Raw genomic sequence first — 144,179 nt, 5'->3', positions numbered from 1 at the left:
CATGTATGTATGTTTCACATCTCCTCCTATGTTATTGGGCCGATTTCAAGCGAACTTACTAGTTACTGTCTACAAATCATCGTTGTGAGGGTAAGAATAACCTGCCTATCGAGGGGATGGGGGTGGGGGTGAAAAAGCAGTATATATAGCCCATGACGCGCGAATATCAATGCTTTAGTCATCCAGAATTTGAGAAAGAGAGCACTTAGAGACTTGCAAAAAACTTTATACACAGTTACAAACTTTACGAAACTTTATCTCACTGACGACCACCACAAAATGATGAAAAGAAAAAAGCTGTTCATGCAGTAAAACTGTCGCATGAAGCATGACGTTTTAACTTACTACTTCTTTACTACTAACTTTATTCGCGATACATTTTGCACATAGTATTCATATATATCACTGAATGTACCAGAACAATTATGTCATTGTAAAATATATAGTCCAGGAGATATGACGTCATAAACACTGAGATTCGTGAAAATTTGCTGCGTCATGCACGACTTTTAAATTTATTACTTCGTTGCTACTAGCTCTGTACGGAACACTTTTTGCAGACAGTATCCACATCTACGGCCGAATGTACCTAAAACATATATCACTGTACTACATATAGTTCAGGACATATGGCGTGAAATACAGAGATGCGTGAAGAATTGCCGCATCATGCATGACGTTTTAATTTATTACTTCTTTACTACTAACTCTATTCACAACACATTTCGGTACTGCAACCAAATATACCACTGGATGCATCTGCACAAGTGTATCATTAAACAGCACATAGTTCAGGAGATACAACGTCATAAACGTCGAGCTGCATAGAAGTGAAACTGCAGGACGAGGTTCGATACAGATAAAGGTGAAATATGTGTACAAATAAGTGTGAAATAAATATATGTGAAATATATTTGACATGCGCGTGCGCGGGCAAAGCTAAGGGTAAAACGCTCATCCTAAACCCCTGGAACGATTTCAACCAAATCTGGTACACGTATTAGTTACAATCTCGAAAGAAATACTGCGGGGGTAAGGACCACCAGCCTCCTATTGGTGTGAGTGTGATAATGTTGAGAGAGACGGATAGACAGCGAAGGAGAGAAGGAGACGGATAGACAGCGAAGGGGAAGGAGAATATGGGCAAAAACAGGGGGAGATGGAGATGGACAGAAAGAGGAAGAGGGGAAATGGACAGACAGGGGAGAGGAAAAGATGGACAGAGAAAGGAATGAGGAGGAAATAAAAACAGAGAGAGGGGGAAGAGGAGATAGGCAGAGCAAGGGGGAGGAGGAGATGAACAGACAGAGGGGAGTAGGAAATAGACAGAGAAAGGGAAGAGAAGGAGATGAATAGAGAAAGGTAGAGGAGGAGGTGGACAGAGGAAGGAAAAAGGAGGAGATGAACAGGAGAAGGAGGACGAGGAGTAGGTGGACAAAGAGAGAGGGCAGCAGGAGATGGAATTAAATGGGGAGTAGGAGGTGGACAGAGGGGGAAGGAGCAGATTGACAGAGAAAGAGGGAGGAGGACGTGTACAGAGATAGGTGCAAGAGAAGACGGACAGAGAGTGGGATGGGAGGTGAAGGAGGTGAATAGAGAGAGAGGATGGAGGAAATAGACAGAGAGGGGTAAAGGGGGAGAGGGACTAATAGAAGATCGGAACAAATACTACCCCGCCGATCAGCCTCTGGTATTCGGCTAGTATTAACATATTTCTAGAGAAAAACTTTTATTTTTGTAAAATGATTTAGACGTTCCACATTGTTAACAGTTTATTTACATCTCCCGTAGATCATATTCGCGATAAACGTTACGATGCGGAACATATTAACAGCGCAATAGCTGTCAGCATTTATTTTTAAGAAGTTCAGTATTTACATGTTTACAATGTGCTAATTATTTGAATTTAATAATTCCCTTATGGTACACAAACAGTTGTTAAAGATAAATTTTGATGTCTCAATGCCTGTCAGACATTTTATTGCACAGCTAAATAGTCAGAGAGCTATTTTATAGCTGTATGTTTCACTTCTTTCTCCACCAAACTTAGAAGGTAGTGCAAGTCATTTAGTTATTCTACTAGTGTTTGTGAATATCGCTATTATTCCCAAACTCTAATGGATTATTACAATAAATTTCAACAATGGATGTGTTTATTTTGGGACTGTAGTTATTTTTTTCTTAACTGTTGAAACAAACGCTTACAGGATGCACTTGCGTTAAGCTACACATAATTCCACTTATTTACTTCCTGAGACGGGTTAACCGAATATACGTCGTTGAACATCAAAGAAATATACAAACTATATTGTCTTGGCGATTTCACTCTCAAGGAAGTTTGTATTGGTAGTAATTATTACGGCAATGGTAGGTGAACGTGAACGTTTCTCCAGATCTATTATATGATTCTTTTTCAGTTCACTTTACGTGCAAGAAATTACAACTTTCTAGCATGGACAACGTTCTAATGATTAAAATATTTGTGTATTTAACGTTGCAAAACCATGTGAGCTGATTTTTTTAACGTTTTAAACCAGACTTTAACAGGAACTACATTTATTAATTTCTTTCTTAATATTTCTTTGTTCGTCTTAATACAAGTACTTGTACCACCTAAAAAGTGAAAAGATATTCCTCATCATCCAGATAAAACGATATGTCATAGAGCAAGGACAAGAAAGAGAGTAAAATCCATTGTAATTTTCCGCTTGTAACTGGAAAGTTACCATATCATAATCTTAACTGGAAAGTTACCATGTCATCATCTTTTCGTAACACCCTAGCGTAACTTTATGCATACTTTAACATGAATAAGAACTAAATCAGGTATGTAGCGAGCACTCAGAGTAAATACCTTGACGGACGCAATCAAATGTCTTGGATAATTTGCAGAAGATATTAGCTGGTAACATTTTCATTATTAAAATTTTTGTGTGTGCTCGTTGGATGCTTAAAGAGCGTATCAACAGAAAGTCACTTTTGAAATCCAAGCTGTGAGTGGCTAAATATCCCATTGACGCACAACATACTAGCTTCTAAAAAATTTTGAAAATGATTTTAAGAAGGAGACTGGGCGTACGTATTGGTACCCGTGGAGCGACCCTTTTCATAATCTGGTACTAGGAATGACACATTTCAACCCGTCTAAGAAAACCGCTCAAAATTAATTATGTAAGTAATTAAAATATTTCATATGAAAGGACCATAACCTTTTTAGCGCCTTGCTAGAAATATCAAATTCATACGATGTTTTAATAGCTAGCGTGATATATGAGATACGAAAATAACTAGGAAATTAACTGAAATTAGATGTATATCACCGCCTTGCACCTTTAAAGGCACAGACGTACTGAAGCTGCAGCTGCTTCACCTGAACTGTAGAAGTTGTACGAAGGGCATTCAGAAAATACACCAGAAAATAAAACGCTATTTCAAATATCACTTTGTCAAATTATATTTAAACTTTTGACGTAGCAACAACACAGACAACAATGAACACATGAAAGACAGACTCATCATAAGATGAAATATGAAATATATTGTAAGTCACCCGAACAACAATTATCCTATCACAAAAATTAGACATATTAACGGGTAATTCTTTCAGACTTCTCGTTTTGCAATTTGTTTTCGCCTGGTAATAAATTTTATATTACGAAAACAATTTACAATACACACGACGATCAAGTAGTAGTTCCTTTCGCACACAGAGGTTCAATTGCCACAAAATTTAAGCGTGGAAACTCCGGGAATGAATTAAACTGCCTAATGCGGACTAATAACGTTGCGTGAACAGATAAACAGCTAGCTTATGGGCTGAGAGCTGTATATGCCACTTCACGTTCAATACGCAAGACATTTAACACATTTTATTTCGTGTATATTACAGATATGTGAGGAACAGCACAACGAAATCATCGCCATTATAGAACGTAAATAAAAACATAGTAGTCAAAGAACGGGGGACTACTTCTAAAATGACAGAACCACTGTACGTTTGAAGAAAGATGTATTCAGCAACACTTGGTTTCAGTCATCAACAAAAAGACAAACCATAGTCTTCATGGCGGGGCATCTGACTGCCGCTACCCTGTCCGATCAATGCGACTACGTACTCGTGCTTTGGAAATATGATGCGAGCGTTTCACCGCGAACGAATAAACTGTATCGACGCACAATAAAGGGCACATGTCTCAGCAGCACATGTAACTTCCGTTATATATGAGGATACGAGACGTCAGTAAAGCCCCTAGAGCTTCGTGATAGTCATCTTGGTGTTCGTATCTGGGTAATGACATGGCGTTTAAAAATCGACAAGCAAATTCACTAGCTCATGGAGCTGCAATTCGCTCATCTCATCAAACAGTTCAAGTTTTCAAGGTCGATGTATAGGTCGTTGGTGATTTTTGTTATGTAGGTATTAGTCCGTGGTCTAAATCATGTTTCTGTGCCTAATTCTGGGCACATTTCTTAGAGGCTAGAAATACTTCGATTTCGAACTGAAACAAGCTGAGCGACCCGAATTGTTTATGCCAACTGCGTAACGCTCTGTTCGTGAGGTTTTCCGACCTCCATTGAAGATTGCGTAGTCGTGCTGACTCTGCGGATATCTCCAGCATTAGGCAGAGAAACATGCCTTACACGACGGCTTGATGTCTATAAAACAAAAATCACTCGTCCCAGTCAACGCGCCATTACTTGACAACCCCAGATTTTCCTTGTGTATGTTACCACGATATTTTCCACTAATCCTCGGCTACAGAATGCACTCCCATGGCTTCCAAATCACGTAGAGAAATGGTGTAACACTTCCAACAAAGTACAATCACGCTGATATATATGTCGGACCGTATGCATATGTAGACTAATGCATTACATCAGTCAATCGACACCGGATACAAAGCAGAATTACACTGTTCTGACCAGCTGCTGCTCTCCACACTAACCGCTGTTTGCAGCTCTCACAGCAGCTCAGTCTCCCGGTGATAAGTCCCCGCGAATATCTGGGATCATGCTGTTTCCACTGCTCTTCATAGCTTTTTAAGCGCGCGCGATGAAAGGTTCACACTGGGAACACATCGAAGAGGTGGTCCAGTAGATATTCACTCGATCCAAATTCAGAGGATTCGGGAGCCACGTATGTAGATTTTCGGATTTCATCGCGCCCACTTACTGATTTTTCTAATCGGTTAGCAACGTGCATAATCTTGCTGAAAAATTTCGAGAGAAGACAGTTCTAGGACGAACCAACGCGGTCAAGAGTACCTTCTATAAGGGTAAGTGAACGTAAGTAATGGCATGGAAACGTTTCTTCATACCCATCACCATGCGTTCTTGCACCAATCGTTTTATAATGCGTTTCAGGGAGGACTCGCCGACGTCCGTACATCCTGATAAGTAGAAATCAAATATCTGCCAACAACCAATAGATCTGTTACGATGCTGTCTATCAAATGTAAGTGATTTCCGCCGTTGCAACACTGTTCGTATGGGTACAAACAGCAGCAGTCTGCTTCTGAGCGTACTAAGTTACAGGTTTCAATAAATTGTTATGGAAGACATAGTCCTGGTCGTCGTTTTCGTTCCTGCTGCTCCACTCCAGCAGGCTGATTAATCTTCATGTACCATTGTAGCAGACGTTCAACTCCGACACTACTGACACATAGTGCTCTGCGCTTGCACCACAGTTTTTTGTGACAAGGATGCCGTTAGATTATTCACGGTGCACCGTCACAAAAAAAAAAAAAAAAAAAAAAAAAAAAAAAAAAAAAAAAAAAAAAAAAAAAAGACCGCATGAAGAGTTCGGAATATTTGCCGGTTCAGAAATACATCCAGCGCACCTGACTCTGAAGCCTCTGGACACTATTTTTCGGAACTCGAAATAATCGCTATGCCCGTGACCGCAGTTACTGAATAGTGTAAGTGCCACGTCAGTGTTCTTTCACATGTATTTATTTCAGCAGCGAATGCCACGTGACACTTGCCTTAAGCTACGCTCTACCACAGCGGAAAGATTCTCATGCACACTTCGCGGTTAAGAGCTGCAACAATCACTTGGATGTAACCTGCGTCGTAGCTGCACTGGCCGACGTATCTTCGCTGCGCAGGTCGTCCTTGTGCTTCACCTTTCTGGCAGAACTGCCGGCGCGCTTGCGGAGGAAGACGTCTGCGTGATGGATCCAAACGAGCCGGTAGTCGTTCTCTCTGGCGAACTGCTTTGTCAGCCGGTACAAGACGGGCACCCGCTCGCTTCGCGGAACCTGACAAGTCCATCTGCGACCTCCGAGCGACATCGCCTTCTCTCTTCTACACGCCACTTTCTGTACTGCGACTTCCACCGGTAAATCCTTTCCACCGCCACTGTCTTCGGTCTCTGTTCGCAGTGGCAATTCCGGGCTCTCTTTTACCTCTCGAACCGTAACTGCCGCTCGCTCCACCTCCGTCGTCAGTTGTTCTATTTTCTCGTTCACTTGCTTGTTTTCCGCGTTGTTCTTGCATATTTCTTCAGACGCTACTTTCACACATCCGTTGACGGACATGACGTCTTTTTCGAACAATTCCAGTTTCCTGGAGAACTGTTCCAGACATTTTTCGACCTCGAGCATGGATTGGCATATAGCCTCTACGTCACTGCGTTTGACAAGCGGCGCAGCACTCGATTCGGCTGAAGTTTCGGGTCGCGTGCTCTTCGGCTTCAGCCCGCGGCAATTTTCGCATACCCACGACTGCCTGTCGGAAAGGTATTGCCTCAGATCGGCGACAGCACTCAGGTCCGTACATTTGGCGTGGTAGTAGCCGTCGCAGCTGCCACCACATTTCACGACCCCCGCGAACGCGCCGCACGCGAGGCTGCCGTGGCAGGCGGCGCATTTCTCCTCGCAGTCGGCGCACTTCCAGCGCCGCTCCTCGGAGAGGTAGGCCGACACGTCGGCGTGTCCGCCGAGGTTGGTACACTTGACGTGGAACAGCCGGCGGCAGTCGCCCGTGCACAGCACCGCCCCCTCGCTGAAGTCCGCGCCCAGCGCCCCTTTGCACTTGTGGCAGTCCTCCATAGCCAGCAACGCGATTTACGACGCGTTTCAGCTGTTGCTAGCAGCCGACACATTCGCCCGGCGGCATTCCTGCGCCGGCACTATCGAGCGCACAGGTGGCGGTGGCCGAGCGGCGAGCGCCGGGCAATCGATAGCTCGGAAGATATAAATAGACCTCGCTCAATGTCCAGTCTTCCTTTCTTACCGGCAGAAAACACGAATGTAACTCCAGGGTTAAAAACAACCTGTACAAAGACACGTAGAGTGCTAGTATACCGGTAAAGTAACATATCTTTCCTTACTGGCAGAATGAAATTTGGAAAAAAATATTTAGACGCTACAAATACGTGTGCAGTGCATTTCAGAATGGTTTACCTCGGAAAAGTTACGTCACAAGTGGGATGGCACGAAGCAATTACCAGTACAAAAGACATCAAGAAAAAATGACCAAGTGCGAGGACGACTCATGCACTGAGGGTTCTGTGCATCTATCTATACACACAGTTCATCCATCGTGGGAATCGAGAATCTCAGCGATTTTTACCTATTATCGATATTGATACTGGCAAGAAATTGGTCCTAGGAATTCCAAGACCGTATCAAAATCTTTACGGTAGTTCCTTAGACCAGTTCAGATTACACAAAAAGGAGAGAGAAGGGGACTTCAGTTCATAAATGTGGAGAGAGAATATTTAATAAAACATTTTTTATTTACTTACTGAAACATGACTACAACTTACATTTCATGTTTGTATACAGTAATGTTGGTCTATTATGCTTTTAACGGATGATGAATGCAATGTTCGTTCGAAAAGCAAAATATATTTTTAATTGCTATAATTGCAGTTTAACAAGTTTCAGATTTTTTTAAATTTTCTTGTGCTGCGAAACCTTGCTTCTTGCCATTTTTCATGATTCTAGGTCAACGGAAAGTATCCTATATGATTTTATGAGTAGTTTTTCGACTATCAAAATACGTAACATAAATGATCGAATCTTTTGAGTCCATTGACTTAGAAGCTGAAATTTTTTACATTGTCAACAGAACATAGACTTGACACAGACATGATACGCCAACCTATTCCACAGAAAAATGGGTTTTAGAACACGGACAGAAAGACTGACGGATAAAAAATGACAAAAAATATTGTTTCGTATGACATAATTACAAATTAACGATTTTTGGATTTTGTCCTTTACTTGTACCGTGATACCTTGCTCCTTGCCAAATTTCATGATTGTAGGTCAACGACAAGCACCCTGTAGATTTTGATGAGTTTTCGAGTATCAAAATATATGTCACAAATTTTAATTGAAGTGACATAAAAGCTTAAAATTTTGTACCTCCAAGGGACCATTGACCTTAATATGCTACATAAATTTGAACTTGACACGTCTACCTGTTCCTGAGGGAAAAGGTTCTAAACAGCCGGACAGAGAGACAGACAAAAAAGGAATCCTCTAAGGAGTCTGCTTTTGCAGACTGAGGCACGGAACCCTAAATATGAATTATCGTGCATAACCTCGTCAGATTTTTACCACGCAAATGCCATCGCATTTACCTTCTGCTTTTGATGTATCAGATGCTGGTGGCTATTATTAATCTTCATTGTTCGACAGCATTGTTTGACCGCGAAAATACTGTAGTGACTTTCAAGTAAAAAGTTTCATAGCAAGTATTAAATCGGACTTCATGAAGAAGAATATGCAGGTTCGACTTTGTTTGAAAGTAATATTTAAACGACACGACGCGATATAGCATTCAGTCGTTCTGCTCTCAAACAGAGCGCAGAATCCAGACACATATATCTGAAACACTGAAAAACACACAAAACAGAGTAATGTGATAAACCGTAGTATCTACAAATGACTTGCAGACACCATTTGAATAAAATTAAGCTTATTATTCAATAAATAGTAGAATTACCGAGAGCACTGGAAACATACCTGCTATCATGCCTTCTTTCAAAGTAAAAGTGACATACAAGAAGTGTAAGTCCCCTTTTCAAAATATTTTGTTTTAAGAAAAATGAAATTGTCACAGTGAACATCTTCTTAACTCCTCTCTTCCAATGTCTATGCCCAACATTTAATATGGACTCTTTGTCTTTTAATATATTACATGGTTTATAAAATATTTTTATTTACATAGTAGCTGGTTCATTTTAAGAATTTATAAAAAAATTTAAAAATTAACACACTTATTACAAGATACGCTTCAAACCCCAATCCTCCATTTTTCAAAGACTCGAACTCCAATGTATAAAACAGCTTCAAACGTCTGATTACTTCACAAATGAATTAATGTGTTAAGGATTTGGCTTTAATCATGTAAGAGATAAAAGACAAAATGTTTGAAATTATGTTTAAAGTTTGTTGGAAGTCGCTAAGTGTTCTCATTATGAAACACTGGATGGATAGAATCTGGGTAATTTGCGCTCCGTTTCAAGCAAAAGCTAGTTTTCACGCATCTAAATGTTAATGACGTCATATCTCTCGAACTATATGTCGTACAATGATATAATGTAGCAGGCGTATTCACTGGTAATTTGGATACTGTCTGCAAAGTGTGTTGTAACTAGAGTTATTAGTGAAGGGGGAATTTAAAAGATAATGCCTGATGCTGAATTTTTACAGCATGAGCAGCGAAAATACACTTTTCCTTTCGTTTCTAATTCTGCAGGGGGGTGGGAGGGGGGGAGGGGCAGTAAGAAAAGTTTCGAAGAGGTTTCAGATTGTGTATGTTTGCTGGATGGGGTAAAATACTCTCATGCTCTCATGCTCTCTCTCTCTCAAATACTGGATGAATATAGTCTGGGTAATATGCACGCCATAAGTTACGCTGCCTCAAAGTCTATACACAATTTCTAACTACAAAATATTTGTGTTGCTGTGTTAAACCTTTACGTAGGATCGTCCCTGTTAATGAGCAGTTTATGACAGCATTTTGAACTTTTAAATTCGGTGGATAATTATATGAAACAATAACAAATTTTTGCTGGCGCTGTAAATGGTTAGATAGGCAACCTGCAACTGGGATCGAGTGACCGTGCACTGGATTAGTCATTTAGTAATACAGAACTAGACCGTGTATGTACAGTGTACGTCATCAACATCAAATGGTACCTTTTATCAGTAACACTACCAGATGTCAAGTTCTTAATTTGCTTGTAGCTCATACAAAACTTGCGGTAAACAGCAAGTTAAGTATATTTTTTGAAAGATCAGTTAATACAATTTTCATGGACACTGAAACGGTTCTAGCCAACTGAAGATTTCATGACAAAAACGACCTTTGTCAAACATGAACATTTTTCAGGAGAGCGGGAAAACATTCTAAATAACTGTATAATGTCTTGCCGTCAAGTGTATTTTTTATGTGGCTTCCTGGGACCTTTCAGTGTAGCTAATGTGATTTCTTTTCTTTTTTTTTCAAATTACAGTCCTCACTGCCAAAGGCTGTCTTTGTCAGCAAGTGCAGCCGGGCGTATGAAGGAATGACTCGATAGGTGCGTTATTATACTTTGTAAGCCCCATAATACACTAATTTTTACAGGACAAACGATTACGTCACATTAAAGATACACAGAATTGATCAAATAAACGTTCGCTGGTCCTCTCCACTGCTGTTGTCAGATTCAACCATATACAGGTTCGACCCATTTTCTTCCTCTCCACTGGCAGTCAGCATTTCGAAAACGTTTTGGCTATCACTCATCAAATAAGGAAGAAGCGCCTTAAGTTCTTAAGCTGGAATCTTGAGTAGATCGTTGTAAATCTGACTGAAAGTTAACTCATGTGGATGCTCCACGTTGTTCCGAAGTGCAACCCTACGCCAATGTCCTGTATAACCGTCCCACAAAAAAATGTAGCTCTTGGATGCCTCAGTTTTATACATCCTTATCCATTCCAATGTAACTACTTTTGTCGCAAATTGTTTGAAGTGGCGGTCAACAGCTTCTTGAATGTTGAATATCATTGGCTGGTCTACTTTGCGGATGCCAGAAGACATTCGATGCTTCTGAGAGAAGGTAATGAGTAGGTACAATCATCAGGTTCTTCAATGACCTGATTCGGTTTCGCTCTTGAAATCAAGGAGAAATCCTGATCACTGGACAAAAAAGAACTGCCTTCCATGAGGAATGTGTAAGTTATTTTGTTGGAACATTTTCAGGCTGTGCACTAGCACAAACAGAAGTCCATCGTGATAAAACTGTTATTCCGTCCAGCGCGTCCTTCTGCAGTCAAAACAATCACTCGCCAGATGTTGCCCACTTGGGAAGGAATGCAATTATAAAGAGGTCAGTTCCTTATGCCGTTTGGCAGGAACACATTTGTCCTAGTAATTCACGTATTCCTCACCCACCAGCTTATTATTACTTATTACATCTACATCTACATGATTACTCTGCAATTCACATTTAAGTGCATGGCAGAGGGTTCATCGAACCACAATCATACTATCTCTCTACCATTCCACTCCCGAACAGCGCGCGGGAGAAACGAACACCTAAACCTTTCTGTTCGAGCTCTGATTCCTCTTATTTTATTTTCATGATCATTCCTACCTATGTAGGTTGGGCTCAACAAAATATTTTCGCATTCGGAAGAGAAAGTTGGTGACTGAAATTTCGTAAATAGATCTCGCCGCGACGAAAAACGTCTTTGCTTTAATGACTTTCGTACCAACTCGCGTATCATATGTGCCACACTCTCTCCCCTATTACGAGGTAATACAAAACGAGCTGCCCTTTCTTGCATCCTTTCGATGTCCTCCGTCAATCCCACCTGGTAAGGATCCCACACCGCGTAGCAATATTCTAACAGAGGTCGAACGAGTGTAGTGTAAGCTGTCTCTTTAGTGGACTTGTTGCATCTTCTATGTGTCCTGCCAATGAAACGCAACCTTTGGCTCGCCTTCCCCACAATATTATCTATGTGGTCTTTCCAACTGAAGTTGTTCGTAATTTTAACACCCAGGTACTTAGTTGAATTGACAGTCTTGGGAATTGTACTATTTATCGAGTAATCGAATTCCAACGGATTTCTTTTGGAACTCACGTGGATCACCTCACACTTTTCGTTATTTAACGTCAACTGCCACCTGCCACACCATACAGCAATCTTTTCTAAATAGCTTTGCAACTGATACTGGTCTTCGGATGACTTTACTAGACGGTAAATTACAGCATCATCTGCGAACAACCGAAGAGAACTGCTCAGATTGTCACCCAGGTCATTTATATAGATCAGGAACAGCAGAGGTCCCAGGACGCTTCCCTGGGGAACACCTGATATCACTTCAGTTTTACTCGATGATTTGCCGTCTATTACTACGAACTGCGACCTTCCTGACAGAAAATCACGAATCCAGTCGCACAACTGAGACGATACCCAGCAGGCTCGCAGCTTGATTAGAAGTCGCTTGTGAGGAACGGTGTCAAAAGCTTTCCGGAAATCTAGAAATACGGAATCAACTTGAGATCCCTTGTCCAAAGCAGCTATTACTTCGTGCGAATAAAGAGCTAGATGCGTTGCACAAGAACGATGTTTTCTGAAACCATGCTGATTACGTATCAATAGATTTCCTTTCTTTCTTTACGGGAGGCAACTTTAAACTTTCAAATGGGATCCCCCATTTTTTTATTGCAGAAGCAGTTTCTACATAAAAAAAACTACGTACAGTTTGTCTTAAATATTTGTTTTGATTCTTGGTAGTTGGCGCTGTAATTCAAGAAAGTCCATGTTCTCATTTTTGCGTGGAAAACGGTTACGGATAAATAAAAAAAATACTTAATTTACTTCGTGAATTTTGATTCGCTTAAACTAAGCCTCTCCCTCTCTCCCCATAGGGTGGGGTTTGAGAGACAGGAATTAGAGTTTTACAAATGTTGACCCAAATATTAATATTTTCCGCAGATTTTATTGAATTACAGCGCCAACTCACAAGAATCGAAACAAATGTTTAAGACAAAATGTACATAGTTTTTTATGTAGAAATTGGGGTTCCCATTTGAAACTTTAAAGGTGCCTCCTGCCCCCTCCTCCCCCCCCCCCTCCCCCAGGGAGCTGGGGTGGCGGGCTATTTTAGCACCAGCAGATGTCCACCCCGAAAATAATCAACTTTGGATTCTACACATTTTTTCGTGTGAAGCTTATTTTTCGAGTTATTCTAGTTTAACTTAAAATTTACACCCCGTGTATTTGGTCTTTGTCTTTACCTAGTATAGGGTGCATTACACATCTGCTTTCACTTCCTCATGTTGAGCGTTTTACTCTCGTGTTGACTTGTCCCTTCTCAAATTTTGTAGTACATTTTGTTATCTAGGTAATCTTATTAATTGACTGGTACGGTGTTTTACCATTCTTTTCTTGGAACGGCGTGTCACAGAGCACGATAGGCTCTCTAGCGTTTAAGTGAATCTGATCACTTCTCACCATGCAACATTCTGGCGGCCACGTTAACAGATGGTGTCAATTGCTTACTATAGTCTGTTGTTTCAATCATTTACGTTCTTTCCCTACTTATATTATCATTTTTATGTTATTCCGTTAGTTCGGTAAGCTTGTCGCTGTGTATGTCATTACATTTTTATCTAAAATCCCTACGAGAGCGTCTCAGAACTGCAAATTATCACTTAACCATTTCCTTTTAATATCTAAATTGAACTTTAGTCGTGTTTTTAATTTATTGCCTTTGATCACTGCAAGCCAACCACAGACTTTACCTACTGTCTTTTTCTTTTATTGCATTTTGTACAGCTACGTAATGACGAATATATGTAGATTTACAGTAGCGACATCTAATGAGTTTATGACACAAACATTTTGTGGCTATTGTACTGCAATTTGCTTAGAACAGAAGCGCTGTTAACAAGGTGGTTCGGGCGACACTATGGAGTAATATGTTCCATATTTTACATACAGTATGTGCGACGATGCTATGGCCTTATTATATTAGGATTTGTTTTAAAACAGGTATACCTCGTCATATTTTAAGCGCATGGAAACATGTGTTTCAGTAATACTTTTCATTGTGGTCTATTCTATTGTTTTAAGATGTAGACTAAACTAGGCGCTACCTGATTTTATTACGGTAAATTGAAAAAAATATCTCCCTAAACAGTTATTGGGGAAGCAAGACAAAATACCTTTTATTATTATGAACTTCTCTCCCTACATTTAATACTGGAAAGTGCGCTTCAGACATATTAAAAGCGCAAAAAAAAGTTGACACTCGGCGCACAGGCCGTTGGGAGTGGCTGTAAATGAGAATTGCCTTTGCAGTCGCTCACATCAGGCACAGCGCCGAGTGTCGACTTTGTTTGCGCATACAATACGTACTTTTCGTATAGTGAAAACATCGTGATGTTAGGAATTATTATTCTGAGATTATGTTTTACTGCTACGCAAATTACCTCTAGTACGGATACTGAATATTTTTCTTTCTGACACTAAATAAATTGAAAATCCTTGTAATTCTGAAATATTTCTTCGACAAGCTGAAGCAAAAGTCAATGCAAGCTCCCGCTAATGTGGTTTTACGCAAAGATAAACTTTCAATGGCCAAAGGTAACTGGGTCGTGTTAACTGAAAATCGGACTTCGTAAATAGCTTTAAAATGCAAGTTGTTCAGAATGTAGAGAGCGAGAAATGAAAGAAAACTAATTTTAAGCAACTTTTGGAAAATAAAATGTCACACGAGCTTTCACCCGTATAAAGCACTGGCCACGTTTACGTAAATGGTAGGGAAAGGAATAGGTTTCCGTTTCACACCGAGAACAGATTTTTAAAATTCAAATTGATAATTATTATTTAACTGTAATTAAACTTACATGAATATGCAACAAGCCTCTATACATCGAACTGCAAACAGTGCCACTAGCGCAAGACAAGAGGAAGCAGCTAGATCAAGATGACAAGCGATAAGACAAAGATAACATGGCGTCTATCCTCCATACAGTAGTTCATGGAATATTTATATGCCACCGAGAAGTATTAAGTTTCAATAAAGTACTTGTGATAAATATTCTTTGTTAAGCATATATCACTGTAATTACTTTTACCACTAGTTAGAGATGTCACAAGATAGTCCACAGGTTGTATTTGTTTTTTGTTCCCATTTTTTTCTGTAGATATGAAAATGGTCATCGCTGATCGAAACCGGCAGTCTAAGGATTTAACAGTTTTGTGATCACAGGCGGAATTAAAAGAAATTTATTCTACACTCTCTGGATCACTGTTCCATTCGCGGCTTGTGGTTCTCAGATTTTATTGACCCTAAAATAACCGTGTCCGGTGTTATGTGAGAGGGAGGGGACGTACGGTAGACTGTGGTTGGGGATCCTGGCTTGCTGGTAATTGCTATACCGCTACGAATCAGTGAGATGCTGCCAGGGGCCGCGTTCTCCCGCTGTTGGCAGCGGAGACACGACTCCAGTTCTAACACGCTGGCCGTCGTACCGGGATTGTTGGCAGCCTGCACGTCGTGATCCTTGAGCCGTACTCTCTATTGGTGCTGTCAGGCTGCTTCATGATCGCACTTGCCTCTCTTTTTATACGCGTGCGCAAACCATGGCTGTCTTGCAAGCACTCGAGTTTCCTGAGACTTAAGAGACTGTCCAGAATCACGTTGGTGCTCCGCTAATGCCGATCTGTCGCGCTGCCCCAATCGACCATAGCGATTATGCTCCACTATGCAGGTGTCACAGGCTTTCCTTAAATATTTTAGCATTGCAAGTATTTTATAAGATGATGCGTCAGTACAGCCAGGAGGATTTAAATGTCGGCAAGTAGTTTTTTGGATTTTTAGGTATGGAGAACTCTGGAGCACAGTCTGTCGATTTCGGCACCTCCCGACTGTTGATGAGATAGGACCAAAGGATTACGTTGTATTTTAATATATTCATTTCGTTGATATCGAGGTCATGTAGGTGGGACATAGTTTCGGGCATAATAAAGAAGAGGCAGAAACACAGTTCAGCCCTCGTGTCGGGAACCTTCCAGGGATTTGTCTTCATTTAGTTAGGAATACCAGGGTAAAGTAAATCCGGGTGGCCGGTGGCCGGAAGTGGATATGACAACCACTCCTGCCGTACGAGTCCATCTCACTCGATGATCTCAGCTGTAAAAGGGCAATTCAGTAAATAAATTGCGTAAAGCCAGCTTCATCACAAAAGCTGCCGTTTTAGATACGAGCTAAAGTTCCCATCGTTTCGCTGAGGTAATCAATACGCTGGATTTTCCAGGTCACGCAGGCAAACAGAACTTCATTGTGAGATTTAGGGATTAAAGTTCGATATGTCGTCGGTACTAAGCTCCAGAAAGAGCCCGAGCTTTGTTGGAGAAGCGTGAAAAGGTCTGGGTGCCGCCGAAGGAAACAGGCCACCAATCAAAGATACTGACAGAAATCATGGTGAATCCTAAATTTGGATAGACAGACACCTCTTCTACATATCAGTCGAGTATATTTATCATACAGCTATCTCATTACGTGGAATTTTAAAGTTCCATAACTAATATAAGACCGCTGACGATTTATCAGAGCCTAAGGCATTTTTTGAAAAGAAAATATTACCATACGGTGAATCTTCTCACTCTTCCAATAGTTTTATAACTCCACAGAAAAGGAAATATTACCATACAGTGAACATTCTAACTTACCAACAGTTTTAAAACTTCATAGTAATCAGTAACAGAAAGGAACAGCCGTACGTATTCTTAAATTCACAATCCAGAAATTATCTACCATAAATTCATACCTATAATACATGACAGCACTTAAGGGACAAGAGAGAACATTGGGAAAGAGTATTGACGTACGTTACAATTCGAAATGAAGGCAATTTATCAGAATTTGAGAAGAAGGGCATCATGTGATGATATCGTCTTCCTTATAATTTCTAAATTATGTTTGCTAGGTACAACTTCGCATATACTACTGGTTCTTTGTTTTTTTATGAACGCTAATCAGTCACTACGTTACAATTGGTTCACAGCAAGAAAAAGAAGTCGACTTAGTCATCAGATGAATCAGTTTGCTGTTACTTAACAACAAGCCCTCAAGCACACAACCATCTAGTAAATATAGTGGTTCGTCTGATAACATAGGGGCCTTATGCGCTGTTACGCTGGGCTCTTGAGAAATTCTTTAATAATAGTAACTAGGCCTGAGGAACAGTTAATGAATAAATTAAAGAAGCACGAATAAACAGAAATTATTGAATAAACGAAATTGGAAGAGTCTTTTATGACAAGGGTTTCCCCCTACATCAGAATTATGTTCAATGTCCGTTCCATTTAATTCAAGAAATAAGTTATTTGGAAACGATGGCCTTACAAAGGCTCATAATATACACAATAGTAGAACGCAAAATCCCCAAGACTGGCTAAGTTTCACGAAAGCTCGAAATTTAGTGCGGACGTCAATGCGAGATGTTTTTAATAGTTTCCACAATGAAACATTGTCTCAAAATATGGTAGAGAACCGAGAGAGATTCTGGTCGTATGTGAAGTACACCAGTGGCAAAAAACAGTCAATACCGTCACTGCGTGATAACGATGGAAATGTTACCGATAATGGTGCCACTAAAGCGGAGTTACTAAATACATTTTCCGTTATTCCTTCACGAAAGAAGATGAAGTAAATATTCCAGAATTCGAAACCAGAACAGCTGTTAGCATGAGTGATATAAAAGTAGACTTCTTAGGTGTTGCGAAACAACTCAAATCACTTAAGAAATCCAAGTCTTCCGGACCAGTGGTATACCAATCAGGTTTCTTTCAGAGTATGCAGACACAATAGCAATCATATACAACCACTCACTTGACGAAAGGTCTGTTCCTAAAGACTGGAAAGTACCTATTCGTTAATCTAAGCAAATTTCCCACATCTACCAAATATCTGAAGTCCAGTGAATAACCGATTCTCAAAATAAAGACAAGTACAATTGTTTATACCAACAGACTATGAAACACATCGCCAGGGTTACAAACTGTCACATTGAATTGACTATGTTCAGCTATCTGCACACAGCGTTATCACAAGCGGCTCGTAGACCGCACAACCTCTTACACAGACGAAGGAGAGCCACGAAAGACCCTCGTGCTCTGTTCGCTCGGTCCTCAATTCTGTCACAAGACGAACCCTGCAGTTATGTCAGCTCTACAAACTTCCCGTCGGATTAAAACTGGGTGTAGGGTCGGGACTGGAATCTGGGACCTTTGCCTTTCACAGGCAAGTGCTCTACCAAGTTAGCCACCGAAGCATGACTCACGAATGCCTCTCACACCTTTACTTCTGACAATACTTCATCTCGTACCTTTCACAAAGTTCACAAACGCTATGTGATCAAAAGCATCCAGACACCTGGCTGAAAATGACTTATAAGTTCGTGGCGCCCTCCATTGATAATGCTGGAATTCAATATGGTGTTGGCCCACCCTTAGTCTTGATGACAGCTTCCACTCTCGCAGGCATACGCTTAATCAGGTGCTGGAAGGTTTCTTAGTGAATGGCAGCCCATTCTTCACAGTGTGCTGCACTGAGGAGAGGTATCGATGTCGGTCGGTGAGGCTCGGCACGAAGTCGGCATTCCAAAAGATCCCAAAGGTGTTCTATATAGGATTCATGTCAGGCGTCTGTGCAGGCCAGTCCATTACAGGGTGTTATTGTCGTGTAACCACTCCGCCACAGGCCGTGCATTATGAACAAGTGTTCGGTCGTATTGAAAGATGCAATCGGCATCTCCGAAATGCTCTTCAACAGTGGAAAGCGAGAAAGTACTTAAAACATCAATGTAGGCATGTGCTATGACAGTGCCACGCAAAACAACATGCGGTGCAAGCTCCCTCCATGAAAAACAGACCACACCGCAACACCACCGCCTCCAAATTTTGTTGTTGGTACTACACATGCTGGCAGATGGCGTTCACCGGGCACCCGCCACACCCACACCCTGCCATCGGATCGCCACATTGTGTACCGTGACTCGTCACTCGACGGGACGTTTTTCCACTGTTCAATCGTTCAATGTTTACGCTCCTTACACCAATCGAGGCGTCGCTTGGCATTTACCTGCGTGATGTGTGACTTATGTGCAGCCGCTCGACCATGAAATTCAAGTTTTCTCACCTCCCGCCTAACTGTCATAGTACTTGCAGTGGATCCTGATGCAGTCTGGAATTCCTGTGTGATGGTCTGGATAGATGTCTGCCTATTACATATTATGACAGTCTTCAACTGTCGGCCGTCTCTGTCAGTCAACAGACGAGGTCGGCCTGTACGCTTTTGTGCTGTACGTGTCCCTTCACAGTTCCACTTCACTATCACATCGGAAACAGTGGACCTAGGGATGTTTAGGAGTGTGGAAATTTCGGGTACAAACGTATAACACAAGTGACACCCAATCCTGACCATGTTCGAAGTCGGTGAGTTCTGCGGAGCGCCCCATTCTGCTTTCTCGCGATGTCTAATAACTACTGAGGTCGCCAATATGGAGTACGTGGGAGTAGGTGGCAGCACACTGCACCTAATATGAAAAATGTATTTTTTTGAGGGTGTCCGGATACTTTTGACCACTTAGTGTAAGTTCTCCTGCACAGCTTCTCGGACTAGCACTCTTGGAAAAATGGATACGTTGGAGACATTTCTTAGCTACAACATGGGGCATGTTTCCAGAAATAATTTTCACTCTGCAGCGGAGTGTGCGCCGAATTGGAACTTCCTGGCAGATTAAAACTGTGTGCTGGACCGGGACTCGAACCTAGGACCTTCGTCTTGTAAGCTGAGAGATAAGCTTTTGGCGGAAGTAAAGCTGTCATGAGTTGTGCTTGAATAGCGCTTGCCGGCGAAACGCATAGGCCCCAAGCTCGAGCCCCAGTCCGTCACACAGTTTTAATATGTCAGGAAGTTTCAAATCAGCGCACAATCTGCTGCAGACTGAAAACTCATTCTGGAAACAATCCCTCAGGCTAGCCTGGGCCGAATCCCCGCTGGGTCGGTCTTTCTCATTGGTCATTCTCATTGCTTCCGTGGGGAGGAAGGTAAAACGTTAGATCCTCGTACTAAAGGTCATAAGTTCAAACAGCAATGATGATAATTTTTTTTCCGGCACTGTAGCTCAGTGAATTCGGGTTAGCCGCCCTCTGTAATAAAAAAACTGAATGGATGGATCAACAATGAACCTGAAAGAGTGTCATGGGATACGCACCCCTAACAAATGCAACAAACAACAACGAACAAAATGAGATTAAAAAAATGGCTGTGATTAGCCATCCATCCCCCGCATCCTTTCTTCCAGGAGTGCTAGTCGCACAAGGTATGCTTATAAGATGACCACACAGCAATCAAATTTTTGTAACTTTTTATATTTATGGCACGTGACGTTGAAATCTCAAATATACATGTTCCAGATTCTCGAGAAAGTCTTCCAGCCAAGGTGAATATTCCAAAGTAAGATACACTCTTTTCAGTAAGTAGAGTTGTTGTGTGTTAGAGTGTTGCTGCATGCAGGGCCTCGCTCCATTCTAGGTGAAATAATATTTTTTAAACTAAGGTACATGTTCTATGAGCATTTACGTGAAGCATAAAACACAGAAAGATGACAAAATTTAATGTGCAGTTTTTTGATTATATCACCTTTATTAACAATCTTTTATAAAAGATCAGTAATTAAGAATATTTGTTTGCAACGAAAACTGGATTTTTATGTGCAATATACAATTAGAAAAAAGAAGATGTGCATTTTTCATAGAAATAACAATTAGATGAGTTACTTAGCAGCTATTTGATGAATTTTATATGTAAATGACGTAGGTATTCGAATTGAACGGAAGAAAAACGAAAAAAGTTATGATCGCAACGAGACTCGATCAAGCTATTATCAGTCTCGTGCACCTTACGTATCCTACGTTTCACAGAAATGCTCGTAGAACATGCAGCTTTGTTTAAAAATAAGATTTGTATCTGGAATTGAACCCAGGCTCTCCACACAGCGAGAAAGCACTCTGCCAAAGATCCTCATCACATGTCGAAAAATCGAAAAAACATCTAACTTATTTGGAATACTGAACATGTCTGAAAGAACAAACACCAAGCAGAATCTGGGATCCATATAATGTAAACTGAACTTGGATGAGGGAGAAAGGAAAGGTATTATTGATGTCTGAAATCTGGTTTCGCAGAACAGAGCGGATCAGGTTATAGTTGTAGAAAGGGGCCAAAATCAGTTACTGTCAGTTGCACGAAACAAAAAAAATGGTTCAAATGGTTCTGAGCACTATGGGACTCAACTGCTGAGGTCATTAGTCCCCTAGAACTTAGAACTAGTTAAACCTAACTAACCTAAGGACATCACAAATATCCATGCCCGAGGCAGGATTCGAACCTGCGACCGTAGCGGCCTTGCGGGTCCAGACTGCAGCGCCTTTAACCGCACGGCCACTTCGGCCGGCTGCACGAAACATACAAACTTTATTTTCGTAAAACACTTAATCACACATGCCCTTAAAAGCATTCAAAAACAATACGGCCAAAGGCCCGAACACAAGTTATTAAAATTGCTTTAAGGAGTGCACACGGCTGAAGGCCTTAGTTAGAAAATTTTACACAAGAACTCAGCTGAAGGCCACACACTGGAGATAGAAGAACTGAGGGCTTAAGACCTGGATAACAATAAGGATTTCCAATGGGCAAATACCCCTTTACAGAAATAGTTTAAGCAAGAATCTTCAAAGTTTTAATTTAATACGGCTGAAGGCCTTATCTTAACATTAAAACAAACTAAATTAATAGACGGGTGAAGGCCTCGAGCAGTACTTGAGACTAGAAGAAAATCACAATCTAAAACAACAGAACAGTGGTGCTCAGAAGTGCTCCAAGGGTCGGCCTGAGGAGATAACTCTAACATAAGTTTAGGTGAGACAGGCAGCCAAGCGTAATAATAATTAATCGAATGGCAACCCGACCCAGGGATGGCTGAAGGACCGACCAACAACCTAATCGCCGAGCAACGGCACGACAACGGAAAATATCAGCCGAGGACGAAGATAGCAGCAGCACTACGTCTTCAAAATTGGCGTCTAAAAACAGCCAAGGCACAATAACCACTCAAAAATATGAACAACACCAATGCCTGTCAAACTACACACGGTACGAACAGCATCAATGCGGCGAGGAAAAACAAACTACGGGACACTACGCTAATGCTCTCGCCGCGGAGACTTCCTCGCTCCTCTGTCCCAACCGACCGACTGCCTACTCCAGTACGCAGACAGCATTAACGTAACTGCTCAGTCGATATTACACAAGCTAGACACAGTTCCACGAAGACACTTCCACAAGAACTTGAACAACCGTAAAAGCAAGCAATCATGGTGGAACAAACAGGACGAATGCCAAGTCGACACACACAGAGAACCCAAAAGGGTCGGCCACCAAATATACGTCGTCCGATGACACGACCGACCGGACGACCAACCAAGGTCGTCCCCCCACTGAAGTCGTGTGTGTCAGCAACAGTTGGGCGAGTCTTGGCTGTCCGGACCCCTCTGCAGCTCCATCCCGACTCAACTCCATGCCGGTTCGGAACTCGGAGACACGGCGACCCCGGCACACTGGCTCGGACACAACCATGCCACCCGACATCTCTGCACAAGGAAAGAAGAGAACCACGTCCGGCAAGATGACCGACTGACAAGGCCCAGAAACGGTCAAAAGACCAAATACACGTCGTCCGATGAGACGACCGACCGAACGACCAAACAACGGTCGTTCCCGCTCCAGTCTCCTTCCGTCGGACAGTGCACGTGTGTCGCAAGCGGTCGGCGAGTACTGGCTGTCCGGACATCCCTGGCGCTGCGTCCCGACTGAACCCTCGACACACGACGAGCCGGAAATACTAGCGGTCGCTTCAAAGATAATACGACAGTGCTCTTATCGATACGGGCTGCTGCTGCCACTCACGGTGGATGGGGGCTTAATTAAATAAATATTATGCAAATAATTTTAAGTTTTTGTCGCTGACTGTCCGGTTACGCAATCTCGTAACCGGTTGGCCCTGACTAGTATTAGTACGCAATCTGACTGCATAGAATAACAACAAAGAATGAAAGAAAACTTCCGTTAACACAATTAATTAAGTAAGTCCCCAGCAACTATAAAACCTACGAAACAACAAAACACAAGTGTAACTGTTCTGTGTGTGGAAGTGTGATTCAACGTACACATCTCGCACGGTTCTTCCTCAATAAGACAAGGTATTTTAAGCACCATTTACACTAAAGTAATTTAAAAAAAACAGAAATACTATAATTGCACATAGAAACCAGAATTACACTCCAATACATGAACACAAGCCAGATGCTTTGTTGACTGAACCTGTGACCAAGAGACATTGTTAGTTAGGACATTAGAAATAAAAAAAATTTTCTTTACCTTCATATATATTGACGAAACATACACTCTGATCATTACAACCTCCGCAATCGGACAGCATCGGCTGTCTAGCCCATCAGAACAACTGCATACAACATGCTCACAACTAGTCACGGCTACATCAGAACTCCTACTGCCCACTTCTCAAAAAACACTCTCCACTACGACTTCTCGACAAGCACTCACCACTACGACTTCTCGACAAGCACTCTCCACTACCACTTCCCAACAAGCACTGCCAGTGGAGGCGGCTGAATAATGCTCTTTGGCGCAATCTCTGGCGCTGTGACTCAGTGTAGCCACCTTTCAACGGGCAGGCAAGCCAGCAACTTAGTGACGCCAGCAAATCGAATAAGAAACGAGGCAACAGTTCCGTAAAGAGAAGCTGTCAAGCAAGAAACGGCATGAACACGAGCCGCGCGCGGCTCAGTCATCTACATTGGGACTTCATGTGGAATCATCAGCGACGAGTAAAAATGTGTTCAGTCAGCAACTGCGCCATCCGGACACAGTGTTTATCTCAATCGCGCGGACTGTCTCGGCACGGCTCCTGGCCCACCCACTCTCCCACCGAGCGCCACCTGTCTGCTGTCCCCGTCCATGTCCTCCATGCTCGCTGCTTCCCTCCTGCTTTGCATCTCAAAGCAGGAGGAATGCAGATGCACGATTACGTTCGACCAGGTTAGATCCAGGTCCGGCACTCATTTTCACTCATCACCGCTGATTCCACGTAAAGTCCCGATGCAGCTGACAACAAAAATTCCTTCCCTTTCCTTTCCTTTCCTTTCTCCCCCCTCCACCTCCAATTTACATAATTTGTATCAGAGCTTCGGATTCCGCGTGATGTCTGTTCCTTCGGACATGTCGTTCGGTGGGAGTGTGGGTCGATGAGGAGGCGTGTCTAGATAGTCCGCGCAATTGCGATAAACAACGGATGGCGCAGTTATTGATGGAACTGTCTAACAAGCAGGAGATCCCGGGTTTGGGTACAGATCCGCTAAACATTTTCACTCGTCGCCGCTGATTCCGCATAAAGTCCCGATGCAACTGACATCAGCAGTTCCCTCATTTTCTTTTCTCAAAAAACTGGTTCGAATGGCTCTGAGCACTATGGGACTCAGAGGTCATCAGTCCCCTAGAAGTTAAAACTACTTAAACCTAACTAATCTAAGCACATCACACACATCCATGCCCGAGGCAGGATTCCAGCCTGCGACCGTAGCGGTCGCGCGGCTCCAGACTGTAGCGCCTAGAACCGCTCGGCCACTCCGGCCAGCTTTCTTTTCTCGCCCTCCATCTTCAATTTACATAAGATATATTTGAGTTCTGAACTTCATTGCCGAGCGAGGTGGTGCTGTGGTTAGCACACTGGTTTCGCATTCTGGAGGACGACGGTCAAACCCGCGTCCGGCCATCCTCATTAAGGTTTTCCGTAATTTCCCTAAATAGCTTCAGGCAAACGCTGGGATGGTTACTTCGAAAGGCCACGGCCGAATTCCTTCTCCATCCTTCCCTAATCGGTGGGACCGATGGCCTCGCTGTTTGGTCCCCTACACCAAATCAGTCAACCAACCTGAGCTTCATGTACCATCAACATAAAAAAAACACAAAAATCCGATTATTGTGTGCTCCCCTTGTTAGCCACAGTCTGGGGAATTATTTTCAGAATGAATTTTCACTCTGTAGCGGAGTTCGAGAATAACTTTTAAGTAAGCCTAGCGAGTCTGCAAACAGGTTATTTCAATATAAACAAGTATTCTACAAATATAGATGTGCAAAGTGATTCGTTACTCGCTCGTGTACCATAAATGAAACATCGTGGAAATAATATTATGTAGCACCTTACGCTGCTGTTAGATTTACTCTTTACTGTACAACTGGTTTCAGTCAAAGACCATTTCCCAGCTGTAACTGCACTGCAGAAACCTGCCTCTGTATGGTTAAATAATATTTACTAAAGTTAGATTTTAGACATTGCGTTTTTGGATGTATACAGGGTGTTACAAAAAGGTACGGCCAAACTTTCAGGAAACATTCCTCACACACAAATAAAGAAAAGATGTTATGTGGACATGTGTCCGAAAACGCTTAATTTCCATGTTAGAGCTCATTTTAGTTTCGTCAGTATGTTCTTCCACCTACGCTCAGTGGAGCACGTTATCATGATTTCATACGGGATACTCTACCTGTGCCGCTAGAACATGTGCCTTTACAAGTACGACACAGCATGTGGTTCATGCACGATGGAGCTCCTGCACATTTCAGTTTAAGTGTTCGCACACTTTTCAACAACAGATTCGGTGACCAATGGATTGGTAGAGGCGGACCAATTCCATGGCCTCCACGCTCTCCTGACCTCAACCCTCTTGACTTTCAATTACGGGGGCATTTCAAAGCTCTTGTCTACGCAACCCCGGTACCGAATGTAGAGACTCTTCGTGCTCGTATTGTGGACGGCTGTGATACAATACGCCATTCTCCAGGGCTGCATCAGCGCATCAGGGATTCCATGCGACGGAGGGTGGATGCATGTATCCTCGCTAACGGAGGACATTTTGAACATTTCCTGTAACAAAGTTTTTGAAGTCACGCTGGTACGTTCTGTTGCTGTGTGTTTCCATTCGATAATTAATGTGGTTTGAAGAGAAGTAATAAAATGAGCTCTAACATTGAAAGTAAGCGTTTCCGGACACATGTCCACATAACATATTTTCTTTCTTTGTGTGTGAGGAATGTTTCCTGAAAGTTTGGCCGTACCTTTTTGTAACACCCTGTGTATAGGATGGTCAGAAACAGTCTGCAAAGTTTGCAAGGGTGTGCTGAGAAATAAACATGAAGCAATAAATTATATACGTTGCGACGTTTCCGAGTTAATTAGCATTGAAGTTAGCTAATGGGGCCACTACCAGCTCGCAGTGCCTTGTTGACAAATTAAGTTCATGGCTTCGTGAGGTCTGCGCCACATTCGAACCAAACCACCAGCCCTTGCCAGATGACATCAGGGCTAGTCTGACCAGGCCACTGTTTTCCGGTAGCCTAGGGTCCAACCGATATGATCAGGAGCCGGGAAGAGGCGCTGCAGGCGGTGTTGTGCTGTTAGCGAAGGCACTCGCATCGGTCGTCAGCTGTCATAGGCTATTAACGCCAGATTTCGCCGCACTGTCCTAACGGGTTTGCTCGTCGTACGTCCCACATTAATTTCTACAGTTATTTCATGCTGTGTGCTTGTCTGTTAGCACTGACTATGTTGTCCTTGATGAGAGGTAATGCCTGAAAGTTGGTATTCTCGGCACATTCTACACACTGTGGATCTCGAAATACAGAATTCCCTAACGATTTCCGAAATGGGTTGTTCCATGCATCTAGCTCCAACCACCACTCCGCATTCAAAGTCTGTTAATTCACGTCGTGTGGCCATAGCCACGTCGGAAACCTTTTCACATGAACCACCCGAGTGCAAATGACAGTTTCGCCACTGCGCTGCCCTTTTATACTTTGTGCACGCGATACTACCGCCATCTGTGTATGTTCATATCGCTATTCCGTGACTTCTATTACCTCAGTAAGCTTGTGTATCAGCTTAATGTGTTACAAAATGTTTTTCTACAATTTGTAAAAGTTATAGAACACAGTTAACGAAAAAATGTCGCAGAACAAAGGACCAGCCAAAGAAAAGCAAAGCATGATTGACCTCATGCTGGCAGAAGGAAATTTCATGAAACAAAAAAGGGCTATAAAATGTAGTGTTGCGCACAATGACGATTACGTGGTACTGACAATGTGGCGTAGAGAACGTGTGTCACCTGGAGATTCTGTGTCGTTCCCCTGACAATCTATTCAGAGTATTACTTAAAAACATGATTTTCTTCTCCTTCTTCCACATCTTTGCTTAGTCGTGAAGCCTTGAAAAGTATCTGCAGCTAGTTTTCCACCTCCTACTTTATTCTCTCCACCGAGCGATTGGTAGCGGTCCTTGCAACTGTCTCAGGCACAGTTTTTAACGAGAGTTTTGTTTCCTAGTTTTCCAAATGTAATTTAATACACCCCAACATCAAATTCACTATGGAGACTGAAACGGAGGGTAAATTACCTTTCCTTGACGTCTTGGTCAAGAGAAGGGCTGACGGCACCCTAGGTCATGGGGTGTATCGGAAGACAACGCACACTGATCTGTATTTGCACGCAGACAGCTGCCACCACCCTTCACAGAGGAATGGGGTACTTAAAACTCTAAATACATAGGGCGCGCACTGTCTCTGTCGCAGAGAGTCTACCCCAGGAACTGGAAAATCTGAGAACTGTATTTCGAAAAAAATGGGTACTCAGAGTGGCAGATTCAACGTGCTCTCCGCCCAACCACTACAGCACAACCTGTGGAGATGGATGATATCACGAGGGAGGAGCGTTTATTCCATATACAGGCGCACTCTCGGGGAAAATCGCCCGCACTTTGAAGAAACACCGGGTCGGAACTGTGTTTTGTCCTCCGAATAAAACTCGTGCACTGGTGGGGAGCGCCAAAGATGACCTCGGTTTGAGGAAGGCCGGCGTGTACCATATTCCGTGTCAATGTGGCAAGTCGTATATTGGTCAGACGATGCGTATCGTCGAGGATCGATGCCGTGAACACCAGAGGCACACTCGACTGATGTATCCGAGCAAGTCGGCGGTCGCTGAAAATTTTTTGTCGGAAAATCACGCTATATAGTATGAACGCACGAAGATTCTGGTACAAACGTCGAGATACTGGGACAGCGTTGTTAGAGAGGGCATCGAAATTCGCACCAATGACGACCTCATAAACCGTGACTGTGGCTATAATCTTAGCAAGGCTTGGGAACCAGCGATTGGGTTAATCAAGAGTAAATCGAGCAAACGAATAGTTGTGACGACCACGGCGGACAGAGCCATCACATCGACGTCATCTCAGACGCCGTCGCAATCTGTTCCACCGCGTGACAGTGGCGCGGGGCGAGGACGGCGGCGGGAGTGCGCCGCGGGTGGATGCCGCCGCCGCGACCGAACCCAGTTCCCCCTGAGCAGCCATAGCGTACGGATCTCCGTACCGGCACGTTCACAGGAACTCAGTCCGTCAGTTCACCTGATTATGGCGGCATGTATGATCGCCGAAATACTGTAGACCGGCAGTACACCCGTGGATATTTTGATTATCAGTAATATAATTCAGAACCTTGTGTTGACGACAAACTCGACGTGGCAAAGACAGTGTTGCTCCACCGGCTACTCAAGACACCGAAGCAACAACTAAGTCAAGTCATTCAAAACAAGCGGTTAGGCACTGCCACAGGTACACATGGCAACGATTTCGCATGAGGACCAAATGGTGGAACGCAAATTAATTTTGGCTGGTAGTCTTTTAACTATGTTATATCACTGACCATACATAGCGTTCCTGGACGATAATGACAACCAGCAGCACAGTCGAGGATCATGCCACGGTATGTGCCCACAGGTAGATGAACAAACCCAAGCATTCACAGACGCTACCAAAGATGACTGCGTCAGCGACTGCCGTGAGAGCTGTGACCTTCAGCAAGTCAAAACGAACTCGGTTCCCACTGTCGACAAAATTCCACGCCAAGGCCAGCCAGTGTGGCCTCACCAGTGTTGATCGATGCACGCTTTGGCGACAAGGGACTCGACTGCTCGCCACTGTGTAGTCACCAAAACTTGAAAAACGATTCCTAATAGGCGTCCTGGATCGCAGGGGTCGTCTAAGTCCATACAATCGTGACATGTGGGCCAAACTATTTTCGCACCAATTCCATGTGATGATGGCAGACTCTACGCACTGGATCGCTCTACTGCTCAGTCATTTCTGAGAAGTTAGCAGCCCCCCCCCCCCCCCCCCCACTTATAAGAACTCTTTGACAGAATGGGCTACACGAATCGTCAGACTTATTGCTGCAAACGATTCTGCTATTGTGATTTATGGAACTGTCACTCTAATAGTTGACCTGGGTCTGTGTGATGCAGTCCCATGGCGGCTTTTTGTTGCAGATGACGGGGAATCTATCTTGTCGGCCAACTCTCTTCGTCATTTGCATCTCTCTCTCTAGATCTGACATGCAGGAACCTGACGCACCACAGCCGTGGAGAATGTGTGACTGATACCATTGGTGCCTTGCAACAATATCCATGGCAGTCATCAACAGTACCCACCCTTCAGCCATCACACCCTGTCGCTGCTTATGGTAGCCATCAATGACTCCTCCATTACTGCCAGGCAATGGAAACAGAGTTATGACTGATCACACAGTGTTATGCAAAAGTCAGAAAAGAGACCATCAGCTTACACGAGGAGAATCACAAACTTTCGACCGTTGATGAGCTCAGTGCTGTGGATTCGTGTCTGCAACACCTCACACACAAACAGTCACATCATTGCAGCGTCGTCATCATGAATGGGACTGCGATCATCGACATTTTGACAGCAGACGCAGACACTCACTCACACACACACACACACACACACACACACACACACACACACACACACACTCACCATTGGGACAGACGGCAACACATCTCCCACCAATGACAAAGGTCAATAGAGTGAATTTTTCTCACAGTGCTTGAGCTCCTTCCATGTTCGACCCTCCTCCCCCACTCCTCAGGACTCATGGGTGTCCTTGCAACAGAGTGCTATCTGACACGGAACTGAAAATAAGACCTATACTACACTCAGCGACTACTTGCCCCAGAAGGATTTCATGCAACCAAGTTGGCTATCGACGAGTTACTGCTATCAGAATCGTCAGACAGTCAGCCCTTGGGCCTTTCCCATCAATCTTGTCTCGAAAGAGGATGGAATGTATCGATTATGTGGCGATATCAGGCAGTCAGCCCTTGTACAATACTCAATAACTACTTGATCCTGAACGTTCAAGGATCACCTATAACTTAGCAGGTGCTTCTGCGTTCAGTGTTGTAAACTGTAGAAAAGCTCACTTGCATATCCCTGTGTACAAATAGGACATTACAAAGATAGTGATCATCACCCCATTTGGGCTTTATGAATTTCTGTTCATATTCTACGCCCTGAAAAATGCGGCGCAAGCTTGACAGCGATTCACACACAATATTCTCTTCAAATTCCTTTTCTACTCTGCATATCTAGAAGGAATTTTAGTATTTTCCCCTTCCCTGCATGTACGTGAGGAAAGTCTCACAGTCATTTTTGGAGCACTGAAACACTTCAGTGTTGTGATCAACAACAACAAATGCCAACTGCAAATATCCCAAGTGACGTATCTTGGTCATTCTGTTAGCATTGACAGCATCTGACTAACTGTGCAATGCATGGAACTGATTCACCAACTGCTGCAGTGTCAGAATGACCACGAATGACGCCAATTTCTCAGCATGGCGAATTTCTATCAATGGCGCTTACCCCATGCAGTTGCCGTTCAGCTCCATTGACGAATGCAATGGCAGGAAAATATGCACGCAACACAAGAAATCTTGTATGGTCCCTGCAGATGCAGCAAGCATTTTATGACATTAAAGACAGTGTATTTCATGCTACAATACTGGCACACTCATTGCAGACCATTTCCCTGTTAGTCACACCTAACGTGAGCAATATGGTGATAGAGCAATGCACCAATGGACTACAGCAGGAGTATAGCTACCGTCGTGTATTTTATTTTATTTTTCCAAAGAAACTATCTGAATCTCAGTGCATGCAGTCAGCATATCATAGGGATCTGTTGGTATATGCAGCGTTGTGTCATTTCAAAGGCAACGTAGAGGGCAGACAACTTACCATTTGCACCGATCACTGGCCACTAGAGGATTTCATTCGCAGCCCATCGAAAGATTGCAGCCATGACATTCTCGAAACCAGGATTGTATCACACAGCTTACGTCTGATTTCCAGTACCTTCATAGCCCAGACAACACCTCTCCGAGGTAAACATACCCTTGGTGGATATCGACTATGACGTATGAGCCAAAGTACAACAATGGGACGAACAAGCAGATAGCCTTGCAGATAACGTGAGTAGGTTGAAAATAGTGCACGACTCTGTGCCTGACTCTTCTGCACAAGCTTGATGCAATGTGTCACAAAACACATGGACCGTCACACCCATAAGTACCTCCCACAACTAAACTAGTAACTTATCGTTTTGCATGGCCAAATATCAAACGCGACTGCAAAACTTAAAACACAGATTTGTACACCTTGTCAACAGTGTAAGATCGGATGGCATACACAGCCGAAACATAGTCAGTTTGTGATCTCTAAGGACCACTTTCAGAGTGCTCACCACGAATTACACAAACCCCTTCTAAAGTCAGAAGGCTTCTATTATGTCCTCTCTGCAGCTGATCACTCCCTGGGTCGAAGCCACACCTAACCCAGGTGTCACGGCAGAAACTGCAGTAAGAACATTTGTGCAAGTACAGACCTCGCGTCTCAGCTGTCCTGCCTGGATCACGACCAACGAAGTCGACAGTTCAAGTCATCACTGTTTACCAAACTCTGTAGTATTTGCTGTGTCCAGCACTTCCACACCACAGCGTATCACCCTACAACCAATGGGATGGTGCTGCACTCGCATCACACGCTATAAACAGTGCTCATGTATACGATGGCCATTGGACAGAATCCTTGCTGTGGTACTTTTAGGTGAGTGTTTGGTATACAGGGTGTTCATTTAAAGTGAAGACATTGAAATATTCAGAAAACTACGCATAGGATCAAAAAAAGGTATAATTCCAATTCCTTTGTCTTGGAGGTTGACATCCAATGACAACACATTCAACTCCCTACCATAACCCACGGGTGGGTGGCAGGGGGCAACTTTGAAAACTTCAGTGGGAACCCTCGTTTTTTATTGCAGATTACGATTCTAACTCAAAATCTACATACGTTTTCTCTGAAACACTTTCTTCGTTTCGCCACAATGGCGCTGTAATCGGCTGTAATGAGTACATAATCGTACTTTACGACATGCTACTCAACGGCCCTTGAATATCCAATGCTACGCACAGCCCCGCTTCCATGCTGCGAGGATAGGACTGGCCAGTGTTTCATAACTTCTAATTAGAAATCCCATTCACAACTTGTATTCCTACGACATATCGAAAAAGGTACTAGGGGGCTACTCGACACGTCACTGTGGTTGTGGCTCAAGGCGAACGAAACCCTGCATTCCCAATTAGAGTAAGTGGTCAAACGTAAAACCGCCAACTTCAATAAACTTAGTGATCAGCTTTTCAAGTGACCCTACACAGGACAGAAGTATGCTTGCAATAATGTCATAACAGGCGTTTCTGATGTGGTCGACCATGTCTTCAGGGCCTGTTGGTACTTGCCAGTACACCTTATCTTTCAGATATCCTCACAGAAAGAAATCTGGCGACCTAGCGGGCCGATTAATAGGACCATCTCTGTCGAACCACCGACCAGTGTACACACAGTTCAATACCTCCTGTGCTTCAATTGCGTAATGTGCTGGGCAACCGTCATGCTGAAACCCCATACATTCTCCAACGTTCAGGGCTGCATCCTGTAGTAGTACCGGTAGTTCCTGTTCCAAAAACGATCGATATTTGCGTCCATTCAACGAGCCGTCGATAAAATACGGAGCAATAAGTTTGTTCCTCATGATGCCACGCCATACATTACCCAACCAAGGACGTTGATGATCAGCTTTCCATAAAGGGTTGGGATTGTCTACACGCCGTTAATGCATGTTATCCCGGGTAACGCTACCATGTTTTGTGAATGTAGAATCATCGGAAAATAGTACCTCGACAAAGAATGTGGGGGTCGTTTGCATTTGTTGATGTGCCCATTCACAAAACACTATCCGGTTACGGAAATCGGTGCCATCAAATTCTCGGTGCAGTGACACATGGTATGGATGATACTTGTGAGGAGCAGTATTGTGGAAATACTGCCTACTGTCGTACTGGAATCGTGGTGTAATTGGCTTCCGCTCATCAATGGGTGTGGTGCACTGCTGCTAGTACAGCTATTTCATTAGCTTCTCCTGTACCACGTTTGCTTCCTTTCTTTCCGCTGGTTTGTACGCTACCGTCAGACATAAAGGCGTTCAGAGCCTTGTAAAAGAACGAACGAAAGAGATATTTCTCTGGAAAACGCTCGACATATAAGGCAACAGCAGCCTCAATGTTTCTCCTACATTTTCTGTACATCAGGATCAATTCAGTTTCTTGTTCCGTGGTTGTAACATTCATCGTCCACTTCCATATCTGTTCTCTAAATGATACATAGGTGTGCAGGCAACAAACACTGCGCAAGTATTGTAATATTTAGAGCCCCTGTATGTTCTACGTCTGCACAATACATGAGCTCCGGTTGCAGTGTACTGGCTGTTATGATACGTCATAGTTCACTACACGGCCATGGTGGCACATCGAGTAATCCCCTGTTCGATATATCGGAGGAATACAACGTTGCGATAGGGATTTGCAATTAGAAGTTATGAAATACTGGCGTGTCGTACCCTCGCAGCGTGGAGGAGGGATCCCACGTGCCATTGGGTACTTAAGGGCCATTGAGTAGTATGTCGTAATTTACAATTGTGTACCCATTTCTATTCTTCCGATTACAGCACCATCTGTGGCGAAACGAAGAAAATGCTTCAGGCGAAACGTACGTAGATTTTGTCATGGAATCGTACTCTGAAATAAAAAACTAGGGTTCGCACTGAAGATTTCAAAGTCACCTGCCGCCACCCGGGCGCCGGGTGAGTGGCCGGTCGAGTGTGGTATCGTTGTATGTCCCCTTCCGAGCCTAAAAAATTGCAATTATAACTTTTTTGATCCAATGTGTAGTTTTCGAGATATTTCAATGTCTTCAGTTAAAATGAACACTCCGTATAAGGTAGACCTCCATATTACATTAGCAGAAATCCTGTATTGCGAGCCACTCATTTTACCAGCTGACCTCATTTTGCCAACAAAACCGCAAACAGATAAGTAACTGCCCATTCTCGTGCACAAAGTGAAACAGCACATGGCACGCCTCAGAATATCACCACTGCACGCACGCGGCTCAGCCAAAATTTTAATATGTCCAGCTCTAAAACATTGTGACTGTGTCATGTTAAAGGTTGATATAATCTGCCCTGTTCTGCAGCCACTATATTCAGGCGTCCGCAGAATGACATTCTCCTCCACGTGAAACCAAACACTATGCAGTGAATCGTCTTAAACCAGGGGCGAGCAGGAATCCTGCACGTGTGCGATGCACTTGCACGTGTGCAGTTAACAGTTGTTCTGCGTGCACACAGGGGCAAGCTGGCCATCCGCTTCTCTCCACTTCCCACCATACCGTCTCTCCGCTTCTTCCTATGTAATGCGTTTTGTTTCCTGGCCTGTTTTATTGAATGAAGGAATAAGGTTAGTAGGAGTGCTTGAAAGAAATGGTGGTTTGAAAGAGTACCTATTACCTACGATACGTTTTATTTAATTATCACAGGTGGAGTTTACAACACATTTAATGTCTGGAACAAAATTTCTACATACAGATAAACGCAAACAGTTACGTAAATTTTCGTTAATGATGTTCGCTCTTAACCGAGACTTATTAATTTTCATAACAGAAAAAATCTCTCACAAACGTATGTCGAGCCAAACATTGACATTATCTTCGCGGCTTCACGATGAAGACGAGGAAACTCTTGCTGTGGAAAGTCGTGATAAAAATCTACTACACGTCTTGCCAAAAGGAACTTGTCTCTCAGACGAGAATTATGCTGTAGAATCTACAGTGCAGATCTATTAATTCCATTTGCAAACTGGGATGTATATCATCTACAGAAACAGCAAATTGTCTCGAGAACTATTCAAAACCTTGGGATAAGTGTGATATATCCCCAAATCGCTTGAGAACTACTTCTTTTATTGCACTAAGTACGGGAACATACTGAAATTTCTTATAACGGCGTTCAATATTAAACTTCCGCTGACCAGCGAGAATACTATCACATATTATACATTTCGAATTTTCACGTTTTTGCACAAAGAAAAAATGATTCTCCCATTCCTTTTTAAAAGATAGCAAATCTCCACTTCTCCGTTTCCTTGATTCACTCTGCATTTTCCGGTTCTTGAAATACAACGTTCACTACGTAGTGGTCGCTTCGCTTCAACGTCCGCAGCTTAGCCTGGTACTACACTGCCGCAACCTGCCGGCTGTCGTCACTGTCCCGTTTGACGATTGCACGCGAGCAGCACACGTGCAGCGCCGTGTGCTCATGAGCCGCGTGCAGCTTTTGCCCGCCCCTGTCTTAAACCTACATAGATTCTAAAGAATACCAGCGGTATAAGTACGACACACACAAAAGGCAATTCTCACGCCTCTCGGGAGTATGCCTGCAATTCTGACACGTTGAACGAAAACAACACTTTCATAGTGATACTTGATGTGCAATAATTTCAACCAGAAGAAGTGACAATGAAACTTGTCGACGATTTCATTATCGTCGAAGAACACTACGCAAAGCAACAGGTCGATGATGGGTCCCTCTGCAGACAATCCACTCGTGGTTACAAACTCCCCTTCTATGTCGAACTGGCCACAATAATGCCACGATTATCAGCTGATGGGGTCGTTACCATCGCTGCCACTAAAATACAGCATCCGCTCCAAAACATGCAAACAGAAGATGAGGTAGCCCAACTGACCCTATAGACTAGTCCCCCACGTCACTGCATTGCTGACCAGATGTCACGCTACGGCAGACCACTCCGACTACCATCCCACCTTACACAATATCACCTGAGTTGAAAGAGGGGTAAGGATAACAACACGCACACTCTTTCTGCTTCTCATCGAGATACGATCCAGCAATGCCCCGTGTAACAGTCAGCTACAGCACAGCTTGTCACGCGCAGCTGAGCGAAGATTTCATCATCTACAACAGGGCTTCACAACATACATGCTCGCGGAGCAAGCTGTGAGCAGCAAGGCGCGAGCGCGGAGCAGCGCGAGCACGCTACCCCCACTACCTGACCAGAGCGGAGAGTGGGGAGAGTCATGTGAGGCACACAACAGCTGCCGCCAGTGAATGTAAATCCGCGTCCACTTGCAGGGATATCACTCACGAATTATGCTGCGACAAATGAAACAAATAAAGGAGAATGTACACGTGCCAGATAATTTTATTAGCTTAGTGTATGCCTCTACATTCGTATTAATTTGTGAACTGTTACACAATAAAAGGTGTTACTGAAGTGTGGGATTCTCGGTTATCTTGTACTTTTTGCCCTTTACAATTGGGTTTATGTTCGGAGTAATTGTTCTTGTGCATTGTAGGCGCAGCGTGCAGTTTAAATTTCGATCAGAAAATGCGTTTCTCAGGCGCGTCTTGTTACATTTCATTGCAGAGAACAGTTGTTCACAAACATACGTGGAACCGAACATTGATATTATTGTAGCCGCCAGTTTGTGCAAACGAGGAAATCTATGCTGAGGGAAGTGTCTATAGAATTCCAAAATGTTTTTCTTGTTCTGAAATTTGTCTCCGTATTCTCTGTCACACTGCAGGTCAATAATTTCTAGTTGCAGCTCAGGACGAATCTCTTCAATATTCGCTGAATATGGAGAGGAGAACAGATGAAAATCACTGTCTAGTGCTGTCAGATCTCGAAAGCGTTGATCAAATTCTTCCTTAAGGGCAACTAAACTATGTGAATAACGTTCACAGTTTTTGTGAACATCTTGCATGGATGGTAATTTAGGAAAATGAGCTAGATTTCCTGTTTCCAGCTCACTCACCCAAAGTGTCAATTTCATTTTAAAAGCTCGTATTCGATCTATGAAATGAGTAATTAGCAGATCTTTACCTTGTAGTGAAATGTTCAAAGCATTCAGATGGCTAGTTAAATCTGCTAAGAACGCGAGATCACATTTCCATGAAGGCTCTTTCAATTCAGGAACACACATGTTATTTATTTCCATGAACATACTTATCTCATCTAATAGGCAAAAAAATCGATTTAATAATTCGCCACGACTAAGCCAGCGGATCTCGCTGTAATAAGGCAGGCTACCATACTGGTTTTCTACATCCTCAAGAAAGCTTTGAAATTGTCTGTGTTGTAGCCCATGCTTCCTTATATAATTGGTTGTACGAACAACAACACTCATCACATTTTTTAGAGTGATGCTCTTTGCACATACGTTTTCCTGGTGGATCACACAGTGAACGCCGCTTATTTCATTCGGCACGGTCAGTTTTTGCATTTTCTTCTTCAACAGCGCAACGAAACCTGATTTTCTCCCTGTCATCGCTGGTGCACCGTCTGTAGACATTGGAACTAAAGAATTCCACGACAATCCTATATTTTCAACACTTTTTTCAACATTACTTAAAATATCACCTCCAGTTGCAGTGTTCTTCATGACTACTACATTGAGGAGCTCCTCCATCACCTGAAGATCTCTATTAACACCTCTAATAAATATGGCAAGCTGTCTGTTCCAGTGATATCAACACTTTCGTCCAGAGCTAGAGAATACGCCATAAAATCTTTACAGATATTTGCAAGCTGGCTCTGCCATGCCCTGTATGCGACGCATAATGGTCATGTTAGATAATGGCACAATCAGAAACTGTTCAACTTGAGATGGACACAAATGTTCCGCTGCAGCTACCAAACGTTCTTTTATTAAATCGCCATCAGTGAAAGGGCGCAGGGATTTTGCTAAAAGCAAAGCAATTTTGTAACTCACTCTGAGAGCTGCCTCAGTTGATTTTTCTTCGTCGTCCAGATCTTCTTCGGATAGCTTCCTTTTAAGTTTAATAACTTCCTGTGCACGATCTGGTCCATCACATTTTCCACTTCCGTAGTCTTTCGCGTGGTACGACATATAATGTCGCTGCAAATTAAATTTCCTAAAAGAATTCAGCGTTTTGTGACATACTAAACATTTTGCAACTCCATCTTTTTCTGTAAACAGATACAATTCCTCCCAATGGGGGCTGAACTGCGAAAGCATGGTTGAGGTTACACAACGGCGACTTAACATGATTCTTAACCAGCGAAGTGACTGTTAGAGCTGATCGTAGTACTTTAAACGTTACACAATCGGTGCGAATTCAATAGGCATACTGCGGCCCTATACAAACGTGCGCGCGCATTTCCCCTCCCTCCCCTCCTTCCCTACTCCGCGACCTTGCACCTGCTCGCGAGCACGAGCCAGGGCAGACGCGAGTACTCGCGCTCAAAACCGGCCAGTTGTTAAGCCCTGATCTACAATGTACAATGACTCCGGCGGCTTCTCCCCCCTTCCACCTAACCCTTTGTTGGGAAGGCGGGGGGGGGGGGGGGGGGGGCAGGGGCTTCTGTGGCGACTCCACCATCTATACCATATCAAGGGAGGGCATTCTTTGGTCAGTGTCGAGAGCACCTGTATTGACAAGCATATCTTTGGTTCAGTTAGTTCACTCCAATACTAGTTTGTGCGTGCATGGGCTTGTTCTCTGCATCGCGGCGCCAGTAATAAAGCGCGTTTTATCTAAACTTGCTGCTTTAGTTATTCTGCTATGAATATTCGTATCTGGCTCCACCATTACAGTATTAAAATATCCCACAGCACAATACATTAACCAAAATGAGTTTTATGAGTATACATAAATGTTTAAATTTGGAGGATAAAAATATGGTGCTTTATGAAATGGAAGGTGGTGCTTGTGTCCTGATTATTACGACAGTGAGTGGCATCGGCTTTTTATGACATTAAGAAAAATCAAAATAAATTTTGGAATTTGTGCTAAAACCTGACGAAGTAGCAGGAAAATCAAAACGGACAAATGGATCAAACCTGAACAGCAGTGATAATACTCTATACCCATGGTACAAACAAAAACGCTCTGCAGAGAAACGTCGATTTCATTTAACGACTACATATGTTATTCTCTAAATTACTGCATCAGATAACTACTTCAGAAAATATTTTCTATACTTGGAGCTTTAGTAATTCCTGGGACTCGCCCCAATTACTCCGAATTAGTGAGAGTTCACTATGTCACATCCTGAAAAATATGCAGCTGATGTTGGTGCCAATTAGGAGGGATGTTCATACAGGGAAGATACTTAACGAAATAGCTGCTTTTGACTTTTAAGTACTAGACGAAAGAGCTGATGAAGAGCATGTAAGATTTCCCATTTGAATATTTTTTTTTAATATTTTTTTTTTCCAAGGAGATGCTTATCAAACATCAAAATAGCTTTGAGGATATTTATAAGAATGCCAGTGACTGCACCATCTTGTGGTCACGATTATAGCAAACTAAAGATAATAAAAAACTGCTTAACGTCGAGTATGGGTGGAATCCGATTGTCAAATTTAGCTTTTTTCTGTAGAAAACGACATAGCTGCTAAAATTTACTTCAGTGACAGAATCAATGAGTCTGCTTTGCTCAAAGCGAGGAAACTGGAGGTAAAATCATAATAAAAATACAATGCCTGGAAAACGGATATTTTCTCAACTCTTAACTATAGCATATTTTCCTTCCTATCTACTTAATAATTTATGAGGAACGAGTAAAATCTGTTCTTTATTTTACATCATATTAAAATCAATTCACAGTACCTGCCATAAACAATAGGAAAAGGGTTTCTAAATCTGCACTCCTAAATGCAGAAAGGTGGTTTTCCAGAGTTTGAGAGACATTTTTTCAGGAATACAGGATCACTTCAATAAGGTTCTGCAAAAACAGGCCAACCAAATACGAACTAACCGATAAACTGTGAATGCATTACATTTTCAGCAACGCTATAAAACCCACCCTCATTATGATTAAGGAGAAGAATGAGGTATTCACAAAGAGGCGAGTGAAGCACAAACAGCTTTCATGTTCATGATAAACAAATCCTTCGTAGTAGTAAAATACTTTATTCACTGAAGTCCTGCTATTTGCTATCATAGTTTTACGATCTTAGCCCCTTCATGAGATGCATCTGAAATCTGAAGTAAAACAACAGTCGTAATCTTCTCCTTTAAACAATTAATAAACTTTATAAACTAAAGATTAACATTTAGAAACTGAAAGCAACATGATTAAAAACAGCCTACTTAGCAGTAGTAGGACGCCATGTACATGCCCAAACAACTAGTAGGCTGCAAGACTTCACTGGTCTTGCGATTTGATACGAAAGGGTTCAGGCGACTACAAGTTTACGCCCTGGCAGCAATCACTTTAACTTGTAAGCCTTCCACATGTCTATCTGGCCATGCATCTGCTAAATTGTTTCCGATCTTTGACAGTGGTTATTGTTGCTAGTATGCATTAGAGGTAATCAATTTTATCAGAGTCTTACATAAAACTTGAATGCTGAAATAATTTAATGAAACGGCTATTATTATAGTCAGTTATTGATGGCAGATTAATGTATCAACATGGGATTAATATTTTATAAAATTATGTCAAAAGTTTATTGATCTCAAAAAAAAGACAACAGCACAAGTTAAGCGAAATTACAAATAAATCATGAACTGTTGGCAACACAAATAGGCACGACTAAGGACATCAGTCAACTGGGTGGCGACTGGTTGCAAAGACTAAGGTTTATCTGTTTAATCTGGATCAAGGCAAGGATAACGCAATCTGAAATTATTTAAGACTGAATAGTCTTTTATGGATTTATTCTACACAGAAGTTATACTACATTGGGGCAGCTGAGCACAAGTAGCGAGACAGTGATTCTGTTAGCCTAGCGCTGTCTCATATGATGGCCATGGTGCAAGCGTCTGCAGAGTAGCGATGTGCAGTGCCTGTTATTCATTGTCGTGGGCACGAAATATGCAAATTCACGAGCTGGCAATATGTTGGACAGATCACAATTACTCTCTGATGAAGCCTTGAAATCTCAGCAGAATCCACACTCTTATTCTATGGTCATACCATGGACCAATATGACTCACTCATATGGCAGTTGTAACGGAACATATTAAAGGCTTTACTGTACCGAAGTATGCGATACCCTCCAAATTCAACCAGTTTAATGAGTATTTATGATTACAGAAAAGTTATTGTGTATGTTAACAATGATTGCGTAACATGTCTCCATAAACAGTCAACCCATTAAATTATACTGAATTACTAACCCACACAAAAGTTAATATCACTTGATCACTGATACAGCAAATGTCATCATGTAAAAACACTGAATTCATCTTAAATAATTAATATGAAGTACGAAAAATAGTGTACAACTTAGGTATTTTGGATCTCCTTAAATAAAAATCACCCAGTGAAACCTATTTGTTCACTAGGAGCGGTTTCACTTAGTATTCACGAAATCAATCCTGTTTTAGACGAAAACCAATGTATTTCTTAATAATTCATGTTAATTACTTATTTATGCAAATTAGAGAAGTCAATTGACAAACTTCTAAAAAACGGACTTTTTGTAACAAAGAATTATTCTGTCAAGTCAACAAATCTGTCTGTCATTTTAATAACATGTTAAATTATGTCACTCGATGCAAATTAATAACTTTTCTGCACAAATTATGATAACAGATGTACATGTGACTTGTAAACTATATCTCTTTTTAGTAGTTCTTTGACAATGTTATAAATACGAGCAGCAAGAAGGGTCGAGAGGCAGTCGGAATGTCACTTTGGTACAGTGTGTTTGTGTGTTATTGTTTGAGGTGGATAAACAATCCAAAGAACATGTAAAGGAAGTTGTGTTGTGTCATAGTCTTTGGTGGGCAGTGGAATTAAGATGGCCACCAGAGAAATAAATATTTGAAGTTTACATATTTGTTGGTTTCGTTCATTCTTTATCGTCAAAAGCACATAAAAACACGGGACCTCATGTTTTTAACCCTAGACAACCAGATTTAGAGCCAGCATCAACATCGAGACACAGCAGCGATCCAGCAAGCAGCAGTGAGTACTACAATGCATTGCAATGGCACCAACCTAACATCAAGTGCTAACAAGCTCCGTAAAGGGGAGTGAAATGTGCGATTATAGCAATTAGCAATATCTACGACCAGGCGACCATTACACAGTACACACAAGGAGATTTAACATCAAGGCAGCAGACCTGATACGAATGAGATTGCCCTCAGCACAGTGATTTGTCCGAGATGACTGAGCTCTAAACTGTTTGTACATCTAACACTTCCCCACAGGCTCCCCAGTCAAGACAAATGCTAGTGCGAAGTCACACTCAGGACGTATGTCTCAAGTGCAACCCACGCATAACAACAGTCAAGACCAGAATCCTCTCCAGACTGGAGTCTGCATCGGAAGACCAAGCATCTCGGCCCCTCCCTTTCCATAAAACATCGGTAAACTCATCAAAAGCACTGACATAACCACCCCCACAAGGGTTTTGTGCCAATCAAAAGAATGCATGAGCTCTATGTCTCCCGTCTAACTCATCTGCTCCACCCACCGTCTAATGCTAATCAAAGCTAATAATATTCTTTTCTTTTCTGGAGAAGCAGCTAATTCCTGACTCGTAAATTCCCACAAGGGAGTAGAAGACGTTACGGTCCCGTCTTGTTGTCCCCATGGCCACTCTAGGCAGCATGTTTTGAGTTTCCATTTACGCCTAAAGTGAACAACACATTTATCACAGAGATCATTATCCAGACGGCTCATTCGTTACAGCATGTCCGACCAGAGGCCTCAGCTAAACCAAGTGTCCCAACATAGACAATTTCAGTGTCACCATGAATATTGTGTTCCATTCTAAAATTCTTTTGAAAACGTGAGGCTTCCCAAAAAACATGTAACTCGAGAATTCTTATGCCTGCCTTCCTCTATACAAGAGGCATTTAGGACACCATCGAAATGCCTTGGCCAGGTGCTGTACTCCTCTCTTGCTTCTCTGTCCCTGCCATGGCCAAAGGTGCCTAACAGGTAGATCCAGGTAGGTAGTATTTTTAGCCTCTTTGGTCGAAAGCATTGTCTGCATATGAGTGTGAGAAATTCTTGGAACCAGCGTTCTGTCCCCAGTAAGTGCTTAGAGATCTTCCTCTCCCTCATAATTGTACACTGCTTCCAAGCCCCAAATGTCTACTGCAATGTTTACTATTAATTAACCTAACTGACTACTTGTTCCCAACTCCAGAAGATAGAATTCAAAGGATAGCCATCAGAAGGGGCCCAATGCATTAGCAATGTTCATGCTTCCCACCAATGTCTGATCATGTTGATAACTTCCTGTCATCTCACAAAAATGATATCTATGGTGCAATAATAACAATAAAGTGTGGCCTCAAATACAAAAATAAGAGAAAGAGTGACCCGTTCTCTCTCACTGCCCACGCCCCCCCTCCCCACCTATGGCTGATTTCCGCATGTCTCAGTTCAAAATGTTATAGTGTGACATGGAACAGAGGAAATCACCAAATAGTATCGAGATTTCGCAATGATAACATTAGTGTTGGGCGCGAATTTGCCAACCAAGACAGTGCATGAGAAAAACTATCCTAGCTTGACCTCATGCAGCATTCTAAAATTCTTTTGAAGACGTGAGGCTTCCCAAAAAACATGTAACTCCAGAATTCTTATGGCTGCCTTCCTCTATACAAGAAGCACTTAGGACACCATCGAAATGCCTTGGCCAGGTGCTGTACTTCTCTCTTGCTTCTCTGTCCCTGCCATGGCCAAAGGTGCCTAACAGGTAGATCCAGGTAGGTAGCATTTTTAGCCTCTTTGGTCGAAAGCATTGTCTGCATATGAGTGTGAGAAATTCTTGGAACCAGCGTTCTGTCCCCAATAAGTGCTTAGAGATCTTCCTCTCCCTAATAATTGTACACTGCTTCCCAGCCCCAAATGTCTACTGCAATGTTTACTATTAATTAACCTAATTGACTACTTGTTCCCAACTCCAGAAGATAGAATTCAAAGGATAGCCATCAGAAGGAGCCCAATGCATTAGCAATGTTCTTGCTTCCCACCAATATCTGGTCATGTCGATAACTTCCTGTCATCTCACGAAAATGATATCTATGGTGCAATAATAACAATAAAGTGTGGCCTCAAATACAAAAATAAGAGAAAGAGTGACCCGTTCTCTCTCACTGCCCCCCCCCCCTCCCCACCTATGGCTGATTTCCGCATGTCTCAGTTCAAAATGTTATAGTGTGACATGGAACAGAGGAAATCACCAAATAGTATCGAGATTTCGTAATGATAACATTAGTGTTGGGCGCGAATTTGCCAACCAAGACAGTGCATGAGAAAAACTATCCTAGCTTGACCTCATGCAGCACAGGTGTCACTCACTCACACAAAGCTGCATTTGTATACCACACTTTTCAAATAGAATTTACGTAAATGCCTGACAAATTTCGTTCACTAGAGTAGCTATAGCAAAAATAAATCATTTTCACAAGAAAATATACAAATTTATATGAGAATAAGGGTCATGAAACACCGTATTGCTCCATCCACAAGGGTCCCTCAGGAGACAATTTAAATTTACAAACTCACACATATAGAACGAGGCACTAAACACCCACAAAAATGGTCTCTGGACTGTCTGGAGCATAAGGCACAGCGAGGTTGCGCCAGAGTGAGGGCTGCACTTCGCTCAGCACTTGATGTAAGAGCAGCATCAGATGGCTCTGGTACCCCATCATGTCCATGGCAGCATCAGTAAGGCATCTCTGACCCTGTCTCTCGACCTGGCAGCTGAAGGAGGGCAGTCTTCCCTTGGATTACCTGGTGAGACAGCATTACATTTACTGTGCAGCCTGTCTCCAAGTGATGATTTCTTGCCTCTCAATGTACCATCTGATAGCAGGTGATGTCTCCACAGTCACCAGCGCCCATCCGCATCGTGGTGAACAACTGCAGGAACCACTCGTCCAGATTAGGCCAGCTGACTCTGCATGCCATCTGTAGAGGGGTGTGTCTTCCTGGGGGATTCCTCCAGGCCTTGTTGGAGCACTGGGTTATCGGCTTATCCACAGGTTCTTTGAATGCATGGCATGACATCAGGGATGAGCCTCCCAACCAAAACTGCTCGGTGGGTGGTTGCCATTGGCTGTCTGTTACTCGGCGCCAGGCCGTTCATCAGGCCTCCGAGGGAGTGACATGACATCAATGACAAGCTGCCCTTGTCCAGCAGGCCGCCTCCATTCATAGGCACTCAGGGTAGGCTGGTTTATGGCATCCACGGTGTGTGACGCAGTTCCCCTTCACTTTCAGTTTTGTTTGGCTGTGAAGGTGGCTAGTTGGCCCCCAGCTGTCCCAGCATTCTTTCAGTGCTGCCAACCGGCCCTCCACTTGGCATGTTTCTGTGCCACCCATGCCACAGGCATTCTCCTTCAAGCTACCACATGGTCATTGTCGCTGGCCACAGGGTGTTGCCTTGCATCCTTGCATCGCCCACAGTATGCACCAACAGCGGGTTCAACAGCTCGAAAGATCTGCACAGTCATCGTAGTATGCTTCAGTACCAAGGTTTTACATAGATTTTTATAAATAATCTCTTATGAATAGTACCAACATAAAAATAAGGTTTTTGAATGAATACAGTATGAACACATACATGATTATTTGAGTGACCATAATAAAAATGAAAATAGGAAATAAGTGTTATCATATTCACTAAACATGACATCCTTAACAGCTACAATTGTCTTAAAAATGTGGTGTGAAGTGTCTCTGGTCTGTGTGCGAAGTTGTGTTAGTACCATTTCCCGTCATGCATACCCCTATGATAGGCTGGAATTGCATCCATCCATCACTCAACATGCTCATTCCATACAACACTTAGTATTAACTTATTTTCTTTACCCAACGCCTATCAACTTTATCTTTAAGCCCTCTCTACTCTAACATTATGGCCACGCTACATGTACTCATCCTGTTTTTAGTACTTTCCGGCCGTAGTGGCCGAGCGTTTCTGGGCGCTACAGTCTGGAACCAGTTTCGAATCCTGCCTCGGGCATGGATGTGCGTGGTGTCCTTAGGTTAGTTAGGTTTAAGTAGTTCTAAGTTCTAGGGGACTGATGACCTCAGAAGTTAAGTCCCATAGTGCTCAGAGCCATTTGAACCATTTTGTTTAGTACTTCCGGCAGTGTTGTCATCCGATGCCAAAGTGGTCTGAAACCACACTTCCATTTGTCTTCTGCATAGATACTCTGTCTCATCAGAACTGCTTCTGTATTCACAGATCTGAAACTTACAAATATCATTAGTTCTCACGTGTGAGTTGCTTTACATGTAACAAAAATGCCTCCAGTTTTTTCTTGATAGATCGCTGCTGTAAAGAAATACCAAAAGGTAAATTAGTCTCCGATGTAAGTTGATCCTCATCCTCACTAGTGGTCCCCTTCTTGCTACTGCCTTCCCTTTACTGAGCCTGAGGTGCGCCACACCACCGTGATTTGCACTGTACTTGCTCACACCTCGTAATACATTTTGCACATGGCGCTCTCATGGCGCCAGTAAAATATAAACACTCGAGAAAGGCTTCATCACACGACTGGCGATGGCCCAGAATCCCAGCAGAATTAACGTCTCCATGCACCTAATGCATGGGCAGCTAATACCATTCATTACACACCCAAAAATCGAGACAGACATCTACATCTACATCCATATTCCGCAAGCCACCTGATAGTGTGTGGCGGAGGGTACCTTGAGTACCTCTATCGGTTCTCCCTTCTATTCCAGTCTCGTATTGTTCGTGGAAAGAAGGATTGTCGGTATGCCTCTGTGTGGGCTCTAATCTCTCTGATTTTATCCTCATGGTCTCTTCGCGAGATATACGTAGGAGGGAGCAATATACTGCTGGACTCCTCTGTGAAGGTATGTTCTCGAACATGTGCAGTGGCATGGCCAAAATCTCGTCTTTGCTTAACAATGGAAACCAACAGACGGTCGTCTCTTGGGCAGTGCATGAGATACCACAGAAATGGACAGAAATAATCTCACAGACCATATTGGCGTTATAGAAGACACTGCTATGGGAATTATACAGCTGAATTAGATATTCATAATGTGATCGTTTCTTGACTGACGTTCTTATTCTCCTTGGAGCGTGATAATGGACGATGACAATGCGGTCCCAGGACATAATAGTCATTTGTAACATAGATAAAATGTTGGTTCGACCCAGAGCTTAATTCAGTCAATGTGCAGTGGTTATCACACCACAAAAAGCTGTCAGTTTTTACGAGGAGCTGTCACTTACGACCAATCTCTATTCAATCCTGACTTTGATTTTCAAGCAGGCAGTTAATGTGTTGTTATGATGATGTGACAACCACACAACTCATTTGACCACTTTTCTCGAGGAGCCATACCGTAAGCTAATAAATAACTTTTACAAAAACATCAATTACAAAAATTCAGTGAACTGATGATCTAGATTACACTACACGGTGTCACCTAGAATTTGCTAGTCTATTGAAGTTGCATGTACAAACTGATCGTAACCCAAATGAACTACTATAAAAAGCAATTCTACAAATGGTTTCACATGAAGGATGTGGTGAATACCAAGAGATTTCCTTGATTTCAAGGTTTCGAGTTCCAGTGTGTTCATGTGAGTGATCCTGCGGATTTGAAGAGGTCCAATATAGATAGGGTAGAATCTGTGGCACAGCTGTTTTTGCTCGTTAGACAGACGTTTGCCTTTCTACCCCATATCAATTTTCGTTTCACTACCACCTCACGTGGTCTGCTGAGAGCCAGGTCAACAATTTACTTTGTTGCATTAGGGTTCTAGGAGGAAGTCTACGACTTCACAGATTGATTCTCTGTATTGTTCTCAAGAACAGCCACTTAGTGGCTCCATGTGGCAACTCATTCATCATATCCTGGAAGTCGAGTAGCAAAACATCCCAAGCGGCCTGTCGTTTCGCGCAGTATACGGCAATGATGCATATACTGTTTTAATCCTGTGTTTTCTTAACATAGCTTTCCATCTCTCGGACTGGAACTGGGGTCCACTGTCGGAGATAATCCTAGCTGCATGACCTACCAGGGTTAGGAAATCTTTGCACAAGGCGCAGCACACTGTCTGTTTGGTTGTCTTTTTCAGGGGGGTTGAGGTGACATACTTAGATGTCATCTCCACTATGTAATGGTCGCCTAGTCGTAGATATTCCTAATTGCTATAATCGTACTATTTCACTCCCATTTACGGAGCTTGTTAGCACTTGATGTTAGGTTGGCACCATTAAAATGCATTGTGGTAATCGCTGCTGCCTGCTGGATCGCTGCTGTGTCTCGATGCTGATGCTGGCTCTAAATCTGGTTGTCCAGGGTTAAAAACATGAGGTCCCGTGCTTTTTATGTGCTCTTGATGATATAGAACGAGCGAAACCAACAAATATGTAAACTTCAAATATTTATTACTTTGGTGGCCATCTTAATTCCACTGTCCACCAAAGACCATGACACAACACAAAGTAGTACTTCCTTTACATGTTCTTTGCATTGTTTATCCACCTCAAACAATTACACACAAACACACTTTACCAAAGTGACATTCCGACTGCGCCCCCGACCCTTCTTCCTGCTGGTATTTATAACATTGTCAAAGAACTACCAAAAAGAGATATAGTTTATAAGTCACATGTACAACTGTTATCATAATTTGTGCAGAAAAGTTATTAATTTGCATCGAGTGACATAATTTAACATGTTATTAAAATGACAGACAGATTTGTTGACTTGACAGAATAATTCTTTGTTACAAAAAGGTCGTTTTTTAGAAGTTTGTCAATTGACTTCTCTAATTTGCGTAAATAAGTAAATAACATGAATTATTAAGAATTACATTGGTTTTCGTCTAAAATAGGATTGATTACATGAATACTGAGTGGAAACGCTCCTAGTGAACAAATAGGTTTCATGGGTGATTTTTATTTAAGGCGATCCAAAATACCTAAGTTGGCCACTATTTTCCGTACTTCATATTAATTATTTAAGATGAACTTAGTGTTTTTACATGATGACATTTGCTGTATCAGTGATCAAGTGATATTAACTTTTATGTGGGTCAGTTATTCAGTATAATTTAATGGGTTGACTGTTTATGGAGACATGTTATGCAATCATTGTTAACATACACAATAACTTTTCTATAATCATAAATACTCGTTAAACTGGTTGAATTTGGAGGGTATCGCATACTTCGGTAAAGTAAAGCCTTTAATATGTTCCGTTACAACTACTACCAGGATGTACCTATATCCCCTAAGTGTGTGCACAAGAGGGCGCATTAAATCGGTTTCAGTGGGATGTTTTAGTTTAGATGGAATTATGGAATGCATAGGTGCCTCCATTGTCACCGTGTCATATTTTGATTTCTGACAGGCTTTACACACTGCCGAAACCCTCCGAATTCGTCTGTCCATATCTTTAAAGTGGCACAGTGTGCGTAATTTCAGATAGCATTTCCTGGCTCCAAAATGTGCATAGATATGGTGAGTGTTCCAGATGACCTTATTCACAAGTTCATCTGGAATGCAAATGCGTCAGGCTGCTCATTCCCCTTCTCTGCAAAAGAACAAGATTCCCTTTCTCAAAATGTAGAATTGCCGTATGTTAGTTTCCGTCCTGACCTTTAACCTCTTCTTTACAGCAAGCAGAACTGGGTCCTTGTCTTGTTCCCTGCTGATGTCCTTCAGGCTTGTGGTGACATAGTTCTCGAACGCCACTGTTTTAATATAATACATGCTGTAGTGTTCTTCTTTAGTGAGTTTACGCTATTTGATACTAATTCCACAGGTGAACGAGACAGAACATGCGCAATGATGTTCTCCTCCGCTGGTACATGCGTAATTGTAAAATAGTACACCTGTAGCACGAGCGTCCATCTCGTGAGTCTCTTATTGTGGAACTTCGCCATGAGTAAGAACTCCAAGGCTTTATGACCGGCGAAGACTCTTGTTTTCCTACCACGCAAGAAAAATCAAAATTTTTCGAAGCCACTCATGACCACCAATGCTTCCAACTCGGTTATTGAGTAATTTCTCTCGCATTTACTGAGGACGCGGCTTCCAGAAGCGAAGGTCTTATGCGCCGTGTTTTTCCCTTGTTGATAATATCTCTGGAAGATCGCTACACCCAGACGAGAGTATGAGCTGTCCACTGCCATGCAAAATTCCTCCGGTATGTTGTGGTGCAACAAAATCGGTGCATTAACCAGTGCGGTTTTGAGAGTCTGTAAATCATCTTCCGTCACATTGTCCCAGTCTCACGGCTCCTTCTTCCCAATGAGCTGGCATAATCGCGGTGTAGGTAGTTTCTTTACATGAATGAATCTTTTGTGAAAATATACGACACCAACAAAGCCCCGGAGTTGTTTCTTAGTCGTTGGCAATGGAAATCTTGCTGTCGCCTCGATCTTGTCTGGGTCTGTTGAGATTCCTTCCGCGATGATGATATGGCTGAGAAATTTTACTCGTGAGGTCCCAAAACGTGACTTTGCGATGTTGGCAGTTACTACGCATTCCTTGAAAGTCTGTAGATTTCCATTAAGATCAAATTGTGTCTTCTCCACGTTGGTTCCACAATTAAGAGGTTGTCTACGTAACTAGTAATTCACCATTTTACGGAATCCTTTAAGATGCTATTGAGTTCCCTAATTAAGGCTGTTGAGGAAACGTTAAACTCAAATGGTAGCATCTACCGAAAGCGAGGAATGCCGTGTACTTCGTGCAGTCTGGGTGAGTGTAATTTGCCAGAAAATGGACCGCAAGTCGAGGGACGAGAAAACTGCTACGCCATGGAATACTTGTAAGAGTTCCTCAATCTTCTCGGGACATCTGTTTCTCGTTTTATGATGGTATTAATTTGGCGTGAATCCAGCACCAAACAGATTGAGCTGTCAGACTTTTCTACCACTGTGAGTGGGTTGTATATGGAGATTTCAGGTTCAGTGATGTCATCGTGTAAGCATCCTCTTGATCTCTAAGAAAACTTTGTAATGGTTGGCCAGTGGAATTTTGTGTGGTCACGCATTCGGGATGCGTATTCGAAATTACGCATAGCTCCTGTTTTCGGCAGAAGTACGAGTACATCCTCGTTTTCAAGTAAGATTTCTTCCAGATCCTCCTTGCCATTCGTTGGAATGTTTTCTAAGTATCTTAACATGTTATCAATAGCATAGCACACCTCCTGTCGAGTTTGTTCGTCTTTTTGCGTGGTGCGACTACGCTCATGACGCCACGATTGATTTTCATGTTCCTCCCACTTTGCGGTGTAATTTATGTTGAGGCATTCGGCAGGAATTTGAGCACATATTGTGTGATCAGCAATTGTATTTTTTCTGTCAACATCTTTTTGCAGTGTAAGCTCTCATCGTCAAAAATGGCTCGGAGCACTATGGGACTTAACTTCTGAGATCATCAGTCCCCTAGAACTTAGAACTACTTAAACCTAACTAACCTAAGGACATCACACACATCCATGCCCGAGGCAGGATTCGAACCTGCGACCGTAGAGGTCGCTCGGCTCCAGACTGAAGCCCCTAGAACCGCACGGCCACTCCGGCCGGCCTCTCTTCGTCCCACTCCAATGTGGCTAGATATTGGTTCAGGAAATCCATGCTGAATATTATTTCAATTGCCAATGAAGGGACGACCAGAGTATGCCCTTGGCAGCCGAACATCAATTGCGTTTGTGTCCGCACCTCCGTGTGCTTTCCATTCAGTGCATCAGTGACTTTTGTTTTCTTCAGCGTGAGTGCTGGCCATGGGTGATTCGTCATACATCTCTTGTACGCAAATTCCCATAACGCCGTAACGTGGCTTCCACTGTCCACAATTCCGGTAAGATTGATGTTGCCTACGGTGACGTAAACAATAGGATGTAGATCTGGTCGTGTCATGACTTCTTTTACCTCACGGAAAAGCTCTCTTGTGCCTTCATATTCTAACATATTGACGTTGCTCGTTCCAGAAGTTCCTATGGCGTTGTTTTAGCTGTATCCGCAGCAGCCGAGTGTCAGTTTCTATTTACACTTCTGCTACATTTACCCTGTGACACGATGGGTGGCCTAATCTGGATATTTTCTTGTTGACATTGACTGTTGTTCTCAAAAATGTTCAACTGTGTGTGAAATCTTATGGGACTTAACTGCTAAGGTCATCAGTCCCTAAGCTTACACACTACTTAACCTAAAATATCCTAAGGACAAACACACACACTCATGCCCGAGGGAGGATTCGAACCTCCGCCGGGACCAGCCGCACAGTCCATGACTGCAGCGCCCTAGACCGCTCGGCTAATCCCGCGGGGCTGTTGTTCTCATAAATGCTTCTTTGCTGCTATGGTTCTCCTGTATCCCACTGGAACTGGTATGGATTTTGTTGTTCTCTCCAATTTCCGTTTTGCCGCTCATTTTAATTATTGTTGTAATTGGCTCGTCTGCCTCTGTTCTTCCTTGGTCGCTGGTTATTCCCTCTATAGTTCTAGTTGTTGTTTTCCTGTGATCGATAATTTCCTCCATTTCGTCTGTTATCATTCCTTTATGACGAGCCTCGCCAGTTGTAACTGTTTCTGTTCCTATCTCTTGCGTTTTGTATTTCGCTGACATTGTCTAATTCGTGTAGCGCTCTCTTGAATGATTCAGTGGAATCGTTGCACCGTCCGATAAAGAGTTGTTGGTGATGCAGAGGTAATTTAACATAACAGTGCCTCATAATTTCCTTGGAACTGTACGGCTGGTCCAAAACTCGATTCTTCTTAACTAGTGAGTCAAAGAACTTCGCCGGACTAAAGAATCCTGACGCTTCTAGGTCTTTGCCCAGCCTAATCTCCTGTTTATTTCTTTCTTGCATGTCCTGCGACCACTGTGTGTTAAGAAACGCGTCCTTGAACTCTTTGTATGAGCGACAGCACTCAGCAACACTGCACATATGTTCCGCAATCGACCCCTCTAAAGATCCACAGGTAAATTTCAGCTTGTTTTTCTGTGGCCACGATTCCGGTAACACTTTATCGTACTGGGCTATCCAACGTTTTGGATGTAATGGTTTGTTATCCTCTTTGCACACTTGGAAATTTTGAATGGAAATTTTCGTGGTCGAATAGTTCGACGTTTCCTGCGAACGAATTTTCCCTCGTAGCTGCAGCACGCGTCTCCATAAATCGGGATCCAAACGATCCTTGTGCACTGTTAATGCTTCCGCTTGTGTCATCAGATTCGCGGAGTAAATTTCCCGTGCGCCGAAGACGTACACAGTTGTGTTCTGTTTCGGTTTCTGCCGTACTTTGCGTCACCGACGGCCCGCGCTCTGTCGTGCGCCCTATTGGGGCTGGTGTGTTCTACTGCAGCATTCGTCCAGACCGTGCACAACCCAATGACGTTCTTGCTGGACGTCTATTGCTATCTCATTTTGCTGATAGGTGATCCGAGCCTGTTTCTCTTTACGTCTGATATTTCTGCCAGTTTTTCTGGATCTGTTCGATGTGCTTTACGTTCCCGGTAAGTTTTTCTTGCGTTTCCTAGACGACGCTTCTTCCCCGTTTTTGGAGCGTGGCAAAAACATTTTTCGTTTTGCGCATTTCGGTTTTGACCTGTTTTACTTGTTCTTTAACTAACAAAGCATTGTTGCGTGCACCTTGGGCTACTAATCCTACCGTCCTTGCATCGCGTTTTGTCTCGTTCCCGACCTCTCGTGTGTCTATCGATGTTTTCTTGATGCTTTCTGCCTCTTCTTTAACACCCGCGACAACTTTCCTAACCTGTTCTATACTTTCACCAAGCTGTCCAGCTATCATCCTTTTCTCATTCGTTTCCTTAGTGACTAAATCCTTCATCTCCTTTGAGGTTAATTTCTTCATCGCCTTTGCGGCTATCTTCTCTCTCCCGTCTCTTCTTCTCCATTTCCTACATCCTCTTCTCTGCTTCCTATCTCTTCCGTTCTGTTTCCAGCATGAGGGCCTCAAATTGAGATCCTCCGCTAATACATCCAGGACTAGACGAACGCGATTTTATAGCTCTGTGACATTTTGTCCGTGAGCCTGCTCCGCCACTCTCACTGACAGTACGTCTTTTCCATGCCGACAGATTCTACATGGCGCCCTGCTGCGGTTTCACTTTTCGTTCTCGTTACTTGACTGAATTACCTCGTAATAATACGTCTTTCCATGCCGACAGATTCTACATGGCGCCCTGCTGCGGTTTCACTTTTCGTTCTCGTTACTTGACTGAATTACCTCGTAATAATCAGAAAATTCTGCGTTCGATATATCCGCAAGGTCAGCTACTACATTCGACTGAGAATTCTCCGCAACTTTCTCTTGTTCAGTGTTACCGGTCTGATATTGATCCATTTGTGATGAGTTTCGAATATTCTCACTACTTTGGTGCAAACGTGCCTTGCTTCTAGTGAGAATCCATTCACGTTCCTGCTTCCAAGAGGTTTCAATTGCTCATCACAATGCCACAAATTCTACCCCGAAATTTACTTTAGAGATCCACTAAGTCTGAATCCCTGACAACGCATATCAAAACAACTCTAATCTGTGATAACTTACACTAGCTTCAAATAATCTACCACCCTACACGTTAACACAACGCCGTTCTCCGTCAGGAACAATCAACAAGTGGCACAGAAATCACAACAAATGAATGAAAATACAAACAAACAAAACACACACAAATTTACAAATTATCAATGTATTTAGCGCTAGCAGTTCTTATGGTCACGCGAAACGAATTTAGCTCAGTGCACCAACTGAATTTCATCATGGAAAAACAGAAACTTTGTAGCGAAAATCGCGTCTGAAAGTGCCATCAGTTCAGAATCCTAGGCAGCTGTCGCCAAGTTGCAAGACTACACCGGTCTTGCGGGTTAATTTGAAAGGCTACAGGCAAATTTACGCCTTGGCAGCAATCACTTTAACTTGTAAGCCTTCAACATGTCTATCTGGCCAAGAATCTTCTAAATTGATTCTGCCCTTTGACAGTAGTTGTTGCAGCTAGCCTGCTTTGGAGGTTATCACTTTTATCAGAACCTTACACAAAACTTGAATGCTGAAATAATTTAATGGAATGGTGGTCCTGTCATTATTCTAGTCAATTATTGATGGCAGATGAATGTTTAAACATGGGATTAATCTTTTATAAAAATTATGGCAGCTGTTTATTGATCTCAGAGTAGCACAACAACGTAAGGTAAGCGAGATGCCAAATAAATCATGAACTGTTGGAAATACAAATAGACGCAACAAATAATCATCAGTCCACTGGGTGGCAACTGGTTGGCAAAGACTAACGTTTGTCTGTTTACTCTGGCTCAAAACAAGGATAATGCAGTTTGAAATTATCTAAGACTTAATAGACTTTGATGGGTTTACTTTACACAGAAGTTATACTACGTTGGTGCAGCTGAGAAAAAGTGGCGATACTGTGATTCTGTTTGTTCTAACAAGCTGGAGCAGCAATACTGTACTCTTTTCTCGATGTGTACCTCTGTCTCACGTAACAGTCATGGTGCATGCGTCTGGAGGTAGCAATGTGCGGCTCCTGTAATTTGTTATCACTGACATGAAATATGCAAATTCGAGAGCGGCGATCTTTTAGACGCATTGGAATTGCTCTCTGACGGAGCCTTGAAATCTCGGCAGATTCCAGCGTGTGACACTCCCGTTTGCCGGTAATTACCATGGACCAATAAAACTCGCTCATACAGTAGCATGCACAATGCGATAAAACGTCAAGACTGCAGACCTGATATGAATGAGACTGCTTTCTTCATGCACAGCTAGTTGCCCAAGATGACTGAGGTCTAAGCTCTCGGTACAGCTAAGACTTCACCACAGGCTCCCCAGTCAAGACCAATGCCAGTGCGAAATCCCGTTCGGGATGAGTGTCCGATGTGCAGCCCATCATAATAACAATCAAGACCAGAATCCTCTCCAGACAGACGCCTGAATCAGAAGACCAAGCTTCTCTGCTCTTCCTTTTTTACCAAACCTCGGTAAACTCACCAAAATCACTCACACAGCCACCCCCACAAGGGTTCTGTGCCAATCACAAGACTCCACGAGCTCCTTGTTCAAATGGTTCAAATGGCTCTGAGCACTATGGGACTTAACTTCTCAGGTCATCAGTCCCCTAGAACTTAGAACTACTTAAACCTAACTAACCTAAGGACATCACACACACCCATACCCGAGGCAGGATTCGAACCTGCGACCGTAGCGGTCGCGCGGTTCCAGACTGTAGTGCCTAGAATCGCTCGGCCACCCCGGCCGGCGAGCTCCTTGTCTCCCCTCAAACTCATCTGCTTTACCCTTCGGCCAATCCAAACCAAAGTTAATAATATACTTCTTCCTGCTGGAGATGCAACCAATCCCTGACTCGTAACTTCCTGTACAGGGAGGAGAAGATAGAAAACAAGTCACTCTCACACTTATTTTTATATTCAGGGCCGCTCTTTAATGTTGTTATTACGCCTGTGATAGTACTCCTCTACAAGGGTCCCTTGGGATTCAGTTTACATTTACAAAGTCATACGGATAGAACATGCCACTTAACTCACACACAGATGGTCTCAGAACTGGCTGGAGCATCAAGGTGACAAGAGGTTGAGCTAGAGTGAGGATTGCCCTTCACTCAGCACTTGATGTAGGAGCAGCAGAGGAAGTTGCTATTCACTAACATCACAAGTTGTATCTGAAATACGAAGTAAAACAACAATCGTAACCTACTTCGTTAAACAATTAATAAACTTTAAAAAATTAAAGATTAACATCTAGAAACTGAAAATTATTAAAAACAGCCTGCCTAGCAGTAGTAGGACATCATGTCAGTGGTGAAACAGCTAGTAGGCAAACATCTATCGTAGATACACCGTCAAGTAACATTCCAAATTGTGGGTGCGAAGAGATTCAACTTTCAATTGCAGCCCAGAAAAATACAACTGGGCGTGCATGCATTCTATAAAACTAGAGCCACCATAGGTCATTAGGTGAAACTCATGCGCTAAACGAAAGTTAAACTAAGTAATGACCAGAAAGCGCAAATCAGCTTACAAAATGATACGATTAACCACGTGGAAACGCCTACATTCGAACGCTTACCGAACCTTGATACAGCGCACCTGTGTGACCCGTGCAGCTACGGAAACCGAACTGAGCAATATTCGTGCTAAACACCGTGAATGGGACGCATAACACAGGATGCAGAGCAACTAAGGTCAAGCTAGTACGAATTCCAAAAAAATACAAAAGAAATAAAGGTAATAATCGAAAGTAATGGAAGCTCAATACGAGAGCGAGAAAATGGAACACGACTGATAACGGAAGAAGTGCAGCAAGGCAACACACGCGTGACGTGGATTGTTAACATAAATCACAGCATAAGCCAAAGGCCGAAATACATAAAATTGTCAAAATCTGTATGTAATAGCATAAAAGTGGAAAATGACAAATGACAGCTTATGAACTAGTGAAATTAAAAGATAAAACGTTTAAAAAATAAAATTGGCAAATCTGCATCCAACAGCAGAAGCGTCTTAACGAAAATTAAATGTAAAACGAGTGAAAGATTTAAAAAAAAATTAAAACTTTAAAAAAATGGAAAATAAAAATATGTTTTTTCACAGTAATAAACCATCTGATGTTATTACAATAACAGAGACAAAGAACGCAGATTAAGCGGCCGTTCGCAGTGTGACTGCCGTTTCAATGGGCAAACTGGCAGATCTCTTCAGACTAGGTTAACAACCCCAAATCAGCAATGTTTATGCACTAAGCGTTAAATAATCTGAAACTAGGGAATACTGAGGAGGATCTTTTTATACTTCACGTCTTTGATAAGAGCTTAACTTTAAACATTTTGAAGGAGATCGAGTTTTTCAAATGCAGATTGAATAATTCTGATACTGCTCTCAACGAGCAAGTTGAGCTCAAGCATAAAAATCTCCTGAATAACTTTATACAATGCTTTCAATAGCCAGTTTTGGATGTAGCTTACTGTCTTCTGTGCTAGTATTTCATAACTCTACAATGACTCCTTAATCTATGTTCCGTATATCTTTTATTGCAATAATATCTGATAGTTAATTCCTGCCAAAAACTTTTCATTTTTAAATTCCTTAAAATGCTTTAAAAATTTTTATTCTTTCAAATGTATTACCTTTTAATTTTACTGATTCACAACCTGTCATGTGTTGCGTCAGGACTCTTCTGCCATTAGATGCAGATATGCCAATTTTATTTTTTAAACATTTTATCTTTCAATTTCACTGGTTCATACCTATCATTTGTTACGTTCGCCCTTTTCTACTGTTACATGCAGATTTTGCCAATTTTAGGTATTTCGGCCTTTATTTATTTTTGTATTCTTTATTTTGGTGTTCCATGTCATGCGTGTGTTGCTTTGTTGCACTTCTTCCTAATTATTAGTCATGCCGCTTTCTCTTGTTAAAGCAAACATCTCTCGTATTGGATTGCCGTTAGTTTCGGTCATTACCTTTATTGCTTCCGCACGGTTTCAGCATTCGTACGTGCTTGTATCTTAGTTCCTCTCCATGCCCTGTTATGCGTCCCCTTCACGATGATTACCTTGAATACGGCCCACACCGTTGCTACTCAATCCGCTTCCCGTAGCCACAGGGTCACGCAGAAGTGTTCGCCTACAATGTAGACATTTTCTTGCTGTTCGCAATATCAGAATATAATCTGATTTGCGTTTTCTGTAGCGTAGGGTCTTCACATAGTTTATCTTTGGTTTAGCGCGTGACTTCCACCTGTCCTATAGTGGCATTATTTTTGTAGGCTGCATGCATTCCTGTTGGCAAAGTTGGGACAAAGAGGCATTTTCTCAGGCCGCGATTGAAAGTTGAGGCTTTTTGTAGTCACAATTTGCAAAGTTATTTGATGGTTCACCTACGGTATATGTTTGCCTACTAGTCGTTTGGGCTTGGATGTGACAGTCAATTACTGCTACTTAAGCTATTTTTCAGTCATTTTATCTGTTATTCAGTTTCTAAGGTAGTAGTGGTAAGTTCCTATGGGACCAAACTGCTGAGGTCATCGGTCCCCAGTTTCTAAATGTTAATATCTAATTCCTTAAAGTTTTTAATTGCTTAATGGAGCAGGTCGTGATTGTTGTTTTATTTCAGATTTCAGGTACACCTGATGATCGGGCCAAGACCCCGAAACCATTGTAACGTATAGCGACTTCTGTGGTGCACGACCTTGGTCAATGAGCTATTTTACAACTGTGGCAGGTTTTTTCACCATGAACCTGTTGCAGAACAGTTGTGGATGTCCCATAAATAAAAATTTATGAGAATACTTTCCCTGGCGCTGCTGCAAATACGGCTACCGAGTTGGATGGCGCACGTCTTTAGGCGTGTGCCGCTAACGGAAAGCGGCTCCGGAGACACGACAGGAGAGAATAAAAGCAATCTGCATATCCCGAGGCGAAGGTAGCACACCTCATAATGGCGACAGAGCTGCTCTCCAAGATTTCACGAAAGTTCGAGTGGGGTGGAGGACTATGCAGGCACTGGTGAGGGTCATATCTGCGGTTGCCTGAACCTCCGTTTGCATATGTGGGAGGGGATGCTGCTTAGTAACTGTAATGGTAAGGACTACTTTAGCTGATAATCGTGATATGATCGTAGTCGGTTCGGCAGGGTGGGGGAATTTGTAGCTGTGAGTGAAATGTTTGGAGAAGAATCCATTGTCGACATGCTGTTCCCTCTTGCCATCCTTCGACTATGACGGAGTCATTATCCTGTTTCACTGAGACCCTAGCATGTGCAAAGAGACTATTGAGTATCCTCATCCTAGCTTGCAACAGATTTTGGAATTAATACAACGTCAGGATTCGTATGATAGTGCAGTGGTAGACTTTTATTCCACTCCTGTTTATGCAGTTCAGAATAATGGCAAACAGACTGTGCCCTTACGCTCGTGCGCCGAGGCACGCAAAGTGTCAGCCAGGGCTGCATCGTAAACAAAACCAGTGGGCTAGGCAGCAGGCTAGAGAAGTTAAATACTACCCTACAGCAGACAGCCTCAGGCATGCCCCTGTAATCACGCTAAGTGCTGCCATTACGGCAAGCACGGCCACGTTTAATCTGTCCGCAGAAACGCAAGTTTAACAAGGACTCTAAATGTCAGTCAATCAATGCAATATTTTCAAAGCCAAGTAGTTATTCGGGGATTGATCAGTGCAAGTCAAGTGCAACAGCGAAGAAACCGCACACTTTTTCCATCCAGCATTAGACTAATAAGTTGTTTATGATTTCGCAGATTGCCAAATACAAAATACATATCCAATTGGAAATGCCTGCATCTATGACTGTGTCGAATAGAAACACATATGAACTGTCAGGCAAGCCCAAGCTACTTAAATCACAGGCAACTATTTCTGGGTGCGGTGGAGATGACATACCCGTACTGGGTATTTGCAGCGTATCTGCCGTATTTCATTACTAAAACTGTTTCGTTCACAGTTTTATGCCCACGTGAAAGTGAAAATATTTTTGCTATTGAATCTTTTGATCTATTTGGCTTGCACATTCAAGATAGTGTTCTCTCTGTGCCTACGGACAGGATAAATGAACTTTGTCATGAGTTTAGTGATTTTTTTCGAGACGGCCAGTGCAAAGCTACTAATTTCGAGGCACACAGTATCACGAAAGACAATATGCAACCAATGTTTTGCCGAGTGCGGTCTGTCCATCAAACTATCAGACATCAAGTGGCACAGGAACTCTTATTTTGGCAGGGCAACGGTGCGATTTGCACTGTAGCAGTCAGTCAGTGGGCATTCCCTTTGGCAATTATAAGGAAATATTAGGAAAATTACACTTATGTGCAGGTTTCAAGGTTTGTTTGGTTTGTGTGGTTTGTGGGGCGCTCAACTGCGTGGTTATCAGCGCCCGTACAATTACCCAATCTTTGCTCAGTCCAATTTCGTCACTTTCCTGGATGATGATGAAATGATGGGGACAACACAAACACCCAGTCATCTCGAGGCAGGTGAAAATCCCTGACCCCGCCGGGAATCGAACCCGGGACCCCGTGCTCGGGAAGCGAGAACGCTACCGCGAGACCACGAGCGGCGGACAAACAGGTTTCAAGGCAACATTGAATCCACAGACTGTGACTGACTCTCTTCTTTGCCTCAGAATGATAAACTCATGTTCAAGCTTGGTGCAGGTCGCTTCTTTCTTAAGATTGATCTTCATTATGCTTATTTGCAGCCTCCCTTCAATGAACAGTACCAACAAGTTTTTGTGATCAACAGCCACATGGGGTTATTTCCGTTCTTGCGGTTTTCGATTGGTAGTGCTTCCACACCCGCAATTCTTCAACACTACTTATCACAGTTGACTGCTACAGCTCCTTCTTGTTCGAACTATTTGGACAACATAGTAGTTTTGGGTCATTCTCGCAGTTAACGTTTTTCCAGTCCCGGGAAATTGTTTCAACTGCTCTCGGATGCTGGGTTCAGGTGTAATATCGCCAAGTGCTCCTTCTTCACACTATTTAAGAACATCTTGCCACGCTTGAAACTATTTATTTACGTAGCTGAAGACTATGTCCATTATTTTGGCATAATGCTAAGTTTTCACCCGCATAAACAAACGATTCTTGATCTGTGCTGTCGAATGAATCAGGGCAGAATGAGAACAGATCTGCCTATCAGCAGCTGCTGAAGGTCGTTGGTGATGAAGTGGGAAACGACATCGTGCGAGCAAGTTAAACGTGTTTTAACTTTTGTAACTTATGCGTATGCTGGCACAACAGTATGCAAATAGGGTGTTGCCACAAGTAAGTTGACTTACACGAGTGGGGGGAATGCAAATGGAAGTTTAACTAATTCATGTGTATGGAAATACGGCTTTATGCCTAAGTCTCTCTCTCTCTCTCTCTCTCTCTCTCTCTCTCTCTCTCTCTCTCTCTCTGCTTAGAGAGAGCAGGCTGGGGCAGGGGGCAGAGAGGGAGATTTCTGGTGATTGCCGTTGATGAAAGAGTTCACTGGCAGTTTGTCTTGGCTATGAGGCACTCAGTGCGAACGGACTCTATTTGGAGCTCGCTGGGGAGTGGACCAATAAATTTAAAACTGTTTAAACAAACAATGCTCAATTTCACCGCTCCCCAAGGTCCCACCATTCCTAATGTGTTAAGTGGAGCACACACAGTGGTACTGTAGTGTTATGTACCATATGCTACAACACAAACAAAACACAAAAATAAACACACAATGGCTGGTGGCAACACTACACCCTTTTAAAAATCCACATTTAAAAATCACCGAAAACCGGTATCTGGAGCTTGCAGATCTAGCACATACATCTCCAAGACAATACACAAGGATTAACATCAGAAATCATAAGTGACACCAAATGGCAAATTAACTTTACGATACTTGTGCTGCAAGAGTTGCTTCTAACCTGCAAAACACGAGAACAACAAGACAAAACTTAAAATAGCGACATTTGTAACTATTATACAATGCATTTATTATAGCTAGCCTTTCCCCATCGCTTCACCTCTGTATATGTATGTCACATATGATGCATACATCTCTTGGTCCATCTCCTCCTCTCTCTGCCCATCCCCCCCCCTCTCTCTCTCTGAACATATCCTCCCCTCTTTCTGTCCACCTCCTCCTTCCCCTCCTCCCTGTCTTTACATTCCCTCCTAGAGGTAGAGCAATATAAATCCCCATGTTGGTCCTCTTGGGGCATGGAGTTTGTTTCACATAGGAGATCTTACACAAAATACATATGCTCTGCTTTGTGTATTAGGTTAGTGGATAATCCCGTAACATTTTTGTTTTGCATGATGGTATTACGGTTGCTTTGTGTTTGTCACTTGTCTTTTTTTATTTGTTGCTAGCTGAGTTTACATATTGTTACTTTGTGATAGTGAGTGGAGCTCTGGACGCTAGAAAATGGAGTGACAAGTGGAGAAAGCGGAACATTTCCGACATACTCTTCTATTTGACCTCAATAGAGGGGTGACAGCAGTGGAGGCAGCCAGAAATATTTGCGCTGTGTGTGGGGATAACGCCATTGGACAGAGCACGGCACAAAAATGGCTTTCTCGTTTTAACCTGGATCGTTTTGGCATTGGTGACTATCCATGTTCAGGAAGACCTTCAGGATTTGATGAAGATCGTTTAAATGCATCAACTGCAGTGATCGATGTTAGTGTTTTCGAGAACCGCAAACCTGACGAACTGTGATCATTCCACCATCTTGCGGCATTTGGATGCAATGGCAAAGATCAAAAAATTGGGTGTGGGTGTAACCAGAAGTTGCATTTCACACAGAGAATCCCTTTAACCACACGTTTTTTGCATTCTTTACACTCTGAGCTGTTATGAAACTTCTTATTAGCTGAGACTGAAGTGTTGCTGCACTCTTCTACCGGCGCCATCTTGTGTGATGTGGATCCCACACTGCACCACAGTGCTCAAGACGAGAACGTACAAGTGTAATGTTGGGTGTCTCTCTAGTAGACCTGTTGCATTTTCTCAATCCTCTGTGATGCGGATTCTACACTGCGCCACAGTGCTCCAGAAGAGAATGTACAAGTGTAATGTCAGCAGTCCCTCTAGTAGACCTGTTGCATTTTCTCAGAGTTCTGCCAATAAATCATAGTCTTTGATTTGCTTCATCCACAACATTACAAATGTGATTGTTCCAACTTAAATTATTCATAATTGAAAACCCGAAGTATTTTGTTGAATTTGCAACCTTTAGATTGGTGTGATTTATCGTGTAACCAAAATTTAGGGGTGTAGCGACACCACAGTTTAAGATAAGGAAGTTACATTTCGTGCAATATTTCGGAGTGCACAAGCTAAAGCCAGGTGCATGCCAGATTGCAGTAAGTTACGCTGACCAGTGGTTACGAAGTGGAATGGAGGCGACAGGGCCATCGAACAGTGGTTTGCATGTCACAAGCTATAGGCAGAAGGGGCCCACAGGCACAACCAGCGTGTGGGGTGTATGTGACTCGGAGCGATGCGTTAGAAAACCAGAGGGGCGCAGCAAAGTATAAATGGTTGCCATGTTCTAAAGAGATTCATTGAAGTATGACAGCACTCCTGGATGGCGGGGCATGTCACACCACCAGCTACACCAGGCAACAGATGGGGCGCCAGCGCCCCAGTCCACGGTGAGTCATTGGTTGGACCCTCTGAGGCCGTCGCAGGGTCCGCAGCTAACCAATGTGGGCCACTCTTCGGCTCGCTACCGTGGACAGTCGTCTCAGCTCCAGACACATTCCGGAGACTTTTGTGGCAAGGGGCCACAGATTCAGACACTGGATCGTGTGCGGTTGTTGCCGCCATGTTCCTAGCTACGTCAGCCAAGGAAGAAGCAGCAGCGGGGCCGGACTACGGCTCCTGGTGGAGAAGTGTGGAGTCAGCGGGGCCAGTGGTCGCTGAGTTGGCTGCTGGCGCAGCCATCCTGACATAGTCGGAACCCTACAGCTGGCGAACAAGGCCAGCACGACACAGCGTTGCATTGCACAGCTCGCTGGGGCAGTGGCCTCAGCATTGTAGGGCCTGTGACGTGGACCGAGGTGAACTAAGCTCTGTAATGGAAATGAATAAATCATTTGAAAAGCTCCGACGAGTTTTAATATGGTACCTCCAGGCACCTACCCACTACATTTGGTGTCAATACGCCGCATTTCGCGTCTGATACTACTACATTTGGTGTCAGAAAAGCGGATGTCGTCTGTCCAGTACGACATTCCAGCCCACCACCTACAGTACAGTCACAAGATGTGGTGAGTGCTGTCAAAATTGTTCATTTGAGTGTTGGGCGTTTTCTTTCTTGTTGATGCTTTGAGTATTGCTTGCCAGGAGCCAAATTTTAGATGTTTTGCAGATGCATGTTATTTATTTTGTCAAAATAAGTGTTAGATTATTTGGGACAGTAAGATGATGTTTTTCGTGGCATTTGATTACTTTGTATTGGTTTATGATGCTACTGAGTATGATACGGAGTTGTAGGAAGTCAGATTATTCTTGTGCTTAGTCCCGAAACAAAAAGACAAACTGAGAACGAAAGCAACACAATGGCAGAGTCAAGCACGCAAGGTGTGTCGGAACCAGAAGCGGTGCGGATGTTGGTGGAAAAGACAGCACAATTGACAGCGGACAATATTCAGTTGAGAATGAATTAACATCTAGAAGTGAGCGGGAAACCGCATCTGATCAATCGTTGTTTCCTAGGGTGCAGGGGATTGATCCAGCCACCGCAAGTTTGATTATTCCGTTTTCTGGCAGGGCATCTGAGGATGTGTGTTCGTTTGTGGAGGACTTGGAAATTTAAGTTGCGATGAATGGTTGGTCTGATGAGCAGTTGTTATACGTAGCCAAGATTAGACTAGCGGGTGATGCGAAAATATATGTAAGGTGTTCTGAGGCCTTAACCCAGTAAGTACCAGTGTCCTATTTTGAGGACACAGCACATGTTTGTTTATAAATACAAAATAAATTATTAATTTGCAACTATTACTGTTCGACGCCATTTGTTGATGTTTTTTACAGCAAATGTATGCTTACAGGAAATTAAAAGCAATAAATCCTACCATTAATTGATTATTGAATACTAAGTCACACTTTTCGTTATTACAGGTATTTACTTTATCGACAATTTAGTAATATTTGAAATATGTGGCAAACATCTTTTTGTGATTATTTATAGTCAACAATGTGTCTTTTAAACTAATTGCATTGTTAGCTCATTTGGAGTTATATTCATTGTCTTCCATTGGTATAAAGTTTGGTGTACTCAAAATAGGACACTGGGACTTGATGTTATCATTTCAGTTATATGTATTGCTGCACGTTCGAATATGAAACTGTGCTACTGCGTTATCATTTCAGTTATTTGTATTGCTGCTCGTTCGAATACGAAACTCTGCTACTGCTAATGTATTTTCTTTTTAGAACGTGGTAATTTTACCAGATTTTGTTGCTGAAGTAAGTAACGACCCCCTCTTATATATATATATATATATATATATATATATATATATATATATATATAGGGTGTTACAAAAAGGTACGGCCAAACTTTCAGGAAACATTCCTCACACACAAATAAAGAAAAGATGTTATGTGGACATGTGTCCGGAAACGCTTAATTTCCATGTTAGTGCTCATTTTACTTTCGTCCACCTATGCTCAATGAAGCACGTTATCATTATTTCATACGGGATACTCTACCTGTGCTGCTAAAACAGTGCCTTTACAAGTATGACACAGCATGTGGTTCATGTGCGATGGAGCTCCTGCACATTTCAGTCTAAGTGTTCGTACGCTTCTCAACAGCAGATTCATTGACCGATGGATTGGTAGAGGCGGACCAATTCCATGGCCTCCACGCTCTCTTGACCTCAACCCTCTTGACTTTCTTTTATGGGGGCATTTGAAAGCTCTTGTCTATGCAACCCCGATACCAAATGTAGAGACTCTTCGTGCTCGTATTGTGGACGCCTGTGATACAATACACCATTCTCCAGGGCTGCATCAGCGCATCAGGGATTCCATGTGACGGAGGGTGGATGCATGTATCCTCGCTAACGGAGGACATTTTGAACATTTCCTGTAACAAAGTGTTTGAAGTCATGCTGGTACATTCTGTTGCTGTGTGTTTCCATTCCATGATTAATGTGATTTGAAGAGAAGTAATAAAATGAGCTCTAACATGGAAAGTAAGCGTTTCCAGACACATGTCCACATAACATATTTTCTTTCTTTGTGTGTGAGGAATGTTTCCTGAAAGTTTGGCCGTACCTTTTTGTAACACCCTGTATATATAAACAAATATGATGTGACTTACCAAACGAAAGTGCTGGCAGGTTGATAGACACACAAACAAACACAAACATACACATAAAATTCAAGCTTTCGCAACCAACGGTTGCTTCATCAGGAAAGAGGGAAGGAGGGGGAAAGACGAAAGGATGTGGGTCTTAAGGGAGAGGGTAAAGAGTCATTCCAATCCTGGGAGCGGAAGGACTTACCTTAGGGGGAAAAAAGGACAGGTATACACTCGCACACACACACGTATCCATCCGCACATACACAGACACAAGCAGACATTTGTAAAGACAAAGAGTTTGGGCAGAGATGTCCGTCGAGGCGGAAGTACCCCTTTTTCACTTTCGAAGGCCAGACATACCAACAATTAAAGGGAACAGCCATGGGTACCAGGATTGCCCCCACGTACACCAACCTATTCATGGGTCGCTTAGAGGAAGCCTTCTTGGTTACCCAGGCCTGCCAACCCTAAGTTTGGTACAGATTTATTGATGACATTTTCATGTTCTGGACTCACAGTGAAGAAGAACTCCAGAATTTCCTCTCCAACCTCAACTCCTTTGGCTCCATCAGATTCACCTGGTCCTACTCCAAATCCCATGCCACTTTCCTTGACGTTGACCTCCATCTATCCAATGGCCAGCTTCACACGTCCGTCCACATCAAACCCACCAACAAGCAACAGTACCTCCATTATGACAGCTGCCACCCATTCCACATCAAACGGTCCCTTCCCTACAGCCTAGGTCTTCGTGGCAAACGAATCTGCTCCAGTCCGGAATCCCTGAACCATTACATCAACAACCTGAAAACAGCTTTTGCATACCACAACTACCCTCCCGACCTGGTACAGAAGCAAATAACCAGAGCCACTTCCTTATCCCCTCAAACGCAGATCCTCCCACAGAAGAACCCCAAAAGTGCCCCACTTGTGACAGGATACTTTCCGGGACTGGATCAGACTCTGAATGTGGCTCTCCAGCAGGGATACGACTTCTTCAAATCCTGCCCTGCAATGAGATCCACCCTTCATGAAATCCTCCCCACTCCACCAAGAGTGTCTTTCCGCTGTTCACCTAACCTTCGTAACCTCTTAGTTCATCCCCATGAAATCCCCAAACTACCTTCCCTACCCTCTGGCTCCTACCCTTGTAACCGCCCCCGGTGTAAAACCTGTCCCATGCACCCTCCCACCACCACCTACTCCAGTCCTGTAACCAGGAAGGTGTACACGATCAAAGACAGAGCCACATGTGAAAGCACCCACGTGATTTACCAACTGACCTGCCTACACTGTGAAGCTTTCTATGTGGGAATGACCAGCAACAAACTGTCCATTCGCATGAATGGACACAGGCAGACAGTGTTTGTTGGTAATAAGGATCACCCTGTGGCTAAACATGCCTTGGTGCACGGGCAGCACATCTTGGCACAGTGTTAAACCGTCCGGGTTATGTGGATACTTCCCACAAACACCAATCTGTCAGAACTCCGGAGATGGGAACTTGCCCTTCAGTATATCCTCTCTTCTCGTTATCCGCCAGGCCTCAACCTCCGCTAATTTCAAGTTGCCGCTGCTCATACCTCACCTGTCTTTCAACAACATCTTTGCCTCTGTACTTCCGCCTCGACTGACATCTCTGCCCAAACTCTTTGCCTTTACAAATGTCTGCTTGTGTCTGTGTATGTGCGGATGGATACGTGTGTGTGTGTGCGCGAGTGTATACCTGTCCTTTTTTCCCCCTAAGGTAAGTCTTTCCGCTCCCAGGATTGGAATGACTCCTTACCCTCTCCCTTAAGACCCACATCCTTTCGTCTTTCCCTCTCCTTCCCGATGAAGCAACCGTTGGTTGCGAAATCTTGAATTTTGTGTGTATGTTTGTGTGTATCACCCTGCCAGCGCTTTCGTTTGATAAGTCACATCAGCTTTGTTTTTAGGTATATTTTTCCCACGTGGAATGTTTCCCTCTATACACACACACACACACACACACACACACACACACACACACACACACACACACACGATATGGAGTTACTTTGAAATTTACAGCGTTTTACGTAAGTATATTTATGAATATGTTACCCATTAGTATATAATACAGTTCCAGATGGACAGATGTATTTACACATTCCCTTTCCTGTAGTTGTACTAATGTATTATTCTTCATTTCACTTTATTTTATTACATTTTATTTCATTTCATTTTATATAGATTTAATGGTTGGTTGTTTGGGGAAGGAGACCAGACAGCGTGGTCATCGGTCTCATCGGATTAGGGAAGGATGGGGAAGGAAGTCGGCCGTGCCCTTTCAGAGGAACCATCCCGGCATTTGCCTGGAGTGATTTAGAGAAATCACGGAAAACCTAAATCAGGATGGCCGGACACGGGATTGAACTGTCGTCCTCCCGAATGCGTAGATTTAATGGCCTTCAGATGAGATAGATACCTCACTAACGAAGAAATAATAAACAGTGACGCATTCTGTAATGCAGTGTCAGATGATCAGGACCATATTGATGTCACCGTATGTCCTCTTGAAGTAGACTGTATGACCGACGAAGAAGGTACAGATGATGTTACTGGAACCGTGGAAGTCTCAAATGTGCCAGGGGCTATTGAATTACATTATGTTGCATCAGAGAATAATGAAGAAACTGTGTGTATAACTTCACTGCCAAGTACATCCCAAGTTTCCAGAAGTAAATCAAAGAAGAGACGTCTTACTGATGAGAAAAGCAATTGGAGAAAGACACCTCCAGTTTATACAAACCTGTCTCAAACTAATGAGCATGACATCAGCACAGAGAGAGAGAGGAACTGAAGGAACAACTTTCTTCCTTGACTCCGAAGGAGATGTTTGAAGAAAACATATACAAGCTCATAGTGAAAGAAACTGTGATATATGCAGTAAATATGAAGAATATGCAGGATTTTATCCTCACAGTTGAAGAAGTCAAGGTCTTTGTCAGATTTCTTCTTTTTGCTGGCTACCATAAGCTCCCTGCTGAGAAGCTATACTGGTCTGAAGATGAAGATGTTGGCATACCAATTATAAAGACAGCTATGTCAAGGAATAAATATAAGAAGTTGAAAACGTTGCTTTATTTTCAAGATAATGACTTAGCCAATGAAAACAATCATGATCGTGGATTCAAAATTAGACCTCTCTTGAAAATGATAAATGAATCTTTTCAAAAATTTGGAATATTTGAGGAAAATTTGTCAATTTACGAAATGATAGTCAAAAACTATGGACGAAGTGGGCTGAAACAGTTTATCCGAGGCAAGCCTATTAGATTTGGCTATATGTTGTGGTCTCATTGTGGAGCAAGTGCCTACTGTTTCAAATTTGATTTATACTGTGGGAAGGATCTAGAAGATACTGCAAGGGATGACCTACTATTGGGATCAAGAGTAGTCCTAAACGTGTTGGACTGTATTGAAAAACCCGAGAATCATTGTGTGTACTTTTGACAATTTCTTCACTAGTAGAGATCTTCTGATTCATCTGAGAAATTTGGGTTTCGAGCAACTGGGACTGTCAGAGAGAATCGAGTTGGTGACTGTCCACTACTGAGCAGCAACAAACTGAAAAAGACAGTTCGAGGAAACTATGACTACCAGTTCGACAGGAATGGTGAAGTCTTATTAGTCTGACGGCACGACATCAGTTGCGTTACAATTGGTACAAATTTTGACAAAGTTGAGCCTTTGGGAGCAGCTACGCGGTACAGTAGACAAGCAAGTAAGAAGACACAAGTGCAACAACCTGCCGTTTTGAAGTCGTATAACGCGTACATGGGAGGTGTTGACCACCATGACTGGTTGGTTGGAAAATATGCGATGGTAATTAGAGGGAAAAAATGGTACTGGGTCCTACTTACACGTATGCTGGAAATGGCCCTCGTAAATGCCTGGCTCTTCTACAGACTAGTACATGGGAAAAATGTACTGGATTTATTGGATTTCAGACGTGGGGTTACAGTTACATACCTGAAATTGGACACTGGAAGACCGAATATTGGGCGTGCAATTAAATATCCATCAAATCAGTTGAGAGTGATACCAGACATCAGGTTTGATGGAATTGGTCATATGATTGACAAAAGAAGATGTGTGAGAGCTAAATGCAACGGAAAACCAAAAACATATTGTGTTAAATGCCGTGTAACACTGTGTGTGAAGTGTTTTGTACCATTTCACAAGAAATAAATAGTTAAGACTTTAATACAGTTTAGTATGCTATATGATACTGTTAGATCCCAGCGTCCTATTTTGAGGACGGCCATTATATCAGCATGTATAAATATTCTTTGGCTATTTTTGTACTTATTGTGGTTCATACACTATGTACATTATAATTAAGGAATAAAAAATTCAATTTAAAAAAAATTAATTTGGGACTTAATGGGTTAAGGAAGGCACGACAGTTTAAGTTGTTAAAGAAAGGGCCTTCACAAAGGTACAAGAAACAGAATAGCGCTTAATACTTTAGGGAGAGGTTAAGTACAATGACAAAGAGACAGGGGGAGACGGTGGAGAAATTTGCAGACAGGATAAGAGAAATTAACGAGTATACTTACGAGTCAGGTCAGAGAGATGAAACAAATAGTGTTCTTTTGCAGGAGGCCGAGCAAAGGGCACTTGATGTATTTTTGAGAGGGTTACCAGTGCATATGTCATGGAAAGTGCGTGAAGGGACTCCGAAAGATTTGTTTTCGGCCATTCAGCTGGCAATTCAGTATGAGGAAATAAACGCGGCAACAGGGGTACGCGAGAGGCAAACAGTATTTGCAGCGGGTATAAAATGTTATAAGTGTGGTCATACGGGACATCTGCATAGGAAATGTACCCAGTCACCAAGGAATAGAGGAAGTGGTGGAAATCAGCAGCCTGGAGGATGGAGAAATGGAGATAGGAGAGGGGAACAAGTGTTAAATGACAGAGGGGGCCCAAGACACACCTAAAGGAGCTCCCATTTAATTTCAATTCTACGACTATGTATGCAGAAGTGGAATGTTCAGTGGTAGGATCCGTAGGAACTAAAAATTTAAGGTTTTGTTGGACACAGGGGCGCAAGTGTCAGTGGCTACTGAGAATAGAATGGGATGAAGGAAGTTAGACCCACCATGTTATAGGTTGTGTGGAGTGGGGGATAAGGAGGTCAAGCCTTTGGGGTCAGTGACAGTTGACTTTTGGATAGGGAAAGTCCAATTTATTGCATGCATGGAGGTAGTACCATGGGTGAACGAGGGCTACAACATGATCCTGGGAGTAGATTTCTTGCATCAACATCAAGCCAAAGTTGACCTTGGACAACGAGCTGTGGAACTTGGTGGAATGTTATTTACACTATGGGAAACTGTTGTCAATGCAGAGCTGTCGCAAGGGGTGTTGAACATAATGAACAAACCAACTGAACCGCGTACATTAGCATTAAGGCTTAATCCGCATCAGTGTGTGTCTAGTGGCACCGGGAAGTCGCTTTAGGTAAGTGTGGAGTCAAATCTATCTGTGGGTACAATATGTGTTATTGACGCATTGGAGGATAATGAAGATTTGGGTTCATTGGGTTATTTTGTGAAACATAGTGTTGTATGCGTACAGGAGGGGAACATGGTGCGAGTAGTTAGTGTGAACGTGGATAATTTTAGTGCTGTAGACGGGAATTTGAGGAAAGGAGTTTTAGTAGCAAATTTGGATGTGCCAGATGATGAAGACTGGTGTTCGAGAGGAGGGCGAAGCGATCAACCACTAACTGCCGATAGAACAGCATTGCGTGACAAAACTAAGCATTTGAAAGGAGAAGAAAGGGAGCAGATGGACGAATTATTGTGGGAGTTTAAGGATTTGTTTTTTCCACAAGGCCCGTTACCAGCAACTCCATTAGTTCAACACAGGATACCAACAGGGAATGAAGCACCTGTTTACCATAAACCATACAGAATACCAAGGTATTTGCAGCTGATTGTAGATTTCATTGATCAGCAGCTTGCGGATGGTATTATAGAGCATAGTAATAGTTGCTGGGGAGCAGGCATTGTCGTTGTGCCTAAAAAATCTGTGGATGGAACTAAGAAATAAAGGTTCTGTTGTGACTACTGATACCTCAATAATAAGACAGTAATGGACGCATACCCCATTCCAAACATATCAGAGACTTTGGATCACTTAGGACAGTGCCAGTACTTCTCTATGATGGATTTGACAAGTGGTTATCACCAGTTAGAGGTGGCTCCAGAGGATCGCCCAAAAACTGCTTTCTGTACACCTGGAGGCCATTACCAGTACATTAGAATGCCATTCGGTTTGAAAAACACTCCAGCAATGTTTCAGAGGTTGCTAGACAGTGTATTGAGGGGTTTGAAACTGCGGCAGTGTCTTGTCTATTTGGATGACATTATAGTGTTTTCATGTAGTATGGAGCAACATAGACAGCGTTTAAGGGAAATCTTTATGAGGTTAAGAGCGGCTTGTTTGACGTTGAGCCTGGAGAAGTGTTAGAAGAAGTAAATTATCTGGGTCATATTATCAGTAAGGATGGAGTGCGAAAAGGTCCAAGGTTGGTACAGGCTGTAAGAGATTTTCGGGAACCGAAAACAGTTAAGGAAGTGCAGTCATTCATCGGAATTTGCAATTTCTATTGAAAGTTCGTGAAGGGTTTTGCAGGTTTAGCAAGCCATTGATGCAATTGTTATGGAAGGGTGTGAAATTTGAGTGGACAGAAGAGTGTCAGAAAGCGTTTGACAAACTGAAAGAAGTGTTAACATCAAGTCTGGTTCTTGTGTTTCCAGATTTTGAAAAGGAGTTTATACTAGCATGCAATGCATCAAATCAAGCATTAGGGTGTGTTCTTAGTCAGGAAATTGATGGGAAAGAACATCCTGTAGCCTATGCGTCTAGGCAGTTGAATTCAGCAGAGAAGAATTACTCAACAACAGAGAGGGAGATGCTTAGCGTAATCTATGGAATCACATATTTTACATGTTATTTATATGGGAGAAGATTTTGGGTAGTGACAGATCATGCTGCATTGAAGTGGTTGCTGGTGTTGAAGGATCCATCTACTAGACTTGCTCGATGGGCTGTGAGGCTTAGTGAATTCGACTACGAGGTGGTGCACAAGCCTGGGAAGAAGCACGGTAATGTGGATGCACAAATTAGGAAGGTGACAAAAGTAGAAGTCATAGGTTATGACCTAGCAGTATGGCAAAAATTACAGGACTCTGACAACAATTGTAAATTGTATCAGACAGCCACAGTTTAATATGACGAAGTTAGGGCCAAGGGTAGTAGTGCCAGCAGAACTGACGGACGAGGTTATAACAGAAGCCGATGATCACGTGTTATTCGGTCATGGAGGGTGCAGAACGACGAACAGGAGAGTGGTGGAGAGGTAGGAAAGGAGATGTGGATCAGTATGTCAAGAATTGCATACCATGTGCGCAGAGAGCAGATTTGAGTTGGAAACGGATACAGCTACAATGATTACCGGAAGCAACATGTCTATTCTCTTTCCTAGGGATTGATGTCTTAGGAGCTTTTAGGCGAACACCATCGGGGATAGATTCGTTCTCACAATAATAGACCATTTTTAGAGGTATGTGGAATGGTGGCTATGCCAAATCAATAGGCAGCAAAGGTCACGCAAGCATTAGTAAATAACTTGATTTTGAGGTTTGGTGTACCAGAGACAATAATTACTGACCAAGGGACCAACTTGATGTCTGATTTAATGAAGGAACTATGTAAATTGATGACCGTAAAGAAACTGAGGATGAGCGCATTGCATCCACAGTCCAACGGAAGGACAGAACGGGTACACAGAACAATCGGGAAGATGCTAAGTTTTTATGTGGACTCTTATCACCGTCAATGGGACGAGTATTTGAAGCATATTGTATGTGCATACAATGTAAAAGTCCATACAAATACCGGTTTGTCTCCATATGAGGTGGTGTATGGGTAAAAAATGCCGTCACCGTTTGATTTAGTGAAGCTACAGAAAAGAAGGACTGGTAAATCTGTACATCAATTCGCAAGGACAATTCGGGATTTTGGAAACGGGTACAAAAGGCAAATACAAAGGCTTTAGAAAGGCAGGAAGACGCAGTAAAGCAGAAAGGAAGTTTACTGCAGTATAGGGTGGGGCAATGGGTAATGCTGTCCAGCCCCTATATGCAAAAATGGAGAACGAAGAAGTTCCTCACGAGATATCAAGGGCCATACCAAGTTGTTGAAACCATATCTCCTGTTAATGTGAGGCTTCAGCTGCCAACTAGAACGACGATAGTACACGCTGGGCGATTACGGACATTTAAGGGTTGCCCGGATGTGATTCCAGGCATGTCACAGGAAGGAACAAGGAAGAAAGAGAGTGAAGAGAGGTGCTAAGCGCAGAGCAAACCATGAGGATAGAGTACAGCAAGAAGTACCGTATGCTTTGCATTCTAGAAAGTAGTAGAGTATTTGTAGTTTTTTTAAATTTTCTGGTTATGTATCATTGGGTTTGTGTAGATTCATTAAGCATTGTGTTTTGATGTGTTTTCGAGTATTGTGAGCCTGCTAGGGGCAGGAAGGGTGATGGTGATCCCTGTCCACAGGTCACTGAAAAAGGAAGTGTAGCATCTGACGTATGTGGAGTGTTGTTAGAGGAGAGATCAAATTCAGTTCTGGAGAGATAAATGCGCCGGAGTAAATAAATATGTGTAATAAATGTGTGTTGAAAGATGTCAGAGTCGTATGATTTCCTGTTTAAATTTTTAGTTATCGACATTGCTGGGTCAGAAACATCTTGTTTATATAATGTAAATTTAGGGATGAAAGTAGTCACACAATTAGTGTTGAGTTTGGATCTTTTCCACCTACGAGAATTTGGTAGTAGTAGCAAGTTGTTTTGAGCAAGGAGTGTTTACGAAAGCAAAACGTGTAGATCTCGAAGGAAATGGAATTTTAATCAATGGAACTAAGTGTAATATAATAGGACTAACCTTCCATCTGCCCGCGTCAATTTCAGGAGTCACGCAGTTGAATATTACGCAGCCACAGCTGTACTGGCCAGAAACCACTTTAGAGTTTTTGCCAAGCCAGAATCTGACCTTCTTAAATCAAACTCTGGAGCCAGGTCTGTTGAGATCCGTAAACCAGTTCATTTCAGAGCAACAGGGGTGCATATCAGCCGAAAGCTTGTGCTACATGTCGCACAGTATAGGGAAAGGCAACGGCAAATAACGATCATTTTGAGCACCTCTGTGCCAAGCGTCATCGCAGCCTTAACTTTGTTATGTGTTGTTTTTTTTTCCGACCAGGTTGAGAGCCACTTCCCAGAGGGATCCGAGGGTAGTCCAAGTCCCAGTGGATTGGATAGCGGGGCGTTCATTGAAGTATGACAGCTCTCCTGGATGGCGGGGCGTGTCACACCACCAGCTACACCAGGCGACAGATGGGGCGCCAGCATCCCAGTCCACGGCGGATCATTGGTTTGACCCTCTGAGGCTGACGCGAGGTCCACAGCCAGCCAGGGCAGGCCACTCTTCGGCTTGCTAAAGTGGACAGTCGTCTCGGCTCCCCACACACGCAGGAGACTTTCGTGGCGAGGGGCTGCAGATTCGGACGCCGGATCGGCTGCAGTCGTTCCCACCACAATCCCAGCTACACCAGCTGAGGAAGAAGCAGCAACGGGGCCAGCCTACGGCTCCTGGCGGAGCAGCACGGAGTCAACGGGGATGGTGGTCGCTGAGTTGGCTGCTGGCGCAGCCATCCTGACGTAATCAGAAGTCTACAGCTGGCGAACAAAGCTGGCAAGACACAGTGTTAAATCATTTGAAAAGCTCCGACAAGTTTTAATACGGCACCTCCTGGCACCCACCCACTGCACTTGGTGTCAATACGCCGCATTTGGCATCTGATACTACTACAGGGGATTCCTTTTGGTACTAATATGGATTAGTTCAAACTTTTCATTATTTAGAGTCAATTCCACTTTTCGTACCACACAGATACAGTATATTAACTAAATCATTTTGCAATCTTCAGATCATCTGATGACTTAACAAGACAATAAATGACAGCATCATCCGCAAACAATCTAAGAGTGCTACTCAGATTGTCTCCAAAATACACTCCTGGAAATGGAAAAAAGAACACATTGACACCGGTGTGTCAGACCCACCATACTTGCTCCGGACACTGCGAGAGGGCTGTACAAGCAATGATCACACGCACGGCACAGCGGACACACCAGGAACCGCGGTGTTGGCCATCGAATGGCGCTAGCTGCGCAGCATTTGTGCACCGCCGCCGTCAGTGTCAGCCAGTTTGCCGTGGCATACGGAGCTCCATCGCAGTCTTTAACACTGGTAGCATGCCGCTACAGCGTGGACGTGAACCATATGTGCAGTTGACGGACTTTGAGCGAGGGCGTATAGTGGGCATGCGGGAGGCTGGGTGGACGTACCGCCGAATTGCTCAACACGTGGGGCGTGAGGTCTCCACAGTACATCGATGTTGTCGCCAGTGGTCGGCAGAAGGTGCACGTGCCCGTCGACCTGGGACCGGACCGCAGCGACGCACGGATGCACGCCAAGACCGTAGGATCCTACGCAGTGCCGTAGGGGACCGCACCGCCACTTCCCAGCAAATTAGGGACACTGTTGCTCCTGGGGTATCGCCGAGGACCATTCGCAACCGTCTCCATGAAGCTGGGCTACGGTCCCGCACACCGTTAGGCCGTCTTCCGCTCACGCCCCAACATCGTGCAGCCCGCCTCCAGTGGTGTCGCGACAGGCGTGAATGGAGGGACGAATGGAGACGTGTCGTCTTCAGCGATGAGAGTCGCTTCTGCCTTGGTGCCAATGATGGTCGTATGCGTGTTTGGCGCCGTGCAAGTGAGCGCCACAATCAGGACTGCATACGACCGAGGCACGCAGGGCCAACACCCGGCATCATGGTGTGGGGAGCGATCTCCTACACTGGCCGTACACCACTGGTGATCGTCGAGGGGACACTGAATAGTGCACGGTACATCCAAACCGTCATCGAACCCATCGTTCTACCATTCCTAGACCGGCAAGGGAACTTGCTGTTCCAACAGGACAATGCACGTCCGCATGTATCCCGTGCCACCCAACGTGCTCTAGAAGGTGTAAGTCAACTACCCTAGCCAGCAAGATCTCCGGATCTGTCCCCCATTGAGCATGTTTGGGACTGGATGAAGCGTCGTCTCACGCGGTCTGCACGTCCAGCACGAACGCTGGTCCAACTGAGGCGCCAGGTGGAAATGGCATGGCAAGCCGTTCCACAGGACTACATCCAGCATCTCTACGATCGTCTCCATGGGAGAATAGCAGCCTGCAATGCTGCGAAAGGTGGATATACACTGTACTAGTGCCGACATTGTGCATGCTCTGTTGCCTGTGTCTATGTGCCTGTGGTTCTGTCAGTGTGATCATGTGATGTATCTGACCCCAGGAATGTGTCAATAAAGTTTCCCCTTCCTGGGACAATGAATTCACGGTGTTCTTATTTCAATTTCCAGGAGTGTAGTTTATAACTTTATGCAGATCAGGAACAGCAGAGGACCTATAACACTTCCTTGCGGAACACCAGATATTACTTCTGCCTTACTCTATGACTTTCCATCAATTACTATGACCTGTGACCTTTATAACGCAGAACCATGAATCTAGTTGCACAACTGAGGAAATAGCCCATTGACATGAAATTTGATTAGAAGTCGTTTCTGAGGTACTGTGTCAAAAGCTACAGGACTAATCCTACAACAGAAACGGGATGGAATTTGGAAGCCTACTGGTTTATTTTTGAAGACTTTTTCCTCGTTCATAACACCTACTCAGCTAATGATGGAGAACTTCTCGATATTTAAATAGCAATAAAATAATTCAAATAGCTACCTGACAGAAGAAAATTTTATACAGATCATACGCCAATAACTTACGCATTCAAAAAGAAGAATGAAAAGGTTTCACCACTGCAAATCCATTGTTTCCAGTATATTTCTCAGTTCACAAGTGATTTGCATTGTGTGTCTGGCACAGAAAATACACTGGCTAGTGATTTGTCAAGGCTGGAAGATTTAGAGATGATAGACTATGATGATATAGGTATTTCACCAAAGAAATAGGAAGAACTTCAACATATGTAGTCAAGTTGCAGCACTTCACAGAAATTTAATGAGTTCAGTACTCTTGATCAATTAAGACTTCCGTGTGACTTCTCATCTGAAACCATTTTGCCATATATTTCCAAACAATTTAGGACCACAGTTTTTAAGCATTACTATAACATGGTTAATTCAAGTGTGATATCTTGAGTAAAGCTATCATTCAGATTTGCCTTGCAAAACCTGAAGGATAGTCAACAATGGATTAAGACATATACAGCCTCTCAGAAGAGCAAAACTGCAAGGTATGCTAAACCACTAACTGGAAAATTCCCCATTGTCAGTGAACGTTTTCACATGGTACCTGTTGATCTAGTGAGACCTCTACCACACTCCAATGGATTTATTTACTGTTTAATTTGTACCGATTGATTCACCACCTGTACAAAAACTGTGTCCCTTCGAAACACTGAAGCGAAGACCGTAGCAACAGCCTTTAATTCTTTGATTGTCAGATTTGGAACACCACAGCAGATGGCAACAGAGCAACGAAAACAGTATCAATCTAGTATATTCTGAGCCTTACAAATATTTGTGGCTGTAAACTGTCTGGAAATAGTGCATACACCCCACAGACTAATGGAAAATTGGAAGGTTTAACCGTACATTGAAGAGTACTTGGCTTGCTTTGCTCCTCCTGAAGTGAAAGAAAGTGTACAACAGTAGAAATGCTGTATGGTACTACATTGAAATTGCTGGGAAACTACTTCCAATAACTTGATGCATCAATAAACACTGGCCTTCCAACTTTCATAATTTAACTGAAGAAAAGAATGAATCACATGAATTCTTCCGAGTATTCCTGTACGGCCAAAGAACCTCCTTTTATCCACAAGAATCTTGAAAATACAAGTCATGTGTTTATTAGAATTAATAAATTAAAGCCTGGGCTCTCACAGCCATATATGAAGGTCCTTATGAAGTGATTCAATATTTATCCAAGTACTTCACTGCCAAAATTAAACATGAACTAATCAACAGTTTCATTGATTGAAGCTACCCTTCTTTCTTCCTGACAAGGAATATGTGCACCCAAAACCATAAATCCACTACTAGCTGACCAAAATATGAAGTGTTCCCAAGAACCCCAGAAAGTTACATTGAGTTACACCCACACTGAGTGTGGAGTGATGTGGGGATATATAATAAATGTAAATTGTGACTAAAAAGAAAATTATTTATTTCAAAGAGTCCAAACTATTCCCCTTGTTACTGAATGTTCTCTTGTACGAATATTTACATTTTGTGTTTTTAAGTGCAAGGACAGGAAAAGGGGACTTGTGAAATAAAGTGTTGTAGTCTAAAATGGTGTTTGGTTTATTTACATTTCAAAGTAAATCTCTCTCTCTCTGTTTAAACACCTTACTTTCTTGATAATTCCATATTTTTGTTATGTTAATAGTTATGATTTAATTCAGTATAGGACCACATCTATAATGTGGAAAGACTTGTTATTCATCCTGCTTGTCTTATAGTTAGGCCGATGATAAGCAATGTGCCTTTCTTGTTATTGCAACTCTAAGTACAATGGCATATTGCATGAGTCAGTCAACTTGAAATTGGTTGTTGCTTTCCAGATAGCCCTACTATTTCTCACAAACTGTGTTGGTGCTTAAACCAATGCACTTAAATTTCCACAATAAGTGTTTACTGAAGATCTTAAGATAGGTGTCTTGGGTGCCCTTTAATGGAAGATATAAGACCTTAATAAAACACATATTTTATTTAGACAGTTACAGATTCAACAACAAACAGATAAATTACAGTTGTTATGTAATAAAATGCACGCACATGCACGTGCACACACACACACACACACACACACACACACACACACACACACTTTCAAAGATTTACATGTCCACAGATACTGTACAACCATTCAATGACGGATCACAGATATTTAATCAAAAACATTGATTCTAGTAATCAACTAAATTTGAAACTAAAAGATATATCTACTGTTTATCACAGGCTTGGAAAAAAAAAAATACTTTTCTCACAAAATAAAAAATTGGAAAGAATACACAGAAAGTAAATGTAAGTATCTATGTGTACCACTTACAGGAACAAAAAAACTGCCATCTCCCTGTTCTTTCCTAAAAGTTTTCAGGCATAAATCTTGTTCTCATTTCACAAATAAGTCCATTAAATACATCATACATATTAGATGCCATTTAACACAATGTAAAACACTTCACATAAATAGCAGAATATCTTCACTAATCTGATGACCATTTCTTGTTTTAATTGAAAATAAATTTTCTGCAGTATACTAACATTCAATCCTCCAGTAAGTATTTCTACTTTTCAATGATGTCACTTGTGTGAGTAAATGAGCACAGAAAAACAAAAATTTCTGCAACCATTATACCATTTCAAGACGACAATTATCATGTGACAACTGATGGTTGAGCAACAAGAACATTTAAGATAGTATTACAACTATAAATTAACTTATTAATAGTTTTCACTGCTGCTCAATTTGTGAATAACAATCTAAAACCTTATATGGATGATGACAAGTAATGGTTCTGGAAGCAAGTCACATCCGGCCTGTTTACTGCTAAAAACATGTTACGATTCATGCAGTAAAATATTTGTTGCGCTGTTGATGTCATTGTTCGCGCTTCGCAAAGCACTCAGAACTCTTGTTCGTTCAAATCCCATCTCAACTAGTGTTTGGACTTGTTCTTCTGACGGCTGAACATTGTTCTCTGAAATGATGCCAATCGTCGTTATAAGAATTTAATGTGTTTTGAACATAAAAACACCTTCAACCACTGAATATTTACAAAAACATAACAAAATCATTACTATGAAATAATAACAGGCAAAGACATGTACCCACCTTCAGGTACAGCATTTGGTCGCCTATTTCTGAGGAAACCTCCAAATAATGTTCCATTTTCCTGTGGCCAATAGTTGTCAGGTCCAACCAAGGTTTCAGCAAAGCCCTGACCCTGCTACAGAAAAATGGATGCGACTGATCATGACCAGCATATTTACACTTATTATAATATGTAAAGCTAATTTTTATCATCCATTTAGCCTCATTCTAAAAAATCTGTAATAACCCTAGATTTTCTTCACAGAAGCACCCTAAATATAAAGCACAACTAACATAAAAAAGCTAATGCATGTGTTGACATACTAAACACAGACTGTTACTATTGTTGTTATTAAATAATCTGACATTTCAGTAGTACAGAAACATGATAAATATTTTTAGCCAATATGTGAAATGGAATGTTGCATGGCTATCTGCCCTACATTTGTAATACGGTGAGGTACTTCAATTTTTTCTGTATATATAAACAAACTCTACTGCGGTGAGTGGTACACTGTCAATAATGGGAAGCATCACTTCACACAACAAAACGGAACATATCAAATTGATTTGTACATTATTAGTTAACACTAATGACAGTCATATGTCAGTGCCAGCAACCAGCTTTTCATTTGCACATTATCATGTGAAGATTATTTTTACTCCTTTGTTCATGGAGAATTGTTTTTGCTCTAATTACTACCTCACATAGAAAATGACAAAATGGTTGCAAGAACATGGCAATGCGTAAGCTAATACAATATTTTTGCTATTTGTGCACAGTTATGATTTCTGATAACACTGGCAGTGAAACCATAATGTTCACATAGCGCGTGGGGCATAGACGGAGCAGATTACAAAAACAGTGTTTAAATTATGAGTTGTGAATAACGGAATGTAATGATGAAAGTGTTGCTGCAGCAATGATGTCAAAGATGAACGAACAGCAAGAAAGGTGCAATCGAACTACATCATCTGAAGCAGATATATAAAAAAATCTCATTATACGAGGAATTAAGATAGAAAATGCTTTTCACATGACAAAGTAGGTCACTTATCAACAAACTATATGGCAGATTTGGTTAGTTTTATGCAAGAAAAAGGGCCATGATCAAACAAGTGCCCCAGCATATGCAAAATAATGGTATGTGCTTTGTTGTCCACTTGCACAACATCAATAGGAAGTTCAAGATATTGCAGCTGCATAAATACTTCACGTTTTAATGGTGAGATACTTCAATTTTTTCTGTATATATAAACAAACTCTACTGCGGTGAGTGGTACACTGTCAATAATGGGAAGCATCACTTCACACAACAAAACGGAACATATCAAATTTATTTGTACACCATGTATCAGCCATTTAAAACTCTAACATAGACAGTGCCAAAGATGTACAAACTGAAAGATTTGATATGGGTTGAATTTATGAACAGGTTTTCAATGGACAGAGCAATATTTTGAAGACAATTGGTTTTGTCAGGTGGATATTTTAATTTATTTTCTGTTAAGAAATCTGCACAAAAAGAGTAGATGAAATAACTAAAAGAATGGCAAGTCATTTTTATTTTTCAAAAACAATATTGCAATTGCTTTTTCTGCATCCAGTGGTTGAAACAAGCTTTATTGTCTGGCTGCGAAGGTTGTTAGTCAAGGAAAGTCTTGTGTTGTTCCTGAAACTGATCATACAAAGATTGTATGATAAAATGAGTCATATTGATAGCAGCTTTTGTGAGGAGAGTGTATATGGTGGTAAACATCAGTGGCTCAAGTTTGGTGAAAAGTGTAGAATCCCACTAAACATGGTGAATTAGTTTATGCAGATGTTTGTGGACAAATAAAAGTAAATTATTTGCAAGGTCATCAATACTTTACTGTTTTTAAGAATGATTTTCCCAGTTTCACAAAACTATACTTTTTGCAACTCTGTTTATTAAAATGACAAAGGCTAAAGCTGGAGTTACTGTGAAAGAATTATGTACATATGTTGCCAATGAGTTCCATAATGAAGATATACATAGATTTTCTGGCTCAAAACTGGACTGAAAAATTCAATGACTGCACTACATACTTCTCAGCAGAACATTTTTGGTTCTGGTTTGTTGAACACTTCCCAAAAGTATTATGGAGGAAGTAATTCTGCCTGCAACACAATGTTGCACAATGGAATAGTTGGTGCAGAAATAAAAATTTCGTTACAAATCACACGGACATTTCAAAATGGTGTGAGTCTGTCAGCAATGGAATGGTGTCGTAGCCAAATTTCAACTTGGGAGGGCTGAAGTACAAACAAGCTGGGAACTCGCGTCATCAGATTTTGTGAGAGAAGACCAGAGCGAGAGATTCAGCACTCTGGCAACAGTGTGGAACAGAGAGAATGTGCTATTGTAATGCGGCTAAATGTAGTAACTTCACTCAGAGATGTTACAAGAACCAAGTATGCAAATATTACATAAAGGAACACACTGAAAACCTGCAGTTAAACACTTGACCAGCTGAGAGTGCTGTCAGGCTCAGAAAAGGAGAGCACATTTGGTCACAAGAGCACTGGGAGAGGGTGTGGGGGGAGGAGATCATGTCATTGCCTCTGCTCCGCTCAGGCTCGTTCTCAGAGTTAGGCCATTCCACCTGTGGTGGAAGACCAGCTCTACGAAACCACGCTCTTGTGAATGCTGCCAGCTTGGAGTCCCCTTCTGCAAATCCAAAGCCATCCACCCGTGGAGGGGACTTCCGATCTGCTGGTCACAATCCTGCCAATCACAAAGCTGACTGAGGATGAGGGCCAGGACAAACTTCCATGGATGAAGAACCAATCTGCCCACCTGCAAGCTGTTCAACTTAGACACTGGGAGCCTGTGTCACCATCCCTGGGGCCATATATGCACCACCCTTACAAGCTGCATGCTGGGACCATCACTTGGACTGTCCTCCATGTTGCTGCTAGGGCTTCTGCCTACATGCCATCTCAACAACCAACAATAGGGGCATGCAAATACATGGGGACGATCTAAGTGCAGCTTCACTCTTCCAGAGTGCTGAGGCTCTGACGCATCCACAACCATACCAGGCTGCAGGACGCACCGACTGCATCCTCTTGCGAAGGGTCTGCAGCACTGACTGCAGGCAATGCTAGGATCTGAGACTGATAGTTCCCTTGCAGGAAGCAAAGATTAGGGCCACGGGCATGTTTGTGAGAGGTATTTCAGCACATATGTTGTGAAGGGTAAGAATGAAGAATTCTAGGGATTTGTCCTCCGCTACCAAAATTGCAACCCAAAGAAAGAGTGACCAAGGTATTTTCTCCTCTAGACATTAAATACTACAGCTGTGGACAGCAGACCACATGAAGAGGCAATGTCGCCAACCAAAGGGTGATGAATGTGGTAAGGTTGGACATAATTTGTGCAATTGCAAAAACAATAAATTACAATAAGAAGCAGCTTGAGTCAAATGCAAAAGGGACTGCCTTAACTGTCAAAGGTCATTTCCAATAAAACAGTACACTGCAAGGATGAGTGCAGAGGCAGACTGTTGCTTGATCGGCACAGTAGGGAATGTTGTTGTTGTATTCAGTCCTGAGACTGGTTTGATTCAGCTCTCCACGCTACTCTATCCTGTGCAAGATTCTTCATTTCTCAGTACCTACTGCAGCCTACATCCTTAGTGTATTCATCTCTTGGTCTCCCTCTACGATTTTTACCCTCCACGCTGCCCTCCAATACTAAATTGGTGATCCCTTGATGCCTCAGAACATGTCCTACCAACCGATCCCCTCTTCTGGTCAAGTTGTGCCACAAACTCCTCTTCTCCCCAATCCTATTCAGTACCTTCTCATTAGTTATGTGATCTACCCATCTAATCTTCAGTATTCTTCTATAGCACTGTGATGTGCGTACTGTAAGACCTTCAGTACACACACCATCAGATTATTTGACTTGTCTCTCTAACGAAGTAAGCGAGTGTCAACAATATGTCTCGTGGTCTTATCGTGGCGTGTTTATCTTCTGCCGTTAGGTCAGACGATAGAAATGCCACTTGCACGCTTAGAGTAGCAGATTGACGGTGACCAACTTTAAACAGTACTTTATTAATTTTCACACACATTTATTAAAATAATAAAAAGCATAGAATTTACTTAACTTGATTCTGGATGCTATTTACAATTGATAATCTGAAGTTCCTTTGATCTTGGTACGTTAATTTTATTCTCACATATCTCTGATGCTTGACAAAAGTGTCTATACATTTATCTTCATGGCTATGTACAGGAATATGGTAATCTTATTAGGTGCAGACTGAAACTTGACTACAGACTAATGCAGACAGACTAATCGGAGGTCTGTACACTCGTTATAATACCTCGAGCGTTCAGGTATCACTGCGCGAGTGTGATCCACGAAGAGAAAAGGTTCTACGTTAGCAGCAATCTCATTGGCTGCGTTACATATTAATACGCTGATCGGTGGAAGCAGAATTTGGTCCATCTCTAAGATAACGCCATCTCGTAGTGCAGAGACGGGCGAGCGCTGCGCCTGCGGTGTTGTGCTTAGCGGGGCGCGCTCTATTGGGAAAGTTGTGTATGCGCTGACTATGCGAAACTATGTATACAACAAGCACCACATTTCGAAAGCTTCTATTCTCTTCTTGTCCTAACTAGTTATCGTCCATGTTTCACTTCCATACATGGCTACACTCCATACAAATACTTTCAGAAAAGACTGCCTGACTCTTAAATCTATGCTCAATGTTAACAAATTTCTCTTCTTCAGAAACGCTTTCCTTGCCATAGCCAGTCTACATTTAATATCCTCTCTACTTCGACCATCATCAGTTATTTTGCTCCCCAAATAGCAAAACTCCTTTACTATTTTAAGTGTCTCATTTCCTAATCTAAGTCCCTCAGCATCACCCAACTTAATTCGACTACATTCCATTATCCTCGGTTTGCTTTTGTTGATGTTCATCTTATACCCTCCTTTCAAGACACTGTCCATTCTGTTCAACTGCTCTTCAAAGTCCTTTGCTGTCTCTGACAGAATTACAATTTCATCGGCGAACCTCAAAGTTTTTATTTCTTCTCCACGGATTTTAATACTTACTCCGAATTTTTCTTTAGTTTCCTTTACTGCTTGCTCAATATACAGATTGAACAACATCGGGGAGAGGCTACAACCATGTCTCACTCCCTTCCCAACCACTGCTTCCCTTTCATGCCCCTCGACTTTTATAACTGCAATCTGGTTTCTGTACAAATTGTAAATAGCCTTTCGCTCCCTGTATTTTACCCCTCCCACCTTCAGAATTTGAAGGAGAGTATTCCAGTCAACATTGTCAAAAGCTTTCTCTAAGTCCACAAATGCTAGAAACGTAGGTTTTCTTTCCTTAATCTATTTTCTAAGATAAGTCGTAGGGTCAGTATTGACACACTTGTTCCAACATTTCTACGGAATCCAAACCGATCTTCCCCAAGGTTGGCTTCTACGAGTTTTTCCATTCGTCTGTAAAGAATTCGCATTAGTACTTTGCAGCCATGACTTATTAAACTGATAGTTCGGTAATTTTCACAACTGTCGATGCCTGCTTTCTTTGGGATTGGAATTATTATATTCTTCTTGAAGTCTGAGGGTATTTCGCCTGTCTCATACATTTTGCTCACCAGATGGTAGAGTTTTGTCAGGACTGGTTCTCCCAAGGCTGTCAGTAGTTCTAATGGAATGTTGTCTACTCCTGGGGCCTTGTTTCGACTCAGGTCTTTCAGTGCTCCGTCAAACTCTTCACGCAGTATCGTATCTCCCATTTCATCTTCATCTACATTCTCTCGCATTTCCATAATATTGTCCTCAAGTACATCGCCCTTGTATAGACCCTCTATATACTCCTTCCACCTCTCTGCTTTCCCTTCTTTGCTTAGGACTGGTTTTCCATCTGAGCTCTCGATATTCATAGAAGTCGTTCTCTTTTCTCCAAAGGTCTCTAATTTTTCTGTAGGCAGTATCTATCTTACCTCTAGTGAGATAAGCCTCTACATCCTTACATTTGGCCTCTAGCCATGCCTGCTTAGCCATTTTGCACTTCCTGTCGATCTCATTTTTGAGACATTTGTATTCCTTTTTGTCTGCTTCATTTACTGCAATTTTTATATTTTCTCCTTTCGTCAATTAAATTCAATATTTCTTCTGTCACCCAAGGATTTCTACTCGTCCTCGTCTTTTTACCAACTTGATCCTCTGCTGCCTTCACTACTTCATCCCTCAAAGCTACCCATTCTTCTTCTACTGTACTTCTTTCCCACATTCTTGTCAATTGTTCCCTTATGCTCTCCCCGAAACTCTGTACAACCACTGGCTTAGTCAGTTTATCCAGGTCCCATCTCCTTAAATTCCCACCTTTTTGCAATTTCTTCAGTTTTAATCTACAGTTCATAACCACTAGATAGTGGTCGGAGTCCACATCTGCCCCTGGAAATGTCTTACAATTTAAAACCTGATTCCTAAATCTCTGTCTTACCATTATATAATCTATCTGAAACCTGTCAGTATCTCCAGGCTTTTTCCATGTACACAACCTTCCTTTATGATTCTTGAACCAAGTGTTAGTTATGATTAAATTGTGCTCTGGTAAAATTCCACCAGGCGGCCTCCCCTTTCATTTCTTACCCCCAATCCATATTCACCTACTATGTTTCCTTCTCTCCCTTTTCCTACTACCGAATTCCAGTCTCCTATGACTATTAAATTTTCATCTCCCTTCACTATCTGAATAATTTCTTTTATTTCATCATACATTTCTTCAATTTCTTTGTCATCTGCAGAGCTAGTTGGCATATAGACTTGTACTACTGTCGTAGGCGTGGGCTTCGTGTCTATCTTGGCCACAACAAAGCATTCACTGTGCTGTTTGTAGTAGGCTTACCCGCGGCCCTATTGTTTTATTCATTATTAAACCTACACCTGCATCACCCCTATTTGATTTTGTATTTATAACCCTGTATTCACCTGACCAAAAGTCTTGTTCCTCCTGCCACCGAACTTCACTAATTCCCACTATATCCAACTTTAACCCATCCATTTCCCTTTTTAAATTTTCTGCCACCGCTTGGTGAGTAGATTTTTTATCTATCCAATTAAATAATTTTACCCATCTCTTTATTTCACATCAGTGGTTCTACCAATCACAACTCTGAACAATTTTCCTGTGAAATTTTGCACAGAGCACAACTTAATCATAGCTAACACTTGGTTCAAGAATCATAAAAGAAGGTTGTATACATGGAAGAAGCCTGGAGATACTGACAAGTTTCAGATAGATTATATAATGGTAAGACAGAGATTTAGGAACCAGGTTTTACCTGTACCAGAACATAAATTCTTGGTTGACACAGGTGCCGAAGTATTGTTTGTATGGACAACTTAGGTAGGAAGAAACTTCAGTCTCCATGATGTAGGTTACGTGAAATGGGTAACATTGAGGTAGAATCCTTTGGGACAATACTGCTCACTTTCAGCATTGGGGCTGGAAAGTTTAAGAAGCATATGGAGGTATTACCACATGCTGGTGAGAGCTCTGTGCAATTCTCAGACTCTTTTTTTTAATAAACATTGCACAAAAATTAATCCTTTGCGCCCTATGATTGAACTTTATGAAACTTTGTTTCCATTAGGGGAGAAGACCGCTAGTGAAACAATGTACCAAGGTGTGCCTGTCATGTAGGCAGTACCAGATAAACCTGTACATGTGCACTAAAGGTTAATTTGCAGGATAATCTATCAGCAGGTACAGGAAAATTGTTCAGAGTTGTGATTGGTAGAACCACTGATGTGCAATAAAGAGATAGGTAAAATTATTTAATTGGATAGATAAAAAATCTCCTCACCAAGCAGTGGCAGAACACACACATAAAAGATTGCTGAAATTGGCAAGCTTTCGGAGCCAGTGGCTCCTCCTTCAGGCATAAGGGTTGAAGGGGAAGGAAAAAGGGTGATGGAGTAAGACTGGAGAGGTCTAGCAAAAGGGGTAGATATTGGGGAAGTCACCCAGAGCCACAGATTAGGGGAGACTTACTTTCCTTCTCGTCGTGTATGGTGAGTCTCCACTGGTGCAGTCACCCAGAGCCGCAGGTTAGGGGAGACTGACTTTCTTTCTCATTCTTTACGGTGAGTCTCCACTGATCCACAGTACTGGGTGACTTTCCCAAAATCTACCTCTTTTCCTAGACCTCTTCAGTCCTTTTCCTTCGTCTTCAACCCTTCTGCCTGAAGGAGGAGCCACTGGCTCCAAAAGCTTCCCAATTACAACAGTCTTATGTGTATGTTCTGCCACCACTTGGTGAGTAGATTTTCTATCTATCCAATTAAATAATTCTGTAAATGAAAGAGTTAGGTAAGTCGCACTGTACGATGTGCAAGACCTTAGAACAAGTTTCACATACAGACAGAATATTTATGGTTCCTGCAGGTATAGACCATTTTGGCATGGACGAGGTGAGTCTACCAATGGGCCTAACGATTGCCAGTTTGAGTGTCTTGGAAGAAGGATACAATGACAGGCTGAGTGACAAGTGCAGCTACAAGCATATCATTAACAATTCTGCACTATGTGATAAACATTTGCAATGGAAAGATAGGGAAGACGTGGAAGCTTTACTGCTTGGGTTCTTCGATTTCTTCAATGTAGTGGGTCCGTTACCAGCAACACTGATTACAAAGCATGGGACACTCTAAGGATGCAATGCCCTAGTGCGTAAGAAACCATACAGGGTTCCAAAGCAATTAACAATCACTAATGGTGGAATTCACTGAACACCAGTTGGCTGATGGAATCACTGAGGAAAGTGATAGTCCCTGGAGTCCAAACATGGTCAATGTGCCCAAAAGTCATCGGATGGTACCAAAAAATATAGGCTCTGTTGCGGTTTTTGTTTCTCCAATGCAGAAACTGTCAGCAATGCATATCCCATCGCAAACGTCATGGGGACAGCTGACAATCTGGGTCAACGCAAATACTTTTTTGACTACGGATTTGAAGAGTGGCTACCACCAGCTTGAAGCAGTTCCAGAAGACCAGCCAGACAGCTTTTTCCACACCATGTGAACATTATCATTATCACAGAATGCCATATGGACTAAAAAATGCACAGGATACATTTTGGGGACCCTCAGATGGACCACTTCATGGATTGTAGCCTAGGAAATGCAGGGTATATCTTGATGACATAACTGTATTTGCAAAGAATATGGAAAAAATGTGAAACAACTGGAAGAAGTCCTTAAAGGGAGCCAGAACGAAGAAAATGACAAAATTAACGTTTCTTGGTTTCTTTGATTATAAAATTATTTGGAGTTTTCTGAATAAAGCAAATCAAGTTTCACCCTTCTAAGTGAATCCTAAGTGTGTTTTTTGTTGCTGCAAAGTGTATGGCTTGCATTGCATTGGCAAGGGCAGTGCTGCAGGGACAATGTTACATGGAATTATGAACTTGCCAAAACCACCAACCAAGTTTGGATTTTATAATAAATTGGTGGGATTTTCTGCTGAAGATAGTGCTCAAGAAATAATGAAGAAAGCAGTTGAAGAAGCTGTAACAGATAATGGGTATTGTAGAGATTTAACTGTTGCTGTAGATGAATCATGACAACATAGAGGTCATAAATCTCTAAATGGAGTAGTGACAGTTACCAGAGGAGACTGTTGCAAAGTAACTGATGTTGCTATTATCTCAAAACATTGTAGATGTAACGGCAATACCAAGGACGAACATAGTGAAAGTTGTGAAGCAAATTTTCACGGCACGAGTGGAGCGATGGAAGCAGAGGGAGTGAAAGCAATTTTTTCCAGATCACAGGAGTGGTATAATGTACGATACACTAACTATCTAGGAGATGGTGATTCTAAGGAACATAAAGCTGTAGAGGAACTCAAACCTTTTGGCAATGAAATTCACATTAAAAAACAGGAGTGCATTGGACATGTGCAGAAGTGCATGGAGGCTCACTTGCGCAAACTAAAGCAGACATTAGGATCCCAGAAGCTTAGTGATGTCAGACCCTTGGAGGAAGAGGAAGATTGACAGAGGAAGCTATTGATAGATTGCAGAGATATTATGGGTGTGCAATTAGGCAAAATACAAGAAGCATTGAGCATATGAGGAGAGCAGTATGGACATTACTTTTTTATACTGCATCAACAAATGAGCACCCACAAGATGCACTGTGCCCCACAGGTGATGACTCATGGTGTAAATACCAATCAGGAAAGGAATATGCCCATAAAAATAGTTTGCCAAATGCTGTAATTGATGTAATTAAGCCTATATGAGATTTATCACAGCCAAGTTTATTGGAAAAGTGTTTACATCGGAAAACACAAAATCCAAATTAAAATGTAAATTATTTAATTTGGATTAGGATTTCCAGAGAAAAACATTGCACTTTGGAGTGTAGGATGCAGTGGCAACAAACAATGAAGGAAACATTATCAAATGTGATGTGCTGAAACGTTTCCACAATGCGCCTAATTGATGAAGAAAGACTAAGAGGTGCAGGAAGAAGAGACAAAAGCCTACAACATGCAGCAAAATGAAAGAAAAGACCAGTGAAAAGGAAACTAACACTGGAAAAAGAAGAGGATGCTGATAATCCATCATATGGGGCAGGAATGTATAAAAAAACTTGGGAAGCCGTTTCTCGTAAACTTTAAAATTTTCATCTTTGAGGAATACTTTCTCAAAAACTGCTAACAGTATATCAATGAAGTTTATACACAATACTGTTTACTTCTTTTCCTTCATTTTTATTGTAAAAAAAATATTATATAATTCAAGCATTATAGAAGAAAAACTGCAAAATGTTAGAGAAAAAATAAGCATCTGTTTTAAAAAATTGTAAAACAAAAACCAATAAATATTTCTTAATGTGGCATTATAACTTTGTAGAGAAATATTCACTGAACATGTAGTCCAAATTTCAGAGCAAAATGTTTAACTGTTTTAGAAAAAATGTTCCTTCTATTTGCTAAAATTAACGTGGAGGAGATGGATCGTTCCGGCTCCCCTTGAATACGGCAGCATGCTAAACTCTTAGTGCTGGGAAGAGTCATTTCATTCAAACAGAAGTAAACTTTCTAGGACAAATAATTAGTAAGGAACAAATAAAGACTCCTCTACATTTAATATCAACAGTTCGTGACTTTGTACCACCACAGACCACAAAACACTTAAAATCTGTTTTGGTCTCTCTAATAACTGTAGGAAATTCGTAAGAGATTTTGCACGAATTGCCAAGCTTTTGAAACATCTATTAAGAAAAGGAGCTAAATTTGAGTGGTCAGTAGTGTGGCAAGTCACATTCAAGAAATAAAAGCATGCTTTAGTATATAGGCCTGTATTTGTATTTCCTATCTTCAAACAAGAGTTCATCCTATTCTGCGATGCAAGCAATAGGGCAATGGGATGCGTTTTGAGCCAAATCAGGGATAATACGGAACACCCAGTGGCTTATGCATTAGGACAGTTGAATAAAGCAGAACAACTAGTCAGCAGTAGAAAGAGATGTTAATTGTTATTTATGGTAAAATGTAAATGTCGTGTGACTAGGGCCTTCCATTGGGTAGACCGTTCGCCAGGTGCAAGTCTTTCGATTTGACGCCACTTCGGTGACTTGCGCATTGATGGGGATGAAATGATGATGATTAGGAGAACACAACACCCAGTCCCTGAGTGGAGAAAATCTCCGACCCAGCCGGGGTTCAAACCCGGGCCCTTCGGATTGACATTCTATTGCGCTGACCACTCAGCTACCAGGGCGGACGTTATTTATGGTGTTACCTACTTTCATTGTTACTTGTATGGACAAATGTAGTCACTGATCATACTTCCATTGGGAAGTGGCTCCTGTGACTGAAAGGTCCTTCCTGTGGATTAAAACAGTGGGCATTGAAATTAAGTGAGTTTAATTATGAGGTAGTGCATAAGCCAAAGGACAACAGACAGAAGTGCAGCAGGAAAGTTTCATGGAGAACCAGAAAGCAAGATGTTGACTAATATGTGAAAGACTGTGTGCCATCCACGTCAGGAGCAAATTTAAGTCACCAATACATACCCCACTGCAAAGGTTACAGGAAGTGACAAAGCATTTTGAAATGCTTGGTTTAGATATTCTTGGACCTTTTAAAACAACAGCAGCTGGTAACAAGTACATTCTAATGATTATAGATCATTTTTCCCAGTTCATGGCAATTGTAGTAATTCCGGATCAGCAAGCAACAAAACTTGTAAATGTGATGCTTAATAATTGGATACTAATATTTTTATAAAATGAATAGTTGCTACTCACCATATAGTAGAGCTGCTGAATCACAGATAGGCAGAACTAAAACACCGTCAGAAAGCGAGCTTTTAGCCAGTGGCCCAAACTGGCCCCAACAGATTCTGTTCTCGTGTGTGTGTGTGTGTGTGTGTGTGTGTGTGTGTGTGTGTGTGTGTAGTCTATTTCCGATAATGGCTGTACTGGCTACTGCACTGTATGGTGAGTAGCAACTATCCTTTTCATAGTTTAACGTTACATTCCATCCTGGATTTTCCACTGTTTAATTTTGAATACTAACATATGGTGTTCTTGATACTATAATTACAGATCAGAGTACAAATTTTATGAAGCATTGTGTTGCCTGCTTTGTATCCAAAACCTATGCACTAGTCCTTTCCATCCACAAGCAAATCACCATACTGAACTGGTTTACCATACAATTTCTAAGATAAACCATTATGTGAATAGTGAACATGATAACTGGGATACATATTCACAATATGTACTATCAGTATATAATTCAAAATCACAAAGTAGTACAGGCTTTTCACGTTATGAGTTTGTATACGGTAGAAAGACACCACCCTCTTTCGAGATTGTGAAACTTAGGTCGCTTAAATTAGATGCCAATGACAAATCAGTGAATAAATTCACAAAACGGATTAGAGAAATTGGTAGGTTGCAGTAGGTACTGGGAGATGATGAAGTTTGCACAGGATAGAGTAGCATGGAGAGCTGCATCAAACTAGTCTCAGGACAACAGCAGGGGTATATGGTATGTTACGTGAATCCTGTGTAGTTTTAACTACTACTACTACTTCTTCACCTTCCTAAAGTCTTTATTGCATACCACGTGTTGTTTTGGAATCTGTTGGCAGAGCACCCACCACTCCACTGAAGGGTTTGACTTGGCCTACATAAATAAACAATTTTTTTTTTTTTTTTTTTTTTTTTTTTTTTTGTGGAAACTTTACCTTCAGATTCACTGGTGATGTCATCCCTATTGCTTGGTGTTGACCCTGGTATCTAAGTTTTTTTTCTGTTCTTCCTTTTGGCTTGTATGGATTAGTTATCAAACCCCACTGACATACTCGATATTGCGGCAATTTCTTCATTGGTTCCCTGTCTTTTCTTGATGCTAGTGTGCATTTTGTATTTGCTCATTTGACCTTCTACCACTCTACGATAGCTTCAGTGTCAGTGTATGGGCAGTAATTGTCATAGAGCTATGTCGTTGTTGTTGTGGTCTTCAGTCCTGAGACTGGTTTGATTCAGCTCTCCATGCTACTCTATCCTGTGCAAGATTCTTCATCTCCCAGTACCTACTGCAACCTACATCCTTCTGAATCTGTTAAGTGTATTCATCTCTTGGTCTCCCTCTACGATTTTTACCCTCCACGCTGCCCTCCAATACTAAATTGGTGATCCATCGATGCCTCAGAACATGTCCTACCAACCGATCCCTTCTTCTAGTCAAGTTGTGCCACAAATTTCTCTTCTCTCCAATTCTCTTCAGTTCCTCCTCATTAGTCATATGATCTACCCATATAATCTTCAGCATTCTTCTGTAGCACCACATTTCGAAAGCTTCTATTCTCTTCTTGTCTAAACTATTTATCGTCCATGTTTCACTTTCACAGATGGCTACACTCCATACAAATACTTTCAGAAACGATTTCCTGACACTTAACTCTATACTCGATGCTAACAAATTTCTCTTCTTCAGAAACGCTTTCCTTGCCATTGCCAGTCTACATTTTATATCTCCTCTACTTCGACCATGGCCGTGCGGTTCTAGGCGCTACAGTCTGGAGCCGAGCGTCCGCTACGGTCGCAGGTTCAAATCCTGCCTGTGGCATGGATGTGTGTGATGTCCTTAGGTTAGTTAGGTTTAATTAGTTCTAAGTTCTAGGCGACTGATGATCTCAGAAGTTATGTCGCATAGTGCTCAGAGCCATTTGAACCACTTCGACCATTATCAGTCATGTTGCTCCCCTCCTTTCAAGACACTGTCCATTCCGTTCAACTGCTCTTCCAAGTCCTTTGCTGTCTCTGACAGAATTACAATGTCATCAGCGAACCTCAAGGTTTTTAGTTCTTCTCCATGGATTTTAATACCTATTCAGAATTTTTCTTTTGTTTCCTTTACTGCTTGCTCAATATACAGATTGAATAATATCGGGGAGAAGCTACAACTCTGTCTCACTCCCTTCCCAACCACTGCTTCCCTTTCATGCAAGAAATGAACTTTAAGTAAAAATTTCCTTGTTTTATCACTTACAGTTCTTTTGAAAAGTGAACCTATTCAAAGGGTAAAACAGCATTGGCAGATAGGGATAAAAATTGCCTTCCATCTCCCCTTAAGTTGCATGATGCTCTGGTGAATTCAACAAGTGTCTACCAGATGCATCTGATCTGGAGTCCACTGCTGCAAACCCACAGCTCTCAAGCCAAGGAAGAGGTTTCCGATTTGCAAGTTGCAGTCCTAGTGGTCACAACGGTGACAGAGTGGGGACCGGGCCAATCTTCTGTGGATGAAGAACCAATCTCTCCATCTGCAAGCTGTTCAACTTAAGACACTGGGTGTGTCTTTCACCATTGTTGGGGCACTACAAGTACCACCTTGTCAGCTGAATGCTGGGACTGCCACTTGGGCTGTCCATTGTGTTTCTGACGGATCTTCCACTTGAATAACAGAAGACAACAGAAGCATACAGGTTTCTGGGACTCAGCCTAAATGCAGCTTCATTCTACAAGAGCACTGAGGCCCTGACGAATGTCCACATCCATGCCAGGTTGCAGGGATGCACAGCCACTGCAACCTCCCGTGACGGGAGCCACGGCACCGTCTGTAGGGGGACCTGTGCTCAGCAAGTTCCTCCCTAGGCACTGACATGGCACCTCACGCTTTCGAGCAGGGCAAACACTAACAGTCGATGCTAGGCAGTGCCGGTAAGAAGAGGGAGGGATTGTAAAATTCTCACCAATAAATGTCTGTTAATTCAATGATATTTCTTAGTGCCCCAGCACTTTACAGGATCATTAACCCCCACTATTCATTCAAACTCCTGATAAGAACACAACTCTGGCTCAGGTTGTAATAACACACACTGAATCAAACTGATCTCACAAAAATTAATGGTAAAACTCTGAGATTTCTTGAGGATAGAATAAGGCTGGATTCCCACGTAATGCTGAAGTGTGATGTTAAATCTTTGAAAGGATACATGGTAGGTTATGATGACTGTGGGTTTCATGTTCATTTTTCTGAAAAAGGTGTACCTGTGTATGCAGATATGTAAAATTCAACTGCAAACAATTATAGAAACCTCTGACTAACAGTCTAAAAGGCTTCTCGATATGTCAGATATATATGGAAAGGAAGATGTTGCAGAAAACGAACCTCTCTTAATGTTGATTTTGAGGAGGACAGTTAACATGGCTGTACGAATCAAGATGTAGTAATAAGCAATGAAAATGTTAGCGACCATTTGTATGACACTGAAGGAGAGCAATTCTGAAGCAAGAAATGAACTTCAAGTAATCCACAATTTATGTCAATGGCGAAATTTGGAGAAACCCTCATGTTTCTGTGAGGATTCAACACATTAACCAAGAATAGTGGTTCTCTGTGAGATTCCATGGAATTATAAATAAGAAGTGAGATGGAAAATTCTGAAGAAAGCAATGGAGAAAAAAGAATTCACAGAAGAAAAATAAAACATAAGAATTAGTTTTTACAACTAAAACAAACAGGGTGATCAAAAATCAAAGGGATTTTGCTATAAAATTAAATGTACATAAGGAAGCAGTTTGATACACAAGGCTTAATTGGTGGCAAAAGGATAAATACTATGATTTGGAATATATTACATTGATACATTTAGCCCTGCAGCAAGATTTGCAAAGCTGAGAGTTCTGCTGAGTGTTGCAATTCACCGTGATTGGTATATAAGGCAATATGATGTAAAGACATTGATTGTCAATGGTAATTTGAAGCAGGAAATTTAGATGTCAATTACTGAAGAGTCTGTAGGGTTTAAAGCAAACCTTATAGTGCAGGTACAAATTTCTTGTTACATATCTTAGTAAACATGATTTATGGGAGAGATGTTCGGATCCATGTGTGTTCTATAGTGAGGGTCTGGCACTACTGTTGTGTGATGGATTGGTTGTGGGCTCTACTGATGCAACAGCTAAATCTGTTGAACAGTTGGCTGAATGTTTGTGGGTCACTGAGGATGGTGTTGGTTGTTTTTTGGGCTTACAAATCAAGAAGTCTGACAGCTGTATTCGTTAAAGTACTTTTATCTTTGAAGGTTGTCGACTGATGTTACAGAACATCTTCGTTTGTTGTGTTGTGTTGTGTTGGCTATACTTTGGACTTTTGATGGGTTTTCCGATATTGTCCATACTTTTCAGGTTTTAAAATAAATGTTTTAGTTTATAAATGGCCTATTGTGTTTTACCAATGACTTCAAGGGATCTTTCTTGGATCACCAGATCTGAAACTGAATTTTTAAAAGTTCTTCCCTGTAACTGCTCTAAAGTGTTTCCGTTTCAATTTTACTCTTTTTAACTGGAAGAATAATAACATTGTAAAAGCAAATGTAGCTTTTAGTTCTCTGTTACTACAGAGCAATGAAGCTAAATGAACTATGTTGAAGCTGTTGCACCATTAAAGCTATACAAAAGCTTCAGATAGTGACACGCACTCAGGTAAATGGCTATAGAGATCTCCTAGTCCTCCTCCAACACCAACATTCTGGGTAATGGTATCTACAGTATGAGTAGCAGTGAAACAAGTTTGTATGGCCATATGAAACCAGTTTTTCCAATTCATTTACCATCACTAACTACCATTTCTTGATTTAATGAAACCAATACTGAAACGAATGTGGAAAGTGGTTTCTCAATCTAGGTAAGATGTAAAGATGAATATACACATGCATCCAGTGCCCTCTAAATTCTAGCAATATACTCTAAAATTACTAGCAGTATTATTCTATTTTATTCCAAGCAGTTGCTGATACCATCTACGACTCTGGTCATAGATGTTGGCACCTATGATGAGAAATATGATATATAGAAAACAAGCAAATTCAGAACTAATACTAGTGCCACCAACAAAATCTCTCGGAATACATGGTGAACTGCCACATCATTTTAGGAGATGTATACCCATTGTAAGAGAACTTTAAGTACCTTTTGTTTGGAGTTGTTTGGATTCTTGGGAAAGTCTATACCATTACATTTACTTCGGTGCAAGAAGATTGGTTAAATACATGTCTGAGATAATGAGTTCTACTGACAGAGGATGTAAAGTTACCCTGCAAAGTTCTGTAACTTTTAGTCAAACATCTCTTGGCATGTTTTTGAAGAAAATCAGAAATTCACCATAAAATAATACTCTACAATCTTCCAAGAATAGCTCCAAAATTCAAAATATTAGGCCATCTAACATACTACGTGTGCATGTAAGGTCACTGTAAATAGATGCATCACTCTCTAACCCCGAAATTGCATCACAGTTGTACTCGTACAATCTCTGATCTCAAAACAGATGGAGAAACATCCTTCTCTCTCTCTCTCTCTCTCTCTCTCTCTCTCTCTCTCTCTCTCTCTCTCTCTCTCTCTCTCTCTCACACACACACACACACACACACACACACACACACACACACACACACACACACACACCAGAAATCTTGAACATTCTGAATGCTGCTGACATGGCTGACCCAACTTGCACTGCTCACAAGGGAACCTCCCCATCGCACCCCCCTCAGATTTAGTTATAAGTTGGCACAGTGGTTAGGCCTTGAAAAACTGAACACAGATCACCCAAGAAAACAGGAAGAAGTTGTGTGGAACTATGAAAAAAATAAGCAAAATATACAAACTGAGTAGTCCATGTGAAAGATAGGCAACATCAAGGATAGTGCGAGCTCAGGAGCGCCGTGGTCCCGTGGTTAGCGTGAGTAGCTGCGGAACGAGAGGTCCTTGGTTCAAGTCTTCCCTCGAGTGAATAGTTTTCTTTCTTTATTTTCGCAAAGTTATGATCTGTCCGTTCGTTCATTGACATCTGTGTTCACTGTAATAAGTTTAGTGTCTGTGTTTTGCGACCGCACCGCAAAACCGTGCGATTAGTAGACTAAAGGACATGCCTCTCCAATGGGAACCGAAAACATTTGATCGCAAGGTCATAGTTCATCCGATTACTCCACAGGAAAACACACATGATATATTCTATAAGACACTGGTGACGGCATCTGCGTCACATGACAGGAACATGTCCTGGAATTTTGGAGACCGAAGTTGATTATGTGAGTGCCTGAACTTTGATAATTGTCTGAAAATAAAAACACACTTTTCACTCGAGGGAAGACTTGAACCAAGGACCTCTTGTTCCGCAGCTGCTCACACTAACCACGGCACTCCTGAGCTCGCACAGTCCTTGATGTTGCCTATCTTGCACATGGACTACTCAGTTTGTATATTTTGCTTATTTTTTTTTCATAGTTCCACATAACCTCTTCCTGTTTTCTTGATTGATCTGTGATCAGTTTTTCAAGGCCTATCCACTGTGCCAACTTATAATCAAATCTGAGGGGGGTGCGATGGGGAGGTTCCCTTGTCAGATGTTGGCCCAACAGTCTTCAGCACTGAAGTGTGAAATGATGGGTTTGATATAGTTGCACATCACAGTCCTGTCCAGCCAAGCGCAGTCAGGTGCATAGTGTGAATCTGTCTAATGTTGTTTGCGAAATCTATAGAACCTCAAGCGAACGTCATCTTTTCTGTGAATAGGTACTTGACGACTTAAAGTGGCAATCAACCAGAGCAGTTGCAAAAGGGTGAGTATTTGATGTGTCTACGCATATGTAACATACCATGAAGAATATGCGACTTATGAAAACTTGATAGCATAACTGCTGGATCAGTTGCACAATTTAGCTCACACCAATGGTTGCTGGAATGAAACACTCATCCACAATTGACATCACCCTACTGATGGGCTAAAATTACAAATTATAGCAAAAAAGTATAACATAATCATTTGATGGCATCAATGTTCGAAAAAAATAGTCTTTACAATTAAGATCTGACACACAGTCCAATTTGCTGGGGTTTGCAAAGCATGTAAGATTTTTTTTAATAATTACATGTTCCGGCAATAGTTATCTAAGTTACACACCCCAACAGCCATATCAAACAACAGCAATAAATTATCAGAACAAGTGGTGATTTGTGCCTCAAGAGTCTATCTTCTTTGGCCGTTGTGGTCTAACAGATAGAGCACTAGATTCCAGTTCTCAAGGTCTCAGGTTCAATCTTGGGTAAGAGTGGGGTTTTTACCTTGTTCCATTCCCTCGAAGACAGCTCAAGGTCCACTAAGCCAGCTCTCAAATTGTGTACTGAGGATCTTTTGGGGTAAACGAGGACTGAGGCGATGTGCTCACTCCCCTTTGCTTCCTAGTTCCATAGCAAATTAAAGGCTGTGTTCTATCTGCAGTCATGGCAGAAAGACCATTCACGGGCTGAGTGCCACAGACTTTTCAAGTTTCTGAATTATGTCACATGACTGGGACAAAGTTCATCAAAAGCTATTTCCGAAGACTTAGTGTACTTCAGTAAAACTGAGTTAAAGCATGACAGAACTCACAACTGTATTTCTTAATGGCTTAAAGTCAGTATTTCATATACAATAACGATTTCAAGAAGCAACACAAACGTGCGATTATGAAAGCCCTCCAGTTTATCAAGACTGCATTTTTCCCCAAGAAACTCATGAAGTAATTGACAAAGTATACTACAGTAGTCAGTAGTGTGATACCAATAGGTTGACGATATGTTCATTGCATGGCACCAAACACAGCAAGACTTAGCAATCAAAAATTGTGTTAATACCATCTAACCCACAGCCCTTGAAAACTGATCTGCTGTCTGCAGCTAATGTCTTTGGTTCATTAATGAACTCCTGACAGCACCACCATTACAAAAATTCTGGGAATACAGAGTACATATGTTGCCCTAAAGTATCAGAAAATTAGCCTGTGCATAGCAGTAGAGAGACAATAAAACACATTTAACATAAATAACTTGAAGTATCTGTTTATGACATCCAAGCAGCAATTGGTAAATGACCAAATGAATTGTAAGGAGCCTTCTCTGTGTTACAGCTTCACTAACCTGTCTCCTGAACTCCCTTGCTCTGTTGAGAAGCATCTGCTGCTCCAAAATCTCCATCTGCTGAGCCCTTTGGATTTCCAGTGTTGCTCCGATTGCTCCCTCCTGTGGTGCTCCAGAACGAAGTATCCAGCCAAAAGATTTGTTACTAATTTGTGCCACACATTTTGGTATTTTCAACCATTTTCTCAAATATATCACATTGTAACGGTACATTAAACCTGCAGCCTGAAAAACAATAAACACACATACAGTGCCATTGTGTAAGTAAGTGAAAAAAACTATCCTACTACGAAGGTTTGTCATGAGACACACCATTCATCAAAACAATACCTCTCGGGAGAGGGGAGAGGGGAGGGGGAGAGGGGAGGGAGGGGGAGAGGGGAGGGGGAGAGGGGAGGGGGAGGGAGGGGAGAGGGGAGGGGGAGGGGAGAGGGGAGAGGGGAGGGGAGAGGGGAGAGGGGAGGGGGGAGGGGAGGAGGGGGAGGGGAGGGGGAGAGGGGAGGGGGAGAGGGGAGGGGGGAGAGGGGAGGGGGGAGAGGGGGGAGGGGGAGAGGGGGGAGGGGGAGAGGGGGGAGGGGGAGAGGGGATGGGGGAGAGGGGATGGGGGAGAGGGGAGGTGGGAGAGGGGAGGGGGAGAGGGGAGGGGGGAGAGGGGAGGGGGAGAGGGGAGGGGGGGAGAGGGGAGGGGGGGAGAGGGGTGGGGGGAGAGGGGAGGGGGGAGAGGGGAGGGGGAGAGGGGAGAGGGGGGAGAGGGGAGGGGGAGAGGGGAGGGGGGAGAGGGTGTGGGGGAGAGGGGAGGGGGTGAGGGGGAGAGGGGGAGGGGAGAGGGGAGGGGGAGAGGGGAGGGGAGAGGGGTGGGGAGAGGGGAGGGGGGAGAGGGGAGGGAGGGGAGGGGAGAGGAGGGGAGAGGGGGGGGGAGAGGGGAGGGGGAGAGGGGAGGGGAGAGGGGAGGGGGAGAGGGGAGGGGGAGAGGGGAGGGGGAGAGGGGAGGGGGAGAGGGGAGGGGGAGAGGGGAGGGGGAGAGGGGAGGGGGAGAGGGGAGGGGGAGAGGGGAGGGGGAGAGGGGAGGGGGAGAGGGGAGGGGGAGAGGGGAGGGGGAGAGGGGAGGGGGAGAGGGGAGGGGGAGAGGGGAGGGGGAGAGGGGAGGGGGAGAGGGGAGGGGGAGAGGGGAGAGGGGAGGGGGAGAGGGGAGGGGGAGAGGGGAGGGGGAGAGGGGAGGGGGAGAGGGGAGGGGGAGAGGGGAGGGGGAGAGGGGAGGGGGAGAGGGGAGGGGGAGAGGGGAGGGGGAGAGGGGAGGGGGAGAGGGGAGGGGGAGAGGGGAGGGGGAGAGGGGAGGGGGGAGGGGGAGAGGGGAGAGGGGAGGGGGAGAGGGGAGGGGGAGAGGGGAGGGGGAGAGGGGAGGGGGAGAGGGGAGGGGAGACTTCAATTAACACTTCACAAAAGATACACAGAAGTAGCAAAAAACAGTCTTACTTCTTTCTTCTCACCTCTGGAGTGACAAGCTCGGACGATCTTTCTCGGAACAATAAGTTACAATAAGATAAATCTGACATCTGGTGGTCAACTCCTGAATTAATAGCAGTCAATTCGAAAGTCAGTCCGAGTTTTTTTTACCCACATGGGATTTACCCTAACTACCTTAAGACAACAACAGATTGCTAAACTGTAATTACTTCTGGTGAAAGGTCAATCCCCAAAATACAGGGTGAGCACAAAGTCTTGCCCTGATAACAATTTATTACAGAATAACTGCTTGACATAATAATTTACATTTGATAAAATTACATAGGTTAGTGTTACTAGTTTTTTTAAGACAGTTACATTAGTAAACCTCATCGTGTACTCCCTTGGTAGCTCGGAAAATGTCGAGGTGGTATTCCAGTTCCTGCCGGGTGTTTCGTAACGTGTTCTGTCACAGTACCCACAGCAGCTTGCATCCTAGCCTTCAGTTCATCATCGTCACCAACTGGTGTGATGAAGACTCTGTCCTTGATATAGTCCCAGAAAAAAAAGTCAAGGGGCGTTATGTCTGGAGAGCGGGGTGGCCAGGGTGTTGGACCGTTCCTTCCAGTCCACTGATCCGGGAATATTTCATCCAGGAAATCATGCACTATCAAAGCCCAGTGGGGGGAGGGGTGCTTCATCTTGCTGGTAAAGTATCCATGGTTGATACTGTTCTAACTGTGGGGCAATGAACTGTTGCAAAACAGTCTAAGTAAATGTTAGCGGCAATGGATTTATCAGCGAAGAGAAACAATCCAAAAAGCTTGCTATGCATGAGGCCGCACCAAACATTCACTTTTTCACTGTCTCGCTGTAACTATACAGTAGCATGTGGAGACTGAACCCCATATATGGACATTATGCCTATTTACCATTCCACTGACATGAAAGGTGCATTCATCGGTAAAGCAAATGCAATTTAAGTAATCATTCACACCATCTATCCTGTTGAGAATCTCAGTTGCAAATTCAGCACATCATTCGGTTGCAAGGCCTGCACGATTTGCACTTCGTAGGCATGCAACCTAACCCTTTCATGAAGAACCTTCACCACACTTGCTTGCGGTATTTGAAGTTTATGTGATGCTTGATGAGTTGATTTAGGCAGACTCCGTTGAAACGATTGCCGAACATGACCAACAGTTGCATCACTCACATGAGGCCTGCCACTTCAAGGTTGATCTTCAACACTGTCTGTTTCATTAAACTTTGCATACCATCGCTTTATTGATTTAACATCAGGAGGGCTGCGTCCATAAGAAGCCCGAAATTTACGCTGAACACTGATGGGCGATTTCGTTTCGTGAAATCAGAGCACATATTGCACTTTCTCCTGCTTCGACGCCATTTCGCTAGAAACTAACATGGACCACATCGGTGTTGTGGAGCACTAATGCCATCTATTGGTCACAACTAGTAACACTAACCTATGTAACGGCATCAAAAGTAACTTATTGTGTCAAACGGTTATTCTGTTATAATTTTTTATAATCAGGTCAAGACTTTGTGCTCACCCTGTATATTCCTTCAAACAGTACATGTCTAATCTGAAATGCTTTTTTATACATATTCATCAATGTGTATCTCTTCCAAGTCAATCTTAAATCAGTGACAATTTCTTATCACTTTTACATTCAAATTCTGTCATTCAATATAATGTTGGGTGCAATCTTCTCAGAATACTGGAATTTTAGTTTTCCACCCTTCAACTATATAACAAACCATCCCTTCCCACCATTAACAGCTGATACAGCCGAAAAACCTCAAAAATCGAAGTAAACTTAACCTTCCACTAATTACTTAGGAAGCTTGAAAATATTAAAACTACAAATTGCAGGTAAAACCTAAAAGCCATTCTGGGATTTCTCACTAAAACATCCGAATTCACTACAAAGAATTGAAACATACTCTTGGAACTTTACAAATATCCTGTTGTAATAGTTGCAGTTAACCACAGACATTGAAGTCCACCCATACCAATGGACAGAGTATACAACTGAGGAAAATTTCATCCTTTAATTCAATATTTAGGTAAGGTACCTGACAAATACAGAAGTTGCCCAAATTAGGTATCATAAAAAACACACACAAAAAGAAATCTCTATACTCACTATTCCCAAAAAGAAATCTCTATACTCACTATTCCACATACTGCAGAAATTCCGTTTGCAAATGACGAGGAACAAAGTTGTAATCCAAGTAGATATGTCAGAGTTTTTCCAGTAATAGGTATTCCAAGAATATGAGTCTGTGCAACACGAGGGACATCAAAGAAGAAGCTCACAAACAATGGAAATATCAGGCCATACCTAGAAGAGATTTCTGCAAGTTACAAAATAGTAACAGTTCTCAAATCAGTAAATTAAACAAATGCAGCTATACTTCAATCAGAATAACAAAGTGACTGACAGCTAGCTGTTTACATGACAGCTACCATAGCAACACCCAATCAGAGCAGGAGCTTAGTCACATCTTTTGTTCTGTGAACAGTCGTCTATCTTATATGTAAACTGAAGGTGGAGTGGGAAAAAAGGGAAGGGAAGGGAAGGGAAGGGAAGGGAAGGGAAGGGAAGGGACTACTGATGTCAGCTGCATTGTGACTGTGCAGAATCAGCAGCAACATGTGAAAATATATGCTGCACCAGGATTCGAACCTGGGATCTCCTGCCTGCTAGGCAACTGTGTTAACCGCTACGCCATCCAGACACAATGTTTATCACAACTGCGTCGACTATCTCAGAACGCCTCTCAGTTGTTACTGTGAGATTCCCGCAGGATGCCACACACAATTGTGCATCCATACTGAAGGAGGAGGATTCATTGTCCATCGAGATGAATCAATTATATGAATGCATGGTGTCTGTTCTTTCAGACATGTCTTGAATCCGAATGAACAGACATCACGCATCCATATAGTTGTCACATTGCAGAGCTACCTCTGTTGTCAGTTACTGGCCAGCTGCTGCTGATAGCTGGAGTCTGCAAAATAATTGTTGTGATTTATTATTATGTGCTCTGTTTCTCTTTATAGAATTTTTTAAGGAATTAGTGAAAGTAATGTGAAATTACTTAGAAAATGGTACGACTATTAAGATCTTCCAAAGTGAACTCAACAACACACATTAAAAGGGAACGCATTAATGTACTCACTACAGAACCACACTGCTGCCGCTACCAAAACCATACTGCACTTGACATAATAATGAACTGACAACACCCCCCCCCCCCTTTTCATGCTAAACTGTCAATCACTTTGTTACTCTAATCAAGGGATCAACAGTATTTGGCAAAACATAGTACTACAATAAAGTAACTTACTAAATGTTGCAGATAACCAAGAATATGCAGCTAGACACATTAAGATACCAATTTCACAACATAACATAATTAGATGTGAATGATTATAAAAAATAATATGAAAAACACACATATCAAAATTTACAGCTACAATAGTTAAATAATATTACAAAATTATAGTGGTTTTATTATTTTTATCAACATTTAGTAGGTAATGAAAATCTTAATTTTTTTTCACAATTTTGTTTAGGCTGGTTAGTTGATTGATTGGTGGGTAAGGGAATAAAAACAGAGGTTATCAGTCCCTTGGTCATGACTGTTCATCCAAGGGTAGTGATGATCATCAATTTTGTTTATGCTGATTCTACAATTAATGAGTCCACCTCCATAGCACATGAGACTTATGTAGAGAACCTAGGTTCGATTCTGGTACTGACTAGGATTTTTTCCTTGGTGGGAGGAGAGTCCTGTGGCGTTAACTGAGGAGCTGCTTGAGTGAGGAGTAGTGGCTCCGAGATTTGGGAAGGAGAGTGGTTTGCTGACTCTGCACCCCCTCCATACTGCATCCAGTGACCCCACTGACAGAGGATGACTCAGCGGTCAGTCAATACTGATTGGCCCATCAAGGCTAGAACATGGAGCTTTGCTTAATTTTTACAATGGATGAGATACCGACATTCATTATGTTCAGTTGCTTGACTAACTAGAGACAGTTTGAAATGTAGTTACTGCAAGAATGGATGAGTTACACACACTCATGACGTTCAGTTGCATGATAGACAGATTGACAATCAGTCTGCCTGAAATGTAGTTACAGCAGTTGTCCACCTCTGGTGCACTATACTACATAATATGAATGCACTAAGGTTCCCCCCTCTCTCTCTCTCTCTCTCTCTCTCTCTCTCTCTCTCTCCCCCTCCACAACAAAGACTGAAAATATAAACCGGACACAAGGAAAGCTGATTATGGAAGTTCATTAAAATCTATATCCATTTAATCAACATTAACAAGAATCTCATCTTAAACTACAGGATATGCTACTCAGTTTTGATCAACTACTAGGAGTTGCAAAGTGTCATAGTAAAGTTTTGCAATGTCCAAGTCCAATTGAAAAATTAAATCCTCCTTTGTACACTTTTAAACCTGTGATATTTGAAGTAAAAAAGAGCTTGAGTTTCTCTAATAAAAAATGACTTGATCATTGGAATTAACAAATGATTCAATGGAAAAATTAAGTGTGATTAGTAGTTATGCAGTTTCTTCTTTTTTTTTTAGGAGTGAAAATGGATCAGTGCTTTGATGAAATCTCTCTACAGATTGGAGAACCCTCTCTGGTCCACGTGGCCTTTAATGCTGCAGAGAATGCATACAGGTTAAGGGTCTTGATCGGCAATTAAGATCACAGGGATAAATTAAGACAATAGGGATCATAGAGACAGCTGCCAATTGAATCCTATTAATACAATGAATGCACTGGTAAGTGCACAATTTACTTCTATGGCCATCTCCCCACGACAAAACTTACTTTCTTAGGAAGTAGCTGTTGCTGATTATACAACTGACTCAATTTCCAGGGAATTTATTTTGTAAATTACATGAACTAACAAATGACATTGGGTGGCAAACAGAAGATTTCCAAACTGACAAATCTAACTGTTCGGGGCAAGTGTGCATAACCGAATGCCTTTAGTATTATACAATATGACCACTAAGAAATTCCACCATTTCAAATCCTATGGCAGACAGTGACTGAATACCATGTGGAGTGACACACACACACACACACACACACACACACACACACACACACACACCAGCACCAGCACCACAGCTCCAATGGAGTGAGGAATTCTGTCAGTTGGAGTGGGAAGGAAGAAAGAAGGAGAGTGTAACCCACCCTTCTGCTCCTTTCCTTTCTTTCACACCCACTCCACCTGCCAATTATTTACACCAGTTGAGCTGCAGTGCAGCACAATATTATCGGCTGGGATAATGCTACACAAGTGAGTATCTGTTGGGTGTGCTTATTCTGTCAGCTCTAAAGTAATATTAGTCCAAAAGTCCAGCATCTTTATGAGGTCTCTGCGTATCTACAACAACTCAATGTCTCAACTATATGGTGAGTTGTTATCTTTATCCCTTCCACTGCACATATTTCCACAAATTCGTTTCCATCATCTGTAACTGTAATATCTGCACCAAAAGTCACAACTTTTTGACAATAAGAATGAAAATATAGTGACAGAGATAATGAAGCTGAGAGATCGTACTTAGAAAAGTTAAAACTCAGCACATCAATGTGGTACAAATTCTAAAAAAGGGGTCTTGATGCTAAGGAGAGTAGGAGTTAAGTGTGTTCTCTAGAAATGATTAAATAACCAATCCTGTTTGAAGAACGAAATATTGTAGAGACAAGAACATGCATTATGCCTTTTTATGACAAAACTCTCATATGTGATTTGTTTGCATAAGAAAAGAACTACAATGAATAACATTGTAGAAAGAGGTGGAGAGGGAAGGTGCCATCAACCAGAAGGGTTAGTTGAACATAATGGCTTTTTATAAGGCTTGGCTCTTTTAGAGGTGGCAGTAAGCCATTGCCTTCCCTTGACTTCTGAACTTACAGTCATTGAGGGTCGATGGTTTAATGTGGATTCCAAACCACACTACACATGGCATTTTTCACACTGAATTGCCTTGCCAGAGGTGAAAGAAGTGAAACGTGGTACACAAAAGTTATCGGCGATCAACCCTCTGCCTTTGGCTCTATAACCTGGCACTTTACCACTTTCAAGAAGACCACAGGTCAATCTGATTTTTATAATTTTTTTTATAGTTTGGTATGTGAAGTTCAGAACTCATATACCAATCTGCCTCAACAGTTCAATATAATTCTTAAGAATCCTCAAGAAAATCGAGTTGGACATTTTCCGAGGAACTTTAATTCACTAAACGTTAGGCCCTTTTCACAATGGGCCATGCGGCTCACTTGTTACCATTTGAAAATGGTAATCCTTAGGTACTTAAATATAAACTTCGCCAAATATATGCTACTAAATAGAACAGAAGCTTTTGAAACATGGTGCTACAGAAGTACGCTGAACACTGAATGGGTAGATCACACAACTAATGAGAAATTACAAATAAAAGTGGGGAGAAAAAAAGTATGTGGCATAATCTGACTAGAAGAATGAACAGACGACAGTACATATTCTGAGACATCAAGGATCACCAATTTAGTACTGGACGAAAGTGTGGGGAATAAAAATCTTAGAAGGTGACTGAGAGATGAATACAGCAACCAGATTCTGAAGGATGTAGGTTGTAGTAGTTATTCAGACATGAGGCTTGCACAGGTTAGAGTGGCATGGAGTGCTGCATCCAAACAGTCTTTGGACAATGACGATGACATATTAATTAACACATATCTAAGCATGAAAAATACACGTAATCTTGTTTCTAATTATATATTCCACCACTGCAAGTATAATTTCTCAATTATTGATACTTTGTAAAATATACTTTGTAAAATACTGTTAGTAAATATGTCATTTTTTTAAATTTAAGCAATATTTATTAACAGTCTTTTACAAAATATTGTTGATTATGAATGTATATTTGCAATATGTGTAATATATAATTAAAAACAAAGATATGTGCTATTTTCATGGTAAATGATTTGATGTGTGTTAATTAGCACATATTTGATTAATTTTATATATAAAAGATGCAGGTATTTGGAGGAGAAGAAGAAGAAGAAGAAGAACTAGTGGCACATCAATTACCATTCTCCAACAATACCAAGCGAGCCACGGAGCCTGTTGTGAAAAATCGCCTGAAGTTTAGTGAATTAATGTTCCTCTCAAAAGTCAATATTCTCGAGAACTATTGAGTTGCACTGAACTGCTTTAGCGGATTGATATGTGAATTTCATGTACTAAATATACAAACAATTACAGAACTCCAACTGCCAGCTAGTCTCCTTGTTAATTATAGTGTCTCACCTTCTGTCAAAATAGCAATATTTGGCAAGGGGGGGGGGGGGAGGGAGGAGGGAGCCTTGGAAATTTACAACACAACTTGTCTAGAAGAAGGGCTCTCGAGAGATATGACAAATCATAGTGGAATAGTCCAACTTGGTAATGGACCAATGTGTAAGGTCTAACTTGTGGAGGCATCAGTAGTCAGGTTCAAGTTGATGTGGAGTGTAGCAGTTACACAGTGATGAGAGTTACACCAGACAGACTAGTGTTGAGGACTGTATCAAATCAATCCTCTCACCTGCCAAACTAGTACAGAATTCAGGTTATGTTACAGGCTGTCTACACAAACTCCATAAAAAAGTGCCAACTGTGATGTCACTGCTATAAGGCAGAATAGCAGTATCATGATCTTTGATATGCTTGCCATCTTACTAATCCTGAACAACACAACTGAAGCCGTCATCGACATTATATTGTGAAACTATGTTGCTCACTAGACCTATATACAGCTGTGATACAACACAAAAATACTGCAGACACTATCCATATAATTTATGACATGACACTTCAAAGAATACTCAAAAAACCACTTTTCAATAAAAATGTTGAACAACATTCAATTGTGGGTACATAATTACTGAGTGACAGTGACCAATTTGTAAAAGCATTAATGTAGCTCTCTTTTTCCCTTTCTCTTTCTGCATTGTACATAAACATGACATTTTTGCAACTAGGGGCAAAACTTTAGTTTGCCTTATCGAGGTATACACGAGATAAAAAAGTCTCCAGCCAAAATACTGTGCCGTTCAACTCAATGTCTTAAACAGTGCACAATGTGCAACTGAAGAGAGTATCTGCTGCCACATAATTAACACCACCCCTTCCACATGAACTTTATAAATGGCATAACTTGTGTTTACGTTTGAAAGACATTAACAAATAGTTGCAAAATGTAAACCAATAGCAACTTATGTTTTAATGGTATGTTGCATAGCTAAAACAACTTACTCATTGTATATTTGCTTATTTGTTATTCAGTATCTCCGAGATATAACACAAGGTCAAATGTAAAAATTCTTGGTGTAGCAGTGAAACAAGGCTGAAATGGAAAGCAAATCAGTTTTCAATGTAGTCCCTTTAATGGTCAAATATTTTTCCAGTCAGTAGTTTCCATACTGTGGAAATTATGCAAAATCCGATTAAGGATAAGAATGAGTTCTTCACTAAACTCCGTTTCTCTTTCCATCTACAAATTTCTTTAGATGTGGGGTAAGCGAAACACACAGGGTGTCAAATATAGTGAACAGAGTGGATTTTCCAATGATTTGTACTTCCAACTACCATCAACAATAAGCTTTGGTTGAAAGGTGCATTATCGCGTTGTCACGATTTCTTTTTCAATTTAAATTCAAGCCTTTGGCAGTTATGTTTTTCATTCAGCTAATCCACAAGACAAGTGCAGTATTTGCTTGCTCTTGTTTTATCCTTTGCCAGTGAAGCAATAAGGAAACCTCTCCTAAGAATGGAAATTGTTTTGCTTTTCTCAGTAAAATACTACTGTCTCAGGCAAATGTCACCCCACTCAGTCATCTACTTCCCATCCTGCACATCATTCCTCTCCTATACAATACTGTTTAAGTTATATGAAGGTTACAATGCATGATCCTTGTGACAACACTGTTTAGAAGTTTAGAACAGAGCATTATCACTACGTACAGAAAAATTTGTGTTTTTGAGATCGCTCAGGAGTTCATGTAAGATTTTAAATAAAGTGCGATAATCTTTCAGTGTAAAGAAGATGTGATTTTTGATGAGTATCTGCAGCAGTAACAGCAGAGTAGTAACTGTTACTGTCAAACAGGAAAGTAACTGAGTGTTGAGTCATCAACGGGCACAAAAATATTGAAAGCTTGCTAGCTTTGTGCCAGCTAGACACCAAATGTTGGAGCTGCAGTCCAGCAGGTGGACTAGGGTTGGATGGTGTTATGTTGGTTGAAATGGGTAGAGGGAGAAAGTGATGGGTAGCTTATGGCTTGGAGGGAGGTAGCAAGTGTGGCGGAAGGGGCAGCAGCTGCACGAACTAAGCATGTAATACATGGTGTGGCCACAACAAAGATGATGTGGATGTGTAGACTGGGAGGCAGTGATACGACAGAGGACAGGGAAAACTGTTGGTTAGAGATGTGGAGACAGTGGGTTAGTGGAAATTGGTGCCAAGAGCATGCTGTTCTCAGCTGCATGTTCTCCCACTAGACGGTCAACTTTGTTCTTGACCACAGTTTGGTGGCAGCCATTCTCTCTGATGGACACCTATCTGGTTTTAATGTTGGGGGAAAAAAAGAAAGAAAACTGTGCTGTGATTGTGTCAGATTTGGTATATGACAGGTCTGCTTTCATAGGGGGATAGGATAATGCTGTGAGAGGACTGGAATAGGAAGCCCCGGGTGGATGAATTGGGTAGGTTTTGCACGTGCCACAGGGATATGGTGTTGCGAGTGGCATAAGGACGGACCAGGACACTGAGTAGGTTGTGTGGGTGATTAAATACCACTTAAGGACTAGGGAAGCTCTTGGGTAAGAAGTCCCTCATTCCCATGCATAATGGTAGATAATCAAATTATCAGGGACTGGGCGGATTTAGTGACATCCCTGAACAGTCAGAGGGATTGTGTCTGTTGCACAACATCCACAGCCAACATCTATCTTCAGGAGTTCCGGGAACCGCAGTGATGCAAAATGTTTTTTGATGTGTGTATATTATAATAAATCACAATCAATGGTTACATCAACACCTCAAATTACAACAAAGACTGTATTTGTCCCATTCCCCATGCATGACAGAACACATTAGAATGAAATGACATGACATGATATTTACTAACACAAATTAAAATTAACAGAAAGCCTGTTATGTTACATAATATAAAGTTACATATCCTTTGAACCTGGGCTACTAAAACATAACTACTTACGGTCCTGGTGGAAGGTAACCACCTCCGTGGACATCCATATTTAAATATTGGAGAATCATTATTGTTGAAGTTTCTAAAATTGTTGCTATTGTACAGGTTGCCAAAAGATATGAAGCAAACTTATGTGAACCATATCGCCTCTCAAATATCCTGAAAAAGAGTAGAAAAAAAATTAAGAAGTGCTGAAGCACAGCTGCTTGACAATAACATTTACATTATGTCCTGGTTGTACAGCTGAAGCAGTTTTAACATTCTCTCAAAGAGGAAAGGACTGGTCACTACTGTCACTTTTAAGTAGTTATCTGTGAAGTAATGGAATATTTGAAAAAGTAGAATTACAAAAATCAGCATCTACCAACATATCACAGTTTCTTACTTTTCCATAACTAAAGTTAAATCACTGATTGCACTTCTAGAGAATGCTATGATCTGTTTAGAACTATGAGATAATAGAAAGCATTAAATGTTATGCCAACTCTTTGTTTTTGGACTTAGTTCAACTGCAGAGACAACAAACACATAAAAACAAACATGTTATACGTAAATCCATTTTCTTTACAGTGTAATGTAATTGGGTAGATAAAAAAAATCTATTCACCATACAGTGGCAGAACACACACAAAAAAGGTTATAATGAGGCAAGCTTTCAGTGCCAGTTGCTCCTCCTGGCAGAAAGGCCTGAGGGAAGGAAGAGTGGTGAAGGAAAAGGATTGAGAGATGTAGGAAAATGGGTATATTTCAGAAAAGTTAACCAGAACCACGGGTCAGGGTAGATGAGAAGGAAAGATCTTCCTTCTTTCCTTCTCATCCCATCATCTCCTCTGATCTGCAGTTCTGGGCGACTTTTTCGAAGTCTACCTCTTTTCTAGATCTCTCCAGTCCTTTTACTTCACCCCTCTTCCTTCCCCTTCAACCCTTCTGCCAGAAGTCGAGGAGCCACTGGGTTCAAAAGCTTCACTTTTGTGTGTGTGTTCTGGCACCACTTTGAGAGTTAATTTTTTACTATCCAATTACATTACATTATAAATACAGGTTTACATGAATTTTTAACCCTGAGAATGCTACTTTTAATTCTTATTTCAACCACATTTTACAATTGAGTTTCCCAAAGTTACATAATGGTTGAGAGAGAAAACCACTCATCATCTTTAAGACAAACTGCCAATTGACAGGCATGTAATAAGTAGTGATGAGTATAAAGATTTCAGTCTTGATTTTCCTTCTGGGCACAAAGTTTAAAAAAACTTCTGATGCTGCCGTGTCACTGGTCCATGTAGCAGTCAGGCCAAACATTCCTAGCATATAAAAATGAGATGGAGGGAAAGAAAGCATGTGATTTCACAGATAATACACACCTAACAAAATAGCGGAAGAGCAGATCAGTTTTGTGGCAAGAAAGAGCAAAATGGACATAGAGGGGCAGAAGAGAGGAAACAAGTCAAAACTGAGAAACATGGAATAACTGAGGATGAAGGGAATATAACTAAACAAAATAAAATAAAAATATTTTAATTATGTGAAATATGATATACAATAAAATAATAATGGGTAGTTAAACTAAATATAAATGACAGGGAAAGTTGGGAAGTTCTCTAGCAAGGAACTGAATTGAAGAAGGGTCAAATATCTGAGTTGTTTAAGTTTTAGAAAGAGATGATTTTTGGATTATGTCATATGGAAGTATATTTACTTTTTTACAAAACTGGGCACAGTACACTACATAGAAACAAGGTTTTCTTACACTAAATTCCATTTCCTGCTTTCTGCTGCCAATCGCCCTATATTATGTTCTGTGGCAAGTCATTTTCTATTGCACCTTGCTTTGGTCGGCCTAGTGGTCTTCTTCCATGAATAGTAAAATCTATGGACTTCAAAATGCTCACTGATGTTTATCCAACCAACTGACATGACCTGCCCATACAAGCTCTTCATTTCTGATAACGCCTACAATATTTGGGCTGTTGTAGATATCATCCAGCTCACAATTATGCTGTATCCTTCATTCCTTTGTGATCTCATCTTGTACCAGACCATTGATCATCCATAAAACTTTCCACTCAAAAACAAGAAGATTATTTAGGTATTTTTTTCAGACACTCCATAATTTGCTATGATACATCTCTACAAGTTTGAGGTGTGTTTAGTACAGCTGGAGTCAGAAATTCTTAAAAGAGTGAGTGATTTAAAAAGCTAACTGAAGTACAACTGGTTTGCGGTTTGAATCCTTAATTTGACTTACATTTCACATGATGTGTCTTCTGTAAATATTACTCCCACATACCTAAAATTATGAACCCTTTTGTAGAATTATGTTTCGACTACCAGTGGCCGGAGTGGGTCTCTTGGATCAGACATGAGTTCTGCTCACCGTCAGGTATCTGGTCTTTGATCCAATGACATGGAGACCAATCTTGCTTACTGCCACCTCCACACTGTCACTCATCTGCATTAGTTGTTCCTTAGATCTGGACAACACGGCCATGTCGTCAGCAAATGCAAGATGGGATTTTCTCACCTCCCCCCTCAATCCATTCAAAATTCTTAGGGAAAGCTTCCTTCATCATCTTTTCAAGCTCCAGATTGAACAATATTGGTGACATGACATCTCCTTGTCTCAAGGTTTTGTTTATGTTAAAGGTCTCTATGACTTGGCTCCCCACTTTCACTTTGCCTTTTGTATCAGTGAAACAAACTTACTACACTGACGAGTTTTTTTGGTATTCCAAACTTGGATAGGCAATCCATCACGCTCTGTTGGTGAAAACAGCCGTACGTCTTCTTAAAATCTATGAAAAGCAAATGACAGTTTTGTCATATTCCCATGTCTTCTCAGTGAGCTGTCTCAATATACAGTTGTTCGCAATCCAACAGCACTTCCTGAAACTACCTTGATATTCACCAATCACTACTTCTGCAAATAGTTGTATTCTGTCCAATATACAGTTGGACAACAGGGTGTATACGCGGATACGGGAAGAAATTCCCAGATTTTTCCCAGATAAAAATACACTTTCTCTTGGATGAAAATATACCTCAGAACTGTAAAAGTTATCAATTCCTTGAGTGGTAAAGGTTTTATACAGCACTTCCCGGTACTTTAGGGGGAAAAAAAGCATTTTGGAAAGATCTTTGATGCACAGCAATATGTACGCGTAATATGAAGCTTAATATTTTCATATTACCGAAGTATAAATATGAATTCCACCCATCACAGTATGTTAGTTTCCAAAGCACTGAAATCGAGATTGCAATGTACTTTTGTCAGCCAATTAACAGCTCATGTCACATTATCTCACCAGCAAATGAAAGCAGATATTCAGAACATAGGACACCTTATGTAGTCAGCCAATACCTACAATCACTGTTAAGTAGAGCGGATGCACAAATAGCCAAAGTTTATGGTTTAAATTAATATATACATAGTATAGCTACAAAAAAAGCTAAGCTTTCATATATTTATTTTTTGAGTATTATGTTGTCCCTTCTAAAATTCTTTAAGTGGCTGGTCCTCAAAGTGTTAAGTTTGGAATGAGATTCAATCACTCTGTGATTTAAGAAATTCATCACACATTTTCACACTTAACATAGCTCACATTGCATAAAAGGAAATTTACTTTGAAACTCAATACTTGTCAAAGAAGCATTGGGAATATTTTCCCACGACCTGTTAGAAATATAAACTACTTGTGACGTCATGCTCATCAAAAGCAGCTGTTATGAAGTATTACACAGTGTTCGTCCTGAAGCCTTTGACACATTTAGCTGTTGGCAAACTATTATGTGCACACTGTGTTTGGTTTTAAGTTTTACACTGGTGTTTCCCTCTTGTTTATGTTTTATTGCTGCAGTATTATTCTACAGTAGTAGGCTAAAGTAAAATCCTAAGATGTTATAGCATATGTTCAGGAGAGCTATTCCTCTGTGGTTGGCGCAGCCCATTTTGTCACCTTTTGTGTGTAGGGCAGGTAACTGCTGTAGGCCAATCTTCTGGAATCTCCTCTACAACCCAAATCCTCTTGATAAGCTGGAGAATTCTCTTGTGGAGTCTCTGCTCCAGTTTGAATGACTTCTGCCTGGATTCCATCTTCTCCTGCATTTCTGCAGGAGGTTAAGCTAAATCTACGTGTCAAGAGACTGTAATTCTATATCTGTATCATTTCATAACTCAAACAAAAGCTGAGGCACACACTGATGTATTATTTCTATGTGTCAGCAACATTGAACTCAATGGTGAATATGGTGCTATTATTGTCCTTTACAGACTTTTGCCAGCTCTGGAGTCCCTCCTCAAAGAAGTTGAGTCCATGGTACATTTATCGAGCCTCTTTTCCCAAAAAATGTTATTGATCCTCCTTTCTCATTCCTTTAACATACATTCTCTTTGCTCTCCTCGGGATCGTTTGGGTAGCTCCTGCATACTTATCCAATCTGTGCTTTGCCTTGTGCAAAATCTGTGCCTTATAGTCAGGCTCTCCTTGACTCCTCTTCTCTTGGCTATTGGCTACTGCCTTAATGCATCCGTTCTAAACCAAACCTTTTTGCCCCTGATCTGTTTCTTGATAACAGCATTTGCCACCTAATTTACAGCATTCTTGACTTCTTTCCACATTTCTTCAGGGTTCTTTTTTGAGTTCTTTTCCTGCAAAATTTTAATGTAGTTGCTGAGATGGAGGTTTTTTTTTTTTTTTTTTTTTTTTAGTATCAGTGTGGTAGCATTCTACTTGCGTAAGACTGTTTCTCATTTTGGCTGTGAGTTGTACTTTTAGTGTTTTCTACTAGAAAGTGGTCCCTCCCACATTCCACTGTCTTTTTTACACAAATCACCCAGTTCTTTAGTTCTGTGGCAGTTGCAATGTAATCTATGTGATTAATTGCTTTACTACCAGGTAACACTCAAGGTCCTCTGTGTATATTATTTTTTGTGCTACTGATGAACAATTGTTATATGGTCACACTCTAGGTTAAGGCTTGGTGTGATAATGAGTAGTAGCAGCAATAGCAGTGCTAGGTCTGGTCTGAATAGAGATAAGGTAATTGGTATTTTAGGCATCACTTCTCCTGTTGGGTCTGCAACCTTGTTTTTGGCTCAATACATCCTCGTCTTTGTCACTACATTCTTTTCATTATACTCCTTATATTTGCTTTAACTGTATCACAGGATAAATATGTGGTACAAATAACTACATGAGAATGGATGACACACTTTTACAGCACAATACGTTTATAATAATTGAGGAAGGGATACATGGTACCTAGTCAAAAGTTGATGTATTACACAACATCAGAGGCCAAACTAGCTCTTATCAGTTGGCACTTTACAAGGTAAACATGTTCCATCACCACATGGGTAAAGTGAATGGCACATGTTGAATATGTTTTCCTGTGTTATTTTAATGTGAAATAATTATTCCCATCATAAATATTTGAATTAAAGCCTACACATATTAAATTATAAAACATTATTATTTTATAGTAAATGTTATAGGTCAAAAAATGTTTACCTTGATCTCTCTCTCTCTCTCCTGGGATTAGCCCATATATACGCAGAAGGTGCCAGGGGACTTTAATTTATAGCGTGTATAGAAGGAGATTATATGTACATGTAGATTCTTTCATGTGGCTCAATGTCCTGGTGTAAGTCTGCAACTGGACATCATTTTGGTGATTTGTGTCTCCCTAGCTAGTTATCCAACTGGGAAAAGGGAACCTACAGTTTAATACAGAATCCAAAACATGTTTCGTTTGTGGTGCATCTCTGTATCATTGAGAGGTGACAGCTAAGTTAGAAAATAAAGAAAAAGGTTTCTGGTCCAGCCAGGATTCGATCCAACGATGCTTCCATTATCAAGCACACACTTTAACTCTAGACTACCGAACCCAACTTTGATTTTACTCCTGCAAATAACACCTACAGTTTAACATGGATTCCAAACACTGTTCTGCAACTGGTGAATGTCTACATCATCATTGAGCGTGAACACTAGGTTAAAATGGCAGCAAAAAATCTGTGGCCCAACTGGGATTTTATCTTGCATCCTATGGGTTTTCAGACATGTGCTTTTCCACCAGACCAGGCCTAAATGATACTGCTCAAACTTTGCTGTTGTCTGTAGTTTCAGCGGCTGTACTGTCAGATGGCACTGCCATCATTTTCAATGATACTGCTCAAACTTTGCTGTTGTCTGTAGTTGTAGCGGCTGTACTGTCAGATGGCACTGCCATCATTTTCACAGTAGCAGCAGCCTTTAATTCATCACCGTACAGCCAATTTCCGCAAAATATTTATAAAATTGTATACGCAACCTTGCTCATGAATCAACCTATCTATTAGTCACACCTGAATCAAAATCCCTACGGTAGTTCCTGAGATTAGCCCAAGGACACAGACAGAAGAGAAGAGGGAAGAAGAGAAGCCTGTTACTAATACTTGACGTAATATTATTTGTAATGTATGTGATTTTGCCCAGACATTTGACAATAACAAGGAATCAACAGTATGTGCAATGCACCATATCAGGTGTGTAATTAGGAAAATGGCAACAGACAACAAATCCCATGTGACATGATTGTCCATCATTACATAGACACAAATGAAATGAATCCCAAACATAGTGTTGCTGTATGAGAAAGCAATAGTAGTAAGGTCATTGATAATGTCATCATTTGTTACGTTAAGGGTTGCTCAGTGTCAGAATTATGCAAGAGCTAGAACCCAATACCTCAAGTAAGCAGTCCCAAAATGCTACAAAGCACACTTTAAATACCACTGCATGTCAAGTTTCAGGAACAGCTTTTAATCAATAATCCAAAAAAAATCATTAAAAAAAAACAATGCCTACAGCTACTCTTCTGTAAAATGTTTTGTAGTGACAGCAGAAGCATACTTAAAATGTGTGTGAGCCATAACAATTTTCATACTAGTCACAATCTCTACAGTAATGTACAGACAAGAAACAGTCCTCCTGCAAAAGCCATCAAGGAACTCTTCTCCCACTGTCCCATACTAAAAAAAAAAAAAAACAAATGACAAATTAAAAAGTGTTTTTGAAACTTTGACATATATGATAGTGTGCTTTGCAAAAATGGTTCAAATGGCTCTGAGCACTATGGGACTCAACATCTTAGGTCATAAGTCCCCTAGAACTTAGAACTACTTAAACCTAACTAACCCAAGGATATCACACACACCCATGCCCGAGGCAGGATTCGAACCTGCGACCGTAGCATGTGCTTTGTAGCATGCTTCCTTGTGGTATTGGGTTTTTGTTCTTGCATAATTCTGACATTGAGCCATCCTTAACATGACAACTGACAAGGCTATGCGTGATACTACTACCATTATTCTCTCTTACAGCAGTGCTTTCTTCAGGTCCACTTAATTTGCATGTGTGTGAAATGATGGTTTGTGTTTGTTTTCATCGAATATCTGGGCAGAGCTACGTAATTATATTACACATACATTAATGTCCACTATTAAGAACTCGCTTACCGCACATAAAATTCACAAAATGTTAACTTAGCACAATGGCACAATGCCTACTTCCGTTTCATATTGTGTAATATCATTGTCAGTACTGTCAAGTATCATTTCTGTTATTCCTGTCATTGTTTATGTGAGCCTCTATTTCAAATGTTAATATAAAGGATTTGTTAAATGTGGTCATTAATTTTCGAAACACTGCAGTTGTGGACTCATTCTAGCAGAGCTCTCATCACGCAAATTGCCTTCTCCATTGGTCTAGTAGGCATGTTGCTGGAGATTTCTCTCTCTCTCTCTCTCTCTCTCTCTCTCTCTCTCTCTCTCTCTCTCACACACACACACACACACACACACACACACACACAACCATCGAGTTGCTGTACCCATGTATATAATCATAATACCTTACCTCAATAGAAACAATTTTCACAGTCTCTTGAAAGTATCTACATGTTGTTGTTGTTGTTGTGGTCTTCAATCCTGCGACTGGTTTGATGCAGCTCTCCATGCCACTCTATCCTGTGCAAGCTTCTTCATCTCCCAGTACCTACTGCAACCTACATCCTTCAGAATCTGCTTAGTGTATTCATCTCTTGGTCTCCCTCTAAGATTTTTACCCTCCACGCTGCCCTCCAATACTAAATTGGTGATCCCTTGATGCCTCAGAACATGTCCTACCAACCGATCCCTTCTTCTAGTAAAGTTGTGCCACAAGCTTCTCTTCTCCCCAATCCTCTCCAACACCTCATCATTAGTTATGTGATCTACCCATCTAATCTTCAGCATTCTTCTGTAGCACCACATTTCGAAAGCTTCTATTGTCTTCTTGTCTAAACTATTTATCGTCCATGCTTCACTTCCATACATGGCTACACTCCATACAAATACTTTCAGAAACGACTTCCGGACACTTAAATCTATACTCGATGTTAACGAATTTCTCTTCTTCAGAAACGCTTTCCTTCCCACTGCCAGTCTACATTTTATATCCTCTCTACTTCGACCATCATCAGTTATTTTGCTCCCCAAATAGCAAAACTCCTTTACTACTTTAAGTGTCTCATTTCCTAATCTAATTCCCTCCGCATGACCCGACTTAATTTGACTACATACCATTATACTCGTTTTGCTTTTGTTCATATTCATCTTATATCCTCCTTTCAAGACACTATCCATTCCATTCAACTGCTCTTCCAAGTCCTTTGCTGTCTCTGACAGAATTACAATGTCATCGGCGAACCTCAAAGTTTTTATTTCTTCTCCATGGATTTTAATACTTACTCCGAATTTTTCTTTAGTTTCCTTCACTGCTTGCTCAATATACAGACTGAATAACATCGGGGAGAGGCTACAACCCTGTCTCACTCCCTTCCCAACCACTGCTTCCCTTTCATGCCCCTCAACTCTTATAACTGCCATTTGGTTTCTATACAAATTGTAAATAGCCTTTCGCTCCCTATATTTTCCCCTTGCCACCTTCAGAATTTGAAAGAGAGTCTAAGTCTACGAACACTAGAAACGTAGGTTTGCCTTTCCTTGATCTAGCTTCTAAGATATGTCGTAGGGTCAGTATTGCCTCACGTGTTCCAATATTTTTACAGAATCCAAACTGATCTTCCCCTAGGTCGGCTTCTACTAGTTTTTCCATTCGTCTGTAAAGAATTCGCATTAGTATTTTGCAGCCGCGACTTATTAAACTGATAGTTCGGTAATTTTCACATCTGTCAACACCTGCTTTCTTTGGGATTGGAATTATTATATTCTTCTTGAAGTCTGAGGGTATTTCGCCTGTCTCATACATCTTGCTCACCAGATGGTAGAGTTTTGTCAGGACTGGCTCTCCCAAGGCCGTCAGTAGTTCTAATGGAATGTTGTCTACTCCTGGGGCCTTGTTTCGACTCAAGTCTTTCAGTGCTCTGTCAAACTCTTCACGCAGTATCATATCTCCCATTTCATCTTCATCTATATCCTCTTCCATTTCCATAATATTGTCCTCAAGTACATCGACTTGTATAGACCCTCTATATACTCCTTCCACCTTTCTGCTTTCCCTTCTTTGCTTAGAACTGGGTTTCCATCTGAGCTCTTGATATTCATACGTGGTTCTCTTTTCTCCGAAGGTCTCTTTAATTTTCCTGTAGGCAGTATCTATCTTACCCCTAGTGAGATAAGCCTCTACATCCTTACATTTATCCTCTAGCCATCCCTGCTTAGCCATTTTGCACTTCCTGTCGATCTCATTTTTGGGACATTTGTATTCCTTTTGGCCTGCTTCATTTACTGCAATTTTTATATTTTCTTTTTTCATCAATTAAATTCAATATTTCTTCTGTTACCCAAGGATTTCTACTAGCCCTCGTCTTTTTACCTACTTGATCCTCTGCTGCCTTCACTACTTCATCCCTCAAAGCTACCCATTCTTCTTCTACTGTATTTCTTTCCCCCATTCCTGTCAATTGTTCCCTTATGCTCTCCCTGAAACTCAGTACAACCTCTGGTTTAGTCAGTTTATCCAGGTCCCATCTCCTTAAATTCCCACCTTTTTGCAGTTTCGTCAGTTTTAATCTACAGTTCATAACCAATAGATTGTGGTCAGAGTCCATATCTGCCCCTGGAAATGTCTTACAATTTAAAACCTGGTTCCTAAATCTCCGTCTTACATTATATAATCTATCTGAAATCTGTCAGTATCTCCAGGCTTCTTCCATGTATACAATCTTCTTTTAAGTATCTACATAAGTTTGAATAATCCCATATATGTAACACTACTACTTATAATTTATGTAATTAATATTGCAGTAATATGTTTTCTACTGCACATGTATTAATTGCCGTAATTTTTTATTGTACTATATTCATCATGTGAGTCAAGCCATAGATTTTTTTATGCACAGTAGTATTTACTGTAAAGTAATAAAGTGTATTAAAGCAATATATGTGTGTGTGTGTGTGTGTGTGTGTGTGTGTGTGTGTGTGTGTGTGTGTGGCCAGTAATTATAATATTTATGGTAGGAATAATTGTTTCACATTAAAATGATATGAAAAATCATTTTCAACATCTACATCTATACTCTACAAACCACCATGAACTGCACTGCCGAAGATACATCCCGTTGTATCAGTTATTGGGGCTTCTTCCTGTTCCATTCACATAGGGAGTGTGGGATGAATGAGCGGCTGAATGCCTCTGCGAGTGCTGTAATTATTCTAGGTGTGTCCTCTCGATCCCTATGTTAGCGATAAGTAGGGCATTGCATATTTTTAGAGTCATCGTTTAAAGCCGGTTCTGGAAACTGCGTTAGTAGACTTTCTCACGAGAGTCTGCCAGTTCAGTTTCTTTAGCATCTCTGTGCCACTGTCCCATGACTCAAGGATCAATCCATACCAAGTTGTCCAAGAAAAAATAATTGGCTGCCTGACCATCTCAGAAAAAATTTTTATTTGCTGGGTGAATTCCCCAACGTTTAGTAGTCTCAAAAATATTTTTTTAAAAAAATTATTGTTTATTATTTTGAAATGGTGGCCATATTTGTTCCAGGCCTCATGCATTTTTTGTATTTGCAAGCATCTACATTTTTCACAATTATTCAGTGGATTGTCCTAAGCCTTTCAGATGAAATGCATTTAATTCAACACACACTGGGCTACAAATTAACATTATCACTTAGCTGAATGCATTCTTTAATATATTTTTTATAGTTCAAAGTTATCAGCCACAAATTAAAAAACTCAATTTTTGAACAGCAGTTTTCCAAAGATTAATTTCTCAGATTTAATATTTTTTCTGCTATTACACTGTACAGTATAGTTACTTTTTATAGAGTATCAATAGTGAGCAGCTTACACTTTAAAAAATACACTACTTTAAAAATTGGATGTTTTTAATTTTTCCATTTTGTGGCCTGCAATATCTTTGTTGGGGGACCAGAGAAAAGTCTCAATATTTCTCAGTGAATAGACCTTTATGATATCAAACTTCAGTATAAATTTCAACTTTAAGATTCTATTGGAAGTTATGGAAAAATTACAAACACGAGTCAAAAATATGTTTTTTAACATCTGCGATATCTAGGCTCATGGAATAAAATATATTAGTTACAGTATATAATTTAATCATATCTATGATAACTTATGTTTTTTTACAGGAAATACGCCTACTAATTACATTACATTACTCTCTTGTTATTTGTTTTTAGTACATCGGTCACTGAACATTTGAGAAATTTGTCCACTCAGTTTGGCTGTTAGATCATAAGTTCGCCTGGACACAGTTGTAAATTCCATGGTAGACAGCTTCCTTAGTACATTTTTCAGTGGCATCCAAACTTGATCCTACTCAATTTTTTTTTTTAAAAAGATGTCCTTGGTCCTGGAGGGTGATAAAATACAACATGTACATCTTGGTTTTGACAGTCAATATTATCATCAACTTCGCCAATCCACCACTGTTCATCGTAAACACAAGCCACTATGTCTTTATTTTGAAGAACCAGTTGTACAAGTTTTCCACACTGATGAAGTTCACTATCAGGCGAAGGTGACGTGATCTTACACTTCTGTAAGTTGTGTGAATGGGATACAAAACAATGAAAAGATTAAGTGCCTTTAATCTTCTGACAAGTGTTGTACCTTTCCTTCAAGACACTGTCAGACTTCTTGTATTTCGTCACATTGTACAAAAACATAGGTAATTCCTTTGATATGGTTTTTACACAATTGAAACATTTCTTGATGTGTTATGATTGTGATCGATCCGCTGCAGACTTGCTTTTGTGACAGCTCACTTTGTTGTACAACCAACACCATCACAAGCATTCTTCCCATGGCATGATGTGAAAAAATGCCATTCTACATCAAACCCAAAATCTTCTTTATGAAAGGAGATGTTAATACATGTTTGTTTTTATACTGACTTGCTGCCCCATCCATAGAGTAAATCAGTTTTTTCTTTTTTTTTTTTTTTTATGGAAGTGTGGTGCTGTTTAATGTAGTTTGTTAATTTTAGTTGAAAAATGTGCACTGCTGTAGTCTTGTGTTCAACGTAGTCACTTTATGACGCACAAGCTGTGGCACATTAGTTTATCTTCATCTTTATAATAGACTACAAATTGATGAACTGTGGCCTGTTTGTTTACCCAGAGGTGCCATTGTACTTTATCTTGAACAACAAAGGAATAATTTTCCAAAAAGTCAGCAAGAACTAAGCATTCATCAGCTGCCAAGGTTTGCTTTGTCTTTCAAAAATTTACTTTGAGCTTTTGCAATAAAATGATGCATTTTCAGATTTTCAAGGTTAACCACCAAAAGTTCAAAAAACTCTTCATGATTTTATGACTGTGACCATTTCAGTTCTGTCTTGTGTCACCCATTGCTTGTATTTTATATTGTCAGGCATCAAATCGCCATCTTCAGATTCTTCAATCAAGTCAATTAAGGCTTGTTTGCCAGGGCAATCTTCACATTTTCTCTTGATCATAGAATTGTAACTGCCAATATTGCGTACCGTAACTTCCAGACGGTCTTTATAGTCAACTCTAAGATTGGTCCCATCTATCATCAACTTTACGTTCTGATGATACAAACAAACACAAACATTATGGGTGCAAGATGCCCCTGCAGCAATACACCATCTTGGTCTCAACTCTCAAAATGTTGATCTTCCAATTTTAATGTCAGGATTTTCTTTTTTAAATTCAATGAATAGTGCATTTAAATTACACAATATTAATAATTTTTGTCTTTGAATCTCAGAACCATTTTCTTTCACAGAAACACAGTCTTTTTTACCACACATCAAATGGCTGTTATTGTCATCGTCATAGTACTTAATAACTTTAGTAATGCTGGTAAAATTCCGTGTTCTTCTAGTAATTGCCTTGTTAACTCAACAAGACGTTCTGACATTAAATTCATCACTAACTTTCGATCAACTCCAAGAATTTGGCAGTAAACTGATAATCTTGATTTTACCCACTTTGTTTGAAGTACTGCATTTAGTTTTTCTATGTTGTATTTTGAAATGAAGCTTCCAAATTCTGTAGCTGCCACTTTCTCAATTTTTGTATTCAAGGCACTTGGTCTTTTATCTTGACTTAGTGTTCTAATTTTACTAGCAGGCAATATACCCAGGATTTCACAAGCTGTATCTACTTTTTTTTTTTTTTAATGGTTTCTGATAAGTCACAAAATTCTGTATCTGAGATTTCACTATCCTTTCTCTTGTGAATTATAAATATCTTACAATAACATGTTGGACACAATGATTTTCCTGGTATGAGACTGACAAAAGGGCTTTTATCTTTAGAATAATGATCAAACGTTATTTCTCACAGACATTTGCTATAGGTTTCTTATGTTTCTCAAAAGGGCCTGTGCAAGAATGACCAAAAAGGTGATGAAAATTTTCATTTCATGGTACTTGCATGTTGATTTGACCTCTGGGCCGACTTAAGTAAAACACCACTTTTTCTTCTTCACTGTAATCTTCGATTAAAGTAATGTCTTTAGGATACACTCCATACATACTTATGACAGGCTTTATTAATAATAACACGAACAGAACTGCACACTTCTAGAACTTTAGCTAAATGAGTGTGAGTAGACAACTGTTGGTGTAAGGGAAAGACAACTATCAGATGCAGCTGTTAGCCTGCTGAAAATTACCACAGCATTGTTTCGACAAATGCTCATTAGCTAGTGTAATGTGGTGTTACCTTATGCAACAAGTACATACTTTATTTGATTAGCCTACGAGATATTGCAGATGTTAAAAAACATATTTTTGACTCGTGTTTGTAATCTTTTTTCCATAACTTCCAATTGAATTTCAAAGTTGAAATTTATATTGAAGTTTGATATCATAAAGGTCTATTAACTGTGAAATTTTCCTATTTTTATTTGGTCCCCCAACAAAGATATCACAAGCCACAAAATTGAAAAATTAAAAAATCCATTTTTTAAAATAGTGTATTTTTAAAAGTGTAAGCTGCTCACCATTGATACTCTATAAAAAGTAACTATACTATACAGTGTAATAGCACAAAAAATATTAAATCTGAGAAATTAATCTTTCTTTGGAAAACTACTCTTCAAAAATTGAGCTTTTTTTTAAATTTGTGGCTGATAACTTTGAACTATTAAAAATATATTAAAGAATACATTCAGCTAAGTGACAATGATGTTAATTTGTAGCCCAGAGTGTGTTGAACTAAATGCACTTTATCTGAAAGGTTTAGAACAATCCACTACTGAATAGTTGTAAAAAATGTAGATGCTTGCAAATATGAAAAAAACGCATGCAGCCTGGAACAAATATGGCCACTCCTTCAAAATAATACACAATAATTTTTTTAAAAAATATTTTTATGGCTACTAAACACTGGGGAATTCATCCAGCAAATATAAAATTTTTCTGAGATGGGCAAGCAACCAGTGCGCGACCACTTGGTATGGATTGACCCCTTAATATTAGATTATCTTAACTGCATGGATGACATGTTACCCTCTTAGAGCACCTTCCCTTTCTTCCTCTCCGGAATATGTATATACCCAACCTTGTTTGTGCCTGGATCAGAAAAAGTGACTAAAGTAAACTGTTTCAGGACAGTCACCATAGCAACAAAACAAGAAAAATGCAGTGTGTGCCATATTTTTGCTCAGCTACATCAGGAGCTGGTCACGACAGTCAGTCGGGGGAACACTTGTGGGTGGTCGCAAAATTATGTTCTGCAATACAATTCTCTGTGTGGAAAGTTTCTTTCTGATGTCAAAACAGTACAGAAAGTGCACATCAAGGGCATAAGGGTAGAACTTGCATAGGAGGTCCCACTTACATCTTTCTTATTTTATGTCTGATAAATGTACATATTACGCATCAAAATATTCATGCTTGTACATGATCTAGAACGAGTTTCCTGAATGTTCCTCAACTGTTTCCAGCCTTTTACTCTAACTTGTCCACCTTGATTAAACGTGTTATCTTTTAAGCTATTGTGTAAAAGTTGTGTGCCAATTCCCAAGGTCCTTCGGCACTGTATGATAAAAAATTTGCTGACCAAACAATAAGAAAACTCATACTCATAAGGTCAGAACAAATTATGCATTTATCCCACTGCTTGTTTACCATTGTGCTTTCTACAACATTATGGAGGCAAGCTGCATGCATAGTACATTATGAGCAATATACCTGAAATAATAAATCAGAAGGGCACCACAGACCAAATCCTTTGTCTCCAGAAATGTAACACGGGATGTGAGTAATCTCCATACCTGTAGAGAGAATAGTAATATATCAGTAGAACAACTAGGCTAATTTTGTATACGTTAATAACTGTACTAAGAAAAACATTCGATACTATGTTACAGAAAAAATGGGCAACTTAATATGGACATCAAACGCACTTCTCATGCTGTAATATAAAATATAATACGTGCAGAAGAATTGGTTGCATAAATGTAGACTACGTATCCACTTACTTCACCCTCTACAAATATATCGGGCAATTTGCATACGAGATACTTCCGCATATGTGCCAACAGGGGCACATTCATTGCGGTGCACGTCAGAAACATGGTGCCCATCAAACCTTTGCATACTGGCGCCTTGTCTGAAACAAATACATTGCTTGCGAGTGATATTCAAAAACAAACAACTCCTGACGCAGGACAGTTAACCAAATTCCTGTTGCGTTCAAATTACAGATGTCAACTAACATTGCGTAAGTTCAGTAGATATGACGGAAAGGCACAGGTATTCTCTAATAACTAGATAGTGTTCAAGAGTGACACTATTTTATTGTCCTGCAACACTCAGCATTCTACCAAAAAGACACTGCCAAAATAAGTCAGACAGTAATTCGTCATCAAATAACAACACTTACAAAATCCTGTAGTGCTGTATGGTGAAAGAATTGCAGCCATTGTTGATTTCGTAATATTATTCAGACAATTTCTTTCGCGAATATTTTCTGACGATCGACCTAAACATTACACCACGCATATAAGTTAGACAGCACACAACAATTTCACAAGGTAATTACGTCTCATGATCACCAACACAATACACAACAGTACTAGACACCTGGCGTCCAAAGCGAATAACGAAGATATTCCTGACATCTGAAAGTCAATAGTAACAATGTATCAAAGTTTATCACTTTGAATAGGGGTATGGCGCAATAAGGTGGATCTTCATTTGACTCAACGGAACAGAATGTTAAAAAATTCCACTGTGCTTTTCAAATTTATACAAGTTGTTAGCAGAACGGAACAGGTTGGTTCAAGGCCAAGGTTTCTCAAGAGGAAAGCAAAGTCTGACATATTAGACAGAGAGAAAAGCTACGACGTTGGGATTGACACTGGGTCCCTGTCGTCGTCTGCTAACATACATAGCATGAATTGATATTCAATAATGAATTACAAAGTTATTTAATACAAGCTGTTACCGTACTGTTTGCTGAAGATAAAATGACTAGAATGTGATACAACTCTTCACTAATGCTAAGAAGGAGACTCGCTTGCACAAAAATATAAATAACAACAGAAGAACAGGTGAAAGGTTCGCGGATAACTGCTTATTTGTAAATGAGGAAAGAACATTATGGGCGAATTTCGGACACATACAAAACAATCTAAATATAATATAATTGTGAAGCTACTTAGGCAGAAGATACTACAAACAATACGTAAAATGTTTTTAAAAAATCAGTTTGGGTGAGGACCTGAAGTGACGATAAACATGTACACATGCTCAATAAAACATTAGGGAAATGCTGATGTGTTTTGAGTGCCCTGTTAGAACATTTCCAAGAAAATTAAAATTATAAGTCCTCAGTTTTTTCTATCTGTGAAAGCCTCTGCTTTTTGAAATCTCACCCACAGGTTTTTTTCTTTAAACACTGATTTCCGTGAGTGTTCAATAAGACACGGCAACGATTTTCATAAACAAGTATATAAGACAGATCAGTATTATGAGTGCATTATACTAACCCAAAATTCTTTTTAGTGCTAGTCCCTTAAGAATTAAAAGGATACCAAAGTCTGCAGTTTCAAAAATGAGTTTAAATATGTTAATAAGTGTAAGACTTTACAGTGTTAGTGAATACATAAATTTTCGGAATTTCAGTACAACTATAACATAATTTGTGTTACATGTAGTCATGTGTCACTGTGTACCCAGACTGGCTGATGCTCTGAGTCAGTACAGAAGCTGGTTGTTCATAAATAGTAGTGTTATAATCAAGCACTGCATAAATAAAAAAGCAGAGTTTATGATATGATATAGTGCGTAGTGTAAATAACTCATTTTTAGGTGTGCATAAAAATGAATTACTCTGAAACTTTAATTTCTTGGTTTATATATTTAGTTTTTAAGATCTGATCACAAACAGTATTACATAAGATGGTTTGATTCATTTCTTCTGTATCACTACGTGAAAATCATATGTCATTGTATAGGATAAAATGGATGCTCAGTAAATAAATAATAAGTAGTCAACATTGTTTTGGCACACTCATTCGAGCTGTAATCGTGGATTTTGTGATTTGCCGTCTTCTTATTCTGTGTTTAATTATTTTACTTTATTTTTTAGACACATTAACGTGATGACTTTGATATTTTTTACATTGCATGTTCTCCCACAAGAGAGGGCTAATTCATGAAAGCGAAAATTGATTTACGTTTTTCATCAATTGAAAAGAGTTGACACACAAACTTTGCATAAATAAGAACATAAACTGATGAAACAATTTTCATTAATTTATAATGGTTTTCTATGTGAAACATGCAACACTACTCAAGGAGAAAAGCAATTGTTTCTGATGGTGTTTGCTACATAGAAAAAACACAGAGGATAAGGTCAACAAGCTCTATGTATTATTAATAAAGGTGTTTGTATATATTTTCCCTAGAAAATAAATATCAATGTTTCGAAATATTGTTTGATTTCTCATAAATTTAGCATACAAATTTGATCAAGAATATCCATTACAATGTCTGTTTTGGTGTTTAATAAACTTTGGCGTTGATAGTTCCTTAATTCTGGTACTATATTCCGACTTTTTGAATCACAAATGGCATCCCATAACATCACTTCCACTGTTCGTTACTGGGCTAAGCGACTTGACTTCTTATTGAAATTCCATCTATTGTCAGCATTTCATTATTTGATGGTGGTGTCAATTGTCCTCTCATTACATTGCATTGAAGAGTAATGCGAATCGGCTTTATAAATTCTCTCACTGCCACAACGTAATTATTTCATAATTTTTAAACCTGAAAAAGCAACCATATCGTACAAATCCTTTCCAAATACGCGAAACAAGCAATTATTCTCCTACAAGGCAAATTCACACTGGCCATCACGTCATCTCACACCATGTCATCCTCACGTCAAGGTGTATTCACACTGTCAAACATATCATATCAATTTGCTTACAGCCAGTTGTACAATCTCAGGATAAATCTAGGGCCAGCTAATTGAGGAATAGGCTAACCACAGGTTAACTTGGAATGTGCATTGTGCAACTGCACTTTATTCCCTAGTTAATTATTCCTGGAATAGCATTCCCAAATAGTTAAGTTGCCAACAATCGAAGAACTCATTGGGTATTTTCTCGTCCATCATGTCATACTTCTTTAGTAGTCGTCTACAGAAAAAACTAGTTTAACATGAGCGGTAAGCGTTCTGGATCGCAAAACTGTTCACTTGAGCATATTTTGAGATTAGTAAATGTTGCAAATGAGTTCAAGACAATAGAAGAAAACACGAAAAGTGATGTTGTTTCGTGCACTGAAAAATTAGTACAAAACATGTAAGCGAGCTTGTAAGGTATTTGTTTGTACAACATAACGATCTATCTTGAAATTAGTTAAAAGATTAGGTATTTATTATTTGATCGCTAAGAGATCGTTGTAAATGTCTGAGTAAAGTGTGGGATAAAAATGTACATGTCTCAGTTCATAAACAGCTTCTCATATATCACCAGAGAAGCTACAACAAATGTATGATTTTTTTTTGTTTAAGAAAGAAAGACATAAATATTATACCTACAAAATGTAGCGTAGGCTACATAATGGTGTTGGCCCATATGTGGATTATAGGTTCCAAGTTGTGTACAATGAAATATACTATTTGATCAGATTGTCAACAGAAGGCAGCCACAGTCAGTTCGAATCAGATGCGACATCTCTAGCAAGATAATTTTCAATCAGATGTAGCTGAATGGTTGATGTTTAATTGTAAGAAAGCACGTCATATGGTAGCAACTATAAAGTGCAGTCCGCTTTGTGAAACAGTTGGTCTTTCAAGAGGTTCCAAGAAACTGTGACAGAATGGACATCATGCAGATTGATTTCATTATCAATTCTGAGAGGTGTTACTGGCTAAATGCTGTTTTATTTACATCTTATAATTAGAATGTTTAATTCAGTGGATGTTCTACAGGAAGTACCTTCACTGAATTATTGAACACTATCTGCACATCCACTTTTCCAGTTCTTGGACATATACAAATCCTGTTTCTATGATGTGATGATTATTAATAAATATATTGGAAGGACATATGAAGAATAGGATACCAACATTTACAATGAACAACTATAACCTTTTTTATATTGATAGGGTATATATGTATCTATGACATGTATCCTAACTGGAAGCTGGTCTTATTGTAATGTCTCACCCCAAAAGCTTTGAGAAAAGTAACTAATTCATACACAATTTTGTTTGTGCAATCATCTCTAGCAGCTACAAGAATAGGGAGTAACTGGAGATGAGACACCTTCAATGTGTTCTTCCTTCTTTTTACAATCAATTCTAAAACTTTCAATTTTGTTTTCTCGTATTTGAAAGAATTAACGGAGTTGCAGATGATGTTGTTGCAAAAGTAGCATGGCGACAACCAGAGAAGAGACAGGAACTATATAGGTTAAAAAAGGAGGATAAATTTCAAAATTAGAATTGAAAAAAAATTAGAACAAGTGATTTCAGAATAAAAATATATTAATCGATTTACATTTGTTTATTTTATTTTATTTTAAATACAGCAAAGCACATGTAATACTAGGTGAAACAAGGAGACTGAGAAATGAAGACTGGTATGATAAATGCAGACAGGCAGAGAAACAGAAAAAGGAAACGAGACTAAAGTGCTCACAACGAAATAGAAGTCCAAATCATGCATTATGTAATGAAAAGAGAATAGAGGCAGCAACAATGGGTAGGAGAAAAATAGGGAAGCCTTAAGGAGAAAGACAGAGGAGACAGAAGAGCACTACCAAAGGAATGAGAGCAGAAAGTTGTATAAGAAAATTAAAAAAGGAACTCAAGAATATAGACCGAAAATAACAGCATTTAAGGGCAAGGAGTGACATTTGGTGATAGATCAACAAGATGTTCTGGATAGATGGAGACAATATTTCAAAGGAATTCTGGAGGGTTGTCCTACCAGGAATGTGCAGCCACTCTGCTACACTACAGATCCAGAGATAGAAGAAGCCTTATTAGAGAGGTAGTAGAAAATCTGCAAAGAACCAGGAACTCAGGAACTGATGGAATAACAGTAGAGCTGTTGAAAAATGGGGGAACTGGTCTCCATAGGCGCTTCCCAAAACTTATCAAGTAGGTATGGGATAAGGAAAGAATCCTACAAGAGTGAATCTTTGTGGATTTTGGCCTAATAGGTCAACAATAAATTATATATTTGTGCTGAGGCGAATACATGAAAAGCCATATGAGTATAATTTTTAGCTTCATAAGCTCTGTGTAGACTTCCAGTAGGCCTTCAATAGTCTCGATAGGGCAGAAACGCTAAATTTTTTGCTACTCCTTCACTTTCCATGTAGGTGTGTTTCACTTATCCAAGTAGCATTGGCTGGTTCCAAGGCTGCAGTATGAGTGTGTGAAGAACTCAGTAAATGGTTTAACACTGTAGAAGAATCAGACAAAGAAGTGCCTTTCTAAAATGCTTGTTAACCTGGCTGTTGAAGCACCCACTCAAAAGCCTCAGATATCTGGTTACATAAGCACCAAGTCAACCCAAACATGTGCGTAAGCTGATGATGTAGCAATTATTAGTAGAAGAAGAATTTCACTAGAGAGAACAATAGGTAAGCTGAAAGAAGTTGTACTACCCAGAGGCCTTGCTAATGAAAAAAAGGAAGGGAAACAATAACTTGGATAAACTGTTAGCATCTGGTTTCAATTTTGAACATATATGACACTTTCATTATCTTGAATATAATGTTAATAGAACTAATTCCATGGCAACTGAAATAATACAGCGTGTTCTAAGTGGTAACAGACGCTTCCACACGTTTAAGAAATTGTTGGCCTCTAGGATATTAAATAGGCAACTGAAACTTCAAGTTAATAAGGTCATTATCAGGCCAGTTTTAATCTGCTGACGTGGAACAAGGACACTAACGACTGCTGATGAGCAGCAGCTCAGAATATTTGAATGCAGTGTTCTGTGCAAGATCTATGGGGAAATTCAGGATAACAATGATTTCTGTAGATCTAGAATGAACATTGAGCTGTATCGATTCATAAAAGGAGCTGATATTGTAAGAACAATAAAAAGTAGGAGAACAGCCTGGCTTGGACATGTCCTTAGGATAGATACTAGACAAACAACTAAAAGGGATTTTGAACGGACCGCTGGAAGAAGAGAGCTAGGAAGGACACGAAAACAGTGGATAGACGATGCAGAAGTAACTCCCAGAGTTAGATGATGTCATTGGAAAAAGCACAATGGACGAAATTCGTTGAAGAGGTTAAGACCCATGCAGGGTTGTTATGCCATGAGAAGAAGAAGACAACACAGAACTGAAATAATTAACAAAACTGTCTCTTGTACATGTTGCCGATTGTTGTACACATCATTTTAGAAATCCTTGTGGCTGTCCTCTTATCGATACCAATGAAGTCTCCAATGGGCAGAAGGAAAATCACCAGAGGGAAAGTATCTGTATGTCAGTAGTAGCTGATTCACTGTCAGAACAGAGTCATTTCTGAAAGAAAGAAAAGAATTGCATGCGAAAATTTGAGTGACAATACAAGAGAAATTATAACACATAATTTGCAAACCACTTCTTCCATTGTTATGATTATGTACGTTTAATAACTAAAGATTCCTATTAACCGAATGACAAGTACATATGGTCTTATAACACACAGATAACTATTATGTTATAAGAGTTATGGATAGGATTGTGTGGATAATACTAATAACTGAGAAACACAACAGCTGTACATTATAGATTTTTATTTTTAAAAAAGAGAGAGTACTGACTTCACTGTTAGTGTGTTAATCTTAACTTGAGTAAGCATACACAGTTTATATGTTTATGGAAGTAATGGTAAGTGGGATAACATTTTATTACTCTGAAACATTAGTGGGCCTATGGTCCCAATATTTTCACTAAAAGGTGAAGAATTTTGGTCACAATGGGAGGTAAGAACAAGAAATATTTTCTGCTATAGATATAATGTGGTCTAGTGAGCTAGGGACATCAGTGTACTATCATAATTTTGTTAGATTAATGTTACATAATACTTTTGCCTAATACTGAATTTTATTAGGTCTATTTTGGCACTGTATGTTAAATAAAACGGAGTAATTCTTTCTAATACTGCAGCAGCTATAACACACAAGATAAACAAGACTATGAATTATCAGTTTTATGCATCATGTTTATATAAATAACAAAACAGTATATTAATCACAAAGTACTGATATCAAATGAGTATTACTGCAAATAAACAGTATATTCTAGGAAAAACAGACATAATCTCACCTGTCAGTCATATGCTCCAGTTCTGATACACAAAGTGAAAATGTGAACCCTATTCATGGAAAAAATACAGTTTTTTATAACAGTATTTGCTATGTAGGTTAAAATATTGGATAAGATACTCCATTAGAAATATTTTTTGATGTGGTTGTATGTGTATACACTGGCACCGAGAAGGAGTTGTGCAACAAAAAAGAAAGCTGGTAGGTGTGTTTCTACATCTGAAAGATGATGCCTATTCAAATTTCATTCCAGCCGCATGCAGTGACTCTTAGTAGCGCCACTATGAAGAGGCAAATCAGGTTAGCTTTAAATACACGCTGGAATGGGTGAGAGCATTAGTTACCTTTGAGAGTGTGTTGATGTTAGTCAAAAATGGCTTTAAGGCGACAAAGATGCTATTATCAACACCTCAATGAGTTTAAACAAGGTCATGTAATAGGGCTGGATTTTCCTTTTGTGATACTGCAGGTAACACTTGGGGAATGTAGCCCTGTACATGTTTGTTGACAGCAGCGGTAGCGAGAATGAATAGTGGCAAGAAGACTAGACTCCAGACGACCATATGGCGCTACGAAGAGGCAAGCCATTGTGTTCAGCGTATGACTCTGGTACATCATATTGCATCTGCAGCAACAATTTTAGCAGCAGTTGACACCACAGTGACACAACCAACTGTTACAAACTGGTTACTTGATGGAGAGTTCCAAGCCATATGACCTGTAAATTGCATTCCACTGACCCCAAACCATGGATGGTATCTCACACAAGTATTCTGCTAGGATGTATAATGTATCTGACTATTTCAGTAATAATCACATGCAAGTTTATTGGTGGCAAGAAAGAAGCAATAGCTAGAGGGAAACAACACTGTGAAGTGCTGTATGGCAGAGGAAATATCACTGAGAAAGAGAACATTTGCATGGAACTAGACATGAACCTGATATTCTGTTCAGTGAAATCGAGAATGCCAGCAAGGTTACGAAAAACAAGAAAACTGCAAGTACAGACGGTTTTTCCAGGTAAATTCTGTTTGCAGTGGAAGAGGATGGCATGCTTGCTGTAAGGCCCCTGTAGAAGATTAAACATTTGTTAAATTTTACTATGTTCAGTGCTGTTTGATGTATCTATCATAGATAGAGTGTCGTTGGCGTGTTTGAGAGAAATTTTGATTGACAGAAAATTTAACAAGATGGCAGATGTTGTTTGAGTTGATATTTTGCTGTATATGTTCAGTGAAAAAGAATTTTATTACGGTCTGTCTCACAGTAATGTAAGATTCCACAGCTATGGAACCTAGAGTCAAGGATAAAACCAAAAAACACTGGCAGTCACCAAAATGGCATGGTCTCGCATCTTTCTCAGCCATATATTATACAGGAAGTGGTTAAGAGAGAGATTGGTAATCAACACATATCAACAGGAGTACAATAAAATAAAAAAAAGACTTCTCTGGTTCTTCCACAGACGACTCTGCTATAAGTTCCCACGTTATAGTATTTTAATAAACTGTCATTAGAGGACCAAATAATAAAGGATAATTTTTTTGAGCTTGTGTCTTCTTATGTAATATAAGGACGAAGCTACTCTAAACAAGTTTTTAAAAGTTTCAAAACCCATTTGGAGAAAGTTGATGTAATCATCAGGTTCCAAGTGTAACATTTCCTTTAATCTTTTTCAAGTGTATATTTCTCTTTCATTTTATACCATTCTCTGGACCAGCGACTTGTTTTCTTCTTCTTTAAACACAGTGCTAAAGTCCATGTTAGAAGTGCTTTAGCTGCATTTGTAGCCATTCTCACTAGTGTCAAAGTACAACATGCCAAACAGTATCTGCTTCAAAAGTGAGAGTATATTGAGAAACTTGTTTGATCATGTACAAGCTTGTTTGACAAATCGACAGATAAATAAGAGCAAATCTGACAAATAAGCTTGACTGTGTATAGGGCGCCTTTACATTAAGTATGCAATTAGGTGTGTAAAACTGGTGAATGACCCATTGATTGTGTTACATCTATTCCAATTCCTCTTCACAAATAGAGGATAAGCTAGAGATTGCTCCAGTTATCGCACTGAAGCCGTAAGTTTGCATGGAAGCACAGTCTGTATTTAATCGAGGCATAAAGAAATTTCTGCAGTCGCAGATTTCATCAGAACATTTAGGTAAAGGTACTTGAGGGACAATTACGAATTTGATGCAGATAATTGAAAAATATCGCGAGTTTTCTGTCCCTGTCTTCATCTGCTTCTCAGATTGTAACAAAATCTATGATTGTGTCATGTGAGACAAGTTATGGAGCGTGCTAAATGAGTTTGGGGTTTCAAAACATCTAGTACCATCGTTAAAAGTTCTTTACAACAATGGGTGTTGAATACTCAGAGTTCTTGTGGTGGCAAAAGGAGTCAGACAGCTTTATAACATCTATGCAAATTGTGTCATTAAGGATGCCTGGGAAGCTGGAATTTGAATTGATGACAGTAATATCAACAATCTACACTTTGCTGATGATTGTAACCTCATTGGAGAAACTGAAGAAGAACATAGTGATTTATTCTCCAGAGTAAAGCCAATCAGTTTAAATTTCAGCCTGGGTATAAACTTAAAAAATATGAAACTAATGGCCTTTAACAAACAAGGTATACATCAGATCCGACATAGAGGTTTCTCAAGGAATCTGGAGATAGTGAGTGATTATGTATGACTAGGATCTCTGTTCAGTGATACAGAAAAGTGTGATAATGAAATAAAATTATAAATAATCCTTAGTTGAGCCACAATGATCAACTAAGGTCTGGTAAAACCAAGCAATATCCAAAACAACAAAGATGCACTTGGTGGAATCGTTAGTGTACCCTGCTGTGAGATCTGGACTGTGAAAGCTATTGACAAGAAAAGAATTGATGCCTTTGAGATGTGGTGTTGCCAGAAAATGTTATGTGTTCAATGTACAGCAAAAAGAATCAAAGCTTCCATAATACAAGAACTGAGAATCATAAGTAGTGTATCTCCCCACATCAATCAAAGAAAGTTCCAGTTCATTGGACACATTTTGAGAAGAGAAGGGAATCACTTAAAAAATACCATCTTGCAACCCAAAATCGAAGTCAAGAAATAGATATATGGACCAGCCAAAGGAGATTACTGGCCTACCTCTTCACCTTATATTAGGAAGAGTTGAAGAAAACTGTGGATCTATGGATAGAGATATCTAATTGAAGATTCAGTTGCTCATGAAATGAAGAGATGGGGCCTCAACACTCACCAATGAATAAACTGGCTAATGATGATAGAATGGTCATAAGGCTTATACTCTAAATCATATGTAAACAGATACACCAAAGTCAGATAGTAACTCAGATAATTGTAGTAATAACAGTCAAATATACAAATCATAAGGTTTACCATCTAATTCACATAAAAAGCACTCTGTTAAAGAGTGAGATACTACTGCTAATAGAAAATTTATATACTAATGGTAAAGTTAAATACAGTTCACAAAGTATTACATACTTCAAAAAATTCCTGTAAAGAAGAGAAAGAGCTATCCAAATGACAATTTTTTCTGGCAAATTTATTGAGTTTAGTCAGATCCTCAATAACTGATTTGATGGAAACTGGAAGTTTGTTGTATGATGTACTGTCTTCTATACCATGCTGAATTTGTTTAAATCTCTGTGAAGATCATCTTTACTTCATGTCTCTGGATCATTATATCACTGTTTATTGTATTAAGTGTATGATTCCTTATGACAAAATTCATAAGTGAAAAATATGCTGGAATGGCATGGTGAGGGTACCCAGCAGTTTGAATAAATTTCTACATTGCACTCTACTCATAATTTTGAAGACCATCTTATATTCCACTAAAAATTCATTTGCTTGTGACTGGTTTCCTCAAAATGCGATGTATGATGCCATATATCATAAGTGATTGGAAGTAGCCAAGGTACACAGATTTCATTGTTTCCAAGGTACGAACAGGTGAAATAGAACAAATAGCAAATGCTGCCAAATTCAGTCCATTACATAGATCAAGGATGTGAATTGACTATTTACGTTGTGATAACAAGTAATACCATGTATGTGGAAGACTCAAACCTCAATATTTCTTCTCACATTTTATGTTTTGCATGTGCAGTGTGAAAATAATGAACTGGGACTTGTTAATATTGAGTGTCAGACCATTTGAAGTGAACCAATCTAGAGCTTCTTTGAATACATTGGTACCAACATTCTCCACACTGCCATTGTGAACTTTGTCGAACATAATGTTGTGTTGTCTGCAAATAGGGTGAAGTGTGCTTTTTGGCTCGTACATCATAGCACATCACTGATAAAAATTAAGAATAGTAAGGACCAAGAAATCGATCCTGTGATACTCCACATTTGACTGTGACCCAGTCAGAGCAGGCAGGTGTCATGAAATTATTTAACATTACCTTCTGTTTTTTGTCATCTAGATACAATTTGAGCCACATCCCTACTTTAGCTTTTAAGCTACAGTTCTCAGTCTAAGTAAATTTTTCTGACCTACAGTGTCGAATGCTTTAAGCAAATCACAGAACATTCCAGCTGGTAACATTTTATTGTTTATGGATTCTAGGAATTGGTTAACAAATGAGAAAATGGTATGTTCAGATGAAATACCATTTTGGAATACAAACTGGCTTTTGCTAAAGACATTGTGTTTGTTAAGATGATGCATAACTCTTTGTGCAAAAAGACTAGTTAGCAATAGCACTGGTCAGTAGTTGGAAGCCTCAGATTTGTGGCCTTTATCCCATTTTTTGAAGAGTGGTTTGACAGTTGTGTGTTTGAGTGTATTTGGGACTGTATCTTGATTTAGTGAATCATCATTTATGTGACAGAGAACTTTAAGCATAAATTTACAGCAGTGCCTCAGCGCTTTGACTGACATATTGTCCATATCTGCAGAATTTTTGTTTTTCATTTGCCTTTTCATGGTCTCAGTGTCATACATTGCGATATTGCACATATGATTTGGCTAGTTTTGTTCTGGTTTCAACCACAGAACCCATTACAATCCATCTGATCAGCTACTGTCGAAAAATGATTGTTGAAAATATTGGGAAGTATTAAATCTTCATCTGCCATGGCGCCATTATGGCATACTTCGCTATTGTCTGTATCATTTGAATTTTTCTGTTTCCTTTCCTTATCACCCTTCATTTCATTATCTGAGCTATCAATTTCAGATTTACTGAACATATTTTTGGATTTTTAATCCCATTCTTTACTATATTAAAATGTAATCTGTATCCCAAGGTATAAAAGAATATCTTAGTGAAATGTACAGCAAGTCCCATTCCATGCGTGGTGAAGATTTTCGAGTTTTCAACTTTTTTGTTTTAGTAATACAACTACCTTATTCTGACTCGCACCATGCATTTTCAACAGTAACTCATCACAGTCATGAATACCATTTAAAATTTATCTTCTACCAACATTCTGTTATTATCTGCAAAATCTTGTCACTCAGTCTTGTGTAATTCTTTGTTACTCTTATGAGAAAGTAAGCAAATGATATCAGATTAAAAGAGCTCGTTACATTTGCAAAACCTGTCCTATCATTACTTTAGGTACGAAAAATTACATTAAAATCACCAAGTATGATTACTTCTGTGGATGTTGCACACCAGGCGAATTGAAAATGATTATACTTTCATAAGGAATATATTCAGTTTTCCTGAAGGAGTTTTATAAACAGGAATCACATAAATAGACTGTGTATTAACATGGAGTTCCATTCTAAAAAGCCTCAAAACGTTGATCAACACAACTGTTTTTTATGTCTGTAGACTTGCATACTACATTATTTTTAACATGCATTATCACACCATTTTCTTCAATTCTGTTCTAGCGTAATAAGCTGCTAAGTTTTACCTATCTAACTGTGACATTTCAATCCTTTTGCTCATATGATATCCAGTAAAATGGGTGTTGTCTATCACATTGCTGTCATTTATTCAAACAGACTGCTGATCCAGTTTGTTTCTTAGACGCATTATGTTCTGGAGAAGTATGTTAAGTTTGTAATTCTCTCAATTCTTTGTTTTGGTGTTGCTGTTGTTATTAAGCTTTATTTTTTCAAGGCTCATAAGGAATAATCTTAAAGGAAGCAGAGCTGTTGAGAAAGTTCACACTCTGATTCTTAGCTGACATACTGTTACTGGTTTGTCATTTCACATTTTGATTTTGAATGTTCTTAATTGGAACTGTACTATCAATTATTTGAGTTAGATCAGTTCTGGAACTGAGGGTAGGCACCAACACTCCAACAGAGTTGCACATTTTTTGATTATTGGGCTTCTTCTGATTGCCACTGATTCTGCTGATGGTCATGGTGGCATGCCAGGGGTTGAAGCATCTTGAAACTGTTGAA

The 144,179-nt window shown here is 40.9% G+C and overlaps 1 protein-coding gene across 2 annotated transcripts; it reads right to left on the bottom strand.

Moving 5' to 3' along the window:
* Positions 1 to 81,126: 81,126 nt before the first annotated feature.
* On the bottom strand, positions 81,127 to 131,087 carry LOC126161808 (uncharacterized). 2 transcript variants are annotated; one of them, XM_049917900.1, is made up of 8 exons: positions 130,862 to 131,087; positions 130,458 to 130,588; positions 130,168 to 130,250; positions 114,503 to 114,652; positions 106,391 to 106,559; positions 102,748 to 102,972; positions 82,274 to 82,388; positions 81,127 to 82,139 (listed from the first exon to the last, which is right to left on the bottom strand). In XM_049917900.1, the coding sequence occupies exons 1-8, from the start codon at positions 130,899 to 130,901 to the stop codon at positions 82,000 to 82,002; spliced, it is 1,053 nt and encodes a 350-aa protein (XP_049773857.1). In that variant the 5' UTR covers positions 130,902 to 131,087; the 3' UTR covers positions 81,127 to 81,999. The 2 variants fall into 2 exon arrangements, with proteins under 2 accessions (XP_049773857.1, XP_049773858.1); XM_049917901.1 differs by having other exon boundaries at positions 82,274 to 82,385.
* Positions 131,088 to 144,179: the final 13,092 nt, after the last annotated feature.

Source organism: Schistocerca cancellata, chromosome 2, assembly GCF_023864275.1.
Source record: "Schistocerca cancellata isolate TAMUIC-IGC-003103 chromosome 2, iqSchCanc2.1, whole genome shotgun sequence".
NCBI classification, from domain to species: Eukaryota; Metazoa; Arthropoda; class Insecta; order Orthoptera; family Acrididae; genus Schistocerca; species Schistocerca cancellata.
Note: the sequence above shows the minus strand (reverse complement) of the source record. Positions and strands in the feature narration are given on the sequence as shown.

Bases quoted from the DNA above. Each gene is read 5' to 3' on its own strand.
- LOC126161808 (XM_049917900.1), bottom strand. From the start codon at position 130,901: ATGGCTGCAATTCTTTCACCATACAGCACTACAGGATTTT. The intron at 82,389-102,747 runs GTTAGTGAAGCT...ATTTTTCTGTAG, and splicing joins CAAGGGAGTTCAGGAGACAG to CAGGGTCAGGGCTTTGCTGA. The intron at 82,140-82,273 runs GTGGGTACATGT...GCATCATTTCAG, and splicing joins ACCAAATGCTGTACCTGAAG to AGAACAATGTTCAGCCGTCA.